Below are 137,025 nucleotides of genomic sequence, written 5' to 3' on the forward strand. Positions count from 1 at the left end.
TTTCATTCTGCAAAGAAACAAAAAGTTATTTCCAGCATGAGAGAAGACAGAGAAGAGACTTCTTTCTCGAACATCATTCCCACTATGTAATTTAACTCAGTAAGCTGTAAATTTGTTTACAAAAGGCTTTAATATTTTGAAACATTTACTTTTGGGCTACAAATAAAAACCTTTTAGTTTTACGACCTACATTAAATACTGTGTGAATAGAGATAATATTTATTATTTATTATAATATTTATTACCATTCAAATAGTATCATTTTGGGTTCAAGAACTTGAAATTATAGTACTGAAGACTAACGGGAAATTCTGATGACTCTGTACTTTTTTTATCTTTCCTGCAATTCTGAATGTTTACATGTAAGAGGCTTTATGTTATTAACAATTCAATACTGAATGTATAATTTGCTACATTAAGTAACTTCCGGTGATTGTAGTGTTTAACAAGCTACTTTGATTGCTTATTGGCCGACAAGACATTTCTATGTAGTGATCTTTCTCAGCCGCCTCTCTTGTGTTGAATTAAGGTACATCACAAGATAGTCAATAGAATTATCATTTATACAAAGACCAACTTACTAATTACTGAATCTACCAAATGTCCGTTCTCATCAAAAAACAAAATTTCCAGAATGTGTTCTTTAGTTCAGGAGATATATATGTTCTTATAGAGAATGTTTTACTTCAGTTTTCTTAACCTTTTTATGTTCTGACTGACAGTATTCAGAATGCCAATGAAATGAGAAGTGTTAGTCACCCACGAATCCCTTTAAATCTGTCATGCTTTTGCCTTGCAGCCATGGCTTTGTGTCTGCGATCTTATGCCAAGAGGAGGCAGGGAAAAATGAACAGGGTCAGAAATAGCCTCTGCTGATTTTAGAAGATACAGATTTAACATGACCTTAGGCGATGAACATAGAATGTTGCCTACTTTAGGAAACTGGTATAACACATAACCTCGATGAAAGGAGATTAATGAAAAACAGATCAGGCACCAAAAAGAAAGTAATAGACAGTCAGTTGATATTTGACTTTGCTGTTAAGAAATTCTTAAATTTACATTATTGCTAGAAGCAGAATAGAAGAAAAAGATCAGGAATATCTTGGAGAAATTTGGTGTGGTTAGAAATTGCCTTGATAACACAGATACTTTAAGTTTATTAAGAGATGTCCTTGGAATACAGAGGACCAAACTTGGGTTGCATTTATTTGGTAGCATTTTACTGTTATTTATTAACATTGTTTTCCTTATCTCAAAAAGCTGCTTGGTACGTGTTTTTTCATTTTTATTTTAAACATATTAAGTTTAAAATCTTTTGTGATATCTGTGTCTTAATACAAAATAGTCCGATGTTGGAGAAAGTTCCAGTTATCTTTAATGTTTCAGATCTTTTAAACTAAATATAAAACCTCTCACTTCAGCAATTCAACTCTACTTGTAAACTCCCGTGCAAGTAATGTGGTAGATGAGATGCAGAAATTTTTCTATTTGGGAATCATTTATTTAGGGTTAAGCTGGCATATTCAAAATATGTTGTGACTGATTACAGAGATCAAAAGCCATTAATAATACACGGTAGTCTGCTTGTTGACACTCTTTTGATTCACATAATTTCCCAGAAGTTCAAGTTTGATTAAGATATCAATAGTTAATTCAGAAGTTTTTTTGGATAAAGATAAAATCTTAAATTTTCTGGTTGGATTCATTTCTTTTTTTTTAATTTATTTTTTTATTTTTTTATTTTTTGGATTCATTTCTTGTGAAAGAATTCTGATTGTTGATTGGATAGATCAAAGTAAGTGCCATCTCATCTGGAGACCAAGTATTAAATTCTGAATTGGATTGCCTAAAAATTTATTACTTTGGAGGCACCTCAGCTTTTTGTTTAGTGTTTTATCTTCCTAACTACACAAGGTGCAGGTATTTTGGTAATAATAGACGTCTAGAGCCAGCTTACTGGTAGCACTGTAAAAGCAGCAGGTTGTCAGCTACAAAGAGACCATACAGCTGTTTCAGATGGATTTTAGAGTTCAGAGTTACCAAAACTGAGATGAATTTTACTAGGCTATAGAAGAATGATTCCTCATTTCTAGTATTGACAGACCCTAGTACAGGTTCAAGTTACTTTCTTAGAACCTATGTGACGTTAATCAAATTATTTACCCTATCTGAGCTCCAGTTTCCTCGTCTATAAAATAAAAATAACAAAACTCACCTATTAAAGGTTTCTGTGAGGGGTAAATTGAGATAATGCTTGTAAAGCTGCTTGGCACAGTATCAAGCTCAAAAATTGGTAGCTGTCATCATCATTATTTTTTGACTTGTTCTCATACATGCTTTTAAAATTAAAAATTTTCACTTGGCTTGAAGATAATTGTCACCTTTTATAGTCAGCTACTATGACTGAGTTAGGCCATATGAAATAGTGCAGTGAGTGTAGGTTGGAAGAGTAATAATTTAGAAGCATTTTCAGGTAACCAGTGAAACTGATCTTCAGAACTAGTATGGAGGCTTAAGAGGATCACTTAGGTACAAAGGCTCATTAATATAAGTACCCAGGAGGGGATGAGTAGTAATGGAAAGCTATTGCCAGACCATATGTATGAGCAAAGGCACTGAAGCATTGATTTGCCTTGTCATATATTCAAAAAGAAAATAGTAATTTTTATGAATAAGTAATACATTCATATGGTATGAAATTCAGAAGGTTCAAGAGTATGTATAGTGACATCTCCCTTCCATCCAAATCCTCAGCCTCCTACTATCCCATCTATAGAGGCAACCAGTGTTGACTGTTTCTTTTGTGTCCTTTCAGAAAAATTCTGTGGATAAGCATTAACATTTTTGTTTCAGTTTACTCAGATGGTAGAGTGCTACACACACTACTATGGTGTTTTTTGTTTTTTGCTTTGTAGTATGTCTTAGAGGTCATTCTGGTCATATAGAACATTCCCATTCTCATCCCCGCCCTACTCCCCTCTCCCTCTTCTTCCCCTCTTCTCTTTCCTCCTCTTTAATTTTCCAAAGGTACCTTCTTATTGTAAGAAGCTTTACTGATAATTTTTAGAAATTTATCTGTATTTCTCTTCTTTTCATGGCATGGAATATATACTGTGTGAGTCTGTTTCTGTACAGTTTTATCACGTGTGTAGGTTTGTGTATCCACCCCCATCTTCCTCCCCCTCCCACCCCCCCATCTCTAACCCTAGGCAAACACTAATCTGTTCTCCATCTCTGTAATTTTATCATTTAAAGAATGTTATATAAATGAAGTCATATAGTATGTAACCTTTGGGGACTGGTGTTTTGGCTTTTTTCACTTGGTGTCATTCCCTTGACATTTATCCAAGTTGGTTATGTGTATCAATAGTTTGTTCCTTTTTATTCCTCAATAGCATTCCATCCCATCCTCTTTTATAGCTGTAGAATGTTTTATTTTATGTCTTTACCATAATTTAACTTACCAGGTCTCTGTTGATGGGTATTTAGGCTGTCTTTTGCTGTTATAAATTGTGACTTTCATATATTGTCATCATTCCACCACTTCTATACTTGCCTAATTTCTAGCAATGAAGGAACACTACTAATGGCATCCTTTACATAGACATCCTCAGAGGGTGACAGGTGCTTAAGAGCCAACACAACACATCTCAGCGATGAACTGTCAAGGGAGATGACAAATGAAATGAAAAAGGCAAATCTTGTTTCCTGGAAAATCCTGCATGATAGAATTCTGACAAAGTAAAGAACCGTGGTGTGTCTTAGAGGGCTAGAGTGGCCAGACTGATGGTTCATGGTCCACACATGACTGAGAGTTAAGACCTTAGTCCACTGTCCTCTGTACCTAGGTATTTATGCTTCTGCACCTCAGTGACTGATCTGATCTCAGTTCTCAGGCTCTATTGCTTTCACATCAGACTGTAGTCAAGGAGCATCCTCGTGACTGAGGCTGAGCTTCTGCAGTTATGGACAGCCCTCGGCCTGCTAGCAGGAATCTGCATTTGTGATCCTATGAAGGACCTGTAGACTTAATGGTTTATTATGTAGGGAAAAACTTGACTTTGAATCTTCTACTTAAGAAGCTTGAATTTTTTACCGAATATTCACATTCTTGTTTTTGACAATATTGATCTAGATTATAGATCCCTTTGCTTTGATATTTGAAGAATTAAAATAATTTCTTCCACCATGACTTGAAATCCCACTCTCAGATCTATTGTTTCTGATAGTGAGTTCCTATTTCTTGACTAGGTATGTCTAATTTTTTTTTTCTTTTACAGCATCTAGCTCAGTGCATGGCTCATATATCTGTAGAGTGAATAAATAGAGGGGATGCCTCCTATGTGTATGGCAGTGGTCACTCATTCAGAGTCGGACAGGTGACACATGTGTGAGGCAGAGGGTGGAGACTGTGGCAAACTGGAAAACAAGGTAGGTCCTGTTAAAGGGGAGGCGGCACCTGCTCAACCACAGCAGACTGTGGCCATCTGGGGATTTGGATCTTGTGTTGCCAGATTTTCTGGGGTTTCAAGAGAAGTGAGAAAGCTGGATTTTTATGTGAGATCTTCAATATTTCAGCACCAGGAACTTTTTTGTTTGGTTTGTTTGGTTTTTTTGTAAATGCTTCAGCACACACAGGCTGCCTGTCATTTCACACTTGAAGGCTGCGAATTGAAATTCTTGATACTAGGCAAGAGGTTGAAGAGACCATAGAGCTCATTCCTGTTGAGTTCCTTCATTTTACAGGTGAAGTTTCTGAGGCTGAAAGAAGAGTAATGACTTGCTCACTTACTTGATGGCAGAACAAGGCTAAAACTTGGTTTTCCAGGTCTGTAACCTGGCACTTTCTTTTTCCTTAAGTACAACACCCCCTTTATGAGGGCCTTCATAAGTTCTAGGATGGCACATCCTCCGGTATTGAGTATGTTGTGTGTGCATGTGCACAGGTGTGTGTTTACTAAATTCTGTGGTCCTGGAACATTTGATTACCTCTGAAACTATCTTGACCTCTCAAGAAGCAAAAAATAGCTATACACATGGGCTCTCATTTATTACTTATTAGATTGGTTGACATTTCTTTTTAATCACAGAAGCTTAAAAATTTGACAAGAGTATTGAATCGATTATTGTACAAGTGCAGTGGGGTTTTCTCTAGAAAACCACTCATGTATCTATGCTTATAGAAGCAGCTAGCTTATCTACCTTATGTAGAAGCTTATCTGAGATATAAGCTCAGATAGCTTATAGGAGTAATTTTGTTTTCTGTAATTTATAATTTCTTATGTAATGTAACCAGCCTATTTGCTTTGGCTCCAATGACAAGTGTTACTCCTACTTCACTTGGAACTTCCCTATTACCCACTTTATTAAAGACAAACGCATCAACTTAGCAGTGAAGTCTGTCAGTAACATGATCCCAACTACTTCTCCAGCTTTCTCTTCTACCTTTCTTACCATATGTACACTATACTTCAGGTACACTGTGTGACTTACTGTTCCCACAACACTCCCTAAAATTTCTTGGTTTACTGCCTCCTTTTTATCTTATCCTTTAGAAATTGTAACTATCTTAATTTGCCTTTCTAGGAAAGTAACTTATATACCTCTCTATTCCTTCTTCCTCATCCCTTCCCACTCCCAAATGCAAGCTCCTAGAGAGTAAGAACTGTTTTATTCATCTTCATCCTTGTAATACTGAATATGCAGTACCTGTTATGTATAGTTGGTGCTCAGCAAGCGTATTTATTTATTTATTTATGCTTTCCTTTTTTTGTTGTTTTCTGGTTTTTTTCAACAAGCATATTTAGAATTGATGGCATGGTATATTTAAATGTGAAGTTAATACATATAGGTAAAAATGTATGTAATTTACAGAACTCCAATTTTTGTTTGCTTCTTCACTGCCTCTGTATCTTTTGGTTGGTGGCATATCCATAAATGTTATATAAATCAGGCATTAGAAATTCAAATGCCTAATATGGACAGGAAGATATCATAAGTGAGAGAATTGGCCAGTAGTTTCACAATGGCATGTTAAGTTATATTCTTTCAGCAGAAACATACTTTTTTGCAATTGGACATGTAGAAATATTCTTCATTCTCATAGAAAAATATCCTCTTTTCCATTTTTCTTAAAACATCTGACACTCTGTATCTTTAGCTTTTCCACTTTTGGTAGAAATGTAAGTACAAGTATTAATTTTCTTCCTAACTCTCCTGTGAGAAAAACAGCAGTGGAAACAGAATGATAGTGGCAACTGACTCTCAGCCTCAGTACTGGGGAGGCAGTAAGGCATGGTGGGGACTGGGATGTTGCAGAGTGCTTGCCCTATCTCAGTGAGACAGTTCTTCTCCAGCCAGTGGTTGCCATGAAGCAAGACCCAGTGTTACCAGATGAAGATAAAGTAGAAATCTGGATTTTTGTGTGAAATAGTCTTCTCAAAAATACCATGGGGACAATACAGTAGAGATAAATCATATCTGAAAGTCACATATTTCAGCCATCATTTTGGGACTTCTGACAGATACCATAAGGGATGGTGAATCTTGAAAGATAGTTATTGCAAAGAAGATATTCTATAGGAAAGGAAACATCAGGTTATATCACATAGATGGTATAAAAATATTTTGACGAGCACCTTTTAACTGATGTTTTGGAGTGAGCAATTCTGTTTTCATTGAGCCAGATGGTAATACATACATAATGTACTAATGCTGAATTTGCAGTGGGTTGATTTTTGTCCATTGCTTGCTTTGACATGGAAGCATGTGTATTGCCCCCCTCCTTGGCTAACATCCTTCCAGTGCTTCCATTTATCAAGATGCAGGTAAGCACCTTATGTGTGCGCAGTTAAATAGTGGGCACACACCTGTCCCACAGAAAGAAGACAGCAAGAATTCCCTTTGGTTAAGTGGAACAGCTAAGCAGCCATACCTGGATGCAAATTTGACCAGAATGTTCTCTTAACTCTCCATTGCTTTCTACTGTTTCCTCTGGGGGAAGAGGATGCGTGTCATTCAGCTTCTTTGTTGGCACCTATCAGTGTCAAGGTGGGTATACTTTTGATATGTTTGATTTCTTAAAGTATGTTTTGGGGCATTATCTTTTTCAAATTCATTTCAGCCATAAAATATGAACTCATTCTCATTATTTAAAAAAATATATGACATATAATACTAAAACCCCCCCATTGAGCAACAAACACCTTAAAGTCTTAGAGGTAGTTACTGTTATCATTTTGGAGTGTGGCTTTCCAAACCATTTTCTGCGCGTTTGTATACATATACATGTATCTATAAGGATATAGTTTTATTGTTTTTTTCCATGAGTGATATTCTTTACACGTTGTTTTGCAGACCTACTGTGTCATATACATGTACACATATACATAGGTGTATGTGTGTATTCTATTATAGGTATATAACATAGATTATTTTCCCTTATTTGTGATAATTTTTCACTGTCATAACAATGTTGCATTGAACATCCTTGTAAATGCCCCTTTTGGGGTATATTTTCAAATTTTCCAGGGAAAATACAGAACTAAATTACTGGGCCACAGGGAAACAATTTTTTATGTCCTCCTAATAATTATCTGTACATGTGTTTTAGAGAGACTCCGAACTTAATGTCCAGGGTTCCAAAAGAAATGCTTTTTTCCGGTATTTTAGAATCCTAGTTTTCTATGCTGCTGTCATTTGAATTCTGCCTTTTCAGTTAATTCAGAATTGATATGGGTAAGCAAAATAGGTTCTAAGTTCTAGCTAGCCATGTTTCAAAATTAATAAGCTTTTGGATGATGTGTTACAATGGTGGGGAAATTAAATTTTCAGTTGAGAAGATAATCTCCCTTAATCATGAAGTTCTTTTTTCCAAGTCTTTGCTCCCTTTGGAATTATAACAGCTGAATCCACAGGAGCCATGAAAATATTTTCTCACATCACACATTTTTTAAAATACTAGTTTGAATAGTCCTGGAAAGTGTAGGTTTTGATACTGTGCCCTTTTCAGGAAAAAATATATATATATTGTTTTAGTGAAGGTCACTTTTCTTAAGGGAATCTAGTTCATTTATTTAGGTATTAAAACTTTTATTAAAAGAATATTCCTTACACAAATTACTAATGTCAAAAATGAAAGAAGATGTCACTACAGATTCCATGGAAATTAAAACGATAACAAAGGAATACTATGAACAGCTCTTTGACCACAAATTGGATAACCTAGATGAAACAGACCAATTACTTGAAAGACACAATCAGCCAAAACTCACACAAGAAGAAATAGACAATTTAAATAGGCCTATATCTATTAAATAAATCAATAATTATTAACCTTTCAAAGCGGGAAACACCAGGCCCAGATGGGTTCACTGGGAATTCTATCAAACACTTAAGAAAGAAATTATACCAACTCCTTATGATATCTTCCAGAAGATAGAAACAGAGGAAATACTTCCTAACATACTATGATGCCAGCATTATCTTAATATCAAAACCAACGACATTACAAGAAAACTACAGACTACAGATTTCTCTCATGAAATGCAGAAATCATCAACAAAATATTAGCAAATCAAATCCAGTTATGTAGAAAAAGAATTATATATCACGACCAAGTGGGAAATATACCAGGTATGCAAGGCTGGTTCAACATTCAAAAATCAGTTAATATAATCCATCATATCAGCAGACCAAAGAAGAAAAACCACATCATATCAATAGATGTAGAAGAAGTGTTTAACAGAATCCAACCTATTCATGGTAAAACTCTCAGTTAACTAGGGATAGAGGGGAACTTCCTTAACTTGATAAAGAATATCTATGAAAACCCTACAGCTAACATACTTCATCATACTTAATGGTGAGAGACTTGAAGCTTTCCCCTTAAGATCAGGAACAAGGCAAGGATGTCCCCTCAGACCAGTGCTTTTCAACATTGTATCAGATGTCCTAGTTAATGCAGTAAGACAAGTAAAGGAAACAAAATGTATATAGATTGGGAAGGAAGAAATAAAGCTGTTCGCAGAAGATGTGTTTGTCTGTGTAGAAAATCTGAAAGAACCAACAGACTCCTGGAACTAAGGAGCAATTATAGCAAGGTTGCAGGATACACAAGATTAATTGATAAAAGTCAGTTGCTTTCCTATGTGCCAGCAATAAACAAGTGGAATTTGAAATTTAAAACAATACCATTCATGTTATCAGCCCCCAAAATCAAGTACTTAGGTATAAATCTAACAAGACATGTACAAGATCTATGTGAGGAAAAAGTACAAAACTCTGATGCAAGAAATTAAATACAGATATTCCATGTTTATGGATAGGAAGACTCAATATTGTCAAGATGTCAGTTCTTCCCAAATTGATCTATAGATTCAATGTAATCCCAGTCAAAATTCAGCAAAATTTTTTGTGGGTGTCAACAAACTGATTCTAAAGTTTATACGGAGAGGCGAAAGACCTGGAATAGCTAACACAATATTGAAGAACAGAATTGAAGGACTGGTACTACTTACTTGAATTTGGACTTGAAGACTTACTATACAAGTATAGTAATCAAGACAGTGTGGTATTTGTGAAAGAACAGACAAAAATAATTAAATGGAATAGAATTGAGAGCCCAAAATAGACGCACATGAATATAATCAACTGATCTTTGACAAAGGAGCAAAGGCCATATAATGGAGCAAAGATAGTATTTTCAACAGATGGTGCTGGAACAACTGGACATTGACATGCAAATAAGTGAATCTAGATGCAGACTTACACCCTTCACAAAAATTAACTCAAAGTGGATCACAGACCTAAATGTAAAACACAAAACTATAAAACTCCTAGAAGAGGACATAGGAGAAAATCTACATGATCTTGGCATAACCCAGGAAAGCAAGAATTGATAAGTTGGACTTCATTCAAATTAAAATTTCTGCTCTGCTAAAGACACATTCAAGAGAATAAAAATACAGGCCACAGGCTGGGAGAAAATATTTGCAAACCACATATCTGATAAAGGACTATTATCCAAAATCAAAAAGAAGTCTTAAAACTCAACAATAAGAAAACAAGCCAATTTTAAAATGGGCCAGGGCTTCCCTGGTGGCGCAGTGGTTGAGAATCTGCCTGCTAATGCAGGGGACACGGGTTCGAGCCCTGGTCTGGGAGGATCCCACATGCCGTGGAGCAACTGGGCCCGTGAGCCACAACTACTGAGCCTGCGCGTCTGGAGCCTGTGCTCCACAACAAGAGAGGCCGCGATAATGAGAGGCCCGTGCACCACGATGAAGAGTCGCCCCCACTTGCCGCAACTAGAGAAAGCCCTCACACAGAAATGAAGACCCAACACAGCCATAAATAAATAAACAAACAAACAAACCCAAAGTTTAAAAAAAAGGCCAAAGACCTTGACACCTCACCAAAGAAGGTATACAGATGATAAGCATATGAAAAGATGCTTCACATCATATGTCTTTAGGGAAATGCAAATTAAAACTGAGGTACAACTACACACCTGTTATAATGGCCAAAATCGAGAACATGGACAGTGTCAAATGTTGGTGAGGATGTTGAGCAACAGGAACTCTCATTCATTGCTGGTAGGAATGCAAAATGGTACAGCCACTTTGGAAGACAGTTTGGCAGTTTCTTAATAAAGTAAACATGTTCTTATCATACAATCTAGCAATCACACTCCTTGGTGTATACCCAAAGGAGCTGAAAACTATGGGCACACAATAAACTGCACATGGATGTTTACAGCAGCTCTATTCTATAATTGTCAAAATTTGGAAGCAACCAAGATATCCTTCAGTAGATGAGGGGATAAACTGTGGTACATCCAGACAATGGAATATTATTCAGCGCTAAAAAGAATTGAACTATCAAGCCATCAGAAGACATGGAGGGGCTTCCCTCGTGGCGCAGTGGTTGAGAATCTGCCTGCTAATGCAGGGGACACAGGTTCGAGCCCTGGTCTGGGAAGATCCCACATGCCGTAGAACAGCTGGGCCCGTGAGCTACAATTACTGAGCCTGCACGTCTGGAGCCTGTGCTCCGCAACAAGAGAGGCCGCGATAATGAGAGGCCCGCGCACCACGATGAAGAGTGGCTCCCGCTTGCCACAACTAGAGAAAGCCCTCGCACAGAAACGAAGACCCAACACAGCCATAAATAAATAAATAAATAAATAAAAATGTAAAGAAAAAGACATGGAGGAAACTTAAATGCATGTTACTAAATGAAAGAAGCCAGTCTAAAATGCTACATGAGTCCAACTATATGACATTCTGGAAAAGGCAAAACTATGGAGACAGTAAAGATTAGTGTGATTGCTAGGGGTTAATGGAAAAGGAGGGATTTTTAGGGCAGTGAAACTATTTTGTATGATACAGTAATGGTGGATACATGTCATTATACACTTGTTCAAACCCATAGGATGTACAACACCGAGAGAGCTCTAATGAAGACTATGGACTTTGCGTGATGCCGATATATCAATGTAGATTCATCATTTGTAATGTACCACTCTGGTGGGGATGTTGATAATGGAGAAGCCTGTGCTTAAATGGAGGCAGGGAGTATATATGGGAAATCTCTGTACCTTCTGCTCCATTTTGCTGTGAACCCAAAATGGCTCTAAAAAATAAAGTCTGTTTTTAAAAAATATGTATAGAAAGAGAGAGGGAGGGAGAGAGAGAGAGGAAAAGAGAGGAGTTCCTGTTTTTCATATGAGCCTTCTGCTTTCATTAGATATGAACCTGAGCGTGTCAGTAGGGCCTCTACAAGGCATTCCCAAAGTTTTATGGTCAGGGAAGGGTATTGACAGTGGAGGCCCTAATCCAAGAATTGATATGTTTCAAGTTGAATAATTGCTTATATTTCATGAGCACTCAAGCATATGATTACTCTTTTCTTTATGCATGTTTGGAAGAGTGATGAAATATGAAAAGTGTTCCATGTGAAGAGTTGTATGCTAAAGCAGTAGTTATCAAACTTTGCATATAAGAATTATCTAGGGATCTGTTAAAACTCCCAAAGTTCAGGCTACACCTCATAGCGATTAAATCAGAATCTAGAGGTGGGACTCAGACACTGGTAATTTGTAAAGTCCACTGGGTAGTTCCAATGTGTAGCCAAGTTTGAGAACTGGTAGGCTAAAGGAGATTTAAAATTTTATTTTATCTCCGTCTGAAGGTAGGTTCATTGATCACAATTTCCAAAGGCCCTGGTCTGTCAGTAACTTTGCAAGTGTGGAAGAAATTGGAGGTGTAGGAAGGCTATTTGTTAATAGGAAACTCCTAAAGTGAAAAATAAAATCCACCTAGCCTGAAAGAGTTAGTGTAGTTTCCAAAGGTACTTGATAGCCAAGGAACAGCTTAGGCACAGGAAGAATCTGGCTTATTGGGAGCAAATAAAGCCAAGATTTAAAATGTCTTTTAATCTAAAACACATATGTGCCCCTGGGCCTGAAAACAAGCCAAGATGTTCGCAGTTGTGGTGAAGATTCCTAACAATACAAAGAAATGAATTGCTGTACAATGTTACTTAAACTGGGAAGTTTAGAGGGGAAATGTGATTTGTGGGGAGGTTGTAGATAGATGAGGAGTGTGGTGAGCACGCAGGACAGGTTGTTTTTCCACGACTTCTTTCTGATCCCAAAGAGAGCAGAACTAGCTGATAGTTCGATTATCTGTGTACTCAGAACAGAACAAAACCAAACAGACCCTAACAAAATGAAAATTGTGTCCTTATAGAAGCACTCCAGTCTATGCTGGTGTGGGCTTTTATATGCTTCTTCCTTAGAGTACATTGCTCCTTCAATAGAACCCTTTCTTAAAGATTCTGATTCTATGTGGGTTATGTTTTTTCTTTAACTTTTTATTTTGAAATAATTATACATTCATGGGAAGTTTAAAAAAAATGTACAGGGAAGTCCTCATGCATCCTTCTCCCAGCCTCCCCTATGTTAGCATCTTACATAAGTAGAGTTTCTGTATCAGAACCAAGAAATTAGCATTGGTATACTCCACAGAGCTTGTTGAGATTTTACCAGTTTTACGAGCACTCAAGTGTGTATGTGTGTGTAATTCTATGCTGTTTTATCATGTAGCTTTGTGTAACCACTACCATAATCATGATACAGTACTTCACATGGGATTTTGAAGAACTGTTAAAAGATAAGGAATGAGTCACTTTGCTCGTAGTCCCATCCCCAACTTGAGTTCAAGACTTTGTATTGCTGGGAGGTGCCACATAGTTTTTGCAACCTCAAGTGCCTTTTGGTCTTTTTTTCATGGGATCATCAATACAAGTGTGTTTCTCAGTAACTATGCTTTGAAGAGGTAAATTGTGGTCACTTTATTTAAAGGAAGTGAACTGATAAGTATATACCCCAAAGCCGAAAAATCTGTTACTGATCTTCATTTTGGGGGCAAATTCACCAATTCTGGCACAACAGCAATGGACTGAATGCTTGAGAGTTCTTTTTCTGTCAAGTTTTAGAACATTTGAGATTTGCTCAATAAATAGTGCATCTTTCTAGTTCCTGAAACAGTGAGAAGACTGTCCATCTGCCAGAGAAATGCCCTGATACGTTTGAAGTTGAATAGGCATGATTCTATAGTAAAGAAGTGAAAGCTGTCACTTAATAGCATATTCTCAGCATTGTCAACATATTAAACTCTGCCTCACTCAAGAGCCAAAGGATACATTATCATAACTACCATTCACATGGTATGAGGATTTTAATTATCTTTGCATCTAGTATAGCAAAACTAAGGTGTTTAGGAATGTAAGTCCAGTGTTTTTAAGCTTTCTGTTCCCAGGATTTGCTGACAAATCTACAGTCTAGCAAAAACTGTTTATATGTGTGTTCTGTTCTAATACCTGCACCCCATTCTCTTCTCTAGAAACTCTTATTTCGGACACTGTTTTTGGCAAGAGTTCCATAGGAGAGGAGTTCTGGAGTTTGTTCCGGTTGGTCCAGAGTCAGTAAGCTGAGCCCTGATGAAGTAAGGGGATATGTGATGAGGAATGAAGTATCTAAACACCAAGATGGTAATCTTGAATAAAAGCAGCTTTAGGGTATTTATAAAGAATATATTCTACCAAATGTAATTGTGGTTTTTTTGTTAGGGATTCAACAGAGTGAGAATTCAGCAAAGTATCAAATTGATAATCCTATTGTCTCATAAAGCTTGATTTGAAAAAGTCAGTTTATTTAGAAACAGTAGCCAAAAAAACATTTAGAGTCTTAAATATTCTGAAAAAGGTAATCACCAACCCATATTCATGAAGGAGCAGAGGAAGAAAATAATCAACTTTAATGACTATTAAATGAAAAAGAACCAGAAAAGAGGTCAGGTTATTTTCAATAAGAAAGCAAGCTTATCTTTGTGGAAACGTAAATAGATTTTAAATGTTAAGAGAGGAAAATCAGGGTTGTGTCAGTACATGCTCCCCCTACCCACCCACCCACCCAATCAAGAAAACAATGAAACAGCCTCTTTAACAAGTGGAACAACTACAAAGATGTTTTGAATAAATGTGCAGAAGTTAATTCAGAAAATACTCAAGCCAAAAACAATCTATTCAATGGCTACTGATACAGCCTCAAAAAGCAGTTGCTGAAGACAGCAAGTTGAATAATTTTAGAAATACTACATCAGTCACAAAGCTTATAATTAAAGGGGTGTCAAAAAGGCAATGTATTGGCCTACAGAAAAGAAAAGCAGGTTGATGTCTTAGCAACCAACTAGCAAATAGCAATAATAGCGATGTCATGTGTCAAGTAAACAGCACATCAACATAGGATTGTTATAAAGAGTAAATGAGGGCTTCCCTGGTGGCGCAGTGGTTGAGAATCTGCCTGCCAATGCAGGGGACACGGGTTCAAGCCCTGGTCTGGGAAGATCCCACATGCCGCGGAGCAACTAGGCCCGTGAGCCGCAATTACTGAGCCTGCGCGTCTGGAGCCTGTGCTCCGCAACAAGAGAGGCCGCGATAGTGAGAGGCCCGCGCACCGCGATGAAGAGTGGCCCCCGCTTGCCGCAACTAGAGAAAGCCCTCGCACAGAAATGAAGACTCAACGCAACCAAAAATAAATAAATAAATAAAACTATTAAAAAAAAAAAAAAAGAGTAAATGAGGGAAGCATATAGAGTTTATGGCACATGGCTTTTTTTTTAGGCTGGGTTTTGTTTACCTCTCAGAAAGCGTTAACATACCACTTTAAAGCTAAGTTTTTTGCTATCTTGCTTTTGCTATCAGATATCAGTGCATGTTACTACATGGTTTTGGTAAAAATGAAATTCAGAATATGTTTTATATCAGTATTGTCACACATCAGTGCCGTTCTTAAGAAATAATTCTTCACTGTTAGGAGTACAAGTTCATGATTTTGCTAACAGTTTATGACTGCTGAGTAATAATGTAGCTAATATTTACTGAGCACCTACTGTACGCTAGGAGTGTGCTGAGGATTTCATGTATGATTTTACCTAAAACTTAGATCAGTACTATGAGGTAGGTACTATTTTATTATCTCTGTTTTACAAATGGAAAAGCTGTAGGCCAAGGGAATAAGTAACTTGCAGAGAGCAGAGCTGGTAGGTACTTGAGCCAGAATGACAAGACACTCCAGAACTCATGCACCTAACCACAGAACTCTACTTAGGAAAGGTATTGGTTGAGGGGGAAAGTGAAGGGGCGGGGGGCAGCAGATCAGATAGCTGAGGATAAAGTGGGGGAAAGGGAAGGGGAGAGACGACATTCTTGCCTGAGGTACTCAGTGCTTGCTTACTTTTCAGACTTAGTTAAGGAGAAGCAGTTGTCAAGGAGATAGGAGTCTGAGCCACAGAAATCAGTAAATGTGGGGAGAAAAAGGGTTTTCTAAGGGAAGACTCTAGGACCTGACGTTTGTCTGAGGGGTGATGCTGGAGAATTCGGAAATGGCAAAACAAAAGTTTGTCAGTGTGAAGCGTAAGATTGTTAGAAACAAATAACCCCGAAAGACTCTTGGTGAAAGAAGGCAGACTGCTCAGTGTGAGTAGATGGACATGTGAAACTGGTGGGGTTTGGAGCGGGTGTTCCTATACTGTTTTCGTTGTCTGTACCTGCCCTCAACGTTTCATCAGACATTCCCTTCTTTGGGGTCTAGCATCTGGTTTTCTAAAAGAATATGATTGAGCATTCAACTCCTGGACGCTTGGTTATACTCTTTAGGTTTATATAGTCTGAAAAAGCTTCTTCTGGTCTATAGGAATTGTTGACCCCTGAAAAATACCCTTTTCATGAATTACGTTTTTCCATGGGTGAGCACTTAGTACACATTTTTAAGTGTAGGTACCATGATCTACCTCAGAGATAGAGCATGCATTATTAATGCTCTCAAATATGTAACCAGAGCTCAGTCTTTACAGTGTGTGTTGTATATACTTAAATCTGACCAAGAATATGTTTATACTTTAATGAGAAGTATTGTATTTGCCATATTGTCACAAGCATCAGCCTGACAGAACTATAACTTTAGCTCTCCCCCTCGTCACTTTATCTCATTATCTTTTCTGATTTTCTCAGTCCTGAGAAAATGATCTTACATTGTGTGAAATACAAATACCCATGTATTATGTGAAATACAAATTACCTAATAGAGTTTGTGTAAAAAATCAACGGATTTTTAAAATTTCTGTTTTGTTTTGAATGCATGCATCATCAAACTATGTTTGATCTGCTTTACAGAGCAAAGGTTCAAAACTATAAAAGAAAAAAGATAGAATCAAAGATTATGAACATTTACACTTTGCTGTACACCAGAAACTAACACAACATCAACTATACTTCACTTAAAAAAAAAAAAAAAGATTATGAACATTTAGAATATATACTTCATCCAGGAAACTGGTTACCAAAATTTCAGCAAATTTTATAAAGATTTTAAAAGAAATATTTTCTTAAAGGCACATGTAAAATTATGTTATGGAAGCCTTATTTAAAATTATTTTTTCTGAGGACTCTATATTACATCATTGAAAACAAAGACAATTTTTTAAAGTGGACCTGTGTACCTCCCTGGGTCTGGGTTGCAGAACTTTATTAAAGAGTGCTGTGCTATCGCTGCCAGGTATGCCCTTTCTCTGATGGAAAGAAAAGGGCTCAGGTACCCCTTATATACCTAGGAGATGCCTTTCGCCTCTTCACCGTATGAATCCAGTCTGGAGCTGTGTATACTGTATACAACCATGTTTGAAATAAAGGGTCCTAATGAACATTTTTTCTGCATGGAATGCCAATTAACTGCCTGCTTTCAATTGATCATTGGACATTAAGTCCTCAGTAGTGCCATCATCTTAAACCACAGTCCAGCCCCTACTGTCCAACAAAGAAGGATTGGACAATTATGCAGTATTTGACCAGACACTGAGCATGTCTAATTTGGGAGAGAATAGTATCCACATACACCTTGATGGAAAGAATAAGCAGACCTTTGGCAATATTATGACTGCTAAAAGAACACAATAACCATCTCAGCTTATGCTCGAATGTGTTCCCACCATACTTGGTAGAAACAGAAAAATATAATAAACTAGAATTCTTCTGTTGGCAGAGCATATATATTTATGCATTCTTGTGTGTTTAGCTCAGTGGTTAGAGAACACTTCCTGGAAAGACTGCAGTACCCAAATGTTTTCAATTTGAGCTTGTACATTTCATCTAATTGGTCCCTGGGACAAGGTTCACTGCCCTGGAGGTGGCTTGGCTCAGTGTTTAAAACACTAATGAATTTCAGGTTTGGGACAGAAAGTGGCTGTTCATATTAGACAATCATGTGAACTTGGAATTGTTTCCCATGAATGTCTTAAATAACTATGTAATGTCACTCTGGACAGCAGGTTCTTCTGTCCCCAAACACAGATGCCTGATTGCCCTTGCTCAGGATACTCAGTGCTTGCTTGCTTTTAAAACTGAGGTTTGGCGGAGTCCTTCATTTTTGTAACGAGAACATTGTGGGAGAAAATAGGGCAAAGATCATCTGAGTGCAGTTGGATGTGATGAAGGACACTTACAAATAACCTTAAAGCAACCCAAAAAGACTGGTTTGGGCTGAGTATGTTTGTTTTGTTTTTCCTCTTAGCTGTTTGGAGTAAGAGAAAATTCAAAAGAAAGTCGTCTTTCCTACCTTTTTATGTTGATACATCTAGCAATAATTTAGGGATTTCATCTTATCTGATCCAGCTGACCTGAAAAGTCAAGGAAGTGGAGTAGTTAAATGTGGAAACTTGTTTTGCACAGAGGGAAAAGAAGTAAACTAATGAAGTCACAGACACCCCTTAATCAGAACACAGAGCTCAAGCTCTGTGTGACGCCTATCCTGGCCTGCGCACCTTTGGCATGCTTTCAAAGACTTGATTCTGACTAGCTGGGAAGCTAGATACAGTTACTCAGCTTTGCAGATGTCTTGCCTATATGCTCAGAGCAAGTCACAATTTGTGTTGGAGCAGTAGGTGAAAGAAATGTTGATTTCATGAATTCCTTTATCTGTGAAAGATTGACCATGGGCTGTAATGTCCTTAAGAAGCAGGAGAATTTCCATTTCTGTGTGATGCTGTACTTGTCCCATTTAAGCCATCCATAGTCTGTGCAAAGCCTCCCATCTGGGCTTCAGTTTCCTCCTTCCTCTTTTAAGTAGGGTAGGCCAGATGAGCCCCTAAGGCCCTTCTAGCTTTCATGGTCTGAAGTTCAGTTTCTTCTGCACATAGGAAGTTGGGGCATTAATTGCATTGGTCACCTAGAGACTGTTTGGGTTATTCAGCCGATAAACTCTTCCAGCAGATAAATGTGAATGTACAGCAACACTCAGGTCCTGCAGGAAGTTTGTGTCGGCTTTGCTGGAACAATCAGTGGACATCCGGGTGATGAAGCACTCCTAAGTGCCAGGCAGGGGTTGTCAGAAGATAGTGCCGCATCAGTGCTGGATGCTCACCGGGGATGGTGGCCTGTGTGAGAGCATGGGCGGCAGCATGAGGTGGTCCACATGCAGCCTGGCATCAGAAGGCCATGGGTTCCTCCACACTCCTGACTGCCCCTACCAACCCAAATGCCCTAGCCTCATAGCCTTTGGCGACTTATCTTACAGTTCTAAAACTTCTGTTTGGTTGTTTTAAAAATGTTTCAAGGTAAAAAGCTTAAAGGTAATGTATTTGAAAGTGTCTTGCAAATAAGTGGAGCTTGATAAATAGGTAACTCAAAACAGCAATGTATAAAAACCCCAAATAAGATAGCCTTATCTGAAAGATGAAGGAGGAAAAAAAAATAACATTTGTGTAGTGAGAAACATTTCACAGAGCACTTTAGGACATGTCTTTTTATCCTTACAACCTCATTTTACAGATGCAGAGACACCTGCAAGTTCCCAGGGTCATGATACCTGGAAACAGTGGAGTGGAGATTCTTCTGGTTCCAAACTGTTGTGTTCCTTTTACAATATTTTATAGTTAATGTTAAACCTCTGGTAATTCTGGAAAAGGAAATAAATGATCAAAAATGGTAATGGTACCTATTTGAGGGGTTTCTCCTTATGCTCTTTTTATATGACTACAGCTGTACTGACTGCCATTTAAGATAAACCCAGGAAACCCAGGCCAGTCGCTCCTCACTTTGTGGGACCTTAATTCCGAAACAGCTCCTGGGGATAGCTGGAAGATTTGAATATCTCTGGGATGTCACTGTCCAGTTTCGAAATAATTTTGTAAATGGGTTTCTTCCAGGAAGGATCTGAGTCTTTGCCTGCGGAGACAGCCCTGAAGAACTCCTGTAATGTCAAGCTGGCGATTTCCAAGAAGCAATCTGGGACCTGCACTCCCAAAGAGACCCACAAGGAAGAAAAGACGTGAGGCTGTGAAGCACTGGCACCATACAGACCTCACTGCCTGATGCTGCCTGTTCCTAGGGTTGTGGCCTGATCAGAGCATCCCTGCTCTACTGGCCCCTGACTTTTGTGGAATCTCTTCCTCCCTCATCAAATACATACCTTAAAATGATGGTACTGATGAGACAGCCCTGGGAGAAAGCGTATTAGGGACACTCCCTTTGTAGGAGTAGCTGATTCCACTAATGAGTGATGTTTTTAGTAAGTGGGAAACTCTGACTCTGATTGACATTAAATCTGTGGTTCGGAAGAGGTTTTTAGTATTCTTTTCCTTAGTGCCTCGTGTGGAAAGAACTGCCCCCAAGCTTACGACTGTCGTACCTCATTCTGCCATCTTTTGGGACTGGGTTCGAAGGACTTGGAATCATTCCTGCTCCCAGAGCCAACCAGGAGGCTTGCGGGGGTGGGGGTGGGGCCTCAAGAATATGTTCCAGGACCTCACCCAGACTGGCACCATTAATGATGGGACATCCTACAGGGCCTCCAGATCCAGCCTGGCCTGGGGCTTGCCACCACTGCATGCCAGATGACACCCGCACGTGGAAAGACGTGGCAGCGCTGCCTCCCGTCCACATGCCTTGACCCCCACGAGCCTCACAAAGGAGGCATGGTCCATTTTCCCCGCAGGTAGGCTTAGGTTTCTAAACATATTCTGATGGAGCATCTAGCCCGCGGATGGCAGCAGTTCTTCCCTTTTTTGGAGGTGTCAATACACTGCTCTTTGTGATCACAGTCAAGTGAGAAATGCGAGAAGAGGGAGGTGTAGTCAGCGACCAGACACACCCAGCACCTGCAGAACAAGATGCCAGCCTAACAGAGCTGTCAGCCACACACAAGGAAGATAATGAGTTCTCACCAGCGACACTTAGGCCACTTGCTCACCCTTTACTGATGCTTGACCTCTAAAGTGCCACCAGCGTGCCTTCACAGAGATCCCCAAGGGACTGAGAAGCTTGAGTATTGTTTATTATTTCCAGAAAGGATTTGAGGTGACTTGCCGTGGAAGACCCACAGATAAAACTGTTCAAGGGGGAATAAAGATAAGAACCAAATGATGGAAAGAACAGAGACTGTTGTAAAGAAAATCTAGGCCAAGACTAGGTGCTGCAACTAAGCCCTGCATTCAGTCCTGGGCCTCCTGGCGCTAAGGTGAGAAGGTTGACAGGCTGTGTAACTCGGTCATTGCAGAGTGTTGTCTAAAATGGCATAACAGCTGACCTCTGGCCAAGTTTATGAATAAAGACTGGCTGTACATTCAGTTTGCAGCATCCGTCAGTTGCCTAAGAGAAGATGTGCAGGCTGTAATCTTTGTGGATGGTACAGAGATTGGCCCCAGGCTGCCCTGCTCTCAGTGATGTAAGGATAGACACGGAAGGGGATCTTTTCTAAAACTCCAATCACAAAGGGAAGGCACTCATCAGATCTCCTGGGACCCAAGCACATGATCTTACCTCAAAGTCGTTTCCCTTGTTATAGTGCATATTGAGAGCTCGAAAAAGCTCCGAGTTGCGGAGAACCACCAGCATTTTGGGATTTGTGACACCATCTGAAATTGCTTGCCGGGCAAATTTCTCCATTTGGATATAATAAAACTCACGAAAGTTGCTGAACCACTTGATCATCTGGGAGGTAATGCAGCGGTTGAACTGTACAAACAACAGGGTCCATGAAGTCAGACGTTTGCCATGAGGTGCTTGGAGTCAGAACTGTCAGCTTCCAGTTCAACACGGGGGTTAACAAGAATGGCTTCAACCAACACTAAAAAGGGCTTTCTTTAAAAAAGAAGCCACAGCTATTTTCTAAGCCTGTACAGTTATACACAGAAAAATCTGAATTAGCCATAATGCCCATTAGAAAATAATTGTACATTATAGCCTAGATTTATAAAGGTTTTTCACTCTTGAAGTGTGACTTTGGGAGGGTCCAGGGTCAAGACTAGTGTGGTCCCAGCTTCTGCTGCACCCAGGTAGATTGCATGGCAGCTCCAGAGCCCTCTGCCAGGTAAAGAGCCAAGGAAAGGGGTAAAGGTGTAGATCAGAGAGCCATTTACTGGCAACTCAGAGTTGCAGAATGAAATCAAAATGAGAGCTTGGTGCAGGGATCAACCAAGCAATTGGATATGAGGGAAAGAGCTCAAAGAAAGCAAAGGATACAAAGATACAAAAGATACATAGATACAAAGTATTAACAGCCCCTAACCCAACACCCAGGGTAAAGGAGGCCTTCAGAAACTTTATAGAAACAGGCAAGGCCTGGTTCCAACCATCAGACCTTGATTTTTCTTATTGTCACATTGATTTGTATGCACCTTCAGTCGGTTTTGAAACACAGCAGTTTGAATGTAAAGTTGACAGGGACAGTGTCCAACTCTTGATACACTCTTTCTTTATCATAGTGTCCCCAACAAAGACAGAACACTAGGCCAAAGACGCCATTTCCTAGTGGTTCTTTCTAACCCTGCCTCTCTCCCCATGTGTTTCTGGGTATACCTACAGTTCAAAAGCTTAAATTCAGACACCCAACTTTCCTACCCACAAAGTTACCCCTGATTATTCAGATAGTTTCTCAGCCCAGACCAAAAATGCCACCAATTCCATCCACAACATGAAGGGGAGCTAAAGTGCACATATGATGACCTAGGACTTGCCTCACATGGGAAAAACCTGCTGCTACTTGGGAGTTTTGCAGAGGCTGAAACTCAGTTGAAGGACTTTACCTGAACATCAGGAAAATAAGCCTTCAGGAGGTTGGAACTGGGATAGCGTGTGAAGAAAAACATTAGTTTGGCCTTCTTCAAGTGACCAGGGTTGAGGCCCTCCTGGATTTATCCCAGGGTCAAGGAAAACTAATACCAGTTTATCAAATAATTTTGTCAAATTATCCAAATAGTAAATTGCCCTGTTCCTTATGGTTTCTATTTTATTGTTTTCTGGTTGAATGATGTATTTGCTCTGTTTTTCTGCCTCTAGCAAGTATGATCAGATAAGCTTTTTCTTTCCAGATGCTGAATACCATATATGTACAGTAAAGTTGCAGAATTTAAAAAACATTTTGATGTGTAAAAGTTCTATGGCATATGTGATATCAAATACAGTTTGTTGTACTGTGTGTGTGCTTTCACAATACAATGGGAAGAGACGGCAACTCTCTCCCAGATAAACCATTTCAAAACCTCAAGTAGAGATTTACTTCTCTCTGCCTCAGTTTCCTCATCTGCAAGATGAGAGGAGTCGACTAGATGGTCCCCATTCTGGCTCTCATCATTGCCTTTGCAGTGTTGCCGCCAACGAGCATCTAACCAGACTGAGTACCAGATCACAGTTAACTTTGGCTCAAGAAGCTTGAATTGCTGGGCTGCAACTGCTCTCCATTTGCCTGGCAGAATTTTCCCTCATCCTTCCCGTCTCAAATCAGATGCTCCCTCTGCTGTGAAACCTTTTCTTGCCAAATTAGGCCTTCCTTACCCTGGGCTACCAACACTCTTTGTATAAACCTTTTTTTGTAACAATGACATTACTGGAATTTTATTGCATGTTTGTCTCCCCATTTAGACTGTTAGCTCCTTGAGAGCAAAGACCTTATCCTTTCATCTTTGTATTCCACCTGCCTAGCCCGGTGCTGGGAACATAGTAGGTGCTCAATAAATGTTTGTTGGATGAAGGAATGAGTGAGTGATTAAATGGTCAACTTTAATCCATACACAAATATGGCAATTCTATTCCAACTCATTCCTCACTCTGGGAACAGATTCCTTCCCCTTTAATAAGAGTAGGGGGCTGTGGTGTGAAACCTAGCACCAGGGTGGGAGGGAAATAAAAGATTCTTACACAAGAACACTTAGCATTCCCAGGAAAAATCCTAGGGCTGAGTGACAAACATACAGAGTTACCCTGGAGCTCAGGCCTGAGAGCTGTAGCTTTAGGACAATAAAGACTTCTCAGTAGGATATGTCAGTTTACCCGAAGGAAACCAAGCAACTGATTATAATTATAGCTGGCCAGGCACCAAGGCTGCTGTCCAGGAGGCCCCTGCCCCCTGCCTCATTGGCCCTACTTCTTATCCTTCATAAATTCTGTGGACAGAATCCTGGATTGAGTCCAAAGACCCAGTTTCAGATACAGATTTTGCCACCAAGACCCTGTGTGACCTTGGGCAAGCCACTTACGTTCTCTGGACCTCATTTCTAAACTGTGGAGTGTAGTGGTTGGAGCTTGTGCTTGGCAGTCAGATGCTGGGTTTGAATCCTGTCTCTGCATGTGTCTGTCTTTGACTTTGGGCAAGTTATTTTGCTTCTCTGTCCCTGCCTCCCTGATACTGATCTAGAGTGGATGCTTGAGGAAGGTAAGATAACACAGGCCCACAATCAGTTATCTGAAACGCTGGGCCAAATGGAGGCCAGACTTCAGAATCCCTGTTATTTTATAAAGGTAATATGGTGTATGTGTTAGTTAACATGTGCGTGTGTTAGTTAACTAATGATGAGTTAGTTAACACCCGCAGCAGGGTCTGTGGCAGGAGTCTAATCCGTTTAATATTCCCACAGCAAAATCAATGACTAATTATGCTAAGTGAGATAGTCTATAAATAGCCTCCTATCAGTGCAGGTCAGGTTTTGCAACCAAGTGAGTTCCCATCAACCTTAGGGGAAAGAAATCAGAGAGATTTTCAGAGCATTTCGTGTCTCAGAGCTGTGGCTAAGTGGTGGTGAGCAGGGCAACTGCCAGTCGCAGTGCCCGCCGCAGAGAAGGTGTGCAGTAAATCATCATTGTCTCATCATCATACCTGCTCTGCCTGTGTCACAGGGGTGTCATGTGAATGTGAAGGTCCTTGAGAGCAAGAACCTTGTCCTTTCATCTTTGTATTCCACGTGCCACGTGAAGAACTTGCTCATAGGTGGCTTTCATGGCCCAGAGGAATAAATCTCTAATGCTGGAATGAGGGAATAATTGGGGCCAGGATGCTGCCTGGGGGCCCCCAATCATTCCAAAGGTAGCCAAGTACCTGACCCGGGCAGCCGGGCTCCGTGGGTGGCCCCCGAAACCTCCTGAAGCTCTTGGATCCCAATCCTCGTTTCACGAGGCAGGGCCAGGCACACCCCTGTGTGTGTATTTCTCAGGGCCAGGTGCCTGAGAGATAGCGGCACACCCCTCACAGGGGAAGGACAGCAGAGAATCTTTGGGGACTGAATTCTTGAGGTTCTTCCACCACCTGACTTTGACAGAGAGTCTTAACCAGTAGCCTCTTATCAAAGGCCCGACAGATAGCTTTCCTCACAGAGGGCTAGCACCTGATGAGAAATTCTGTCTGTGTTGATATCTCTGTGCCTACTGGTGGCTGGTGAGGTGCTCTCAGCGTTGGCTTTGTAGCTGCTCACTGCCTGCCAGGAAAGCGACCCGCGGTGCCAGAGCTTCGGGAGCGTTTCCAACACCTGTGACCAGCAGGGGGTGCTCATAGCATTTTAGGACACAAGAGCGGGCCTGGTGTGGTAGTGAGCTGGTTCCACCCCATCCTGCGCCCTCACCACAGCTTGCCAGGTAGAGGGCACGACTGTTCACACCTGCTTGTGCGACTCCACAGGCACAAGGAGATTCGATTTAAGGCTGTCCCTGAGAAGCAGCAGCGTGAGCTTGGCTCCCTAAAAAAGCAACATCCAAAATATGTTCTCAGGAACTTGAGTCTTACAGATGCCTGTTGGAAAAGGGTCCTTTGGTCATATGAGTTTGGGGCTGCATACATTCTCCTCTTAGAGCTTTTCATTGGACTTAAGCATGGCTCTGAGAAGTTTCGCAGTAATGGAACTAACCCAGTGTTTACCCAAGCTACTTTTTCTCCTGCTTCAACAACTGTTAACATCCTGAGGGAGGGTTACTCTAAAGAAAAAACTGTTTAAGAGTGGGGTCTGCCTAAGGGTTGCAAAGATGATGCAATAAGATTCAGACCGTTGGGACTTCCCTGGTGGCGCAGTGGTTGAGAATCTGCCTGCCAATGCAGGGGACACGGGTTCGATCCCTGGTCTGGGAAGATCCCACATGCCGCGGAGCAGCTAAGCCTGTGCGCTACAACTACTGAGCCTGCGCTCTAGAGCCCGCGAGCCACAACTACCGAAACCCACGCGCCTAGAGCCCGTGCTCCGCAACAAGAGAAGCCACCGCACTGAGAAGCCTGCGCACCGCAACGAAGAGTAGCTCCCGCTCGCCGCAACTAGAGAAAGCCCGCGGGCAGCAACAAAGACCCAACACAGCCAAAAATACATAAATAAATAAAAATTAAAAAAAAAAATGATTCGGACCCTCTCAGACCAGCCTGGGCCCCGCAGCCTTCCCCATGGGGGCCTCCTCTTCCTCCACATGTGCGCAGCCCTAGGCTCTCTCCTCAGCTGCAGCTTAGAAGCTAGTCCTTAAACTGAAATCTTACCCCTTTCAGCTTACCCCTCAGATCTAGTCCCTGCAGAAAACTTCCCCTTTCCCATCTGCTCCAGAAGTTTCTGGTCCCTCGTCTCTTCCCCGTGAATTATCTGCTCAGAGCAGGCCTTTTGCCTGTAGAACCAAGAGGTTCCAGGAGCCATGCCTCAGGTGAGGCCATTCCTTTGACCCGCTCTGCCAAGGTATATGGGCAGCTGACAACCAAATGATGGGGTTCTTCCTTCCACAGGGTATTTTGGGAGCCAGTTTGGGTTTAAAAACAGACAAAACCCTTTCAGACCCAAAGGACTAAGTCAGTAGTGGTAGAATCTGATGTGTCACAGAAGACGGTGATGGACCCCTCCAAGCATCCTTAAATCCCAGGATGTGGTCACCACTTTCTCAGGAACCTAACAAATACAAGCCACAGGGGAGGGAGGCCCAGAAGCAATGTTAAGAAGACCACCGGGAAAGAAGAGAGCTGTTCCCTATGCTGGGTAGTTATTTGTCCCCCCCTCCCCTCATCGTCCAGACTTCCTGTCTCTCTGGGCTGTGACAACGAGAACTTCGATTACTAGTAAAGGATATGTAAAGGGCTGAAGAGAAAGGAAGTGCGTCCGTGACAGCCTGCAGGCCACCTTGCTCCATTTTCACTGAGGGAACGAGGGGCAGTCTTTCCAAGCAGGTGGACGTGAAGAGCCAGGGGCACTGTTGCTGGCTCAAAGCCAGTGGTTGCAGTTTGGCAACTCCCCAAGGTCGCAGGGCCGCCTCTGAGGAGGGGTGACTCTGGGGAGATGAGTCCTGCGGAAGATTGCCCCTCCAGTGGCCACTGGGTCCATGGCCCAGTAGCTGGCTGAGAATCTGATCTTCCTGGATGTGGGCAGGCACAGTCAAGGGACAGTTTGCTGGGGGACCCTGATAGGGTTTGGGGATCATTCTCGGAGAGACAGGGTACCTGGGAGAATCTAGAGGCTTGGCCAGAGATAAGTTTCCCAGTGGAGCCCCTGTCTGCGGCTGGGCCCTCCTGGGCAAGGCAGCCAGAGGAAGTGGATCTTTACAGGCACCTCCCTCAGGAGGCGAGGGCTCGCTTCTACCGTCTGGCACCAGCCCCGGGAAGCTTCTGCCCAGGTGAGTCAGGTGGCCTGATGGATCCAATAGCACATTCTGTAATACTGAGTCCACAGCCTGGGATATGGCCCCCGTCAGTTCTTTCTTCAGAATCTCCAGCAAAGCCCGTGCTCCAGAAGGAAGGAACCTGGGTTCCTCAGACTGGAGTTTGACCTCAGACACTCTGTGTTTCTCCACCCTGGAGGGGTCCCCGCTGGAACCGTGGTGGGCACTGTCCACAGCCCAGGCCCTAGACCCAGAGCCATTCCTCTGCTTCACACTCAGAGGGCCCTTCCCTGTCTCTGAGCCTCCCGGGCCCTGAGCTGCGGCCTTGGGCTCGGCAGCCTGCAGGATGTGCTCCTGCAGGTGTTTTAGCTGTTGCTTCAGCAGGTGAAGCTGTTCTCTCACCCGAGGGCCCCCCTTCCTGCTTCCCCAGTCCCTGGCAGGGCCTGGCTTTGAGGGGCCTTGCTGCATGGGAACGTTCTGCTTCCTCTTCCGCTCTGGGCAGCACGGGCTGTCCCTGGCTGGGGCATTGCCTGGCACCGGAGGGTTAGGGGAGAGGCACATGCCTCGGACGATGGTCTCTACTCTGGCCCTCTTTGCCTGGATGTGCTCATCCCAAAACCAGTCAGGGTCAGCGAGGCTGGAGCTGGGGACCTGGCTCCAGGGAAATGGGGAGTCTCTGCCCTGTTCTCTGGGGGACGGGCTTCTTCCATCTTTGGTACAAGGTTCTGCCAGGTATGAGCAGGCCCGGGATGGTTGAGAAAGCAAGGTGAAGTTTGGATCCATCCCTTGGCTCCACAGAGGCTGTTAGTCAGGGTTCCGTGAGAGAACTCCTCCTCCTCAGGTCCTCAGCTGGAGGTGCACCTACAGTGAGCTGGGGGCTTCTCTTCACTAAGAGGAAGGATTCAGACTCTGCGATGCCGGGGCTTACCCACCTCCTGGTCAGACTCTGAAATTAGAGACAGGAGAAAACAGTACATGTGACTTTGAGCGGTGGTTTTCAAACTTGTACGTGCAAACAAATCACCTTGGAATCTTGTTAAAATGCAGATTCTGAGTCTGCAGGTCTGGAGTGGGGCAGAGATTCTGCATCCCTAACCAGCTCCCAGGTGATGCCATTGGTCCAGACCACACTTTGAGGAGATTCTGAAGAGCAATCCTCCAAGGAGAAGGTTCTTCTCCTGCCAGGGCATAACAATAAAATAATCTGTAATACAAATGATAATGGCAGCTAACTGCATAAATGACATTGGGCCAAGAACTTTACATCCATTACCTAATTTATTTCTCATAACAGCTCCGTGGGAATGTTGTCAGTCCTATTTTACAGATAAGAAAACAGGCTCAGAGGAGTTAAGAAGTTACCTCCCCAAGGTCATACAGCTAGTAAGTGTCAGGCTGGAGTCAGAACAATATTTGTCTTGATTCAGAGTGACTATCTGCAACAGAATCACCCTGGGCGCTTGTTAAAACAAGCAAATTCAGTAGGCCCGCCAGTCCTAATTAATCAGAATCTCTCGATGCTGGGGCAGGGCACCTGCCTTTGAAACAAGCAAACTAAATTTTGAGAACCCGCTGTTTGACCACTATGCTATCTTGCTCCTGGAAGTGTCAGATTATGCATTTCTCTTTCAACATTTCACAGCTACTTTTTAAGCATCTACTATACATCAGGCCTTCTGGGCACTTGGAGAGTCGGTGGTGAACAAGACAGCAGAGTCTTGCTCTCACAGAGCTGGGCGTGTAACAGGGGAAGAGAAAATAAATAAGTACATTTTCAGGTCGTGCTAACTGCTATGAAGAAAAAGCACAATAAGGGACTGGAAATTGGGATGAAGGTATGGGGAGAAGGAGGGAGCTATGTTAGAAAAGACTGAGTAAAGCTGTCTTATTCCCATGAATATCAAAGTACACTGCACTTGAACCAGGAGGCTTCCGGTAGCAGGTATAAGGCACTTTGAGTTTACGAAACATTCCTTTATGTAACGTCATTGCATCTCACACAAACCTTGAGAGTCAGTGTAATTCTCCCATTTTATAGATGAGGAAACTGAGGCTCAGTGAGGCTGAGTGGCTGTCAGTTACAAGATTCCAAGTCTTCTGATGCAGCCACACTTCAGCTCCCTCCCTGAAGATGAAAAGACCTCCATAAGAGACCGACTTCTCTGCCTGTTAAAAAGTTTCATCCTTTCCTAGAAAAGGTAAGTGAATTTCTTTTTTCTCTACAAATTTTCACTCTCGATTGCTGCTCTAGTCCAAATGATGGCGGGAGAGAGCTTGCTTTCTTCTTCCCACTTTCATCCTGAAGCTTACCTGGAATTCTCTGCTCCAGGAAATCTCAGCTCTTCTGCATCCAGTGGGTTCTAGTCAGTAGACTTGACCACAGCCTCCACCTGGAGCCAGCAGGTGACTGGCAGCCGCACAACACAAGCTCTCTATGAGCAACGTCATGCCAAGTGCCAGGGCAGAGGGTGGGAGCTGGTGGCATCTGCCGTGCCGTCATGGGCGAAATGCCACTGAAAGAAGGCTAGGTTCTCAGGTCAGAGTAATTAGAAGATTCTGGCTTTGAGTAAGTAATACATTTGTAAATTACTAAAAAAAAAATAAGTGACTCGCCAAATTAATATAAATTAAAGAATTTGTTATCGCCAAGTTTTACCAACAGTTTGGATGGTTAACCACCTCTTGGAGAGAGAAACATTTAACTTCCTGGGATCATTTGGCAATGAAAGATATTATTTGTGTCATATGAAAAAATTATTTTAAAATCATATCATCTAATAAGCATAACTGGATCATTGAGCATGCCTTAGCTGCTTTCTAACTAATAATGATCACTACACTGGAAGAATTGATATTTTAACCAAGAGGAACTATACAACAATAGTATAAACCATGTATATTTTCAGTTAAGTAGCTTCCAAAAAGAAGAGGGGTTTGGTTATAGTTATTCTAACTACTTAGTGAATATTTCCTAAACTCAACATTTTCAAACCCAAACTCTATAGCTGCCCCTCTGCCTTACCTCTCTGCTACCTATCTTAGTGTTCAAGCTAGAAGGTGGAGAGTCTCTTTGACCCCTGCCCACCTCCTTATCCTCAACATTGATTTGGTCACCATGGCTGGTAAATTTTGGGGCAAAAATGGCTCTGAACTATATTCTGCCATGCCTTTCCCATTATGTTTTCCTGATTCCACGTCTCATAACTTTTCACCTGGACAATTCCAATACTTCATGACTGGTCCCCATCCTCTAGCCTCTCCTTACTCTGGTCCTTCTACATTCATTCATTTATTCATTCAACAAGCATGGATTGAGTGCTGACAACAGATGAAATCCTCTGCCCATGTGAAGCTAACATCCATGCAAAGGGAGACAGATGTAATAACATACTAAGTAATGGAAGGCCGTTATATAGGGCCTTGTTGGTCATTTGTGAAAATATTGACCTTTACTCTGAGACAAACGAAGACCCATTGGAAGGTTATGAGCAATGTGACCTGACTTAGTTTTAAAAGGCTCATTCTTTACTGGGTGGGGAATAAACTAGGGGGCGGGGAGCAAGGGTTGAAACAGGGAGACTACTTAGGAGGCTCTTGCAATAATCTGGATGATAATAATCCAGATGAGATGGCTTGGACCAGGGTGGCAGTAATGGAAGTGGGAACTTGTGTCAGATCTTGGATATATGTTGAAGTTGGAGCCAATGGGATTTACTAGCAGATTAGATGTGAGGCCCAAGAGAAAAAGAAGTATTACTGATGATGACTCTGAAGTGTCTGGCCTGGAAGGATGGAGTTGCATGAACAGAGCTGGGGAGGGCTGCAGAAGGAGCGGGCTTGGGGAGGAATATCAGGAGCCCAGTTTTGGACATGATAAATTTGAGGTAATTATTAGACATCTAAATGAGGGTGTTGAGAAAGCAGTCGGATAACTAAGCCTCAGGTTCAGTGGGGAGATCTGGGCTAGAAATATAAAATTGAGAGTTGCTGGTGTGTAGATGGGTGAACTCATCAAGGAGTCAATGTAGATATAGAGGGGGCTGAGGTCTGAGTCCTAGGACTTAACAGCATGAAGAGGCTGGGGCAAGAGGGGACTGAAACAGGAAACACAAGGACCAATCCGTCCTAGGAAGAAAGCTAGTCTAGTCTAGGAGTGTGTGAGGTCCTGGGAGCCAAGTGAAGAAAGTGTTTCTAGGAGTGGGGAGAGGTCAAGTCACATAAAGATTGTGAATTGACCGTTCAAGTTAGTAATTCCAGATGTTAATCAGAGTCATTTGGGATCTTGATCAGAGCAGTTTTGGTGGAGTGGAGGGGGGGAAAGCCTGGTTGGATTGAATTTTAGGGAGAGGACAAGAAGAGGAATTGGTGACATTAACTATGACAACTTTTTCAAGGTGTTTTGTAAAGAAGAGAGAAATGGGACAGTAGCTGGAAGGAGAAGTGGGGTCAAGAGAGGGTTTCTCAAAGGAACCCTCCCACACTGTTGGTGGGAATGCAAACCAGTGCAGCCAATGTGGAGAACAGTATGGAGGTTCCTAAAAAACTAAAAATAGGGCTTCCCTGGTGGCGCAGTGGTTGAGAATCTGCCTGCCAATGCAGGAGACACGGGTTCGAGCCCTGGTCTGGGAAGATCCCACATGCCACGGAGCAAATGGGCCCGTGAGCCACAATTACTGAGCCTGCGCGTCTGGAGCCTGTGCTCCGCAACAAGAGAGGCTGTGATAGTGAGAGGCCCGCGCACCATGATGAAGAGTGGCCCCCGCTTGCCACAACTAGAGAAAGCCCTCGCACAGAAATGAAGATCCAACACAGCCATTAATAAATAAATAAAGCACACCTAGTATAGTGTAATTTAAAAAAAATTGATTAAAAAAAAAAAAAAACTAAAAATAGAGCTACCGTATGATCCAGGAATCCCACTCCTGCACATATGTCAGCAGAAAACTCTAATTCAAAAAGATACATGTTGGGAATTCCCTGGCAGTCCAGTGGTTAGGGCTCTGTGTTTCCACTGCAGGGGGCATGGGTTCGATCCCTGGTCAGGGAACTAAGATCCCGCATGCCAGGTGGAAAAAAATTAAAAAATAGATACATGCACCCCAGTGTTCATAGCAGTACTATTTACAATAGCCAAGACGTGGAAGCAACCTGAATGTCCATCAACAGATGAATGGATAAAGAAGATGTGGTATATATAGACAGTGGAATACTAATCAGCCATAAAAAAGAACGAAATGATGCCATTTTCAGCAACATGGATGGACCTAGAGATTATCATACTAAGTGAAGTAAATCAGACAAAGACGAATATCTTATGATATCACTTATATGTGGAATCTAAAAAAAGTGATACAAATGAACTTATTTACAAAACAGAAATAGATCCACAGACATAGAAAACAAATTTATGATTACCAAAGGGGAGATGGGGGAAGAGGGATAAATTAGGAGTTTGGGATTAACATATACACACTACTATATATGAAACAGATAAACAACAAGGACCTACTGTATAGCACAGGGAACTATATTCAATATCTTATAATGGAAAAGAACCTGAAAAAGAGTATATATGTATAACTGTACACCCGAAACTAATACAACATTGTAAATCAACTATACTTCAATAAAAAATAAATTTAAAAAAAAGAGAGAGAGGATTTCTCAAGACAGGAGGAATATCAGGATATTTGCAGGCTGTTAGCAATGATGTTGTAGAAAGATAGTATTTGTTAATATAGGCAAGAGGGGGAGAATTTCTGGAGCCTTGTCCTTGGGTAGGAAGGAGGGGGTGCAATGTGGTGCACACGAGGAGGGCTGACTTTAGAGAGGAGAACCCTCAGTTCATCGGTGGTGGCAGTAGAAGGGCAGGTACGTGGGCAGGTGCTGGCACGGGGGTAGATGCGGTGATGGGAGCTGGGGGAAGTCCCTTTTGATTGTTTCAGTTTTCTCAGCAACATTGTCATTGGCATGAATTTTCTGAACTGTAGGTCTGCTTATGCCCATCCATGGAATCAAAGCCTTTGCTAACTTCCTATTGACCATACGGTTCAGATGTCTCAGCTCCTCATAACATGGTCTTATTCTAACTCCTCTGGAGCCACTACCCTCAACAGTTACCTGCATTGAGTGGTTAAGAATCTGCCTGCCAATGCTGGGGACGCGGGTTTGATCTCTGGTCCAGGAAGAACCCACATGCCGCGGAGCAACTAAGCCCGTGTGCCACAACTACTGAGCCTGCGCTCTAGAGCCCGCGAGCCACAACTACGGAGCCCGCATGCCACAACTACTGAAGCCCAGGTGCCTAGAGCCCGTGCTCCTCAACAAGAGAAGCCACCTCAATGAGAAGCCCATGTGCCGCAACGAAGAGTAGCCCCCGCTCGCCACAACTAGAGAAAGCCGGTGCGCAGCAACGAAGACCCAATGCAGCCATAAATAAATAAATAAACAATAATAATTTGTAAAAAAGAAAGCAAAAAACAGTTACCTGCATTGCACTGTCCTGGACTGTGTTTCCTGAGCTCACCAAACCCCTTCATGCCTCTGGGTCTTTGCACCTACTGTTCCCTCTGCCTGGAAGGCCCTTCTCCTGCTTTTCCAACTGAGAAACCTCTACTTCTCTTTCAAAATCCAACTGAAATGTCAGCTCCTTTCTGAAGCTATCAGTGCATCTCCCCTTCAGACTCTGAGCTCCCGCCTTGTGTCCCCAAGTAGTGCCTGACCGTGAATTGTCACCAAACAGATTTGTGGTGACTCAGTTAAATAAATTATTCTCTCAGCACTTTAGACTGACTTTTGTCTCCTCATTTGAGGTACATTATTTCACATCTCTCTAGCACCTAGCACAGAGCCTTGTGCATGAAACAAAATCAACACAGACAGACCGAGAGACAGACAGACAGACAGATAGAAGAGCATAGAACCACCAACTGCCACATCTCCCTTGTGGGTTATTGAAGGTACTGTTTCTAGTGTTCCGTGTAGTCTTTGTGCCCTGGAAGGCACAACTGCTAGAGTAAAAGACAGGACTCAGTGTGTTCAATGAAGCAAAAATCAGCAAGAATGCCTTGAGGTCAGAAACTGGAAGTCCAGCCAGACTCTGCTGTGGTTGGGTGCCCAGAAACGTTTACGCCTGTCTCTGTAGGACAATCATGGAAACTCTGCATCTGGGCAGCTGAGAAACAGGAAACCTCTGTGCTGGGGCCAGCCTGCTGCCCAGAGCCCTTGATCTGGGTGTGGCCTGAAGCAACAATGCTTTCTGTCTGAAAATTAACTAATAGCACTCTCACATTCACTGATCGAAGTAGCCATTGTCACAACCCTTTAAAAATAGGTTTACTGCCTTTCTTAGATTATGAAAGTAATACAGAATCATTTTACTCCCCAAATAGAGAAATATATTAATAGGAGAAGAAAGACACTTATAATGATTCCTCCTAGGAAAAAAATCACAGCTAACATTTTGGTGTTCATCATTTTTTCCAATGTTTTTCTCTGTGTACAGATAAATTTCCATAATTACTTTCATTAAAAAGCCAACAATGGAATCATAAATGCATAGTTCTATAGCTTCCAATTTTTTTCCCTCTTTCGTGTCAATGAATATTCATCTACAGCAAAACTGTGAAAGCCAATTAGTCCACTGTATGGATGTACCATAACTTATTTAATAAATTCCCTTTCTAGGGACAGTTAGAATCATTCTTATGTTTTCACTATTATAGCCGTAGCATGGACCTTGGAGTCTGACTGCCTAGATTTTTTTTTAAATTACTTAATTAATTAATTAACTTTTGGCTGCATTGGGTCTTCATTGCTGCCTGCGAGCTTTTCTCTAGTTTGTTGAGCAGGGGCTACTCTTCGTTGTGGTGTGCGAGCTTCTCATTGCAGTGTCTTCTCTTGTCGCGGAGCACGGGCTCTAGGCACGTGGGCTCAGTAGTTGTGGCTTGCGGGCTCTAGAGCACAGGCTCAGTAGTTGTGGCGCATGGGCTTAGTTGCTCCGCGGCATGTGGGATCTTCCTGGACTAGGGCTTGAACCCAGGTCCCCTGCATTGGCAGGTGTATTCTTAACCACTGTGCCACGAGGGAAGCCCCTGACTGCCTAGATTTGAATCCCTAGAGCCACTTACTAGCTTTGTGACCTCTCTGTACTGAGCCTTCCTGTCAATAAAATGGGAATAAGCATAGTACCTACTGTTATCATAGGGGTGTTGTGAGGATCCAACGAGTTAACATATGTCACATTTTTAGAGCAGCTCCTGGCCCATAGTAAATTGCTGATGTGTTAGCTATTGTTATTATGAGTAGTATTGGGTTGAACACGCCTATCTATATCCTTGGCAACTTATCCTATTATTTTCTTATGTTACATTTCTAGAAGTGGAAATTCTGGGTCAAAAACTAGACGTATGTTAAACTTTCATACTTGTCACCCAGCTGCCCTCCAGTTTACACCCAACTGATTGGGAGTAAAGATGAGGGTCTGAAGGAGAATTTTCAATTTTGACTGTATATTTCTGTATTAATTGAATTTTCATAAGAAAGTACTCATGCATTACTTGTATATACACTTTTATATAGCCAGTTTGCTCTCTTACCAACATATCTTTAAAAGAACACATATCCTCTCATCCTCACCAACACTGAGCATGTCAGTCTTTTGTCAGAGTCAGTCTTTTAAATCTTTGCCAATATGATGGGTGAAGATGTTATCTCATCATTTGTATTTCTTGCTCATTTTTCATATATTTTGGGAGAAATAGTTATGTTGTATATACTGCCAAACTTAAACATGTTTATATCATTTGAGTCAATGACTCTACATCTACGAAGTAAAATCAAGATGCTATTAAAAAATAAAATACATTTTTAAAAATTAAAAAAAGAAAATGAAGGCTTCCCTGGTGGCGCAGTGGTTAAGAATCCGCCTGCCAATGCAGGGGACACGGGTTCGAGCCCTGGTCTGGGAAGATCCCATATGCCATGGAGCAACTAAACCCATGCACCACAACTGCTGAGCCTGTGCTCTAGAGCCCGCGAGACACAGCTACTGAAGCCCGCGCACCTGGAGCCCATGCTCTGCAACGGGAGAAGCCACCGCAATGATAAGCCTGTGCACCACAGCGAAGAGTAGACCCCGCTAGCTGCAACTAGAAAAAGCCCACGCACAGCAACAAAGACCCAATGCAGCCAAAAATAAATTTTAAAAAATTTTTTAATAAAAAGAAAATGATCTGATACCCACAGATTTATATCAAGAATGATTATCTTAATATAATTTATAAGACTAGAGAGTGGTTAAATAAATTATAAAGTATGATATCATCTATGTGATGCTATATTATGCAGCCATTTAAAAAAATCATGTTTGAGAAGAGTTTGTCAAACATTATTTTATAGTAAGTAGAGGGGAGAGAAAAATCACGTATTAAAAATACAAAGAAGAAAAGGATGAGAAAGAAATACATTAAAATGTTAGCAGTAGTTCTTCATGGGTGATAGAACCATAGGTAATTTTTTTCTCTATTTCTTCTTTTTACTTTTCTGTATTTTCCATATTTTCAGTGGGTATGTTCTCACTCTTGTAATTAAAAAAAAAAAAGGCATCCCTTGCCTTGGATAATTTAATAAAACTTGCATTTATAGGGTAGCCTATGCATGTTTGGGGTCAGAAAATATATGGGAAATCTCTGTACTTTCTGCTTAATTTTGCCATGAACCTAAAACTGCTCTAAAAAATAAAGTCTATTAAAACAAACAAACAAAACTGGTATTTTTCTCTTATTGAGTCTTTCCCAGACATACATTTCTGGGCACCAGACAGGAAGAACCTCACTAGAGAAGAAAATTCAGCTACAAACACAAGCACAGAACACAGGGCTTGTAAGTTAACTCCAAAGGTATGTAGGATTTTATAGCTAGAAAGTGTAAAATGAGGGCGAGGTTGAATTTCAAGTAAATAGTAGACATAAGAAAGAAGCTGTGTGTCATCTCTTTTCAGCTGAAGTATTTGAAACCATGGGTACGAGCTGAAAAGACAGCTCAACTGCACAGATCACCTCCTGACATGAGAGCCTTTCTCCCTGTGAGTCTGTGCCCTTCCATGGGATCTCCCTTGAGATCTCCCAAAAGCTCTGCCCAAGAGGGCAGAGGGGAAGAGCTGCCCACAGGGCCAGCTGGGGTGAGACTAGCAGCTCACAGGCTGTGTTTCCCCTTCTGTGGTGTGTCCACATTTAGGGAACAGCGAACACTTCTGACAAACTCCAGCAGGGCCACTAAGAACTAATCAATAAAACAAGGTGGGCTTATGAGGAGTCCTTAGATAAGAGGCACCATGTGAAGTCCAAGAGATGCTACGTCATTCTCATCCCTATGACTGACGCTCAGACCAGATTTATATGAGGTTTATTGTTATTTCCTTGATAATGTTCCTGCAAGGTTTTTGTTGGGAAAATTTAGTGTTTGTCTTTGCGGGATTTTGTTCATTCATTTCCTAGACTCAGTTGGATTCCGATTGGACCAGCCTAGTAGATCACCACTCCAATATAGTTGGAGAAATACGGAGGAAAATGCCTTATCCTGAAACAGCCTCTTCTGTGCAGATGTCATGGGATCTAAGGGCCCACCACGGGTGATTCATAATAGCGATCACTTAATCACACATTTATATACGAATACATTTTTGCCTGATCCATAGTATTTCTGAACAGCCTCCCATCCTCGTACTCAGCAGGCTCAGCAAACTTTAGCTGCCACCTAAGACTTGTTCAAGGTGGCGCATCTCAAGGACATACAGCATTTCCATGCTTTACTAAGGTGTTTTCATATACGACCTCACCTCTGCTTCATTTTCTGAGGGTCCCCTGCATCATCCATCCCCACATGGCTATGGGCGGGAACGGGGGCACCCATTCATCTCTGGTCCAGCCCTGAGTAGCTCTCCCCGCTGCACTGGCTGATGATGGAAATGGTGAGAGGAGGTCAGACTGACAGCCCAACATGCACAGCCCTGACCATCGACAGACATAGATACAACCAAGTTGGAAGCCCTGGTGGTCTGCGTGACTAGTGCCCATGAATTATAGAATCATCTACTGGTGTTGGATCTGGGTCAGACTCACCAGCTCTTAGGTGATCTCATACAAGTTAACTTTGCCTCTTCCCTCCCTCTGTTTCTTTGTCTGTAAAATGGGGTTGATAACAATGCCATTTACTAGGGGTTCGGTGAGGATCACAGGTGTTAACACATGTCCAGTGCTTGCACTCTCCAGCACTGATAATAGGTGCTCCTTAAATTGCAGCTTCCTTTCCCTGTAGGGCAGGTCTGGAAGGCCCCATAGCCCTGGAACTTTAGCACTGGAATGGGCTTAGGGATCACCTGGTACAGTGGGTGGTTTCCAGACTTTTAGATTTCAATCATTAATAAAATGAAAAAAAAATAGGATCAGCTTGAGAGTTGCTGACACTTTATTTGCAGTTAAGGGCACAAAAATAAGTATAAAAGACTGCAACCTACTAACATTTTTATTTCATAAAAAAAGAATCTTAACCACCCTGTTTAAAAAAAAAAAACAGGAAGGGCATAATATCCAAATAAATTTAGCTTTGTAAAAAAACTCTTTACATTGTCTTTTCTGAAAATCAGTGAAAACATCACAGACCAGTGTTAAGGAATCTCTGATTGTCAAACCATGCTTTCGCTTTATGGATGAGGCAGCTCAGAGAGGTAGAGTGACATGCCCAAGGTCACACAGTGGCTGCCATGTCTCACTGTTATCTAGGACAACACCCCTGGACATAAGAGTTCCTTTCATGTGGCTGAGACAGGTGCTCTGAGCTGAGAGTTAGTAGGTCTGCACTCTACTCCCAGCCATTTGCCCTCAAGCCACACTTTATGCCTTATCTGTTTTTCTAAAATGGGGATGATAATCACCCCCTCACTAAGACTGTCTGAGAACCTAATGAAAGATGAGCTTCAAAACTGCTCGGAGATGCATACCAGGGTATTAGAGAGTGAGGTATGAGGAGTGAAAAGTCTCACTGTCTGTGATTTACTTGAAAGTATTTCTGCCAACAAAAATAGATGAAGCAAATATGGCAACATATGAACAATGGTTAAATCTAGGTGATGGGTTTATAGATGGGTGTTGTCACTCTAGCCTCTCCACTTTTCTGCATACTTGAAATTTTTAAAAATAAACATTCCATCATCATAAAAAGTGCTCTGGCAAGGTGAATGGAAGGGATGGTGTTACTCACAGAGAAGACGCCCTCAGGGAGGTCCGGTCCCGGGCTCTTCAGCCAGGTGGGGCTCGCCACCCCAGGAGCTGGAGCAGCAAAAGAGCCACAGTCATGAAGTGATTTTGGTTTCTCTGCTTCCTCCCCAGGCAGGCCTGGTGCCTGTGGCTGGGTAAGGGAAGCCTCCCACCTCTTCTCAGTGCAAGGCACCATATGACAGACCCAGCCCCGCTGCAGCCGCTGGCACTGGGGACAGTGAGGGCTGCCTAGGGCAGCCAACCGGTGTGGGGGGGTTATGAATATGCAGATAGAGGCCAGAGCTGGTTGGCTGCCCCCCCCCCCCGCCATCTCCCACTCCCACCCCATCTCAGATGTCCAGAAAAGCCAGCTCAGAGAGGACCTTCTTGAAATGCCATCTCTTCTGTCCTTGCCTAAGGATCCACGGAGCCCCTTGATATTTTGAGGCTGAGTTACCCAGCTTCGCCCATTACACTGGCCTCCAGCAGGGAGCTCCTGACCTCTGCTTCCAGATTCTCCAGAGAGTCAGCTCCAAAGTGAACATCTTTCTCCCTACCCCTCACGCATCCTGAGGATATGGAAACCAGCCCAGCACCAAAAACATGGCATCTCGGCTCTGCAGGAAGGCTATGCGGCTTCTCCCTCCAGCAGAGGTCTGAACACTTTTGGGGAGGCTGTTTGCTGGGCCAAAAGCCCCCTTCTTTGGCAGAGCTGGGGAGAATTCACTGGCCAAATCATTTCCCCCCAACATCACTAGAATTTTAGTAACTTCTCCTCCTTCATTTTGGGAAGTGGAGTGAATGTTGTGAAATACAGCAATGAAAATCGATGCACTAAAGCTCAATTCAACATGGATAAAGCCTCAAAATGTAATGTTGAGTGAAAGATGTAAATCACAGAATGACACAGGTACTGTGATTCCATTTATATTACATTTAAAAATAGGCCAAAATGTTTAGATTTTCGCTGAGTACTCATCTGTCCATTATTTTTAATTACAACTGAATGAAGAGATAGACAGATGGAATCTAGGTATCATGAGTAATTCAAAGTGAATATAGGGTAGAGTCTCTATTTTATGGACCCCAGGCTCTAGCTCCATCTATCATTTGGTCAATAATATTAGAAAAAATATAAGTAAGGATGTGAGTGTATAGTTCAGACCACACTTATGAATACTGGGGAATTTCAGTTAAAGAAAAAGAATGCTGAGTGTATTATTTAAGCTGAGCTGCCTTCTCTGTGGTGTTTTTTTTTAAATTAACTGAGCCATTTATTCTTCCTAGAAACACATTTTTTTTTCTTATATAATTTGAAAGTAAATACATCTTTTGCTCAATTTAAAGAATAAACAAAAACATGTGTACAGTTTAGGACACATGCATATTGAAGCTGCAATGAAAGCTTGGGGATGGTTAATATATAATTCAGTATAGCACTGGTTAACTCTGGGATGACCAGCAAGGAGGGTCACATAGGGCTTTGCCATTTCTTAAGCTGCATGGCGAGTGTGGCTATTCTTTTTGTTACTTTTCTTTAAATCATACACATATATTTATACACCCTTTTGAATATATATTTTGCCATAAAAATTTTCTTTTGAACCCTGCCATAAACACAAGTTTATGAACTTGTATTCATCAACTCCTGTCCCAATAGATGATGCTGTGTCCTGAAAGGCTTTAAATACAGAAGAAGGTGTGAGCTTATTGACTTGGACCCTGAGCTCCACGGAAGCTCATATGTGACTCTCAAGGAAATCAGTTTTAACCTTTATCCTGTGAGAGAAATTTTGCACGCAACTGTATGTGTGTGTGCACTCCTATGTGTGTGGTGTCTAAGACTGTAACATCTAATTAACTTGGGCAATCACTGAAACTCCAGGAGAAATGCTTTGCCACATTATCCAGGCCTGAGCTTCTAAACTCTCAATCAGAATCTCAAAAATTAATTATTTAAAACTGAAAAAATTAAGTAGTTATCTAAGAAATATTAACAGCAACCCCTGCAAAGGATTGCCACAAGTCCTGATTACTGTTTTTGGACTCTTTAGCTGCATCCAGCAGTGCTGTCAGCATGGCAGTATTTAGTCATTCCACTTGTATTTATTGAGTACCTATGGAGTACCAGCCACTGTGTCCTGTGCAGGGGATTTAGGAAAATAGAGTCATCTCTTTCCTTCTGCTGTTGTGCCCAATAGAGGAGACAGACAGGTAAAAATGACATTACAATCAAGGTAGAGATACAGACACAATGCTTTGGAAAAACAGAAAAGATATCTGTTAACTCTGCTAGAGGGGATTAGGAAGGGATTCAAAAGACTTTTAGAGGATGATTAGGAGTCCCCAGGCAAATAGGAGTTGGGAGCAGCCCGGGCAAAGATGCGAAGGAGTGAAATAGCACTAAAGCTCAGCACCTGGGAGAATGGGGGTGGGGAAGGTAGGGAGAGGATCACAATATAGCCAGAGGCTAGGTTATCAGGTGCCTGGTCAAGTTGAAGAGTTTGGACTTTATCCTACTGATGGAGAAGCAACGGAAGGACTTTAAACAGGGGAGTGACAGGATTAGATTTGCATTTCAAAGACATCTTTGACACAGGTGTGGAGGATGAGTTAGGGAAAGTGAGTGTGGAGGCCCAGGTCCTTTCAGGAAGCTTTTTAAATTTTTTACTTTTTAATAAATTTATTTATTTTATTTATTTATTTTTGGCTGCGCGTGGGCTTTCTCTAGTTGCAGTGAGCGAGGGCTACCCTTCATTGCGGTGCGCGGGCTTCTCATTGTGGTGGCTTCTCTTGTTGTGGAGCACGGGCTCTAGGCGCCCGGGCTTCAGTGGTTGCGGCGTGTGGGCTTAGTAGTTGTGGCTCGCAGGCTCTAGAGCGCAGGCTCAGTAGATGTGGCGCATGGGCTTAGTCTCTCCGTGGCATGTGGGATCTTCCCGGACCAGGGCTCGAACCTATGTCCCCTGTATTGGCAGGAGGATTCTTAACCACTGTGCCACCAGGGAAGTCCCCTGGAAGTTTTTTAAATAATCCAGGTGAAGGATGCTGAAGACTTGATCAGGGGCAGCTGCAGGGCAAGGATGTTTTCTCTATTTAAAGTTAGGGCTTCTGCTTATCCCTCCAGAATTGCAGTGGAAGTGCTTTCAGGGTTTGGGTGAGTGAAGGCATCATAAAGCTCCTAAGGATCAGGCAAGAAGACTCAGCTAAAGAAACCAACATGAGTAGGCACCAAGTGGCTCATTCATTCATTCATTCTTAATTCAAACCGAAGCTTATAGAACACCTTTGCTATTAGGAAGGCGAACTATAAAAGTGGATACTCAGGGGCCTGGGGCTTTAAGGGGAGAATAAACTAAAGAGTAGAGGGAGTGCTACCTGCTTTCACTCTGAAGCATGGTCTGCCCAAAGCTGGGAGGCCCAAATTCAGCCCACAAATATTTATTGCACACCTAAACTGTGACAATCTCTGTTCTAAGTGCTGGGGATACATTATACTTCAAAAACAAGCAAACAAACTCATAGAGAAAGAAATCTTATTTGTGGTTACCAGAGGTGAGGGAGGTGGGGGTATTGGATGAAGGTATAAACTTCCAGTTAAAAGAAAAATAAGTACTAGGGATGTAACGCACAACATGATAGATTAACACTGCTGTATGTTATATATGAAAGTTTTTAAGAGCATAAATCATGAGTTCTCATCACAAGAAAAAATTTTATTTTAATTTCTCTAATTTTGTACCTATATGAGACAACGGATGTTCACTAAACTTTTTGTGATGATCACTTCATGATACACATAAGTCATTATGCTGTATATCTTAAACTTACACAGTGCTGCATGTCAATTATATTGCAACAAAACTGTAATTTTAAAAAATTGCTGGGGATACATCAGTGAACAGGACAGACAAGGTCCCTAATCTCATGGATTTTATATTCTAGGGGTAGAGTGACAAATGAACAGCCTCCAAAATGCACAGGATGTATGGGGAACAATTAGCTCGGCTGGAGACAGTTTGAGTTGGCACTGTGGAAGATCAGGAGATGTGGATGCAGAAGTAAGGCTACTTGGTGAAGATCTTCAGCTCGGTTAAAGGGCAATGGGAGCCCCTTAGAGGTTCCGTTTCTTTGTTCCGGGGTTAGGGAGCGAGGAAAGTGATTATTGCTTTTTTCAATATTTGAGGAACCTGAGGCTTAGGAAGACAATGTCACCTGCCCAAGGCCACACAAGTGCAAGATCAGGCAGGCATGTCTGCCAAGGTCCGAGTCCGAAGCCCATGCCGCCTTCGGCTCTTTTCCTGTAGTGCAGAGGAGGAACGGCGCGGTGTCCCTGGGTGCCAGGACAGATGGGCACCTTCGGGAGGACCGGCCCCGGCCGGCTGGCAGCACGGCAGCCTCACCAGCGCGGACAGCTGGCTTGAGGCGGTGGCAGCTCCTCGCTGCCCGTCGGTTCCCCCCGCCAGCCAGTGGTTCGCTCCGAACACCCCTCCCCGTGCGGCGGGTGCTGCGGCCTGCCCCGCTTCCGGTTGTTGCCGGGCCCTATTTCCGGTGTCCGCCTGCCCTCCGCTCCGCCGCCTCCGCCACCGCCGAAGCCGCTGCGGCCGCGATGCTGTCCCGGTCCCGCTTCGTGTCCCGGGCGTTCAGCCGCTCGCTCTCCGCCTTCCAGAAGGTATGGTACGGCCGGGCCGGGGCCCCGGCGGGTGAGAAACTCGCCGGCAGGCGGACGGGCGGCTTGGGGACAGGGGCGTGGTGCCCCGGCCAGGCCGGGGATCAAGGGCACCGGGACTCGGAGGCCGCGGTCTGGGCGGCCCAGAGCCGCTGTCGCCCTCGGGGCCGTCTTGCGGAGCCCAGCGGCCCATCGCCTTCCCGAGACAGCCGGCGCCCGGTCCCCTGCTGGACCCCACCCTCCGCGCCGGCGGAGGAGCCGCCTTAGAGCCGCGCCCGCCCCCGCATGAGACTCAGAGTTCGGGAGGAGGCGCCGCGGAAGCCCCGACGGGATCCGGGGGCCCGTTTCCTCTCTGTTAAAGTCTGTAGATATCAATCCGGTTGGGAAGTTGAGATAGTTTGGCAGGCCCCGTGTGCTGACGGACTGAGAGCCTGCCCAGGTTGTTGCCTTTACCTTTTGGAGTCATGAGAGTCGCCTGTCACCGGCACCTGGGCAGCTTTGAGTCTGTGCTTGAAAGAGAAAGCTGTTTCTTCTCTCCTTTCGTTTTGGGTGACGTCGATAATGTCTTTTTTCTCAACAGGGGAACTGCCCTCTAGGGAGACGTTCCCTGCCTGGTAAGTTCTGCCCTTGCCGTCACCTAAAATGCTCTCCTCCTGGGCAGAGCAGTATGCGAGGAAATCGGGGTGTCTGTGTTTCTCCACATCGTGTTCAGATAGATAGGAGTGAAACAGGTGCTGTTTAATAACAGCTATCACTTATTCATTTGGCACATAGCTACACAGTATCCGCTGAGTGTCAGGCACCATGCTGGGCCCTCACAAGGGATACAGCAGTGACGGGTTCTCGCCCTCCTGGAGCTTACAGTATGGTGGGAAAGACAAAATGTGAATTGCTAAACAAGTGAACTATCATGAATCTTGGTTAAATGCTGAGAAGGAAACATACGAAGCTGGACAGTAAAGCTGTGACCCAGAGGATGTGACAGGCCAGCCGGATGAAGAGCAGGAGAAAGAAAGGGAATAGCATGTATAAAGTCTCTGAGGAAGGAAGAGCTTGGCAGTATTTTGGAACTGGAAAAAGGGTGATTTGCCCAGAGCATTTTAGTTGAGGGAGAGAGTGGCATGAGATAGAAGATGGCATAGAGACTAGCGAGAATTTAGGTTTTATCTCAATTTTTTATATGCGTGGCATAAGTATTTGTTGAATGAGTTGATCTTATTGTGGGCATTCTGTGTGCCAGGCATTGTTCTGAGTGCTTTCTGTGCATTTTTTCAGTTAATCATCAAGAAACAGTAAAAGAGGTGTTTTCTCTATTTTACAAATGTGTAACTCAAGACTATGAGAGGTTAAGTGCCTTGACCAAGGTCACTCAGCCAACTATTGGTCAAGCCATGTCTGCCTACTCCTCAGCCCGAACTCCTAACCCACCATGTTATCATTTACTCATATAATCAACAGATTATTGAATTCTTACTACATGCCAGGCAGTGTGCTACGTGACAGGGATAGAGGTGGTCTCTACCCTCCAGTTTCTTAGGGGCTACCTGGAGAGAAAACAAATATATATTTATGCATACCTAAGGACATAATTATATTGTGATTACTATAAAGGAGAAGTGGAGTGTAATGAGAGGACGGGATGATGTAGCCAGGCTTGGGAGGGTGGAGAGTGTGGTGGCAACGTCAGTAAAGGCTTCCCCAAAGAAGTGACATTTAAGCCAAGTCTTGAAGAATACACAGGAGTTGGCCAGGAGAACGATATTCTAAACAAAGGGGATTGCTTGTGCAAAGGTTTTCAGGCAGGAAGAGATTTGACCGGTCATAGAAATGGAAAGGAAGCCTGTCTGGGAGGGCTGGACAGGAATATGGAAAGTTTTTGGACTTTATCCTAAGAGTCATGAGATCATAGGCACCTAGCACAGTGTTCGCTCATAGTGGACTCTCAGTAATAAACTTTTTTTTTTTTTAAATAGCTACTTTATTTATTTATTTTTGGCTGTGTTGGGTCTTCGTTTCTGTGCGAGGGCTTTCTCTAGTTGCGGCAAGCGGGGGCCACTCTTCATTGCGGTGCGCGGGCCTTTCACTATCGCGGCCCCTCCCGTTGCGGGGCACAGGCTCCAGACACACAGGCTCAGTAGTTGTGGCTCACGGGCCCAGCTGCTCCGTGGCATGTGGGATCTTCCCAGACCAGGGCTCGAACCCGTGTCCCCTGCAATGGCAGGCAGATTCTCAACCACTGCGCCACCAGGGAAGCCCAGTAATAAACTTTTTAACTTGGAATTTTGAAAATGTCAGTAAACATTTTCTCCATTTTATAGATTGGCAGGACACTGGCAAGAGCCTTGTACTTGGGGTTTGCGTTGTGGTTCAGGGCTTCTCCTTGGGCTAGTCACTTAACCTCCAGAAGCCCTGCTTATATATGAAACGGGAGGAATGGCAGATGGTCGTTCCACTTCAGGGAGTTGTGAGACACAAAAATCAAAATGAGGTCATTATGTGAAAGCTTTTTATAAACTCTTAAACGCTGTACAAATGAAACTTGCTATAGGATGAACTCTAAATTGGAGTTAGGGTTCCAAAAATCAGTAAGGGCTGCTGACCGTTCTAGCTCAAATACATGCTGTGTTTGGGATTTGTACTGCAGCGTCACTGGTTACTGGATATAGAGGTGACTTAACTTGCCTCTGAAACCCTGGGGGTGTTTGTAAGGAGGTGGGCACAAGAGAGAATTGTCTCCCATTTGGTGTTTACCGTGCCCGTGGTTCAGAAAGAGTTGTTAATAGATCTGAAAAAATAAGACACATGAAAGAATATAATCAGGCGAAGCAGATATAGTCATTAGTTGTCAGTTGAGGAAGTGCAGTTATCTGTGATAAGGACAATTGGTGGGGCAGAAAGGAGCTCCCACCTTGTTGAGTATGACCAGAGTGGAAGATCTCAGGAAGAGTGTAGGAAGACAGTAAACTGAAAGGAGGGACAATGATTTGCTCGGTCCTAGAGCAAGCTGGAGACCTTAGGCCTGAAGTAGCCTAGTCTTTGCTACTGGGGTTCAAGCAACAAGACTTCCAGCTCAGTGCATTTTAAGTAACCAGGGAAACAAACTCAGATCACACAGTCCCACTGCTTCTCTGATTAGGCTATATGTAGTCACAGGATAAGCCATCATGTGTCTTTTTCAAGCTTCAGTTGTATTTGAAGTCTTGGGGAGTAGAGCGTTTTATTATGAAAACATAAAGGGATAATGAAAGTTTATGAGTTTTAAGATAAATACGATTATAGAATTCTCCCCTTTCTTCCTCAAAGCCATTCCCACCCGAAGTCCCACATACCTGTTGATCCCTGCCATTACTATTGCTATGGTGGAAAAGTTTAAGAAGCAGGACTCTGTGTGATAAAGATTATGTTGTTGCCTGCTGTTGATCCTGTTCTAGCTCAGAGTTAGGGGGTGAACAGACTTCTTTTCCATTCCCAGCAGGTATCCTGTATAAGATGAAGAGTTGTTGGTTAAGAGTTGTTTTGTTTCTTGCAGGGATCTCCTTATGTCAGGGACCAGGTTACCCTGACAGCAGGAAGATTGTGTAAGTATCACTGGGGAGCACAGATATGTGGACATGGGGTATTTAATACACCAGCTGAACCATCTGCTTTCTTCACTGTCTTTCAAGCCTAGTAATCAAGCTGGTTACGTTGAGTCCCTCTACCTAACCTTGATGTTAATTTATGACATGTGCTTGAGCTTCAGCCCCATGTTAAGTGCTGGACCAGGAGTGTGTCTGTCCTGAGGTGTTTAGATTATAATGAAAGTGAAGCTGGAATCCTCTTTTTATGGGAATAGATATAGAAAGGTGCTCCTAAATATTCTGGTTGGATACAAGTGAAGCTGAAGGACTGGAGGCTACATTTATTGTGGAGATTAAGAGCATCCTTTTGGTTGCATAGTTACTCATTTTAGAAACAGTAAAAGCAAAAGACTAGTCAGTTGAGTCATGGGACTTTGACTAGTTCAGAGGGAATGCTATTATTGCATAATGCAAAGTTTGGAGAAAGGCCACCCATGTGTGTTTCAGATTAACTTCTGCTTATGAATGTTGCTTAATGCTACTTTGCATTCCAAGTATTTTCAGGGTGGTGGTAAGAGGATGCTCTTTAGTTACTTGTTGAGCAGCTGTCAAGCTATTTTCTCTACAGGTAGGATCTTCAAAATGAAGGGTGAGCAGATTGGCTCCTTCTTCACTGTGCATTACAAGCATAATCCCATTGTAAATGTTCTTTTTGCTGTTTCTAAGTATTCTACTGTTAACATCTAATACGTTTGTAGTTTAAAAGTTATTTAGGGAGATTCAAAATGTGTTACTCATCTGCAGTTTAAATGAAAAGTGGAGCAGCCACAAATCCTATGCAATAAATACAATAAATAACTATTCAAAAGTAAATTATTTTAAAATACCCTAAACTTTGAGGGATAAGGATCACACATTAGGGTATTAATCTAATAACTGTTTTTGTGTTGTATATTGTCTTTTTTCATGAATAAGGTACCCATTTTACTTAAAAATCTTTTATTGAAAAACTATTTTTGGCTTTATGTTTTTGTTTTTTGTTTTTTTAATTTTTTATTTATTATTTATTTATTATTTTTATTTTTGGCTGTGTTGGGTCTTCGTTTCTGTGCGAGGGCTTTCTCCAGTTGCGGCGAGTGGGGGCCACTCTTCATCGCGGTGCGCGGGCCTCTCACTATCGCGGCCTCTCTTGTTGCGGAGCAGAGGCTCCAGATGCTCAGGCTCAGCAGTTGTGGCTCATGGGCCCAGTTGCTCCGCGGCATGTGGGATCCTCCCAGACCAGGGCTCGAACCCGTGTCCCCTGCATTGGCAGGCAGATTCCCAACCACTGTGCCACCAGGGAAGCCCTAGCTTTATGTTTTTATTTAATAGCTTATACATTTACATGGTTCAGAAGTAAAAAGAGTGTCCATGAGAAGATTTGTTCCTGTTCTCTGGTGCCACCAAGTTTCTCTTCCCAGAGACAGCCAGTGCTCCAGGTTCTCGGGTGTCCTCAAAGAGCAGTCTCTGCATTTGTACATTACCTGTTAGTTCTTGCCTACAAACATGTACCTATACGTGGTTGTAAACTTGGTGCAGAACACTTTGTGTTCTGTATTTTTTTAATAACATAAATTTTCCCCTTGATTTTACATAGACCTTATAGTTATTTTGAAATTATAAAAATAAAAATATCAAAAGGCAACTTAAATCTTTTCTATTATAAAGATGCTTATGGTAGAATATTCAAACAGTCCTGAAGTGTAGAAAGTGAAAGTCCCCATCAGTCCAAATCACTCTTCCAAAATGTGTGTGTATGTAACAGATAACCATAGATACCATATATATCTACGTTTCCCACTCTCCAGTGATAACCACTATTAATGGTTTTGTGCATACAAGGTAATATCATTCTCCAGTTTACATTATTTAAAGTCAGTGTCATATCAAAGAATACCTTGCTCTTTTGAAGTTCCTCTTGAATGAGTCCAGAATGGACTGATGTGCTGCCTCCTGGCAAGAGAACAGATTAGGAGATACTATATGAGTTTTTTGATGTTTTGTTTGTTTGTTTTGCATATAACACCTTGTTTTACTTGTTAACTGTCTCATCTTGCTGTCCTATATAAATCTATAATCATGTGGACAGAAATTCTGTTGTATGTGGCACAGTGGCATGTACCCTGAGGGCACACAATTTATCTTACTTGCATTTAGTTAAGAAAAAATGTCATCAGGAAGCTGAGTCCTTTTGGTGGGTATGCAAAGGGCCAGGATGCTATCTTTTTCTTCAAAGACCCAAACATAGGTCTGTTCTGGGAGAGCTGGCATTTCACTGCAGCACATTTCACTCACCCAAGGGACTCGCTGTTTAAGGCACCCAAGTCATCCAGGCTTTGCTCTAGACCTGCTGAGTCAGAATCTCTGGGAATGGGGCCTAGACATGTATGCTTTGAAAAAGTTTCCCCAGGTAACACTGATGGGCACTCCTAGTCAAGAATCACTGATTTAAAGGGAAGGTGAAAGAATCTAAAAAAAGTGGATATATGTATATGTGAAACTGATTCACTTTGCTGACAGCAGAAACTTAACACAACATTGTAAATCAACTGTACTCCAATAAAAATTTAAAAAATGAAAATAAAAAAGGGAAGGTGATCCGTGGTGCCTTATCTAGACTAAAATGTGAGTGAATCACCTGTTAAAGGAGTTTACTTTTATGTTTGTTTTGTAGCATTAACAGCAATAGTGACTTCAGTGTTCGCTTTTTCAGAACTACAGCTGTGTGCAGTAAGTACCTTCAGCTCCCTACCTTATTGGGAATAGAGTTTTAATGGGAAGAACAACAATTGACTGAATTTAATTAAATAAAAAAATTAAAAAGGAGACATGTGGACTACGTGATTTTTTTTCCCCACTCTTTTCCTAGAGGATGATGTGATTACAGTCAAAACCCCAGCATTTGCAGAATCTGTCACAGAAGGGGATGTCAGGTGGGAGAAAGGTAAGATTTAGTGCCTTCTCACTTCTTAAGTTTAAATACTTTTGAAAAGTCCCCTTTATCCCCGCGATAATCAGTGGAACCTATGGCTCCACCCTTTTCTTTACATGCAGTGTACTTTCCCCTGGCTTTAGGAAAGGGGTCTTGTAACACACCTGCCAATGGGGATTTTGTGGCTACTGGAGGGTTCCCCACCCCCACACCCTAAGAGGTAGCCTTTGACTATCTTTTCAGCTGTTGGAGACACAGTTGCAGAAGATGAAGTGGTTTGTGAGATTGAAACTGACAAGGTAGGCTTGTCCTATTAGTGCCAACTTTTCATGGTCTCCCCTTGGTTTCTTAACCTAATGAAAGGAACAGGGACTTAACTGTTGGTTACAGATAATTTTTAACTGCCTCAGTTGTAAAATTGTTGGAATAGCTCATTTAAAAAGAAAACATTACAAGTTTAATTTTAGATTGTTCTAGGTGTATGCACTATGTACTTTAATAGCTTTAGTTTTATAGCTTGTGTGTGTGTGTGCGTGAGCTGTTTCCAGTTGTTTTTATGTATCACTTGGAAACACATTAACTGAATCTTGCTTTAGTGTTCTGAGAAAGGACAGAAAGGGTGAATCTTCACAGTAACATTGATTACTCTTACTCTGAAAGTGTGGCCTTGGTGTTTCTATATACAGGGTCTTGTGTATCTGTGTTGCAACTCTTGTGACTCATTTGAGATTCTATACAATTAATTTTCTAATGCTGAGTAAAAATTTGGACTCTTTCTCCATCTGTCTTCTTTTCAAGACGTCTGTGCAGGTTCCATCACCAGCAAATGGCATGATTGAAGCTCTTTTGGTACCTGATGGGGGAAAAGTAGAAGGAGGCACTCCTCTTTTCACACTCAGGAAAACTGGCGGTAAAGAAGTTCTCCTGGTTGTCAAGGTCTCCAGTGTTCCCCCTTGGAACTGGGGCTGAGCATAATATACTAATTCCTTGATACCTCAAAGACCATTCGGCATTCCCTCTGCCCTTTATGAGGCAGTAAGAGGGGAGCTATTTACATTGTGAACTTTAAATGTCAAGTTTTAGAAGAAAAGGGTATTAAAAAAATAAAGCTCATAATACTCTGTTCTTTATTGTGCTGGACCTTTTTCTTAAATAGGAATGAAGAAGATTCTAAAGACAGTGATTTCCCCCCACCCCAGCCCTGGCGTCAGAGTCACATGGGGGCTTTAAAAATAATACAAATGCCTAGATTCTGAGTCCCAGGGATTCTGATATATTAAATCTGGGGTTTTCAGATCCTGGTTATCTTATCATAGTTTTCATTGTTGTTGTTGTTTTTAACGCTCTCCAAGTGATTCTGATACACAGCCAGGGCTGGGAGCCACTCTTCTAAAATGAGAAGTAGTATTTCATCCTGTCTATTATAGAGAATTTGGTGTAGTTTTTTCACATCTATTCTCTCATAACATTTTTTAGGGAGGGTTAGATTTCTCTTGGGAAGAAATGAGAAATAAGGAAATGAATTCATACCTGATCTTACAGTCAGTATTAGAGATTAGAAAAGAACTTTCTGATTCTTAAATTAAATGCTGTAACTACTAAAGTATTTTTTTCATTGTTAAGATAGTTAAGCAGAAAGATGGTAGATTGCATCGTTATGATTGATCAGGGCAAGACCAGAAGCCCAGAATGGAAAGAACATACAGTAGAAGGCTAGGGGATAAGATTGATTCTTCTAGTTGGAGAATTTCATCTTCTGATCATTCCTTAAGAGAATGTTCTTCTAATTTAAATATAAACCCAGATGTGATGTCCAAATTGGTAAAATCAAAAATATTTAAAGTGAATTTATATTGCTTGACCACCTCATTAGTTTATAAGAGTTATCCTAGATAAAATGCTTTGAAGTCTTAAGTCTAAATGTGCCCTTGATTATTTAAACTTTTAACTTTTAATAGTTAAGAGTATTCTCCCACATGTGATGTTAAAATAGAAGAGGAGACGATCAGTATTACCATAACTAGAAAGGTGTTGCTCTTATGTGTGTATTTTAACATCTTTAATTACCTGGGTTTCTTTTGCTTTGAAGTTTACATTACCATGGACTTTAGTAGGTGCTTTGAAAGTACTGGCTGAATTTGATGATCAGTAGATATTTGTGAAATCAGGAAGGCAGCTGAATTAAGTCAGTTATCTAATGTAGGACATCTAGGAGCCCTGGAGAATAGAAGCATAGTGCCTTAAATCATTCTGTGTATCTCAAAGCCTTACATGTATAGCACATACTCAGGAAGCATTTGTTAATTGATTGGAGATAGAGCTTTTGCTGCTAAATTCTACTTAGTATCTGCAATTTGGTTGCTTTCCATTCCAGATAGTGCCAATGGCATCTATTTTTCTTGTTTTCCAGCTGCTCCTGCTAAGGCCAAGCCAGCCGAAGCTCCTGCTGCCGCAGCCCCAAAAGCAGAACCTGCAGCATCGGCAGTTCCTCCTCCCCCTGCAGCATCTGTACCCACTCAGATGCCACCAGTGCCCTCGCCCTCACAACCTCTCACTAGCAAACCAGGTAAGCCTCTGGCTCCCATGTGTGTTTATGTGGGAGAACAACATCTCATCTTATGTCATGTTCCCTCACAGTCTAAGACTAATTATGGCTCTGAACAGGCTCCATTGGCTGCTTTGTAGAAAGAATTCTAGACTTTGTATCAGAAGACCTGATACAAAGGGTTTGCATCTCAGCTTTATAGCTGAGTGTATAGCTCTGTGACTTTAGGCTAGTTATTTAACTTCTCTGAGCAGATTGTTTGTTCGTGAAGTAGGAATGATACTAATACACCTCAGCATATCTTGAAGGTTAAGTGACAGTACAGTATGAAAACACTGGCATGTACTCGAGTAAATGTTTCTCATTTTCTGATGCAGTGTACCCTTTCTTCATTTTCAGTGTCTGCTGTAAAACCCACTGCTGCCCCGCCAGTAGCTGAGCCAGGAGCTGGCACAGGTCTGCGTTCAGAACATCGGGTAAGTCTCTGAGGACCACTTCCAAGAAAGAAGCCGAGGGGCAGTGCTGAGATTAATGGAGTGGGTATGCTCTGCCTACCTTTGAATGGCTGGCAGCTGATTCCCTTGGCCTTGACAAGGAAATTGAGTTTAGGGCGCGACTTGTTCAGTGACATGACTGTCAAATGACAGGACTAGAACCAGAGGTCTTCTGAACACTTGTCCATTGGTTTTTCCCACTGTGTTATGCTACCAGCGAAATGCTGTGGGTGAGTAAGATATACGCAGGGGGTGGTAGCCTAGTGACGCATCCCCTCCCTCCCACGATAACACCTACTTCAGAGAGGTGGTTTAGTGAGCTCTATTCCTATACTTCGGGATACTTAGCTGAGGGCTACCCAGTGGCAGGCAGGAGCAGACATAAAACCTCAAGGAAGTATGGTCAAGAGAGTGGGTTCCTCTGCCTGAGAATACCTCCTAAAAATACTACAGCCTCAGAAGTTTGTTGCTTCTGAGTTGCCATTCCACAAGTAGCTATTCTCATGCAAGTCTTTATTACCAGAAATTTCCCTTTCTGCAGTGACTCTTGGGCTGGCTAGCCCTACCCCACACTCTTCCATAAATTGGTTTTGATTTTTAAATCAAACCATATCCTAGGCCTCTATTCTTTTTTTTTTTTTTAAACATCTTTATTGGAGTATAACTGCTTTACAATGTTGTGTTAGTTTCTGCTGTATAACAAAGTGAATCAGCTATACATATACGTATATCCCCATATCCCCTCCCTCTTGGGTCTCCCTCCCACCCTCATCCCACCCCTCTAGGTGGTCACAAAGCACCGAGCTGATCTCCCTGTGCTATGCGGCTGCTTCCCACTAGCTATCTGTTTTACATTTGGTAGTGTATATATGTCCATGCCACTCTCTCACTTCTTCTCAGCTTACCCTTCCCCCTCCTCGTGTCCTCAAGTCCATTCTCTACATCTGCGTCTTTACTCCTGTCCTGCCCCTAGGGTCATCAGAACCATTTATTTTTAGATTCCATATATATGTGTTAGCATACGGTATTTATTTTTCTCTTTCTGACTTCACTCTGTACGACAGACTCTAGGTCCATCCACCTCACTACAAATAACTCAATTTCATTTCTTTTTATGGCTGAGTAATATTCCATTGTATATACGTGCCACATCTTCTTTATCCATTCATCTGTCGGTGGACACTCAGGTTGCTTCCGTGTCCTGGCTATTGTAAATAGTGCTGCAGTGAACATGTGGTACATGACTCTTTTTGAATTATGGTTTTCTCAGGGTATATGCCCAGTAGTGAGATTGCTGGGTCATATCGTAGTTCTATTGTTAGTTTTTTAAGGAACTTCCATACTGTTCTCCATAGTGGTTGTATCAATTTACATTCCCACCAACAGTGCAAGAGGGTTCCCTTTTCTCCACACCCTCTCCAGCATTTATTGTTTGTAGATTTTTTGATGATGGCCATTCTGACTAGTGTGAGGTGATACCTCATTGTAGTTTTGATTTGCATTTCTCTAATGATTAGTGATGTTGAGCATCTTTTCATGTGTTTGTTGTAGGCCTCTATTCTTGGTCAAACTTCAGGCACATCTGAGTGGGTAGTTTGTGTCTGTGTTTCCTTATTCTTGCTCAGAGGAGCAAGGCCACCACAGGAAAGAGGAAGCCTGGATCTCTCCCTGTATTTAGATACTACAGTGTGTCTTTATCCACTCCTAGCAAGCCCAGTGCTCCCTCAGACTAAGTGCGAAGGGTTAGGTCCAGAGAGACCAGGTGGTCAATGCTTGTCCCACTTTCCCTTTCAGGAGAAAATGAATAGGATGCGGCAGCGCATCGCCCAGCGTCTGAAGGAGGCTCAGAATACCTGCGCAATGCTTACCACTTTCAATGAGATTGACATGAGGTGAGCGCTCTAGTCCTCTTCCTCCCTGTGCCCATTTTCTTGGAGAACACTTGAACTTGCCCAAGTCCCAACCTAGTGCTGATTCCAAAACTAACTTAACAGGAAAGAAGTACTTCTTTGCAGTGCTTGTTGACTTATACATCGTGACCCACTGGTTTCACTCTCTAATCGACTTTCCTAATACTGTGCCTGCCTCCTCTGTGACCTAAAAAACTTAGCCTTTTACTTTTATACCTGAATCTTGTGATTTCTGATAAACGAGGCTGGTAATAGTCTTAAACTCTAATGACTACTGTCGAGCTGACAAGTAGAGATGGGGCATCCAGGCTGACAAGGCTCCCCTAGGGATACAGAATCACTTGACAGCATGCCCAGAGTCAGGCACCATGCCCTGCTTCCTTCTCACTGTGACTGCTCCTTATGTATGTTCCTAAGCGACTCAGAATTGAGTGGGTGGAAAGGCATGGGCTTTTCGTATCTTTCACCTTTCCCAGCTTTGATAATGAAATGGGAAGCAAGTTGTGCTTTTAAAGAAATACCTCAGAATTAACCAAAGGGGCTAATTCAGTATACCCATTTCGGTAGTGAGCTAATCGTTGACTCACTTATCTTCTTCAAGACTTTGATGTTTATAGGTGTCAGGACTGTAGGGAAGAGAATGTAGTTACAGTCAACAAACAGTTTTTGAGTGCTTACTGTGCACAGGATATTGCACTATGTTTGAGGGGGATGCAAAGATGAGTGAAAAAGAGCCCTTACCCTCATAGATCTACCATCTTGCTTGGATAAATAGGAAGTAAAATCTCTAGTATCAGTATCAGGAGGATACAAAACGTATGAAGTGGAGAAGAGGATGAGATCATTTGTTTTTGAGGTGGCAGGGTGGAGGTAGGGATCAGGAAAGGCTTCCTGGAGGAAAGAGATTTTTAATAGACCTTAAAGAACGACTAGCATTTTGACATAGTGGAGGAAGGTCATTCCAGAAGATGTTAACAATATGGACCTGGCACAGACAGGAAAGTACATGGCACATTTGAGAAACAATCGCTGTGAGAAATATGTGTAGGAAAGAATGGTAAAGAAAGTTGGATCCATACTTCAGATTGTTTTAAGTGCCAGGGTAAGAGTTCATAGTTAATACAGGAGGTAAAATCATCAAGTCTTCAGGTCATCTCTTTGTTTTTTATTGTTGTCCGAAGTGTTTAGTCTGTGAATCTACGTTTCGTTAAGGAAATTGGTCTCCTTTGGAAGGGGTCTGAGAAGTGTAGAGAGGGGAGTGTGCTGTGGCACTCACAGAGTAGGGCCCTGTGGCCCATTTCACTAGACGTCATACATTCTATTATGAAGCTTCCCAAAAGACTGGATGTCATTCAAGCCAAAGATTTCTCTCCTCTCCATAGGATGTAGGGAAGGACCTTGACTAATGAATCACAAGGGCTGCAGCTTATGTTTCAGTGCATTAGGGCCAAATTGTACACAAATCGAATTGGGCTTTGAAATTCTACCCAATTCCTTAAGACACAACATGTAAATATTTGTGGCCTTGAAAGATGCAGTTGACCCAACAGCTTTGATTGAAGGTAAGTACAATAGCTGGATCTCCTTTCAGCAGCTAATCGAAGTGTCACTTAATGATGGCCTGGGGTCTTACTGCAGTCAGTAATCTGGTTTAGATTGAGTGCCCTTTGGGTCTTGGCGCTGATCAGCTAACCCATAAGGGGCCTTTCTGAGACCTTCTCCTCTCCCCTGTTGTCCCAGCCTCTGCCTACAAGGGCAGAGCTCTGAAATAGAAACTACTTAATGACCAGACAATAGCATTTGGGCAGTTTTGAGAGCAGAGATGTTTATCACTTCTCTTTCCGTCTTCTGCAGCTCTTGTGTCTTGGGAACCAGTAATGTCTTTAGGGTGGTAATCCTAGCACTAAATGAGGTTAGACTCAGGAAAACAAACATTTTAAAACCAATCAGTCCCCCTAGGAAAACTTCCCTTTTAAAAAACAAAAGGTCTAAAGGGGGGAGTTAAAGTTATATCATCTTATCTTTCGTGCTAATGTCAAATTAGGCCATTATAGAGAGAAAGGGAGAACTGAGCATTTGGGCCTAAGAAATTCGATTTCCATCACGGAACTGTATTCGCATAAATACAGAGGTTTCTGCAGCAAAATGATGGGAAAGCCATTTCCCACTAACTCTGTTGCACATGTGTTGTATGTATGTGAAAAACCAGCCCTGAAGGAACAAAGACTGGTCACCTTGCAAAGGCTTCTCAGGGGCCTTGCTGCTTGTACTTTAAAAAGCTTAGGTCCGCACATGGTCACTTTTCTAAATACCGGGGAAACCACGTCCATCAAACTAATCTTAAGAGCAGGAATTGTGTCTTTATTATCTTTATATCTTGGTGCCCTGCATTGACCCCCACGTGTGGTGGGTGTTAGTACCTGTTTGAAGGAACAAGCGGATGGAACTGCTAACTCTGGGGAGGTGAATGAATCTACTGACTTTCTCATGAGCCTAGAACAACACTGGATTATACCCGTCCACAGATAGTCATGACTGCTGTTGCGCACATGAAGCCCATGCACCTGTGGGGCTTTGGGGGTTTTTTTTGTCTTCAGTAGTTAGGAGACAGGAGGAATGTTACAAGGAAGTCATAATCAGGTTTGGTGGTATTTTGAAAATAAATCAAACAGAGATAAAAAGAATGGTGCTTATTTTGCGGACTTTGTTTATGCTTAAAAAAAAACTTTTTTCGGGGTAGATGGCTCATGATTTTAGTGTAGCTGGAAGTCACTTTCTTGTCCAGGGTGAGGGTGTTGGTGTGCTGTACGAGCTCTCGTTCATATTGTCTGTAACTGAAATCTTTGACTTCTGGAACATGAAGGAGCCCTGTAAAGGGCTCAATCTACCTTAAAGACAGATTGGATCCGATTCCTTTGGGTCCAGGTTTTGTAAAGGAATAAAGTTATTGTGTTGACCTCTAGTGGACTATTTCAAAACTTGAACTTAGGTAGATGGTCCACAGTAAGGGAAAAAAGCTTACCCAACTGTGTACACGGAGTTAGAAACCAGTATGAACGTCAGAATTGAGGCTTCTTTTGTGGTCAGTTTGTTTTGTAATGTGTTTTTGCAGTAACATCCAGGAGATGAGGGCTCGGCACAAAGATGCTTTTCTGAAGAAACATAACCTCAAACTAGGCTTCATGTCGGCATTCGTGAAGGCCTCAGCCTTTGCCTTGCAGGAGCAGCCTGTTGTAAATGCAGGTGAGTTTGTGGTGGCTGGAATCACAGAGGTCCTGGGAGGTGTGCATGTAAACACAGACCTGCTCCCACACACAGACACAAAGACGGCGGTCGACAGACTAAGGCTTCTTATTTCATACGTGTGAAAAATTGAGTACCTTCCCTGGGGATTTCTTGACTCACCTTCCCAAATGGGCATCATGATTACTTCCTCCGCACTAACTGGACAGAACAGGTTCTCTTCACAGTGCATAGCTTGGCAGCTGCTGTGGCAACAGGCAGTTCTGAGCCAGCCCAGCAATCCAGGCTTCGCATGTCAGTGTGGAGACTTGTGTTCTGGCTGATGCCCACCCTCCCACAAGCCCTGTTATCTTGGGACCTGACTCTTACACCTGGCATAGCTCCAGGGTGACCTTTGATTTCTGGTCAGTGGACCTCATTGGGAGGCCTTGGGCTTGGCCCCTCTTTCCTGGACTTGGTGCCCATTTTCCTTACTTTTTGCTCACCTACGTCATTGGAATGTTGACCTAACAAGCAGTTCTCTTTCTCATTGAGACAATTCTCTGTTCCCTGGAAGATTAGAGAGGACAGTGGCACTTCTGCAACCCTCAGCAGTGCAAGGTCCCTAAAGATCTAGAAATAGAAGTCCTAGTCCCTTCCGCCAAGTGGTGTGCCCTAAGGTAGGTGGAAGGGCTTTGTTTCACCCCAATGTGTATCTCTTTATTTCTTCCATTCTTCTTATGCTTCCTGATGACTCTCTCCATCTCTTCTGCCTACACATACATGTAGGCATTTCTCAGAGTTCCCCTGACCTCTTTCTCACTTTACATGCTTTTCCGGGGTGTCTTATCTGTAATACAATGCAGACTTTCTATGGAAAAGATTCCCAAGCCTGTATTTTCTCATGAGCACCAGACCTAAATTGTTAGCTGCTGGTTTGCTCTCTCAGGCTAGCATATTGAAGCCAGACCACCCTGCTTCCTACCGAGTCTTCTAGAAAGAGGCTTGCCTCCTTGTTGAGAGTGGGCAGCAGAACGGGCAGCATCCCCATCCCCCCACTTCCACTTCCTTTACTAATTTGCCCTTTTGGGGAGCACTTTTTAAACCTGCCGTTAGCTAAGGGAGGGCTGGAGTAGAGCTGGCTAACAAGAACTTTGGCACATACTTATCCTGTGTTAGCCTGTGTATTGAGCCCTCTGAGGGCTGCCAAGGAAACGAATGCTCCTGTGCTCATGCTTAGGGCACTTGGGAGAAGTTACAGTTGGCTGGCATGGGAGTAAGAGGAGTGTCAGCTGCCACTTGTAATGCGGTAGTTTTTGTGCTAGTTGGTCAGCCCACACTGTACCAAGCACCGTGGATTTTTCCTCTGTTAATGCAAATTTTTCCTCACTAGCCTAGGCCTGGGGAGTTGTATGTAATGTGTGTTTTCTCTCTCATAGTGATTGACGATACAACCAAAGAGGTGGTGTATAGGGATTATATTGACATCAGCGTTGCAGTGGCCACGCCTCGGGTATGTTGGGGCAAGAAGTGGAGCTCTGATCTTTGACTCTCTCCTTACCTGTGTGAAGAAGCAGACCCCTGGGAGAGATCTTTCCTGTAATTCTGTCTTTTTAGAAGGGAGTTACTAGAAGAGTAACCTGTTTTTGACCATACCACGTTCTTCTATCTCTGGCAAGCCTAAATATTTTAGACTCTGTTAATCACGTTGAGTAACTAAGATATTCTGCGGGAGGGGAGACCATAGGCTTGAATCAAGAGAGTTATAGCTATAAAGGGTGCTATTAATTTGCAACTGAAAAGAACTTCTCACTCTCATCAGGGTCTGGTGGTTCCCGTCATCAGGAATGTGGAAACTATGAATTATGCTGATATTGAGCGAACCATCGGTGAACTGGGAGAGAAGGTAAAATAGAAAGGATAGCGTGAGCTGCTGGGCAGGTCAGGGAAGAGAGCCTGGGGAAGGCTGGGCCAGTGAGCGGTGCTCAGGGAGCTGGAGCCTCACTTTGTTCTGAAAGGAGTGCGTGGCCCCTGCGAATGGCAGTCACAAGCGAGAGCTGAAGTACAGCTACCTGGTGGAGCTTATCCTGCTCTTATGACTGAAGAGCTCATCAGATGAAACCTGCTCGGAAAAGAAAAGATTCTGAAGTCCTTTCCCCTGGTGGAGCATTAGTCATAGGCATCTCAGCTGAATGCTTTCGTGTTAAAGCTAGACCTTGGATCGTTGATCTCAGATATGGGCCTTCTGGACTTCCTTTAGGTGAAGAAAGCTGGGTTGACCTTACTTTTCAATTATAAAATCTGTTTTTAGGCCCGGAAGAATGAACTTGCCATTGAAGATATGGATGGTGGTACTTTCACCATCAGCAACGGAGGCGTTTTTGGCTCGCTCCTTGGAACGCCCATCATCAACCCCCCTCAGTCTGCCATCCTGGGCATGCATGCCATCTTTGATAGGCCAGTGGTCGTGGGAGGCAAGGTAGGAACCATCACCATTAATGTCCTAGCAGCTAGGCGATAAGGAGAGGGAAGTCTATCTAACCAGATGCTCATTATAAAGGATTTGCTATAATTTCAGGCATAAGTTGCATCTCCTAGTTTCTAATTACTAGCTGAGGCACTGGTTCTTAAATTGTGTGTGGAGTAGCAGCACCTGGGAACTTGTTGGAAATGCAAATTCTTGGACCCCTTCCAAGACCTAGTGAAGCAGAAAGTACAGATGATTCTGATGCACGTTAAAGTTTGAGAACCTTTGAGCTGAGAAAGCTTGCTCCTTCATCTGGGACTAGTCAACAGGCTTCATTCTCTAGGTGCTGTAGAGAGTGTGGTGGGGATACAGTTGAAGACATGGTCCTTGCTCCTGGGGAACAGAGGACAGCAGGGCAGAGCCATCTACAAGCTGCCGAGTTGTAATGATGAGGCTTAGAGGTTTTCTGGGAGTTCACGGAATGAGGGCAAAGGGTCTTGAGCTGGCCCTGAAAGATATGTTGGTAGGAAAATGTTTTCTGGGACTCCTGTGTTTAGAACCTTTTTGGGTCACTAACTCCTTTTTCAATCTAAAAATCATAGATCTTCCCTGAAAATGCTCATACACCCAACTTTGCATAGAGTTTCAGAGAATTTGTGGACCCCAGGTTAAAAAAAAATTTTTTTTGTTATTATAACCCCAAAGAAGAAACTGCAGGCAGCCAGAACTGAAGAGGAACTTCCCTGTAGACAGCAGACAAGTGAGAGGGCAGAGCATGGTGTTTTGTTTTGTTTTGTTTTTTTAAAGGCAGTTGTAAGGAGACTCTTATTTTCTTGGGTTAAGCTTTGTTTTTGAGTGTGGGAGCTTTGCACTCAGGGCAGGGCTTGGTCTTTGAATATACTGTAAGTATCCAGAAGCAACAAAGCAAAGTAGGAAAGGCTCTGCAACTGGGAACTTAACTATGGGCTGTGCTTTGTCATCTCCCCTTTCATCTGGGCTGTCTCTGCCCCGCTGCAGACAAACCTGTCGACCTCTCTTTGTAGGTGGAGGTGCGGCCTATGATGTACGTGGCCCTGACGTATGATCACCGGCTGATCGATGGCAGAGAGGCCGTGACTTTCCTCCGCAAAATCAAGGCAGCGGTAGAGGATCCCAGAGTCCTCCTATTGGACCTGTAGGAGGAAGCCATGCGCCCTCCACATCAACCATGCAGGAACTGAAAACCAGTCTTCTCCCTGTCCCCTCACGGGCCCCAGCTTAGCCTGGTGACAGACAGGCATATGCTGTTGTTCTCAAGCAAGGAAACCAGGGCACTATGTAACCAGCAGTCACAGGTCTCTTCTTGGTGTTCCTGCCAGGCTCTCTCCCTCTCTGCACCGTTCTCTTACACTCGAATATCTGATTTCCTTAGGCTTGAGGGAGAGAGAGCCTTAATGGATGCTCATTAATATTCCTGCATTTCTCCATTAGCCCCCCGCAGAGATGATTTTACTTCTCCCCCATCCAGTATACCATAGGGAAACTGCCGGGGACCGTGTGATTAAGTTTCTGTCTCTTGAAAGTCTGTTCTCCAGAGACGCCTAGGAGGGTGCTGTGCCTCCCAAGCTCGGAGCAGCCTCTGTCCTGGCTGTGCACGTCCGTACTCAGTTCCACCCGTGTGGAGGTATTGACCACAGGCCAGGAGGAGCTGCTTTGCTTCTTAAATGGCATCTTCATTCTCAGCTGTCACTGACTTCAAGCTGCCTCTTCTACCTCTTCCAGGAAGCACAGGCTGGGGGATCTGGAGGGGCAGGGGATGGGTAGGCAGTGTTGAGGGGGGAGGACAGATTCTGAGGTCAGAGGTTATAAATGAGACTGGAGCAGAGCCCAGGCCTGCCCTCACACTCTCCATCATAGCTTTGTACCAGCAAGACCCATTTTGGCACAAGCACTCCCAGCTGTGGTCGTGCCGACCTTTCCAAACCACTGGGACCATTCTACCACATTATTCTCATCTAGAGCGGATTCTAGCACATCTTGGCAGTGAGACACAGCGTGTCACAACCAAGGGCTGGATGGCGCCTGGTAGAGATTGGAGTGAAGGAGGCATCCTGTGGACTGGCTCACATTGTCTTGAGCTTTTAAATTCCATTGGTTTAAGCCTGTGGGCTGAAGAGGCAGTTCTGTTCCTTCCTGTATCATGGCCCTTAGGGAGCAGAGAGCCTTAGCTCTTCCTCCACAGAACACAGGTCTGGGAGAGGACGGATTGTGGTGGAAACCAGCCCAAGATGCTAGTACACAGTGGGGAAATGGCCGATGTCACCTTTGAGGTACTGCCTTGGGTCTGGGCACAATCATTGGAATTCTTCGGAGCATGGTTAAATGCACACGTCTTGTCATGAAAGCTACTGGGCTTCAACGCTTCGTATCCAACTGCATCCAGGCCTGAGGCTGCTGACACTTGACACAGGGAGCTGTTTATTTAGTGCAGGGTGCCCATTTGTATTTTGAGCGAAGAAGCAAGGCCTGGGGGTTGGGGGAGGGGGAGGGGGTGGGAGCCAGTACTGAGTGCCTGCAGCATCTCCTACGTCTTCACTATTCAGAACTTGTAACTAAAATATTTAAAGAAACTGATTTTAACTGCAAATTAAAGGGCAAATGTTCGCAAACAGAGTTCCTGCTTCTGTGCTTCTTTTGGTTACTGAGGTTGTACAAGTCTCCAGCACTGTAACATAGCACTGAAAGCCACGTGACGTCCCTGCCATCCAGAAAAGTGCCCTGGCTTCCTTCCTCGAGCCTGGTGAGCCTGGCAAGCCACACTGTTGAAGAGAAACTGGTTCTCACCTGCGTGAAGCCCCTTCAAACACCAACAGACATTTACATTTTGGAGGCGCCTTGCATTATTTCTGGGATGGATGGAGTGGTGGAGCAACATGGTTTCGCGTTTTGCACTTGATTGCCACGTGGGTAGCCAGATGCTCAAGGTTGATTTGAACAAATGAGGGTAGATCACCTCCTAGGAGCAAGTGGTCTGTGAGGGCGAGGGGATGGGGTTGAGAGCTAATCTGCGCTACGTGTGATGGGCTTGATGGTGTCCAGGCTTGAACTCAGCCTGGCTTTTCCACACGCAGCCCCTGCCTGCTGATGTTGCTTGCGGTGATACCATCTTTATGTGAAGATCTGTCACGGGAACAGAGTGGCTCCTAGAGGGTAGAACTAGAGCTAGTAGAAAAAACGGGGGTTCAGTGAAAGGAAGAATTTTAGGTCAGGTTTGGGGCATGGAGCTAGAAGCTTTAATTTCTTTAGTAAACCTACAAAGGAGGTATATTTAGCCCCATTTTTACCAAGTGGAAATAGACTGTACGCCCCTTAAGGGCTGGGACCACAGTATTCTAAACTCAGGGCCTAGCAAAGTGCCAGAGGTGCAGTGTTCATTGCATGAGTGAGACCCAGAAGTTCCAGAAGCAACTTGCACCTTGTACAGTAGTTGGAGGTGCTCTGACCTGACTGAGGGAGTGTAGCGGAAGGAACACAGACTTGGGAGCGGGCTCCACCAGGCTCTGGCCAGGTCCTGTCATTTCCCTTTTTGAATTCCAGTTTTCTCAGGAGCCACCATCTGTTGAAGAGGTCATGGTGAGGGATAGGTCCACTCTACTGCACCACCCCCAGGCACCATGACCCTCTTCGAAGACGTCTTTTCCTGTTTTACTTCCCACGGAGCCCAGTGCCGCCACTTTCCGGGGGGCTCACAGCTGCTCTGCTGGGTACAGGCTGGCGTGCTGTTCACTACCAGCCCTGCTTCCTCCTTCCTAGCAGGATCCAAGCACACTCTTGGTTATCATGGAGCTTGCTCTGGAGGAACCCTCCCATCTCCCCATCCCCTCTCATTGCGTTAATGAGGCAAGGACACCAGAGGCAACAGCAGGCTTTATTGGAGTCGGAGTGGAGGGACGTGGGCAAGCCCCGGGGAGAGCCAGGACCTTCCAAAGGCTGCACCTCCCACGTCCCCCAGACGCGTCCAGAGGGCCTGAGGAGCGTCGTGCCATCCCCACAACAGGTCCCCAGCCCCAGAGTTAGAGCTGGGCCTTCACAGCCAGACTGGAGGGTGGTGTCAGAGGCGCCACCTGGTGGTGTCAGAGACGCAGGCGGGAAGGAGTTGGCGGAGATCTGTGGAAGTTTGTCTTAGATGCCACACCCCAGTGACAGGGTGAGTCCTGAGAGGAAGAAGGCCCCCAAATCTGGGCAGGGAATTGTCTTTGGGGATAACTACTTACCCCAGTTCTGCCGAGACCAGAAACATTTTGCTTCCGGCTAAAAGCTTGGGCAATCATTCCATGTGTTTTGTGGTTTCATTTCAAAAGGAGATGAAGTCACAGTGGGCAGTGGATTGAGTGGACCCTCAAGACTAAAATGCAAAATGGTAAACACGACGAACATCCGAGAAGGGAGTCCTCGTGGGTACAACTTTTCTTCAAGTGGCTTCAGCCTGGAGACTGAATGGCGGTCTCCCCTCAGACCCATGGGGCAGGTTTTCCTTTCTCTCCACATGGGTGGGCTAGCCAGGGAAGGGAGCTCTGTTTCCAAAATTTCTCTAAGTGGCAGAGCTGTGCCTTCCTCTCTCCCCTCATTCCTCTTTATCCTTATTTTCCTCCCCTCCTTTCCTTTTGCTCTCCAAAGTCTGTAATCACAAGATAAGGGGCATGGTCAGGAGGGGGGAATGGGTTGTCCTGTCCCATTCCCTCACCCCACCCCATGCCCACTACAGACTTCTTCCCTGCTTCCCCAGCCTCCCGACCCCCTGCAAAAGTAGCCTCTGGTGGAAGAGGCCCACTAGTTGCATGGTTAAGATGACCAGCCAGGGCAGTCCTGGTTTGGGACTAGTATCCTGAGATGAGTCTCCAGAGACATTCCGAGTGGGGCACATGGCAGATAATGAGTCACAAAATTTCACGGCTCAGCAGGTGGTCAGTAGCTCAGAGCTAATGCAAAGGAAGGCACCTTTTAACATGGTAGGTCCAAGTTCAAGTACAGGGTGTGCACTCAGCCGGTGACTGTTGACTGATGGGTGGAGGGGTTCAAGCTGCCTAACAGGCTGAGATCTCTCTTTCCCTCCCGCTCAGCACCGTCTAGGAAGGGTTTCTCCAGGACGTGGCTGGGGGACTCCGTAGGCCCTTCCTGGTCAGTGAAGAGACTTCTGAGGCCCAAGGGAGGGGCCTGACCAGGAAAGGCAAGCTGCCTTTCATTCTTTGCCCGAGAGCCGCTGATTAGAAGGGCCAGCTCTAGGTGGCAGGCAAAGAGAAGAGAGGAGATCCAGACCAGTCCAGCTGTTTCCATCGCCTACTCCACCCCCTCCGGTTACCCCACCAGTTTGCTCCACTGGATGGTACTGAAAAAGGGGTGGGACTTGAGTTTGTTGACACCGCCTCCTCCAGCGCCCAGTCGCCTGGCAGGATCAAACTGCAGCAGCTGTGGAGAAAGGCCCAGTCAGCACTGGGCAGGCCTTCCCAGCCCCTCTGCTCCCTGCCAGCTCGGCCCACAGAACCCCCAGGGTTACCCTGGGGGGGACATTGGTGTTTGGCCACCAACATATAGAAATTTGTTGTCCCCATTAACCTCCTGCACCCACATCAGACACCTAATACACTGGGCGGCTTGTTCACACACAGGGCTCTGTCCTCCCTTCTGTCCACCCTCAGGCCAAAGAAGCCGCCTCCTCCGGGCCGGCCGCACCTCACCTCAGTCAGCAGGGAGGCTGCGGGGCGACTGAGCCACTCGGGCAGCTGGAGCTGGGTGTGGGGTTGGATTCCTGAGGGGTGGCTCTGGGACAGCGCCTGGGAAGACACACGGGGGCGACCCCAGGAGAGTCTGTACGCTCCAGTGGCGGCCAGGATTTTATTTTTTTCCCCCTGTGTCACATCTCACGGGGATGATGATGATGCAGATCGTTGCCTTTTGCTTTGCATCTACCGCGTGTCAGGCTGTGGAAGATACCTGAGACCCATTATCCGTAATTTCCACAACAACCTTCAGAGTAAGTATTAGTACCCCCTTTTTAAAGACAAGAAGCAGGCTCAGAGAGGTCAAGGGATTTGTGCTGAGTTCAGGGTTTGAACCCAGGTCCCTCTGGCTCCAAGCTTGCTAGAAACATCGGTCTTGGGTTGCAATCAGGGCAGGCACTCTATCAGGAATAGCACCGAAACTTGTCTCCTTACAGAAAAAAAATTTCCATGGGCGACTCATTTGACATGGCGTGCTACTGTCAGGGCCAAGGCAGGGCTGTGGCAAGGGAAGAAGGCAGGACCTGTCTGTGCTCCAGAAGGGTGCAGCTGGGGGGAGCAGAGAGGTCTGTCTGGAGGTCAGGAAGAGAGGCAAGAAGCGACCAGGAGGAAGGCCAGGAGCCCTGATCTGGAGAGGTGGTGGGAGGCCAAGAGGAGAGAACCACTCTGTGGGGCTGTGTGCAGCCAGGGCTCTCAAAGGCCCTGGCTACAGGACCAAACCAGGAGGGAGCCAGGAGGGACCGGTCAGATCTGGACTTCCGGTCACACTGCATCCACTCGGGCATTTCCTGCTCAAATGCAGTTTGGCCTCTCCCTGCTGCCTGACCTAACCAGCCCCAGGTGTGGCGTTGAGCTCACGAGGGAGGATGGGGGGCGGAGGCCACCATCCTGAGCAAGGGTGCTTGCCAGGGGAACTTTAAGCTCTGGGTTGACCCAGGCTGGACAGGGCAGCTGCCAGCCTGGGATGAAGGAGGTCCTCTCTCTGGTCTTCCAGCCGAAGTCTGGGGGTTATAGCTCTGAAGGGTGTGGATGTGGGGAGCTAGCAGCGGGGAGAGGAGGCTTGGGGGATGATCCAGTGGCCTTCTAAGTGAAAGGGCTGTGTCAAACTCCACCCTCCCTCCAGATCCAGGCCCGGGCGCTCTCTTCCAGAAACCTTCCCTGATCATCCTGACTCAACTCCCACTGAGTTGACAGTCTCCCTAGCTATAGCCACTCATCTGGCAGCGGTGCAAAGTGTGGCCATGGCCTGGGTGGGAGTGGCTTCCTTGGTCTCTCATGGCCTCGGCGGTGGAGGCGGGAGCTGTGCTGGCAGAACACTGGGCCCGACGGCCAGGTCTCGGGGACTCCGGCAGGCTCTGCCCCAACACCGACTGGCTGGACTAACCGCAGCCCCTCCTACATTCAGTGACAGCCACCGGGCCCCACAGGCTGCCCACACACCGCTCACCGTTCCCGTCAGCAGTTCATACAGCAGAGACCCAAAGCTCCACCAGTCGCAGGCTTCGGTCAGCTCAGAAATCCCACCCACCTCTGAGGGAACAAGAACATACGTGTCTCAGCCTCGCCCGCCCAAGGAGGCGGGTCTCCCCTCCACTCACCCTACCCAGATGCCCCAGTTCCCTCCGTCATCCTCAGTCCCCTGGCTCAACCCACACCCAAGGGCTACCCCCTACCCCTCCCCTTCTTGCCTGGGGCGCTGTAGAGTTTGTCCGAAGCCTCCCTGCAGCACTGGGGCTCCACCTCTGACCACTGGCCGAAATACGTGAGCCGGATGTGGCCTTGTCACGCAGTGCGTGCAGGGAGGGATAAAGGGGACAGAATTGCTATGAGTCGTCTTGGAGCGGCAGGCGTGAGGCGGGGGACTCCAGCGCTTCTCCCAACAGCCACAAGGCAGGGGCCAGTGGCTGCGCTGGGCAGAAGCTCCCTAGGGGCCCGGCCCCCCCGGGGCCCCGAAACAACCTGGTCTTCACGGGAGCCTTGCCCTGAGCTCATCGAGGGAAAGGGTTTGTTTCCCAAGCTCAACCCTGGCCAACCAGGCTCAGCAGAGTCCTTCCTGAAAAGGCCGGGGAGGGGAGGCAAGGGAAGAAGCAGATAACCTCTGCATCCTCCTGACTTTGGGGAAATTTCCTTCTCTGTCTTGAGGCTTCGGGGGCCTCCCGCCGGAGGGGTGGGGTAGGGTGAGGGCCCACTCTTCTCCCCCTGGGCCCAGGGCTCCTACCTGCCTGGTCCAGGAGCAGGTTCCGGGGATTGAGGTCCCGGCACAGCACCCCCTGCTCGTGCAGCGCCTCCAGGGCCACCAGCATCTCGGCCGCCCACTGCCTCACCTGCTCCTCCCTCACACTCCAGGCGGCCCCACCGGTTGAGGGGCGGCTCTGACCTCTGCCTCGGCCACAGCCCCCCAGCACCCGGCCGGCCCCTGCGCGAACCCAAGGGAGCCCCCGAGGGGGCCCCGGATCAGAGCTCTGGCCGGGCCCCCGCCTGGCTTGGTGGTGCAGGTGGCCACCTGGGGCCTTTGGAAGGTCCCAGGAGCAGGAAGGGCTGGTCCCGGCTGACGGTTCACCTTCAGCCTCTCTCTGGGGTCTGATGGCTGCGGCCCCCCTGGCCGGGGTAAGGCTCTGAGAAGTCCGGGGAGGCTCCAGGGGGATTCCGTCCTGCAGGCAGGTGTGGCCAGGCGGGAGGCGAGCTGGGATCCCGAGGCTGAGGTGGGAGTTGAGCTGGGCCTTCATCCTCTCCAGGCTGGAGCCAGACCTAGTCCCAGACTGTTGGAGGCACGGCTGGGAGAGCAGGTGGGACCACAGAGTGCCTCCTGGGCGTGCAGAGGGTGCAGCAAGCATGGGGATGGGGAGTGAAAGAGCGTGGAGCCCAGGTCCCTGTCCCACTCCTGCCACCCCCCGCCCCCCATCTTGGGCACGGACCCTTTGCCTTCCAGGTCCTCACCTCTGCTCCCTCCCCTCCCTCAGCCTAGGATGCCCTCTCCCCTCCTCTCCACCCACCTAAAGCGGCCCCAGCCTCACAACCTGGCACAAAATAGGTGCTTAACCCCTAAGGAGATGTAAATTATTCTTAATGTCCTTGGTCTAGGTGGTGGGTTCGCCAGTGTTCAATGTATTATAATTTTTTTTTAAGGGAGAAAAGTGTAATGAAGTTTAAGTAAGTAAAATAAAAACAAGGCCAGGCATGGACCTGCGATGACTGTATGTCATGACCCAGAGATGTGTATCTCATTTTAAAAAAATCATAGCTGATCAATAAATATCTGCTACGTGACCCAGTTCCTGTCCTTACAGCTTCAGCACCATCACCCCATGGGGCTACTCTGAGGGGTGGGCACAGACTAGAAAAGTGAAAAGAGCCAAGACTGGAGGAGAGGGTGACAAAGGGGACATCTGCATAAATGCCCTCTCACCCGCCCAAGATGTGAACATCCTCCCAGGACGTCCCCTGCCCCCCTGGCACCACACAGAAGCCCCCAGCAGCCATCATCCTCCAGGAAGGCTGGGTCCCCTGGTCTGTGCTGGGCATCTGGGTTCGGCAGTTTAAGAGGATGAGACAGGACGACATCCCAAAGGCCTGAGGAGCTGACAGGGCCCCCTCACCTTGCACATGCTCCAGGTGCAGGAAGATGGAGTCCTCGCTCACAAAATACCGCAGCAGCTTGGTCATGTAGGGGACGCCGTGTGGGATGATGGTCAGCCGCTCCCGGCTCACCGCGTGGCACCTGGACAGGCTCTGGGGAGGGAGCAGAGCAGGCAGATCAGCTGGGGACCAGCCAGAGGCTGCTCTGCTCTTCAGGGGCAACCAGATGAAGGGTGGGAGCCACCCTGGAGAGCAGCTGCCTCCCCCCAGTTCCTAACCTGACCCTCAACCCTCTTTCCACCTTGGAAGGCAGGCCCTCCCGTCTCTGGTCCAAGGATGAGGTGGTGTGTGTGTGCGTGCGCACGTGCACATTTCTGGGAGGCAGGGTGCATGCTGGGGGCAGAACAAACAGCTGTTGGATTTGGAGGGAGTGTGGGTTTCCGATACAGCTTCTGGGTAGAGGTTCCCCAGGGGGTAGGGGTTTCCAAGAGCTCTGAGAAAGTCCAAAGGGGAATACAGAATGGCAGGGGGTTGGGCGGCACCTGCCTTCACCACGAAGGTCCCTCCAGTCACTGGGTCCTGGACCAGCTGCACCTGCCGAGGTCCAGGAGGCACTAGTCAAGGCACATGCTACTTTCCGGGACTCCACGGCCCCAGCCCCAGCCTCCCAGGGTCCTCCAACAAGGCTGGGCTGGGAGGCCAGGCTTTGGTGGTGCAGAGTGTACCCCCCACCGCCAAACTGACATCGAACCTGTCCTGCTCATCCACCCTTGTTAGATCTGCAGGTCTTAGCTCCGGTACCACCTCCTCCAGGAAGCCTTCCCAACCCTTGTGTTAGGCTGGTGCTCCTAATCTGTCTCCAGTGCTCTCTGGGCTCACCCTATCACACTGTGTCTAATTTCCTGTCTCCCCGCTGGGCTGTGAGCTCCGAGAGGGCAGGGGCCACATGTCCAGCTCTGTACTCCCAGAGGCCTGCATAGGACAGGGAGGTAGTCAGTGCTTCCCACATGCATGGTGAGTGGTCCATCCTGTAGGGTCTGAGGGTGTCATGGCTGGAAGGGACCTCAGAGCCAGTCACCTTCTCTGATCTCTTATTTTACAGGTGAAGAAGCCAAGGCTCTGAGAATGTGGCCCCAGTGGTGCCTGAGACCATGTGGTCTTGGCATGCTCCTTCAGGTCTCATCCCCTGCCCCCCAGCCCCTTCTTTTAAATGGTCTCTCTTTCTGGAGGCTATCTTTGGAGGGCAGCCCACTCCTTCTCCTGTTGGTGTTGCTTGGAGGCAGTGGTCTGCCAATTGCTGGGCAGAGCCTTGTTTGGAGTTGGGCCCTAGACTCATCTCCATGGTGGGCAGGGGTGGACCCCAGCCATAGGAGAGGACACGTCAGGGGAGGAAGGCGGAAGATTTGGCCCAGATGAGGGGCACGTGGGGGGCAAGACCAGCACCCTGGTGTTGTGACTTCTTAGCCGTCAGCCTGCCCTGCACACGATCCCCGTAGTGGCACATGGGAACCAGGCCCTGAGGCCAGGCCACTGGGCAGTGACGAAGGCTGCAGCCTAGGATTGGGGTTCAGATCTTGGGTGAGCGAATTGATCTTCTCATCTACCAAACAGGAATTACAAATGCCCATCCTCCCTTATCACTGGTTTGTTGAGGCCACCAATGGGAAGGCCCTTGGAGAATGTAAAGGCGGTGGGAATGTCAGTTACCACATTTGCCAAGTCACATGGCCTCTGTGAACCTTGGTCTTCTTCACTGCAAAATGGGTCATAGCAGTACCTCCTTCAGAAGGCCATTAGGGGGATTCTATTAAAGCAAGCAACTCAAGTATAGCAGCAGCCTGTGCCTGCCACATAACATGCTCTCAATTGTCTATAGTGACGATTATTAATATCATCACAGGGAAACCCCACACTGGCTATACAGCATTTACTCTGTACTAAGGGCTTTATCTAGGTCATTTAGTTTTATTCTCCAGCCCTACCAGGTGAGCATTACTAGTGACTCATTTTACTGATGAAGAAATTGAGGTTCAGAGAGGTTATGTTGCCTACGGTCCCCCTGCTAAAAAGTGGTAGAGCCAAGATGTGAATCCAGACAGGCTGATCCCGGAGCCCTGGAGACATAACTGCAAATAGGGGCACAGCCAGGTGACCTGGCGCATGCCTTCCCCTCTGGGCCTCAGTTTCCCCATCGTCAGTGAGATGAAGGTGTTGGCCTCTGAGCACAGGGGCAGCAGGAGTGAGGCATCCCTTCTGACCACTAGAGGTCTCTCCTCCAACAGCCAGAGACGGAGTCCAGCCTAGTCCCGGCTCCTTGGCCAAATTTACGCAAAGCTTGAAAAAGAAAGAAAGAGAACTCTGGGGTCATTTAGGATAATACAGTTTCCCACAAGTGCTGACACCCCGGATAATTCCCCACTGCCACTTGCCAAGTGGGATTCCCCTCCACCTTGTCTTGTCTTGGGCAAGTCTTCTCGTTTACAGGGTACAAAAAAACAGCAGTGAAGGTCGGGGAGGCCAGAAATAAAACTTGGTCAGTACATTGAAACAAGTGTGTTAAAAAAGAGAAGAAAAAAATATATATATACACACACATCTATCAAGAAAGAATTAGACCAAACCATGAACAGTAATTATCTTGGAATTAGATAGGATGGTGGGGATTTTTTTTTTTCTTTTCTGTTCTAAACTCCTTTCTCTTTCATGATATTTCAAAAGGGTAGAAAAGGGAGCATTTTCCCATTAAACCAAGCAAATAAAAAAATCCCCTTCCTCTTTTGCTCTGTGCTATAGAGCATTAGTTTGTCCCTTGACCTCTATGAACCTCAGTTACATTCTCTGTAAGACAATGATTAAAATGCAGCACTGTCCAGGGACTTCCCTGGTGGTCCAGTGGGTAAGAAAGACTCGGTGCTCCCAAGGCAGGGGGCCTGGGTTCGATCCCTGGTCGGGGAACTAGATCCCACAACTAAGAAGTCCACATGCCGCAACTAAGACCTGGCACAGCCAAAATAAATAAATACATAAATACCTTTAAAAAAATGCAGCACTGTCCAGTAGGACTTTCTGCCATGATGGAAATATTATATATCTGCACTGTCCATTAGAAGCCATTAGCCACATGTGGCTATCAAGCCCTTGAAAGGTGGCTGGTGCCACTGAGAAATAGAATACTTAATTTTAATTAATTTTTATTAAAATAGTCTTATGTGGCTGGTGACTACTGTATCGGACTGCACAGTATAACCCTTTTTCTCCCCAGGGTGACCGAGTGGGTTTAATGCAACAGCTTGGCAAACTAGAATGGGCCTTAACGAATGTCAGGTGAGTATTGCTATCAGGAAGGTGGAAGGCAGTTCTGGTGAAGGGTGCCTGCCCTCATCTTTTTAAAAAGGGAAATCTCGGGCTTCCCTGGTGGCGCAGTGGTTAAGAATCCACCTGCCAATGCAAGGGACATGGGTTTGAGCCCTGGTCCGGGAAGATCCCACATGCCGCAGAGCAACTAAGCTTGTGTGCCACAACTACTGAGCCTGAGCTCTAGAGCCTTCGAGCCACATCTACTGAAGCCTGCGTGCCTAGAGCCCGTGCTCCGCAACACGAGAAGCCACCGCAATGAGAAGCCTGCGCACAGCAACGAAGACCCAATGCAGCCATAAGTAAATAAATAAATAAATAAATAAATAAATTTTAAAAAATAAAAAGGGAAATCTCTTTTTTAAAAATAAAACCCACTGAGTTCTTGGGATTCGGGGACAATGAAAGCTTTGGTGAAACACATTAACCCTTTCTTTTAAAATGTCCACAGTATCAATTATCAGAGAAACGCAAATCAAAACTACAATGAGGTATCACCTCACACCACTTAGAACGGGCATCATCAGAAAATCTACAGACAACAAATGCTGGAGAGGATGTGGAGAAAAGGGAACCCTCTTGCACTGTTGGTGGGAATGTAAATTGATACAGCCACTATGGAGAACAATATGGAGGTTCCTTAAAAAACTAAAAATAGAATTACCGTATGACCCAGCAATCCCACTACTGGGCATATACCCAGAGAAAACCGCAATTCAAAAATACACATGTACCCCAATGTTCATTGCAGCACTATTTACAATAGCCAGGTCATGGAAGCAACCTAAATGCCCATTGACAGACGAATGGATAAAGAAGGTGTGGTACATATATACAATGGAATATTACTCAGCCATAAAAAGAAACGAAATTGAGTCATTTGTTGAGACGTGGATGGATCTAGAGACTGTCATACAGAGTGAAGTAAGTCAGAAAGAGAAAAACAAATATCGTATATTAACGCATGTATGTGGAACCTAGAAAAATGGTACAGATGAACCAGTTTGCAGGGCAGAAGTTGAGACACAGATGTAGAGAACAAATGTATGGACACCAAGGGGGGAAAGCCGCGTGGGGGTGGGGATGGTGGTGTGCTGAATTGGGCGATTGGGATTGACATGTATACAGTGATGTGTATAAAACTGATGACTGATAAAAATAAATAAATAAAAAAAATAAAATAAAATGTCCACAGTATCAAGGCCAGGAGGACTCCTCCTGGAGCAAACAAATCCAGAAGTTTCAAGCAGGTTCTCAAGCACTAAGGTCCACAGGGGCTGGGCATGTGAGCCAATGGGCAGGATGAGAAAGGGGTAGACGGAGGGCAGGTGCCCCATTAAATCGGGCAGCCCGTCCTCTGCTCTGGCTGACATGAATGTGAGCCAGCATTTCCAGATCTTCTGATTTCTCAGGATAAGTAGGAAATCTGGACTTCTCTATGAAACCTGCCAATTTTTAAATGCTGATAACTAACAATAATTCAAAAAACACCCCTGTGTTTGAGCCAAAAACACAGAAGTGACTTGGCTGGTCTTCTCTTTCTTCCCCATCCCTGACTCAGGGCCTGGCTCCTGGACAAAGCTCAGCAAACAGGCAGCATTGTCTCCCAAGCCCCCCAGGCTTCCCAAAAGCAGACCCTGGCTCTCCTGGCCAGCTGCCTGCCTAGTCCTTGATCCACCCTCCTTGCTGTTCCCTGCCACCCCCTACCCCTGCCAGTATCTCTTCGGCCCCGAGGGACCCCCCGCTCCCCAGCCCCTTTAACCCTCACAATGGGGTGTTTCTGGGGGGTACTCAAGGCTTCCTGAGCTGGGCCCTCTGCTCCCCCCGAGTCTGCGAGCTGCTGCAGGCTGGAACTGCCCTCCCACCTGCCTGCCCAGATCTGCCTGGGCAGAGCTGTGGTATGGAATGTGGTGATACTCATCCAGGCCTGGCTGCAGGGACCTGGGCCCAGTGGCCCCAACAACTCTCCTAATTTGGGGAGATTGGTGTTCCTGGCTTGGGAATGACTCAGAAAAAGGAAGCAGGATTTTAGGAGGGAGGTGGAGTAGGTAAATTGAGTGCCCAAGAAAGTATATAAAAAGAAAGAAAAGAGGGCACTCTCAAGACAGAATGGCTGGGCTTGGCCTGAATTTCTAATTCTCATATGCACAGGCCTCAGAATATGGGATTCCAAAAATGCTTTGCACATGTGTGTCCGGGGTTAAATTCAAATTCGGGGAATTCTGTCACAGACCTCCCTCTTGGAGATTCACTGTGTACATCTGCATCCTAAAAGCTTGAAACTTCCTATACTTAAAAAACTGAAGTAATGTAACTTTAACTCACTGTTTCCAAAACTTATTTGACCCAGAAGCCCTCTCTCCAAAACACCACTGGTTCAGTGGGATCCCACACGGGGAAACAGTGGTGGCTGTCACCTCCTCGGCCTGCCCGTGGGAGCGGCCGAGCCACGTGGACCCGCGCAGTGGGAGGGAAGGGCTGGGCAGATGGAAGCTGGCTGGGCCTTGGCTGACAGACTGGGGCCTGTTCCAGGGACCTGGGAGCAGCAGCTGGAGCAAGGCCGGGATGGGAAGCCTGCTCGCCGACACGCTCTCGTCATTCGCCTTCACGGCCATCAAACTTTAGCGTGTGCCAGGCCTTTCCCCCGAATCCTTTCACTTTAGTTCCCACATCACGCTGGGTGGGGTGGGGTGGGTGGGAGGATCCTTACCCCACTTCCAGATGAGGAAACCAGCGCCCAGACAGGGAAAGGAGCTCGCCTGTGGCCACGCGGTGCCAGCCCAGCCGGCACTTCACCCTCGGCACGTCGGGGAGCACACACCACTCCCCTTTTCTCTGCGGGCTCCCAGACCCGTCCAAATCCCCCGTGAGTGTTTTAAATTACAGGTGCCTGGGCTCAACCCTAGAAATTCTGACTCAGTGGGTTTGGGATGGGGCCCGGGCATCTGTATTTTTAGGAAGCTCCCCCAGGGGATTCTGATAAACAGCCAGTTTGAGGGAAAAAAACGCTTTAGCAAATATTCAGGTATCCCTGGGCTGGGGCAGAGAGCGATCAAATATTGGGTCAAATCTCATTTGACCCAACTTGTCTGTCCTTCTGATGAGTGTCCCAGGTTCAGGTTTGGCTGTCAGCTCCTATCTTCCTGGCTGCCCTGAATTAAGGGAAAAGATCCTAGATGGGGTCAGGATGGGGGGTGGCCGGAGGAGCCAGGAGAGAAACGGCAGAGCTGCCAAGGCCCTGGACAAGGCACCAGCCCGCTTCGACCGTCCGCAGAAGGGGTTTCTGGAGATAAGCGCACTCCCGCCGCTGGAACCTCTGGGCTGTGCTAGGTGGGGAGACTCCTGGCTGCAGCCCTGGGGAAGTGGAAGTGGGGCAGGCAGGGCAGCGCGGGCTGGCTGGGCGCCCCTGTGGCTTCTGTCTTGAATCGCTGAGGGAGTGGCTTTCTGCGTCTGAGCTGGCGGGCTGTGGAGAGGAGCTGCGCGCCTCTGCTTTTTCCTCACGTTTTCCTTTCCAGGGCTGACTGGTGCGGGCTGGGGTGGAGGAAGGGTGGGGGACCGCCGCAGCCGCTCTCCTCCCCTTGGACCCTCTGACCCCTTTCCAACACCTGCCCCTCCCAGTGATACACAACACCTCCCCCCACACCTCGGGCGGTGCTCACTCACCTTCTCGATGACCGCGACCACCTTGCAGCCCCTCAGCTGCTCTAGGGCAGAGCTCAGTGTGCGGATGGGCCGCAGCCTCAGGCTGCTAAAACCCTGCAGAGGCAGAAGAGAGCCACGTAGCGGCCTCAGGGTGAGTCCTCCTCAGCCACGGCCTTCTCACCAGGCAGTGGGCAGGGCCCCGGCTGCCAGGAGAGCAGTGGCCACAGAGGGCAGGACCGGGGTACAGGCAGGGCCCACCTCACAGGGACAGACTGAGCAGAGAAGCTGGCCTTGGTCCAGGGTGGCCAGGCCACCCTCTCAGCTCGGTCCCCACCTAGCCCTCCTCCCAGGCCCAGGGAGTTCTCAGGGCTTCAGAAACCCCCTCTCAAAAGCCCTGTCCACAGGAGGCAGATGCTCCCGGGGAGGGGGGAAATAACCTGGGAACATGTGCATCTTGGGGAACACACCTCAAAGACCAAGGCATGTGGCCCAGGCACCTGCTTTGGGGGAAGCAGCTTACAAGGTGCAGCAGGCCTAGAAGGGGTGTGTATGTGCACACCTGTGGGCTTGAGAAGTGTGCGTGCATTTTCAACCCTTTCTGAGTGCCCACTGGGTCAAGAAAAGCCGTATGGGGAGAGGACTTTTGCACACTTATATATGCACATATTCATGTGTGTGTATATGCACGTGGGTATTTGTGTCTGCTCCGAATACTCACTGCAGCCCAGCCAAACACAGAGAGATCTGGGAGCCTGAGTGTGCACATAGGTGAGCACGTGTACGGGCCATGCGTCAGGGTGGGGAGGTGTGTGTGTGTGTGTGTGTGTGTGTGTACTCTGTGAGGGCGTAAGACTGGACTGGAGATGATTCACTAAGCGTCTGAAAATGAATGAATTATGGAGAGTGTGGGATAGAGAGGAAGCCAGGAGGAGGAGGGCAGGAAGGCAGCCCTGGCACACACCAGCCGACCTGTGCTCTCCACCGTCTGCCTGCCGCCTGGGATGGCAGGCGACAGCTCCCTGGCCTGTGGGGTGAGGGCCTCAGCTCTCTCCCCTCAGAGCCCTCAGGCCTTTGGGGTCTCCTTACCGTGCCAGGGCTGGCTCCACTGCCCAGTGTCCTCTGCAGGTGGCAATTAAAGATCTCCTCCGCCCGCCGCAGGTACTTGGTAATTTTCAGCTTTACAGCCTCACATCTCTCCTTGTTGGGGTCGACTGTGGGGAGAAGGGGTCCTCTCCTTGGGAGGACGCTGGGGTTTGGGCTCCCATTGCCCGCCCTCTGCCCTCCATAGGAGGTAGTGCCTATTTCTGATGCTGGTCAGTGGATTCTGACCCCACATCTGTTCTTGGGTCCTCCTCTGGATGGGAGACCAGCAGGGGAGGAGGAGGAGGGATGGTGGCAGGAGAGGTTGGGAACCACAGTCGCCACTCAGCCTACAGCACTTTACGTTTGGCACCTACTACCTCGCTGGCCACCATCACACCCTGGGAAGGGACGGAGTGTGGATTTCCATGTCCGTTTTTCCGAGTAGGAGACAGAAGCCCCCAGAGAACACACGTTCCTCTATCTCTGATGCCCAGTGTGAAAGAGGCCAGAATGGGGATCAGGACTGGAGGGTAAAGGAAGTCACTGGACAGGCATGAAGCCCAGGTGTTGAGAGGTCTCATCGGCGGGAGGGTGGGAAGCGTGAATTGGGGCCTGACTCCTACCCACGGCCTGGCCACCAAGGCCCTCAGGGGTCTCCAAGTGGCCTCAGGGCCAGCCTCTCTCCCTACCTGGAAATGCCTCCCTTTTCCCTGAACAGGCCTCCCCTCTCACCTCCAGGCCTGTGCGGTTCTCTCTCTGGAGCCCCACCCAGCCCTTCAACTGGACAACATGCCCACCATTCTTCAGTACTCAGATTAGGGTTTTGACTTCTAGAAAATGCCCTATGCCAGCCTAGTCTGGCCTCAGTTTCCCTCTTCCCTCCCTTCACTTCCTCCTCATTGTTCTTGCCACCTGGGACTATAATAGTCCATCATCAGCTCATCAATCTCTGCCCGTTAGAATGCAAGCCCACAGAGGTCAGGACCCCAGCCCAGCTCCAGGGGCAGGCAAGCTTAGTGAGCCAAGCGCACAGCCTCTGGAGCCCACACTGTTCAAACCCCAGCTTTGCCACTTGAGAGCTGTGGAGTCTTAAGCAAGCTATTTAACTGCCCTGTGTCTCAGTTTCCTCATCTAGAAAACAGGAATAAAAATCATTCTTATATATTTGGAAGTACAGGCAAGAACATATACAGTGGTTTGTATTACTGTGAATGGGAAATGAGTTGATACAGGTGAAGCCCTTAGACCAGCGCCTGGTGTATAGGAACCGTTCGATAAATGAGAGCTGTTATTATTGTCCTTTGCAGAGGCCCTGCAGGGCCCACACAGAGAGCCCTGCTCACCCAGCTCAGATGGACAGATGGCGGGATGAGCCCTTCACCACGGGCCTCCGTCCCTGCCCAGCCCCAGCCTCACCATTTACGCCTCGGAGCAGAACGTCCACGCCATTCTGGTAGTGGTTGAAGGCTGCCTCGTAGTCCTCACTGACGTCACGCTCCAGGGCCAGCCGGATCTGTGTGGCTGCATCCACCAGGTAGTCGCGCTTGGTCATGTCAGGTGCCCCCGGAGTGACCCGGTTGCGAATCTGCTCCAGGTACACTAGGGTCTGGGACCGCACTCATGAGCAGGGCTCGGGGTCCAGGCCAGGGCCAGGGGGACACTCACAGGCCACCAGGCTCATGGCTGCCCTGGAGCAGGGACCTGGAATGAGCAGAGGCATTAGGGAGAATCCAGCTGGGAGTAACACCCCATCTGCACCCTGGTTTTCTCCACTGAGTATTGGGAAGACTAATACTCACGTCCAAGGGCTGGAGGGATCAGAGCTAATGTGGGTAATATCCCTCACTGAGCCAGATCTTTCCTAAGTGGTGGTAATAACAGAATAATAACATGCTTTGGGCTCTGGGTTTTTGGTTTTCAATTCAATTTCAGTTCAACAAGTATTTCTCGAGCACTTACTATGTGTTGAGCACTGGAGAGAGCTGAGGATATGCCTGCAAAGGGCCTCTATACACATTAAACATGGAGGTTACACACTCCGAGGCTGAAGCCAGGGCCCGGGTCCCAAAGGCCATTCCTTATACTGTGCCCTCCATCCTGCCTGTTCTCCCCTCCCTGCTCCTCCCATGGGAATCTCATTTATCCTTCATGGTTCGGCTCCATGGCACCTCCTTGAACAGGATGGATTGCCCCTGCTTTATTTCATTTCCCTAGGTCCTGAGGTCAGTGTGGCCAGGGAGTGAGGACCCCCAAGGAGCCAGGCAGAGAGCCGGGCACAGGGCTTGGCCTTAAAGCCTGCGGGCAAATGAAATGACTGAGTGGCAGATTCAGTGCCACTCTGGGTGGAGTTAGAGGAATGAGGTCAGAGCCCAACCAGCCCTAGGAGGGGATGCCTCTGGCCTCCTGGCTCTGTCTCGGAGAAGGCCAGGAGGCCACGTGGCCGCCAAGGACCGTACAGCAGCCCCTCCCTGAGCAGTGCGTGATACAAGTGGCCACAGGGGTAAGAGCAGTGTCTTCAGGAAAGGAAAGGGCTCAGAGAGAGGCCAGCAGAGCTGCCTTTGCCCCTCACTGCAGCCTCTGCACCTTCGCTCTCTCAGGCCCCATTGGGAAGGGGCAGGGCCCAAATTGCCAACTCCAGGTCATTTCTGCCTCTGTGGAGAGAGGGAGGAGAGAACAGGATGGGGAGTGGGGCGGGGAGGAAAACCCACATCGTGAAGCCAGCGGGGAGCTGAACCCTGGCCAGGATGCGGCCAGGAGGTGGAGGGAGGGGGGAAGGGAAGCCGCACCCTCCCTACTCGGCCCAGTCACCAGGGACGTGCCGCTCTGAGTCCTGTGCTCAGAGGCACCAGGGCAGACAGGGCGGGCTGCTCTGTGTCAGGGCCCGGCTTCCGGGGCCACACGCCAGGCCGGGTCCTTCTGGGCAGAACCGCATAGGCGCGCCTGGACCCAGAAAGCGGCGCGTCCAACCCGCGAGTCCCCGGCACGCAAGGTGCACCGCCCCTCGGGGGTCGCCGAGGAAGGCGGGCTGGAGGAGTGAGAAGAGGGGGCATCCTCTCCTGGGGGAGGGGGGATGGAGGAGGAGCCGGGCAAACACCGTACCTGCCCGAGCCAGGAGCTCGGTCCTCGCGGCCAGACCCAGCCCTGCGGCCACTGCCCCTTCGCCCCCGCGGGGGACCTTGCACCGTGGGCGGCTGCTTTCAGCCCTCCACCCAGGTGCAGGGGTCTGGCCGGATGCAGCTCGGTCATTGGTTGCAGATGAGCTCATCCTCTATCCGTTAGAATAAACCACCAATCAGCGCCTGGCTCGACTTCTGCGGGGCCCTTAAAGCAGAAGCGCCCGCAAAGCGGAGAGCTGGGGGAGGGGGGAGGGGGCGGGGGAGGGAGTTGGGGTGGGGGTAAAAGCTGCGGAGAGAGGAGGTCCAGAATCTCTCAGGGATGCGGAAGGAGTTGCTTCAGAAATCTAGGCCGACTAAAGGCACACATGCAGCTTCCAGGACTTTTCTCATCCATTACTTCATTCATTTATTCAACTATTTAAATATTATGTATTGAGAGACTACTGTGTGGGAGGAGCTAGATGCCAAGACACCGCGACGGAGGGGACAGTCTCTGCTCACGTCTTCATGGGGTTTACAGTCTAGGGAGGGATACACGGATTAAAGAACTAAAGAATACAGTTGATACTTCATTCCAGTTGTGATCAGAGTTGTGAGAGAGAAGCACCACAGGGGCCATGAGACATCAAGGGGAGTGACCTAGTCTGGGGGTGAGAAGACTTTCGGGAGGGGGTGATATCTGAACTGGGCACACAGACCTCACCTGCACCCGAATGCTGCCTGGACTCACGCTATTCTTCCCTAGTGCACTTGCTCTCTTCTAGATACCTTATCATTCCATTCCCTTCTAATTCCCAACACCTCCTCCCCCTCACTCAGCCAAAGACCATGCTTCTTCCATCCCCTGAAAATTTAGGAACATAGACTCCTACCCTGCCTGCTATCTGCCTGCTGGCCAGGTCTGCACCCACATACCGTCTCCCCATCTCTTTCAATAGATGACCTGTCTGAGCCCCATCAAAGGCCAACCTTCCCCTTGGGATCAATCTTGTCCCGTCACCTACTCAAGGAACCCCTTCCGGCAATTCTCCCCTTTCTCTCCTACATCATTAATTTTTGGCTCCTACTGCATCGTTCATTCCTATCTGAAACAAACATCATGCTGATTCTCCCATCTTGAAAACAAAACAAAAAACACTCTTGGCCTCACTTCTCCCCTATCTACCACCCCAGGTTTGCAGCAAAACTCCTCAAAAGAGATGTCTCTACTGTCTCCAGTTTCTCTTCTCCCACTCTTTCTTGAACCCACTCTGATGAGGCTTTCTTCCCTGACATCGCTCTGAAATAGCTCTTGGTCAACCAGGAGCTCCATGACCTCCTGGTTGCTAAACCCAATGGTCATTTCTTAGTCCTCATCTTACTTGACCTCTTAGGAGCATCTGACCCAGGTGATCACAGCCTTCTGTCCATGTACTTTCTCCCCAGGCTTCCAGGACCCATACTCTTTGTTGCCTCCCTCTCACCAGCAGCCCCTTCTCTGTCCCCTGTGATGGCTTCTTCTCTTCCAGATATTCGAGTGTCCCAGTTTTGGGCATCTTCCTTCTCTCTGTCCTTACTCACCTGATGAAGGATTGCACCTAGTCTCATGATTTTAAGTAGTATTCTTCCATATATTGATGATTCTGTATATCTATTTACAGATATCTTATATTTTCTGTATCCCTTAGCTCTCACCTCTCTACCAGACTTAAATATTTAATAGTCTAATAAAACACCTCAAATTCAAAGAGTCCAGAACCTTGGAAAAATTATGTTGAATGAAAGAAGTCAGACACAAAAGGCTACATACTGTATGATTCCATCTATATATAATTTCCAAAATAGGCAAATTCATAGAGACAGAAAGTAGATGTCTGGGGGGCGGGTGGAGAGTGGATAATGGGTATGTGTTTCTTTTGAGGGGTTAACAAATGTTCTGGAATTAGATAGTGTGATGGTTGCACAACTCATGAATATTCTAAGAACCATCGAAGTCACATTTTAAAGAGGTGAATTTTATGATATGTGAATTTTATCTCAATCAAAAAATTATCATAATGAAAAAGAAAAAAAAAAAAACTGAGCTCTTGATCCTCCCCCACCTGAAACCTTCTCCACCTAAAGCCTCTTCCACTCTTCCAGCTCCATCCTTCCCATTGCTCAGGCCAAAATTTTGGAGCCATCCTGGCTTCTCTTATTTTCTCACACTCCACATCTAATCCATTAGAATATCATCATGGTTTTTCCTTCAGAATGTATCCAGAATCTCAGCACTTCTCACCACCTCCACTGCTGTGACTCTTGTAGGAGCATCTTCATCTCATACCTGATTTATTGTAGGTGATTCCTCCTGTCTTCCTGTTTCTACCCTTGCCACCCTAAAGGTGGTTCTCACCACTGCATCAGCGGGATCCTTTCAAAGCGCAGTCAGATTCTGTCCTTCTTCTGTTCAAAAGTCTGCAAGGGCTCCCATCTTAGTCCAAGAAAAACTCAAAGGCCCTGCTATGACCTCTAAGGCCCTCACAGTCACCCTCCTCCACTATTTCTCCAGCTTCATCCCTTACCAGGTTCACTCACTCAGCTTCAGTCCTGGAACATTCTCACTGCTTCTAGAACCCACATGGCAATTCCCACCCCAGGGCCTTTGCCCCACTGCTGCCCTCTGTCTGGAACAGTCTGCTTTTGGATACCTACCTAGTAAACTCTGCCCCTGCTTTGAGTCGTTGCCCTGATGTCATGAAAGACCTACTCTGACTACACCCTCCCAACATCTCCATTTCTCCCTTGCCCTGCTCTGCTTCTTTTCTGTTGTACTCAAGACTATTGGCATGCTATCTAGTTTACTTATTTATTTTATATGTTTCTTTTCTTTCCTCCCCCCGGTGTAAGATCCACATGGGCAAGGCCTTTATCTGCTTTGTATCCCAGATGTATCCCAAGTGCCTAGAACAACATCTGGCACATAGCATTGCTCAATCAGTATTGGCTGGATGAGTGAATGAGCTCTAAAGAATGAGAATTAACCAGGAAAACTGTTTGAAGAGGACAGTGGAGGAGAATGTTCTGGGTAAAGAAACAGCATATATAAATGCCTTAACAAATTAAGGGAGAAAAACAACATTTACACATCAAACAGATGACATAAAAACAGTTGATAAAATTTAACACTCATTCATGATAAGGACAAACTCTTTACTTAACAAGTTCTAAACAAACTCACGCACTTACTTCTAAACTTGATAAAGGGTTATCTACCAGAAACTTAGAGCAAACACCATGTGTAACGGTGGAGCATGAGAAGCATTCCCACAGTCCAGCTGTTCTTCTGGCATATGGAAGGATCACACTTCCCTTCCCCTTTGGAAGTTAGGCTTGGCCATGGGACTTGCTTTGAAATGTCAGTGGACAGAACAGCAGTTACTTCAGGGTGGAAGCTTCAAAAGCCAGTACATAATTCCTCCTGCCGTAGTGATTGTGGAAGCACACGTCCATGTGCTTAGCCTCCCTCAGCCTGAGTCTCTGAGAAATAACAATAAGGAACCCCTCCCAGACCCATGACTTGTGTTGAATATGAGGTATAAGTGAGAAATAAATTTTGATTGTGTTGAGCCACTAGATTTTGGGACTGTTTGTTACTGCAGCAAACCTTGACCTATCTTGAATGATACCCCAGTGCAGTCAGAAATAAGCCAAGACCTCTACTCGTCAACAATATACTGGAAGTTACAACTAACACGATAAGAAATTAAAAACAAAGAAGAGAATAAAGACGCAGATGAATAGAACTGACTTGGGGACACGGAGTGGGGGGAAGGGGAAGCTGGGAGGTAGTGAGAGAGTAGCAATGACATATATTCACTACCAAATGTAAAATAGATAGCTAGTGGGAAGCTGCTGCATAGCACAGAGAGATCAGCTCGGTGCTTTGCGACCACCTAGAGGGGTGGGATAGGGAGGCTCAAGAGGGAGGGGATATGGGGATATATGTATGCATATAGCTGATTCACTTTGTTGTACAGCAGAAACTAACACAACATTGTAAAGCAATTATATGCCAATAAAGATGTAAACAAACAAACAAACAAGACAAAACAAAAAAAAGAAGAGGTTTAAAGATTGGAAAGGAAGAGACCAAATTGCCATTATTTGTGATAATGTGATTACCCACCTAAAAAACCCAGAGCAACAATTAGTGAGTTAGAACAGTTCAATATTTACAAATCAAGAGAGCTTTTCTATATATCAACAATAACAATTTGAAAATGTAATAATAATTTTAAAATCCCATTCATCACAGCAACAAAAACTATGAAATACTTATGAATAAACTAATCAGAAGTATATAAGACCTTCATGGAGGAAATAATAAAATTGAAAGTCACAAAAAATGGAGAGACATGCTGTGTTCGATAATGGAATGACTATCGTTGTAAAGATGTCGATTCTTTCCAAAATAATTTAAAACTTCAATGCAATTTCAATCAAAATACTAAAAGGACTCTGTAGTACTTGACAGGATGCTTCTAAAATCCATATGTTTATTCACTCCCTTAACAAAAACTTATGGAGGGTCTACTATGGGCCTAACCCTGTTCTAGATAGTAAGGAGATGGTGGTAAATAAAACAAAACAAAAACGCCTTCCTGGAGCTCTTTTTCTAATGGAGAAAAACAGTAGTAAACACACAGACATACAGATACATAATATCTCATGATGATTTTACACAGTATATGAAAATGTGCAACAATAGCCCCTTGGAAAAAAACAAATGGTGGGGGTTGGGATCTCGCCTTACCAGATCTAAAGAGGCTCTATTTTAAAAGAGGTGACGTTGGTACACATAAATAGGTAAGAATAGACTAGAGTCCCCAAAAAAAAAAAAAAAATTCACGCATCTAGGGGATTTGACTTAAGATAAAGAAGGCATTTCGAACCAGTGGGGTAAGGATGAATTCTTCATGAGAGGTGTTGGGACAATTGACTTAATGAAAAAAAATTGATCTCTTCCTCATACCTTATACAAAAATAAATTCAAGTTTAAAATTCTAAATTTAAAAAAAGAGAACAACCTCAAAATTTTAGAAGAAAGTGTCAAAGAATATCAGCATGTTCTTCAGGTAGAAATCACCTTTTAAATATTCCTGGTGGGGAGGGATATGTGAATTAGTATATTTTGGAGGGTGATTTATCAGAACTATTTAAAGTGGAAATACACATAATCTATGACCTATCAATTCCACTTCTAGACATTTAATCTAAAAAAAAAGAACACTTGCAAGATATGTAAGGATATATATGGATATTCACTGCAATATTGCCTGCAATATTAAAAAATTGGAAACAATTCCAAATTTAATATCTTGTGAAATATCAATGTAGAAATGAATTAATAAAATGTGGTATATTCATATATTGAATTAATATTATTATTCAGCATTTTAAAGGAATGAAACAGAACTAAATCTATGTGTACGAACATGCAAGACCTGAAAAACATATTGTTGAGTAAAGACAGTCAGTTCCTAAGAGCTACCTGCCATATGATGCCATTTATATTTATATATTTTTTTATTTATGTATTTATTTTTTATAAATTTATTTATTTATTTTTGGCTGCATTGGGTCTTCGTTGCTGCGTGTGGGCTTTCTCTAGTTGCGGCGAGCGGGGACTACTCTTCGTTGTAGTGCGCGGGTTTCTCACTGCGGTGGCTTCTCTTGTTGTGGAGCACGGGCTCTAGGTGGGCGGGCTTCAGTAGCTGTGGTGAATGAGCTCAGTAGTTGTGGTTCACGGGCTCTAGAGCGCAGGCTCGGTAGTTGTGGCGCACGGGCTTAGTTGCTCCGCGGCATGTGGGATCCTCCCGGAAGAGGGATTGAACCCATGTCCCCTGCATTGGCGGGTGGGTTCTTAACCACTGCGCCACCAGGAAAGTCCTATATTTTCAATATTTATTTTTTATTTATTTTATTTTTTTGGTTACGTGGGGTCTTAGTTGCGGCATGCAGGCTCTTCTTTGTGGCGCACGGGCTTCTCTCTAGTTGTGGCACGCAGGCTCCAGAGCTTGAGGGCTCTTCGTTGCAGCACGTGGGCTCCAGAGTGTGTGGGTTCAGTAGCTGTGGCACGCGGGCTTAGTTGCCCCACAGCATGTGGGATCTTAGTTCCCCGACCAGGGATCAAACCTGGGTCCCCTGCATTGGAAGGTGGACTCTTAACCACTGGACCACCAGGGAAGTCCCTATATTTATATTTTTAAACTACACACACAAAAATACTATATACGATCTATATATTATAGAGTATTAGGATTCTCCAGAAAAACAGAACCAATAGTTTGGATAAACAATAGATAGATAGATAGATAGATAGATAGATAGATAGATAAATAGGTGATAGATTTCTTACCGTAAGAAACTGACTCGTGCAATTATGGAGGCTGAGACGTCCCATGATCTGCTGATCTGATGTCTGCAAGCTGTAGACCTAGACAAGGCTGGCATAGTTCCAGTCTGAGTCTGAAGGCCTGAGAACCAGGAACACTGGGCATAAGTCTCAGATCAGAGTCCCAGCTCAGTCAGGCAGAGAGAGTGAATTTTCCCCTCTTTCACTTTTTTGTTCTATTCAGGCCCTCAGTGGATTGAATGATGCTCATCCACATTGGGGAGGGCAATCTGCTTTACTGAATCTATCAATACAAATGCGAATCTCATCTGGAAACACTCTCACAGACACATCCAGAAATAATGTTTAACCAAATATCTGGGCACCCCATGACCCAGTCAAGCTGACACATAAAATTAACTATCACATACAGTAATAGCTAACATCTATTCAGCACTTACTATGAGCCTGGCACTATCCCAATCACTTAACATGGAACATCTCATATAAATCTTAATCCTACACTATTAATTACTCTTATTAATCCATAGCTTACAGATGATAGAACTGAAGCAGAGAAAGGTTAAGTAACTTGCTTAAGGTTACATAGGAAGTAGGAGCAAGCACTGGGACTCAAATCTTAGCAGTTTGGCTCCAGAACCCGACCTCTGAGCCACTATGCTGATCACAGTAAGCTCATAACAGTGGTGTTATCCAGGAAGTGGGGGAAGGCAGGGAGCGAGATTTGGGGGAGGAGCTGGGTAGTGGTCAAATAAAGCTCTACAATACCTGTAATGGTCTATGTTTTTAAAGGGCAAAGTAAACTCGTATATTATTTGTGATAATAAATTAATTTTTAAAAATTACATATGAAATATATATATATACACGAAATTATATAATTATTTTTCAGGATATAGTGATTAATGCTACAAGGAAGTAGACAGTGCTCCATAGCCTTTAATGGTGGGCTAGACCTAGTTGGATGGGGAGGGATGTTTGGGAAACTTTCCTGAGGAAGTGTCTTTGAGCTGAGTTGTGGATGATGCATGTGTATTAGTCAGCAAGGGTAAGGAGTTGGGCGTGGGAGGGTGGAAAGATTTCCTGGCAGAAAAAACAGCATGAGCAAAGGCCCTGAGGGGGGCACCACAAATTCCCAGAACTAAGAAAAGGTAAGTGTGTTAGGCTTTAGAGAAAGAGGGGACATGGCTTGAGATGAGGTTGGGGAGGTGGACAGGGGTCTGACCTCATGGAGGCTTGTAGGCTGAGGAAAGGACTGAGAGTTTAACTCTCAGAATATTGTGTGCTGTTGGGTAAGATGAAAACTGGACACGCTGGTTGGCACCACGGAAATCGCTGGAGTCACTTTCGCAGGGCTGTGTTATGATAGTGAGTAGAAATGCCAAGAAAGAGACTGAAAATATAGACAAATCTCAAAACACATGGTTCTGAAGCACAACTCTGGGATAGGGAGGCCCCTGGAGGGTGAATGTGCCATTGAAGTCTGGGTTTAATTCCGGCTGCTGTTGTTATTTTTATGATGGGAAAGATTTTACACACAAAGACATATCCACAAGGACGTTCATCATAGCATTGTTTATTACAACAACAACAAAGAGAAACTAAATATCCAGCAACAGATCAAGTAATCAAATTACGGGATATCCAAGTGACGCAAAGCAATTCAGTGCTTAAAAAAGTATATCGTAGAAGAATATCTATTGTTGTGGGGAATGTCTACAACATATTAAGTTTAAGAAGCAAGTGATAACATAATGAGTATATTACGATCTCATTTTGGTATCAGAATGTCTCCTCCACCTCCTCCTTTCTCCCTGTCTTCATGCCTGGTGGTGGGAGGAGGAGGGGGTCTTTTGACATAATGCAACATGCCAAAAATTATGCCAAGGGAAGTGATCCACTTTATCAAAAGAGAGGTTCATTTGTCTTGTGGATGCTCCATGTGGGTCCAGGATGGAGCTGGAATGTTGGGGGAGGGCAGAGGGATAAGAAGGAAGGCACTTCTGGTCCCAGCTTCGGCCAAATTTATACCAAAGCTGAAAAAAATGTATTGCTCGTTCTCTGGATTTTGGAGGAATTTGTGATAGGTTATAGGAAATACCTGGGCGGGGGGCAAAGTTTTAAAGGAAGATGTGACCGCTCACTAACAGAAACAAGAGTCTTGAGTGTACTGCTTGCTTAAGAGAGCTGTACCTGCAAAGCCATCTCTGAGTAAGTCGGAGAGGTAATCTCATATAGGCTTTGGGGAAGCGTGGAGTTCAGCAATGGGTCAACTCTCAGAGTGTTTAGGAATGGTCGACCTTTGGCTCTAGAAGCACCGCCAATGGAGTGAGGCCACTGCTGACTGGTTATTCTCTGAAGGGCGGGCTATGACTGATGGAGCGCGTGGTTCCAGGAGCATGGTTACTGAAACAAGTGGTCATAGAAGCCGGGTGGATAACTGGTGCTAAGAGTTACTTGTTACTCTAGCCACATAACAATCCATCTTTTCCTAAGAGGATGGGAAGAGAAAGAAAGAGAAGGGAAGAGATGGCAGGGCATTCTACACATACATGAAGATGAAGGGTCTCAGTGAAACAGCCCAGGTGGAGCCTTTGTGCTGGAGCTAATCCTGATTGGCCAGGACTGGTTTCTAAAGAAGGATCCCAAAGGCACCCAGAGTTTCCTGGATTTGGACTCAGGACTTGGTTGTGAGAGAAGAGTCCTATCCTCTCCTTACCTCCGCAGGTCTGGTGAGAAGTTGTATTCCCAGTTGAGCCGGGGCAGGGGAGGCATAGCTCCCGTGCGCCCCCCTACCCTCAGGTTCCCCCCTACCCTCTGGTTCCGACTGGGCCCTCCCTCTTGAGTGATGACCTCCATGACCCCAAAGGGCTGGCCCGGGGTCCACGAGCCGATCAGAGCCTGCGAGGCCTCAGCTTCTGCCTCGCTGTGTGGCAGCCGCGGCCAGCTGTCAGCCCCCTGGACCCTCCAGAGACTCTGGGGCTGGAATTCCTCGGGCAGATTTCTCACCCTCTCAGTACTTCCTTCCAGCTTGTCTGGCAAATGAAAAGACTTCACAGGCTTCCAGAGAGGACTGTGGCAGGGACAGCTTTGGGAGGGATAAAGAGCTCAAGGAGGGGCGGATATTACCATCGTTACAGTCTAAACCTCAGACCCCCGCTGGGGGCGTCAGGCGGTTACATGTCTGTAAACAACCGGGGCTGCTGGCCTGGCTGTGTGAGCACAGAGGCTCCCGTTGCTGAGTGGCCCACACGATGACTCATGGGGGGCCCGGGCTGACTGCTGGGGGGCGGGGGGAGCCGGGGCCTTAGATGGGAGAGAAGAAGGGGAAGACCTAGAGATGGGGGCTTGGCGGTGGGGGACTCTCCTCTTCCGAGTCCAGTGAGGACAGGGGCTGATTCTCCAAAGTGCCTCGACGGAAGGTCAGTATGGCCGCAGGGCCCTCTGCCCGTCACCCAGGTAACGCCCTCTCCGTGGGAGGAATGCGGGTGGGAGGGTGCCCAGCTCCGTGGGGAAGCTGTCACCCTCCTCCCCGCCGGACTGTCCTGCCTGGTGGTTGCCATGGTAAAAAGCTACCTCAGGGGCTAGAAACACACTATCTTTTTGGCCTGGAGCCCCACGGCCTGTGAGGTGGGATCCACAGATGGCTGGCAGGGACCAGGCCCTCATCTGCCTCAGTCACAGCCAGCGTCGGGGGAGGGAGAGCACTCCAGGCTTCCCTCAGGAAAGGGTCAGCCTTCTCTAGGAAAACAGCTGCTGGGCTCCGGTGCTGACAGAGCCGTCTTTCCACACCAAGGCTCTGTCCTGTCACCGCCCTGTCTGGAGCCTTCGTTTCCCACCAGAGTGTGCGGAGGGGCCGTTCTGTGGACCCACCACGCAGATGTCTGGCCTGTTTCTTAGGTTTGGAGCAGACACAGTTCTCCTCCCCTCCTCTCCTCTGCGCTCCAGCCTGAGAAGAGATAATGCAGTGAGGGGTAGAGAGCACGGGTTTTGGATTCAGATCTGGATTCAATTCCATTCCTGTCACTAACTGGTCACTTGTGAAATTCTGACTCACTTAACTTCCATGGCTTTGGAAGCACCTGGCCCTCAGCTTCTTCATTTGCAAAATGAGGATGTGGAAATGGATTATTTGTAAATTTTCTTTCAGCCTGGAATTCCAAGATCATGTCACCCTCCTGCCTAAAACATCTCCGTGCCTCCCACTGCTTCGCAAAGTCCTGACTCCCGAGGATGGCGTCCGGGGCCCAGCCCACCTTCTGGCCTTATCCATCACTCCCCTGCTGCACCTGCCTTAAGCATCAGCCACACTGAACCACTGGAAACCCCCCGGCTTTTACACCTCTGGGTCTTTGTTAGTGGGTTGCCTCCACCTAGAACACCTTCCCCAGCCATCTCCCCACACTCAGGCTTGCCTATTCCTCAATGTCACTGACTTTGCAAAGCTGGCCCTGATTTTCTCCATGGGCAAATCAGCTCAGCTCAGATTTCTTTAGTAGCACTCCATCTGCCTTTGCTGAAGCTACGTGGCCTTCTTTCCTTCTGTTGTGATCACCTGTGCGTATCTGATTCCTTTGACGAGTTTTTCTAGGAGCAGAGACAATGTCTTAGTTATCTCTGTGTAATCCTAGCTAATCCAGGTGTTTCACTGGGTTTGGTTTCTGCCTAAGAACATTAGGGCCTTCAACATTAGGGAAGTGTAGCAACATTCCCCAAACCCTTCCTTCGCTCTCCATGCTGTCTTAAATCATCAGAAGCTCCAAACAGAGCACCAAGCTCTTTCTCTAGCTCTGGCCCTGACATCTTTTATTTCTCTCTCAGAATCGTGCCTTCTGTCTCTTAGTTCTCAGGTAGACAACTTAGCCTTTCCAGCTAAGACCTCTCTCTTTATCCTTATTTCTTCCAGAATGGGATTTTCTTTAGTAAGTGGGGACACTGGAAAGACCTTCATGTGCTAACATATTTTGCCCCTTCACACATGTATCTGTTACAAAAATGCCTGGCCCTAGTAGACTCAAAAAATGTTCATGAATGAATGAATGATCGGGGTAACGAGCCCACATGCATAATTAAGACCAAACTCTACTTCTCTCCATCCCATGTGTTTCTTCCTAGACAAAGCCACCATAATTGGTTGTCTGGATTTGCTATAGCCTTCTAGGTGGTATTTGTACCTCCGGTCTTGTGCCCTTAGAGTCCATTCTCCGCATGGAAGGCAGAGTGATCTTTCAAAAATGTATGTAATATCACTTCATTCCCCTGCTTGAAACCCTCCAATGGTTTCCCTCCACATTACAACAAAATTCAAACTCCTTACCCTGCAAAGCCCTTCAGGATCTGCCTACCTCTAACATCACATCTCCTGGCCCTTCCTTCCTTACTCATCACTCTCTAGCCACACTGGGATTCCTTCTAGGCTTTTGCATCAGCTGTGTTTTCGGTTCAAAGGGCTCTTGTCCTGTTTTGGATTGATCTTCACATGACCATAACTTCACCATAAATGTCACCTCCACAGAGAGGCTTTCCGTGACCTCCTGGTCTAGAGAACCTTCCCCAGACGCTATCTCATCACATTTCCTTATTTTTCATTCAGCCCCTATTGCTGCAGAGCAAACTGCCCCCAGACACTTTGTTTTTATTACATCTCATAATTCTACGGATTAGGAAATCAAACAGGGCACAGTGGGTACAGCTTATCTCTCTCTTCTCTATGGGGTCTGGGGCTTCAGCTGAGATGACTGTAATGCCTGAGAGCTGGAGCAACTGGAGGCTGGCTGATACCCCTGCCTACATATTTATACATATCTATACATATCTATACATATCTATACATATCTATATTGCTAGCTTGGGCTTCCTTCCAACATGGTGACCTCACAATAGTTGGACTGCTTACATGGCAGCCCAGGGTTCCAAGAGACCAAGGCAGAAGCTGCCAGTGTTCTTTAAAGGACTTGGAACGATTATAAAGTCCCTTCTGCTATACTCTATTGATCAAAGCAGACCCAAGTCAACTCAGATTCAAAGGAAGGGCCATCTCTATGCCAGAACCGTATTCTGGCAATAAGACATTTTCTCATTAATTTCTCTGTTTACATGTATAAATTGCTTATTGAGAAAACCGTGGGAGTACAAACAAACCAGTTTCTTTCTCTCAACATTGCTTCTAGATTAACTATGTTGATTCTCCTTTTCCTGTTTCTTAATAGCATCTTGGGCAGATCTTCTAATGTTCCTGTCACTTTAATTTATTAAAGGTCCAGCCCCATCTAGGCTGGTCCATCCAATTTAAGACTAACCTCTTTCTCTCCCCTGGGCAGGGCCTGGACTTGGCTCAAGAGAGCAGGAAGAGGCATAGTCTTCCCCTGTACTCCTCTCTATTTTCCTCGCCAAAGTCCCTTTCTCTTTTTTCACAGGGTCGGGAAGGTGAAATCAGGGGAAAGTTTCTCTTAGCTGTGGCCATTTCTTGTCCAGCTATGAATGTGCCTCGTATGACAGGCATCTAGATGCCAGCTCTCATGTGGGTGCGCTGAAGGGTTACCCCACGCACTGCTCCATAGTGTGTTCCCTTTCCAGATCTATACCCGACACCCCCACTCAGCTATTGTCCCAACCCTACGTCCACAGCCTTGAGCCTCTGGGGTTTCCTCATCTGCACGTATCCCTCTGGGGAGAACACGGGAAAGGCGGCTCATGGCCATTCACCTACCCCCATGTCCCCCTGGAAACTCCTGCTGGAGGTCCTGAGGTGTCCCCTCTCCCCATCCTCTGTCACTCACTATTCAGTTCTCCATTCCTCCAACTCCCAGCCAGCTAGCACATGGGCTAATCTGAATGACAAATCCAGCTCCAGGGAGAGGAGGAGAAGGGGCCAGCAACCCAGGTCTCTGGTGACCTCCCCTCCCTCTCTCTCCTTTCCCCCTCCCTGGTCCTCCGCTTATGGAGACTGAGGAAGGGGATGCTGGGTGATGTTTGAGCCTAGCAGGATTACTTCAGCCATCTCTTAATAAATCCTGTAGGCGGATGTGTCCAGCCCCAAATCGCTTCTTCTTTGTTTTAGAGTGTGGGATACTCAAGACCCCTTTTTCCTAAGTTATGGTCCAGTCTCCAATTTGAAAAAGAATAAAGTTCACCCAACATCCTTAACCCACGATTATGGTCTGTCTCTCCACTAAATGCAAGATCCATGAGAGCAGGTCCTGGGAGTTTTATTTCCCACTGAGTCCTTGGTGCCTAGGACAGTGTCAGGTACACAGGTGGGGCTCCACAAATATATAAAGAGCAAAAGAAAAGGGCCTTCTAGGTCCTAAATGATCTGAAAGGACGGCCAGTGTAGTCAGCTGGACCAGTCAGCTCCTTTCCTACTGACTCCTGCTGTGAGGCTCTGCCCATGGATGCAGATTTTTGCGTCTGGCCTCTGGATGCTCCCCGGGTCTCCGTCTAGTTCTCTACAGAGGTGGCTGGTCTGGGTGGGGAGGCAGACCTCCATGCGGGTGACTTGTGAATCTGAGAGCCTTGGAGATGCTGCAAGGGCTGCGGTCGGGTCCCTGGGGCCACATCAGAACCTAAGGGGGAAGGGTGCTCTTCTCAGTTCTCAGTCCCTCAGAGGCAACGGCTCAGAATGCGTACAGCCCAAGAGTGGAGAAGCTGGAGAGAAAGTGTGTTTCTTCTGCAAAGTGTGTCCCCCGGGGCTGGCCCACCCCTACTCTGTGATCACCAGCCAGAAGCACATTCTGACCAGACTGTCCTAAAGGGGGGCCCAGGCCTCGGTGAACAGACCACCAAGGGCCTCAGCAGGGCCTCCCCACCCCACCTACCTCACTGGACCGTCCATGGCTTCCTTCCAAAGCCTGGGGCGGGCCCCTGCCCCCGGGCCTTGTGGCTTTGTCTGAGCAGCCTGCAATTAGAGAGAACAGGGAGCTCCCCTTCCCAAAACACAGCGGGAAAACGAACACATCTTGTGGGTCAAAGGCAGAAGGGAATCAGAGAGTAAGTGTATGGGATTGAAAAAAGAAAAAAAAGCATTTTTTTCTCATTTCATGCCAAGGTGTTCAGGAGGAAGACAGAGGAAGACAGGAGGTCAAAGGAGGAAGAGATCAGGCGGCATCTGCCAATCCCTGCATTCAGCAGCCAGAGTGGTTTGGAGGTGGTGCAGTTCAGTCTCCCGGGGCCACAATCTGTGGCACCTGGGAGCCCCCATTCACTCAAGGTCCTGAGGGCCGGGCACTGGGCTGGGTATAGGGTGGCCCTGGGGGGAGAGGAAGGGGACTGGGCTCTAGAATTTGAGGGTGATCGGGGGGGCTGGGGTCAGGGCCTCCCAAGTTTGGGGCCAAGCCTCCATCCTGGGAACCCCTCATTATGGGAGGAGCGGGCCTCAGGGTTGTGCCTAAAGCACCTGGGAGAAGATGCCCAGGTTGCTGCAGGAGCAGGCTGGAGCTACCCCCGGGCAGCCTTGGAGCCCACGGTCCCTTTTACTTCTGTCCTGCTTCCATTTCCTGCTATTGCCCGCTGCTCTGGCAGACACACTCCCCTGGAAAGCTGTTTCCAGACTAGAATACTTTATTCAAGAGAATCTGGCTTGGCGGTCAAACAGCCACGCGGGGGCAGCTTGCTCCATGTCCAGCCTGGGGCCACTCTTGGCCTGTGTCCCTGGGAGGGGCAGGATGGTGACGCCTTAGCCGTAAAGAACAATGTCCCAGCACAAGCAGTGGCAAGATGTGAGGCCAGACCTAGGGGACAAGGAGTGGCCAAGGCCCCCAGGCAACCACTGTTCTCCAGAGCTGAACGTTCTGATCTCCAGGGGCAGAGCTGCTGCCTGCTCACCCTCCCAGCAGGGCCACTGGGAGCAAGCTCCCCCACTCCCACCCCGGCCGGGAGCGCCCCCAGCAAGGGCTGCTGGTCCGTGCAGAGCCCAAGGCCGGGGGGCAGGCGGTGGGTCTCCAGTCCTTCCCTCTCCAGCCCCCTGGAGACCCCCAGAGCCTCTGGGGCCTGGCCTGCCCCTCACAAAGCCACACATCTTGCTTCTTCCCAAGCTGAAGCCACATGGGTCTGTCTTCTGTCTTTCTCTCACGTTCTGTTTAAGGCACTGAATTCCTGAGGGTCCTGTCCCTCCCTGCCCCTCCTCTTGGAGGGAGTGAGTCATTCAGCAGGGATACAATTGGCTAATAAATAGAGGGCAGGTGCCAGCAGGGAGGTAACTGAGAGTGTGACGGTAATAAATACACGAGCCGGGTGTGGGGTCTCTCTCCTCCGAGGGGCTGGTTACCTCCGGGGAACAGTATCGCCGCACCTGCCAGAGACCAAACACAGAAAGGGGGTATCAGCCCAGTGTGGAGGGTGGGGTCCCTCCTATGGGAGGGGGGACAAACCCAGAGGGGAAGCTTGGACAGGGAGCACAGGAAGCTTGGACAGGGAGCACGAGAAGCCTGGATCTCTGCTTGCACAAGGCCAAGAAGCAGCTAGGAGCTACCCTTCACCAAGCACGCACCCAGGTGCCCAGCCCCGCGCTAAGCACTCTCTCATTTACCCTTAACAATAGCCCATGAGTAAGGCACTATCATCCTTTTGCAGATGAGGAAACTGAGGCTCAGAGAGGTTAAGAAACTTGCCCAAGGTCACACAGCTAGTCAGAGACGAAGTCTACTTTGAACACAATTTGGCTCCATGCACCAATGCCTTTGCATACTCTGGGACAGCAGTCTTCAAACGAGGATATGGGAACCCCTAGGTGTACATGAAGATTGTCCAAGGTGTATGTACTGATGGTTTTAAAGGAATTCGTTTTCAGCCTTCCCAAGTACTCTGCCTGAAAACTGTCTGCATGAGAGGTCTGCTTCCCCCATCTTCCCCACCTGAGGTCTGCTTCCCACCATCTTGTTCCCAGTTGCCCTTCTCCCTTAGGAAGGAAGGAAGCATCTTGTCCATTCTAAATCCTGTTACAGTAGTTTTCCCCAAGGTAAAAAGGATTCGAGGGGACACTGAATAAAATAACCATCTGAGACATTGTTGTAGGCGTTGAGAAAGGAAATATGGTGACTGGCTGGGTAACCAAGCGTGTTGCAAGTGGGGTGGTTTCCAAGTCTGCTTTCAACAAAATTGAAGAACAGCTTAACCAAATTGTCAGTTAATCTGTCATGAGAAGTAATTTTCGCAGCAGATCACCTTGAGGTTTTTGGCAAACAACTTGGAAGGAGTTCAAGTGATTGAGTGACATCCAGTCCCATTTACGTGTTTATGTGAACATGGTTTTTCAGTCTTTTCATCTATAAAAAACGATGCACAGGAATGGAATTACTATTGAATCCTGCCTCAGTCTGGCAGGAGGTAACATTCGTTACTGAGTTCATTAACTAATTGGAAAGAAATAGCTGCATCCATCTCATTGAGATGCATTCCCAGTAAGATTGATTGTACTTTTGCGTTTAGCATCTAGTAAAATATGATGTATTTGTGCTGTTTTGATCAATTGTTACTACTAATAATTATTGTGATAATTCATTCCAAGAGAAAATTTAATTTCGAGTTTTCTGCTCACAGGAAATTTAAAATAATTCAAACTTATATACCATTGTTGTGGCAGATAAATATGACAAGGTGATACATAAAAGACGTTTGAATATTTAAAAAATACTACATTAGGCTGAAATTCTGTGGGGAAAGTAAAATGGAAAGACAAGTTCAAGGAAAAAAGAAGCAATGGAAATATTCAACTATTAAAGGAGAGTGTTTTTTGTTGCTGTTGTTGTTGCCGTTGTTCATGTTTTTAAGAGTGGATGATGGTGAGTATTAAATTAGGATGGCTTATTCCACGGGATACATTTGGAGAGTGATATAATGGCTTTATATTAAAATATTAATATTCATGATAGGCCAGAAGTTACATCCTTTGCAACTATTTACAATTTTGATGAAAAAGTTCAATGTCAACTTAAAAGTGAACAAGGGAGCGCATGAGTTTTTGAATTTCTTTCAAGAGATTCCCGAATGAGACGTTTGAAGACTGCTGCCCTAGCAGATAGAGGACAGGACCCTTTCCATCTGGGGCTGCCCAGCTGGGGAGCCCCTCACTGACTTCACTGTCAGCTCCTCCCCCAGTCGCTGCTTGGGCCCAGAGGAGAAATTAGGGCCACGTGCCTGCAGGGGACCCACCCAGAATCCTCCCCAGCATTCCTATCTTCACAGAGTGGGGTGGAGGTCTCCGCTCGTGCAGGGGTGGGCTCATGGGGTAGGGCTTGGTCAGCCCCAGTCCCATGGCATGAAATGATTTCCTGAGTCCTGTTGCTGGAAGGAGACAGGCCCTGAAGGAGAACCGTGGTGTGACTGAGTTACTGTGCATGTGGAATACTTTATTTTCACTCTTTACTCTCACAGATTTGGGTTTTCCCTTCTCTAATCCTGCTCTCCCAGCACTCAGGCTTGGACTCCAGCCTAGTCCTCCAGATGTGAAGCCAAATGGGCAGGTAACACGGAGAGGGAAAGGGAAGCGAGTGGACCCCAAGGCTCCCTGGGAGGGTGGAAGAAATATTGGTCTGGGAGCCGGTGAGGGGCTACACCTTCCCCCGGGCCACCAGGAGGTAGCCCTGGCTGAGTTTTTGGACGTTTTAGCACTAGAATGTAAGCCCTGTAAGAGCAGGAATCTTGTTGGTTTGCCCACTGACGTACCTGGCACACAGTAAGTGCTTAGTAAATGTAGACTGACTGAATGCTTGGTGGACCCCCCTGACCCCTCATTCTACACACAGAGAAAAACTTGGCTCAGAGAGGTGACGTGACCTGCTCAAGGCCACACAGAGACTTAGAGCTGAGCCAGGACGAGAAGCAAGGCTTCCTGGTTCTTGCCCTGGTTCACCTGAGGCTTCCTAGGCCCTAGAATCTCTAGGTTGTGGCCCCCGACCACTGGCTTTGTCCCTCCCCGACCACTGACCCTGCTGGCAGGGCTGGGCTCCCCTCTGGCCCAGCCTCCTTGCCATCCCTGGGCCCCCCGCGCACTCACAGGTGGCAGTCTGTGTGTCTCTGCTTCTCTCTCTTCCTCTTCCCCCTGCCCTTGAGTCTCCTCCTGTAATAAGCCAAAAGCGTCAGGACAGAGTGGCTGGGGGCCCCCATGCTAGGACAGGGGCTGGCAGGCCTGAGAACAGCCCGGTGCCCCAGCCAGGCTGCTTACCTTTCTGGCTTCATCTTCTCCCGCAGAGGCCTGGGAAAACAGAGAGGAGCAGGGGAGAATCAGGAAAGCAGTAAGCGGGGGCTCCCTGCCCGCCTAAGCCCCCCTCGGACATCACTGGCGTTGGTCCTGTAGTTGGCGCTGAAGCCACTAGGGGGTAGCATGGAGCTAGTTAGGGAGAGATGCCCAGAGGCCTGGGGGCTTCCGCTCCCACGCTAGCCTCTGGTGACCCCACCAAGAGAGGTGTGAATGCCCTCTTGGGGGTCCTCTCCACACCCTCTGCTCTCCTCTGCCTCTTGGCATCAAATCTGGGGAATGAGTCTGCTCTCTGCTGCCTTTCTCTGTTCACTTCCTTCCCTCACACCTGCCCTTCCTCCCAGGGTGCACTCTGGGAGTTTCCTCGCTGACAGTGAATGAGGGGCAAGGCCACCTGTCAGATGGACATCGTGCCACCCCCCACCCTGGGGATGTGTGATGGTGTAGGCAACAGCAGGGGGCCAGGGTGAAGGGTGGGGTGAGGGGAGCTGATTGAAAGCCCCCCAGTCACCAGGCTTGTCCTGGCTCTGCCTCCGGGGGCTGTGGCTGTTGACCCAGAAGAGAGAAGAAAGGTGGCCCTGTTGCCCAGCCCTCTGGAAGGGGACAGGGCCTCAGTCTCCCCTGGGAGCCAGAGTGGGGGCATGGGGCAGCGCGGTGACAGCAAGCTTTGAGGTCCGGGAAGGCTCCTTAGGCTGGCCATCTCCCTTGGGAGCCAGGGCAGCATACCAGCACCTCCTGGGACTGCCTGCTCGTGTCTCTGCCATCTGGGACCAGTCAGAGACACTCTTGGACCCTCAGTCTTCTCATCTGCCTGCCCCAACAGAGAGGCTGTGAGGGCAAAGGTGATGTGGAAGGTGAAAGGTCACTCTCAAGCACTGTGCCCGTGAGGGTTTGTTACTGAACTGTTGTTATATGGCCAAGTCCTGGCAAGGGGGGACAGGAGGAAACAGATTGGGGCAGGGCCTCTAACAGTGGTACAGGTCCAAGAGGGGTGGCCAGAGCCCAGGACACTAGGAAGGACCAAGCCCAGGGCAGTACTGGGGCTCCTGGAGAGTGTGGTAACGGCCACGAGAGGTAGCAAGAAAAAGGGCAAGCTTAGGGGTTAGACAGGCTGGGGTCCACTCACTAGCTGTGGCAAATCACGTAACCATAGCAAGCCTCAGTTTCCTCATCCGTAAAATGGGATGACAATGGTACCTATCTCCTAGGGTTGTTAGGCGAGCTGGGACTTGGTCTATCTTGCTCACCACTGTATCCCAAGTATCTGGGACAGTGCCTAGCATACAGTTGGTGCTCAATGGATGTTTATTGAATAAATGAGAAAACACAGTCAGGTGCCTAGTGCGCGGCGAGGCACAGAGGAGATGCACCATAAATGGTGGTCCTCCCCCACTTCCTGCCCCAGGATAGGGCTCAGGACCTCTTGCCTGGTGCCTTCGTCTATGGCCCAGGGGTACCAGGAGAGCACCTAAGCCCATTTCTCTCTTCCCTGAGCCTGGTTGGCAGTGCCAGGCCTGCTGCTCCTGGTAACTAATGCTCAGAGTGCCCTGGGCACCAGCAGCAAGATGTGCTGGTGACAGGCTCTGCCAGGTGGGGGAGCGACTTTAAAGAAAGCTCCTTCCCTCTGCCCCTTCCCTCCCACCAGGGCTTGTCCGTCTCTGCGCACCTCAGCCAGTTGACCCCTCCCGTGGGCACCAGCCTGGCCTATAACTAAGTCCAGTCACTTCTTCCACGGCCGTGGCAGCTGCCTCCCAGTTTGAGGAGGGAGATGGCGTGCCCTGAGCCTGGCAAGTTTGGGAGAGACCCTGGCTCCCTCCATCCCTGTGGTTTCTCAGCAGCTGTGCTCCAGCTGCTGGGGCCAGCTCCCTGGGCAAAACCGGCTGATGGGGAGACACAAGCAGCCGCCACTGGTCGCCGATTTCCCTGGTCTCCCTCAACTAGGAAGCAGGGAAGGGCAGCCCCTGGCTGAAGCTGCCAGGCTCGTGGGGGCTGTCCCTGCCACACCCGAGGACCCACCTGCACTCGCAGCGCACATGCTGAGAGAACGTCAGCTCCACGTAGGAGGGCCGGTCCCCGGAGCGGATCTTCAGGAGCTGCGGGGAGAGGAAGGTTGGGTGACTGGATTGGGGGTGGCCTGTGGGTTTCCAATACTCCCTCCAGCCTTCCCTTGGATGAGGACCAGGCTCCCTACTTCCCACCAGCCTTTGGACTACACACCCTAATTCCGCTTTGAGTGTGGGGCAAATAGCCCTCCCGCCTCCATGTGGAGCTGAGGGAGGCCCCTGTCCCTCCCATCCCAGGGCCACCAGCATAGCAATAGTGTAGGAAGGGGGCCCCTGCTCTGGAGGCAGCGAGATCTATGTTCAAAGCTTGGCTCTTCCACCTGCTGAGCAAGTGAAATAACATCTCTGAACCTCAAGTTCCTCATCTGTGAAATGGGAATATCACTTGGCTCCAAGGATTGAATGTTGAGGTAACATTTCTGAAGCACCTAGCATAGTGCTTGGCATTATTCAACTAGTGCTCAAAAAACCATTGTGGGTGCGAGTGTGTAAGAAAGCTCAGGGCACCAAATTCTCCTGGTATAAACAGGGACATCTTGAATCCGAACAGATTTCTTTTCCAACCTCAACCAGATATCCTGGGTCCTGGGGCAGGGCTAAGCCAGAGGCTGAGAAAGCTGGTAAGAGAGGAGGTGAGGGGGCTCAAAGCTGGGGCAGGGGTTCAGGAAGGAGGGGCACTGTGGCAAGAGGATGGGCCTGGGCATAAGTTCCGGTCCTGTGACCCTGGCCTGCCCTCCTTCCCTCTCCAGGTCCCCGCTCGGGGGCAGGGTCTGTGGCCCTCTGAGCAGCGCGTGGACAGAGGGGCAGGCCCGGACACGTGGAGGAGAGCCTCCTTACCTGCATGGTGACGTTGACCGTCTCCACTGGCACACAGTGCAGGTTCTCATCGCCACAGCAGCCCGTGCAGCGCAGCAGGGAGACGCAGGACGGGCTGAACATGTGCTCCACCTCGCTGGGGTACTCGGACACGATGTCCACCAGCCTCTCCAGGGCCCGGCAGTAGCTTCTGCCCCACACTTCCTGGAAGGGCACCACTGCGAGGAGGCACAGACAGGTGCGTCAGGCCAGGAGGGGCCTGCTCCTTGAAGCCCAGGCCCTGCAGGTCCTCCCAGGTTCAGCCCACACCGCCTCCTCCAGGAAGCCCCCAGCCTATGTGAGCTCCCCCTGCTCTGAACTCCTGATGTGATCCCTCTGGGATGACAGCTGGACCTCCAACTCGTCTGCCGGATGGAAATCCCAGTGGAACGGAATTTCTCAGTGTCTTGAGCTCTCAGCTCTATTCTCAACTCAGGGACCCGCATCTGCCTGGGTGCCTTGAAGCTTCAAGGAGTGTGCTCTGGCAGCTCCCCAGGCCCTCTGGATCTTTCTTAGCCCTGACCTGGTGCTTCCTCAGTCTTGGGGAATCGGCAGAAAACAGTCAGTTCTGCAAGTTCTGCGAGATTGGCTTGCAGAGTCCCACAGGGAGGGTTAGCCTTCCCCTTAGTCCTTGTTTCCTGCCCCACTCTGGGCCAGCTCCTCTGCCTGGTGGCCAAGACTGCAGCCAGCAACGTGCCCCATCCCCGTGCTCCATTTCGGTCAGGCCACCCTCGTGAGAGCTCGGGGCCGCATCACCCGAATTCCCACTTAAGGTCCATGCTCCTTGCCCCCTTCTCGCTTCTAACCAAATAAAGCCCACTACCCACTTCCCCAGGCCCGCCTCCCTTCCTCCTCTCCGAAGCCTTCTCCTACTTGTCCAGCATGAACAGATGTTCCTTTTTTGAGCATAACTCAGCCCCAAGGGCTTGCCTTATCTCCGTCACTGGTGGCTCTTATCTTTTTTACAAGCAAGTTGAGGCTCCTTGAAGACACGGACCCAAGCACCCAGTAAACACAGGCTAAGTAATTACTGATTGATTAGATGATAGTTCGCTGAAGATTATCAGGGACATCCCTGACCCCCACGATGTCCTGGTGGTCTTGACCAGCATCTTCTGGGGGCTGATCTGGAGTCTCTCAAAAGACGTTGCTCCTTCAGGGGAGGGCCTGGGGCCTGGCCCCAAACAGAGGCTCACAGGAAGTGAGTAGCCAGAGCCAGGAGACCTGGCTCCTAGTCCTGGCCCTACACTGGCTGTGTGACCTTGGGGAGGTCACTTCACCTTTCTGGGTATATCAGTTTCCTCAGCTGGGGAAAAAGAAGAAGGTTGGGAATAGATGGTTGCTAAGGACTCTCCCAGCTCTGACAGGCAGTCTGTGATTCTGTGCACACAACCCAGCCCAGCTGTGAGACCGTGAGCAGAGACACATCTCCAGTCCTGGGTCATCCTGCCCTGTACCTGATGGTCGTCCTCAGCTGGTGGGGGAGGACAGGGAAGCTGGGCCACCTGGGGACCCTGCAGCCTCTGCCCTAGAGCAATGGCCTCTCCTAGCAGCCTCTCACTACCTTCCATGTCCCTTCCTAGGAGGCAGAAGGGGCTGAAGTCCATTCTACTGAGCCTACGAGGACGTGAGTCTCAGGGTAATCTCAGAGGAAAAATAAACTTCAGCCCTAGCAGAGGCCCTCGGGAAAGGCTGCAAGCTGGTGGAAAATACCCAAGAGGCAGTGTGTCCACGTGGAGCTGGCTGAGGCGGCAACAGAGCAATAAACTGTGCTTATCTGGGCGTCTGCTGCTCCATTCTGCCCTGTCTGCTTAGGGGGCACTAGGGCTGGGCCCAGGGATGGGAGGGAGACCAGAGACCTCCCTGATCCTACCTCTCCAGGCCACTGGGTCACTCTCCCTGGACCCAAGTGGGAAACAAGGCCCTCTCCTCCAGGCAGCCCAAAGCCCCAGGGAAGCCAGCCTTTGCAGGGAGAGGTCAGAGGAGCACCTCCCTATTGTAACTCTGTGAGTGCGTGTTTAGTCTAAAATCTTCATAAGCACTGCACAACTCTGAACATTTAATCTCTGCCTTGGAAAACATAAATAACAGCAGAGGGATAGCCAGCTGCCAAAGTGCCACAGAAGGTTCAGGGTCCTGCCCCGGGACCAGCCATCAGGGAGGGGGAGAGCAGCAGAGAAGGGGCACCCCGTCCCCCTACCATCCCGCAAGCAAACTCCACCCAGCTGGGCCATGGGGCCACCGCCAGGTTAAGCAGAGCCGCAGGGCCTAGGAGGCAGAAGGGATTTCCTTTCCCCTCACCCAACATGCAGACTGCGGCAACAGGACCCAGGCTCCAGGGCCCTGAAGCCCACTGCTTTCTGGGCCTCATGGTGGATGGTGTGGGAGAGGGCTGAGAAGGAGGTGGGCTGGGCCTGGCTTACCTGGCAGCCACCAGGAAAGGGGGCAGCTCATTCCTGGGGTTGCTGTCGGGGCGTGTGGGAGAAACAAAGGGGGCTGGGCGAGGGGCTGGCTGAGGGAGTGCTGTGACCGCTCCCAGCTGTGGGCTGAGCCCCTCAGCAAAGAGCTCTGCTCAGCGGCTCCTGAGAGCACTTCCTTTGGCCCCAGACCTGCTCAGAGGCCGGGGTGGGGGGAGAGGAACGGGAGGCTGTGGCCGAGGCAGGCGCCTGGCTGCTCCCGGGGCCAAAAGTGGGCTCTCGGCTCTCTTGCCAGCCCTTGGGCGAGCCTCCCGTCTGGCTCCAGCTGCCTACCACCCAGGACAGAGGAGACCCCAGATGGGAAGTGTTTCATCCTGAGAGCAAGCTCCTGGGGGGGCCACTGGGAGGGTGGGGGGACCGGGCTGGGCAGAGCCACTGGCCACCAGCCCGAGCCCAGCAGGTATCCTCTTGGTGGTCACCGGCGGGGCACACACCCAGCCTGCGGCAGGGGACACCCTGCTCAACGCCTGCTCAGCTGTGAGCCGTGGGGAGGCTCAGTGCCACGCGCCCCAGCTCTGCCACATGTACTGAAGCGTGTCCAAGGCTTTAGGTGATCCCAAGGGCCTCTCTGAGCCTCAGAGCCTTCATCTATAAAACGTGGAGAATACGAGTGCCCTCCTAGTTCACAGCTTGTGGTCAGCACAGAGTTATAGTAAATGCCTGATAATATTACCATGAATAGTAATAGTAAAAAATCAACGTCTGTGGCTGCAAAGCACAGACCATTCTGTCTCTTGTCTGGTGTTAGGAGGGGATGGCATTTGCAGGATTTTGATAACTGGGGTCCAAAGCTCTTTCCCTGGTCATGATACAGGCTCCCTAGTTGATCAGGATGACAGGTGAGCTGCCCTAATGGATCGACACTTCCCGGGTCCCTCCTCACCCGGGTCCCTGGGCGATATATACTCCTGTGTCTCCTCCATGGAGTCAGAGAATCCTACAATCTGAGAAAAAGAACCTTAGATATCATGTAGTTTAATGCTCCCATTTTATAGATGATGAAACTGAGGCTCAGACTTCTTTGATAGCTGTTATCTGAAATATACTAAAAGCATCAAAAAGGCCATGGGGTGGAGATAGGTGATGGGTCTCTCTCCAAATCCCAGAGAGCATAATATTGTGCCAATCCCAGAGGGCAAGCAGGGGGAGGGAGAGGATATCAATGAAATCGATGTCTGCTACCACCCCCACCTTCTCAGTGCCCAAGGGGCCTGGGACTCAGCCGTCAGAGCATGGCCAGGCCCAGGAGAGGCTGGCTACGAGGCAGTAGAGGGAGGGTGTTCCCGGCTCACAGAGGTCACCACGCGTGTGCGTGTGCACGTCCCTACATGCTCCCTTTCTTCCGTGGGAAGTGGTGTGTGGCCTGGCTGCACGTCTCGGAGAGGCAGGGAGGGAGGAGCAAGGCAGGGGGCCTGGCATGGGCCTCCTGCCTTCTGCACGTATGTCTCTTTGGCAAATTGTCTCTCCCTTTGAAGATTCCCTCTTGATGCAACCCTGGGTGGGGAGTGGAGGGGCCAGGGAAGGCACAACTCATTCTGTCTGTTTATAATCAATGGAAAGGCCTCGTCAGATCCCTGAAGCTCCTCCAGGGCTGGCTGCTGGGAAGGTCCTCGTGCCCCTCCCTGGTCCTCCTGACTGCTGGCCTACTGCATCCAGCTCATAGACCCCCAGTCTGGCCCTTGGCACTCATTGCCTGCACTGCCCTCCAAGACCCCATCTGCCCCCTTACATCATGCTGGGAAGGGGCTCTGATGAACACCAACCTGACGAATCCTGGGTAGACGGGCCCAAGCCCTGCTCTCTGTGTGCCGGGTGACCCTGGCCCAGGAAGACACCTCTCTAGGCCTCTGGGTCACAATGAGGGGATCTCTCAGGCCCTGTCAACTCTGTCGGCCAGGGCATCAGCCAGCTTGCAGACTCTCCCCAACTTAGTATCAGCCTGCACCCACCTTTCATGCCAACCCTTCCCATCCTCTGCAGAGGCCCAGGAGGTGAGGACTGGGCGAGCCACGCACCCGCCCCTCCAGCCCCGCCCCCGCCCCCTGGGCCCAGGCAGCTTACCTTCCACCTCTGAGGAGCCGTTCGCAGCAGACAAGGCCCACTGCTGTGGACAGAAAGGTGCAGAGATGAGGGGACCACCTTGGGCCTCTGTGCTCTGGGGCCCAGTGTGTCGGTAAGATCACAGAGGCCCCTCTGACTCTGAGCTCCTTCCCACCCGCCGCACACACTCTGCCCTGTCTCAGAGCTGGCTCCTTCCAGGTGCAACGAAAAACTCAGGGGACCCTGGGTGGGCCCCACGTGGGCCCCACCCCCTCTCTGGCCTCAGTTTCCTCATTTGGAAAGGGTGGGAGGCTGGAAGCTTTTGGAGACCCTTTGTCTGCTCTGTCCCAAAGATCTGGCGATCCTTTGGGGTCTCCCTTCTACCCAGCCCCCGGGCAGCCCTGCTGGGCCCTGTGCAGCTCGCCTTGGCTGGGTGCCAGAGCCCAGGGGCAGGCGATCAGCTGGTGAGAGCCGAGGCGCTGGAGCGGGTAGCGCCAGGAGCCGGTGCTGCCGGTAAAGTGACACTTCTGACCAGCCCTGCAGCAGGCAAGCGGGCGGCGGGTGGTATGGCCCTTCCGCCCCGTGGAACTGCCCAGCCCACCCACTTCTGGGCTGGGGCTCGGGACTCCCAGGGCAGTGGGACAGCACAGTGGGAAGGGAGCTCATTGGCTTTGTCAGGATTTCACTGCCCAAGCTGGCTCACAGCCAGACTCACCCAGCTCCTGGGAAAAGGGCCCTGCTCACTTCCCCAGGCCCTGCACTCAGGACCTCCGGCTGCCCATCCGGGAAAGAGGGCACAGTGGGACCCTTGTCTTGCCCCCAGCCCACCCAGGAGCCCTGGGCTCAGCCTGGAGCCTCGGGAGGGCCCAGCCTCCCCACCAATAGTCTTTTCAGCCGGCTTTCCCTCCACCAGGCCAGGTCAGAGGTCCTGGGGACGCCTGCCTGGTCACAGGGCCTCGACCCTGACCACAAGGCCAGGGACCCGCCTGGGATTAGTGGAGAGATGCTTTTAGCAAAGCCACCAGGGCTCCAGGGGCCAGACAGGAAACCTCCCTCCCTTCCCTGTGGCTTCCCTGCCCCCGCCAAGACAGACCCCGGAGCTGAGGTCTGGGACAGCCCAGCCTGCGGACTCCTCCCAGACGACGTGGTCCAGCCTGGCTCCTGGGAAGTGTGTGGACATCCTTGGAGGTGCTGCTCCCGGGAGTGGGTCTGTGATTTCAGAGCCCCCTGTTCCCAGTGCTGGGGGTGGGAAGATCAGGGAAGCCAGGCTGGGGGGTGGGGGGTCTTACCTGGGGGGGCACAGCAGGCAGCGCCAGCCCAGCCAGGAGCTGCAGGAAGCAAGTGAACAGCCTCATGGCAGGCATCTTCTCAGACGTACCAAGCCAGGGGGCTCCAAGGGAAAACCACCATGCTCGTACCCGGGGGGAGCCCCTGGCACAGGAGGACAGGAGCTGAATGGGGGGCTGCGTGCCCCCCTCACTGCTGCCCCGAGGTCCCTGTCGGTGGCCCGAGCATCCTCTGGAAGCCCTGGGGATTCTGGAGCCCGCAGGTAAGGCTGCGGCTGGGGAACCTGGTGCGGAGGGCCCGGCAGGGCCGGGCGGCGTGGGGCAGGCGGGTCCCTGAGGAGGGTCCGTCGGGCGCCCAGCGCGACCCCAGGTCCTCTCGTGGCTGGCGAGTGAAGATGCAGTTTCTTCCTCAGACAGCAGCTCCCTTCTGGGACTGAAGCTTGTCGGCCGCTGGGTTTCAGGGGCCGCGAGTGGGGGCGGGGCTGCAGGCCCGCCCCGCCCACCGCCGACGAGGCTCCAGACCCGAGTCCTAGGGAGCGGCCGGGCGCCGAGCGGGGCCAGAGGCCGGCCGGGCGGCGCGGACCTGAGCGAGCTCGGCCGGCAGTGCGTGGAAGGGGCCCTCCCGACGCGGGCTTCACCGCCCGGCGGAGCCCAGCCAGCAGCTTCTCCCGGGACGCTCGGAGCCTGCTGCCCGGGGCGCCGGCTGAGCCAGGCAGCACCCAGTGCTGGCCCAGGATAGGGGCCCCCAGCTTGGCTCCCGCTCTTCCAGGCCGGCCACCTTGGGCGGGGACAGCCAGGTGTGGAGCCCAACGCCTGCGAACAAGGCTCCTGACGTTAGGCCTCTGCAGAGATGCAGCTCCAGACCCCCAGGAAGGCAGCGATTTGGTCTGGTACTTCACAGTGCCACCTTATGCCATCCCCATAATCCTCAAGGGTGAAAGAATTATCAGCCCTATTCTATAGATGAAGAAACTGAGGTTCCAAGAGTGCCCCTCCCTGTATATGTTGTACATACATATGTACTCCTGAAAAGTGTGTGTGTGTGTGTGTGTGTGTGTGTGTGTGTGTGTTTAACTTACAGAGACAAAACCCATGCCATGTGGCTGTGTCTTCAGCCCATGCACCATCCTCCTGGCCAGGCACTCGGACGGCAGGCACCTGGCTGGGGCTTCAGCACTATTTCCTCTTGTGGCAAGCAGTTTTCCAGGCCCTGCCTGCAAGCCGGCCACATGTGGCTTGGAGAGTGGCCTACTAGTGCAGCATTTCCTCCTGGTCCCGGGAGGAGGAGGAAGTGCTCCAACATGGCAGGGGTCTGCCGGAAGGGGTCTGTGTGTGCGTGTCTCTGTGCCTGTGTGTGGGCATTTGTGTGTGGTTGTGAAGATCCACGTGTGCTATCAGTCTCTGTGTGGTCTGAATGTCTGTGTGCATCTGCTGTATGTGCAAATGTCGCTTTGTGAGCGTCTGGTCTCTCGGTATCTCTGTACGCCTGTGTGATTATGTGTGTGTGTGTGTATGTGTCTGATTTTTCTTCTGTGTTTGGAAGTGTGTCTGAATGTGCATTTCAGTGGGATTGTGAACTTGTATGCCTGCCTGTGTCTTTGTGTGTGTGTCTTCGTGGGGGAATATCTGGGCCAGCTTCTGTGTGTGACTGTGCATCTCTGTGTTATTTGTGTATGCCTCCCACGATCCTCAAGTGTTCATCACCACCACCACCCTCCGCGCACACTTCCTGGCTACAAGAACCTGGCAGGATTTGGGGTCATGGGTTTGCCTGGGCCTGGGGCTGGTGGGCGGCTGTGGGAGAGGAGGGGGGCCTGAGAGGCGGCCCCTACATCTCACATTCCAGCCAGGAAAAGAGAGGCCAGGGCAGCCCCAGCTCTCACCCCAGTGACCTCTGCGTCCGTTGCCTGCCCGCCCACCCACGAGGGGCTGCCGGAGATGCTGCCTCCTGCCTGGCCGGCCCCAAACCCGGAGGTCCAGGAGCCAGGGGCCAGTCACCAGCCAGCTAAGGGGTGGGCTGCAAAGAACTTTCTGACGAGCTCCAGCATGCTAAGGCTCATGGAGCAGACAGATGCCTTCCTGGGCCCAGGGTCTTGGTGGAGGATGTCTGGGCATCGCTGGGGTGAGTAGATGTGTGTTTGTGCATATCTGGATCATATATGCTTGCCCATGATATCTGTGTATACATATGCATGTGTTTATGTGTGTCTTTGTTTTGGATTTGGATTTGTGAATGTGGACATGGGTGTGTTTTGTGTATGAGTGTGTGTGTTTAAGTATCTGTTTTGTATATGCTTGTCTATAACTGAGTGTTTTGAGCACTTATGCATTGGGCACCTTTGCCTATAACAACTGTGTATGTATAAGGGTGCATAGACTGTGCATGTTGTGTGTGTTTGTTTTCATTTATCTGTCCTTTCATGCAACATGTATTGCTTCAGCCCTACTATGTTCTAGGCACTGGGCATGTGGTGTGGTGGTTCCCTTGAAGTTTACATTCACAGCCAGGGCCAAGGAGGGAGGTGGTGGGTAGGTACAGATGGGTGGGAATGCTGCAGCTCCCTTTCTACTCTCGGGAGTGAGCTTGATGCCTGGGCAGTGTCTGCGATTCCTACAAGTGCACCTCAGTCTTTTTGTCACTAAACTGGAGACCATATCCTTCTAAACTTGGCTTCTTGGGTTGTGAGATGAATTAGCTAGGGTAGGCTAGGGGAAACCAATTAGACTTTCAAAATGTCCGTGAGTCAGATAGAGGTTTACTGTTGCTCACATCCAGTCCAGGGCAGGTGTGCTGGGGCTCTGCTGTCCTGGATTGTGACTCCAGTCCTTACCAGCTGTATAACTTCAAGTAACTTCCTTTACTTCTCAGAGCCCAGACTTCCTCCATCTAAAGTGGGAATAATAACAGTGCTTACCTCATAGGTGAGGACCGCTAAAGCACCTGGGGTACAGGAAATGGTAGCTGTTAGGCATGATTTCTAATTCAACTTTAGATTCTTATTAGAGATATAAAGACATTGCAGAGTAGAGTCCTCACCATCCTGGACATGAGACAGAAAACGAAGAATCTTATGCTTCTGCCAAATGCAGAGGAGAAAAAGGATGCAGGGATTTGCGTGCGTGCGGATGTGCATGTGTGCATGCATGTACACACGCGCGCACACACAGACACACAGACACACACATGCAACTTCTCACCATCACCATCCAGGCAATCAGGCCCCAGCTGTCCCTGACACCTTCTGAGTAGATCCAGGTGCTGAGCAGATCCACTGGTAGCGTCAGTGTTCACAACTCAACATTTAGCTGTAGCATGGTGATCATTTGTTGCTGTTTCAGGGAGAGAACAAGTATTTTTTGAGCACTTATTATGTGTCAAGCAGTGTGCCTGGCGCTTTTAGCACTTCAACTCATTGAATTCTCCTAACAACCCTATGAGGTAGGTTTTAATTATTCCCATTTTGAAGATGGGAAAATGGAGGTGCAGGGAGTTTGAGTAATTGGCCCATAGACATTTTTTAAAAATTAATTTATTTATTTTTGGCTGTGTTGGGTCTTCGTTTCTGTGCAAGAGCTTTCTCCAGTTGCGGCCAGCGGGGGCCACTCTTCATCGCGGTGCGCGGGCCTCTCACTGTCGTGGCGTCTCCCGTTGCGGAGCACAGGCTCCAGACGCGCAGGCTCAGTAGTTGTGGCTCACGGGCCTAGCCGCTCCGCGGCATGTGGGATCTTCCCGGACCGGGGCACGAACCCATGTCCCCTGCATTGGCAGGCGGATTCCTAACCACTGCACCACCAGGGAAGCCCCTGGCCCATAGACATTTAGCTACCAGGGAAGGAACAGAGATGGGGATCAAGCTTAGGTCTTTCTCCAGAGCTCTTTCCAGTGAGCACAAGCTCTCTCTGCAAGCAGATAGCAAATACCTTGAAGGCAGAGCTGGTGTCCCAAAGCTTTTCTGGATCTTCCCTTTGCTGGAGCAGAGTGGCTGCTTGACAAGCTCTGAAGGTTGGTGTGTGGGAGAGAGAAACTGTCATCCCGGGCCTGGAATTGACCCTGTCACAGGTAAATACAGGTAAACACAAGGGTCTAGGCCATAGAGACACTGATTGGACCATGACAGTAGTCATCCTGAGCAGCCATGGGTTCTAGTTCTGCATGCTGGGCTGCCTTCCGAGGCTGCCCTAAAACACAGGGCTTCCCACACCTTGCATTAGTCATGGTCTTAGCCTGAAATACTTGCCTCAACCCATCCCTATTTCTTGGCTTTTAGCTTCCTGACTCACTTTCTTATTTTGGCCTGGCCTCTTCATAGTCTTGACCCTCTGATCTATTTCCCAACTATGATCTCTTCCTTCTGCCTTGATGACATTGAGCATCAGCCTCTGGAGTGGTATCTCAGGTGGCGCTAGAGAAGCACACTCCCTCTGACCTTGTCCCTGAGCCCCAGATCTGGATGTGGCCAGAGGTGGGTGAGAAGCAGAGCATGCAAGGACTAGAATCTCCTGTTTCCTGGCTGGCAGCGGGCAGCGCGGGCTGAAGGCCTTTCCGCTATAGGCTGGACATGCTGCAGCCACCAGCTAGCCAAAGTCACCAGCAAGGAGATGGCTGGTTGGCCTCTCTGCCTTCTCCTCCTGCCTTCTGGGCTGGGATTTCCTCAGCCTCAACCCTGAGCCTCTCTCCTTCTCTCCATGCACTTCATCCAGGCTCCAATGGCCTCCCTGGCTGCCACCACTGGGTGAGACACTCCTCACCTAGGCTCCCCCAGCACTTGGAATTTCCCTCCCATCACGGTGCCTGGCCCTCAGCATCATCACTGCCCAGACGCTGGTCTGTCTTTCCTCAGTCTGTAAGATCCGAGAGGGCAGACACTGGTTCACCCTTGGATCCCCAGCACCTTGTGCAGTGCCCGGCACACAGTAGGGGCTTACTTGTTGCTTGTTGAGGTGGGCCCATCCTCAGAGTGCTCTCTCCTCTCTCCACGGGGAAAACGTCCCAAGCCTGCTCATTCTTTACGCAGATGCCCTTCAGTCCCCAGAGGTGGCCCTTCTGGACCCCATGCTCAAGACAACTTGTGTGGGCCTCTCTGGTGGGGTAAGTGTGGGAAAACAACTTCCCGTTGCCATGTAATCACGCCCTGGGCTGGTCACCACAGCCCCGCCAGCCCCCAGGGGACAAGGCTCACGCCTCGGCCCAGACACCAGAACCCGGTGGGAGGCCTAGGGCGGGTCCGAGTTGGAAGGGAGACAAAAGCAGAGCCCACGGGAGACCCAGTGGTTCCCAGGGCTGGAGACTAAGATGGCACCCACCACGAGGCTGCGAACAAGGGCGGCCAGGCAAGGTGCCTGCGGCCTTGTCCCAGGCCTTTGGGGCAACGTGTCGTCACCAAAGGATCAGAAACCCGTACTTTGGGAACTTGGCAGCCGGGCCTGGGTTTTTTGTGTTTTCTGTAATTATTTCCCTCTTGTTCCCCCTTAGTATTTAGTAAAGCCCTTTGTGAAAATGCCAGCTGGTCTCAGCTGTGCTAAGTGGAATGACAAAGGGATACTCTGTGCACGCTTGGCCCTCTGCTTTCACGGAGGGATGTAGCTTAGTGGCGGCAGCAAAGTCAAGGGACACCAGGGGCACAGGGAGGCTCTGGGGCCACAGCCAGCACCTCGTGTCCAGCAGCCACACTGACACTGAACTTCCTTCCAGGCTCTTCCAGACTGGAAGAGCTTTATTGAAACCAGACGGGCTGGAGGGCCGGCCAGCTGCTTTGAGGGAGGGCATTTGTTCAGATCCCAGGGTGTCCACAGCTCTCGAGAAATCCAGAGGCGGGGCACCTGCTGTGCTCCGGCTACCCAATCAGGGGCTGTCCTCCCAAGCTGGGGGTCCTTGGCAAGCTGCTTTCCAGGAACTGAGCCTCTGAGCTGGTGCCATAGCTGCTTCCCCTTTCTGCCCTCACAACTCAGGACCCTTGCTAAGCCTTGGTGCCCTGCCTGCCTGCTGCCTACCAGGGTGGACACAGTGGGTCCCTTCCCAACTGCTGGGACCCTCCACATCCTATTTCCTGTGACTATTCCCCCTTTCTCCTCCTAGCCCCTCCTCTCTTTCCCATTGTGTCTCCCAGCTGCCCTGGTGAGAGGGGCCAGGGAGACTGTCCTCCTCAGGAACAATCTCCCCTTTCTCTCTGTTGTGTAAGTGATACACGAGGAGAGGAAGCAATTTGTAACTAATCGGCTGTGATGTGGAACAGAGCTTTCTGAGAACTGGAGAGTCTGTGACAGCCCCGGGCTGTCCTGCCTCTGCAACAGCTGGGTGGCTTGGGTGGCAGGTCAACCTTCTCCTCCCCCACTCCACCAAGGAGGCCTGAGGGATGATGGTGGGTAGTAGCTCCCGCCTGTGTAGTACCTCTTGTGTGCCAGGCAAGCAGCAGAAGGGGGAGGGATGGGCAAGGACTAGCTGAGACTGTACAAGGAAGCAGTGTCAGGCAGGGATTAAGAGCCTGTCTCTTTCTAGCTATGTGACCTTGGGCAAGTCTTTTCAGCTTTCTAACCCCATCTCAGAGACTGGTTGTGTGGCTTAAGTGAGAAAGTGGAAGTCAATCACATAGCAGAGTGTCTGGTACACTGTGAGTGTTTAATAACTTCAGCTGCTATAATCATTTCCTGGGGAGAGGGGAACGAGGTGGGCCAGATTACCCTCACTGAGCTTCAAGCAGACCTTGCCATGGTCACCGTGGTTACCATGGATGGCAGGAAAGCCATCCCAGAGGAGGCAAGGCTTCTGGGTTATTCTTCTGCCCTTCAAGGGGTGGAGCCAACCTCAGAGACCTCCTTCTCCATAGAGTGGGAGAGGATGGGAGAGGAGAGAGCACCCACATCCATCGGGCCCCTTCTCTGTGCCATTCGTCTAAGAGAACAGAGATGCTCCCAGGTCATAGACAACCACAGTTAATTATGAATTGGCCTCTATAGAACCAGAGTCAAGGTGCAAAGTGCTACGGGAGCAGAAAGAGCGGGGAGAAGGTTGCTGGTGTGTGTGCGTGTGTGTGTAGGGAATGGGGGATCGAAATCAATATTGGATCTCCCTGGCCTGAGAATCCTGACCGTCCCTTCCCCCAGAGGAGGCACCCACCCAGAAGCTGGAAGGGGAAGGGAGATGGGCCCTAGAACCAGGGCCTAATGCTTCCTGGGGAAGGAGGTCTTAATGCCCCAGCCACTTCGTCAAGGTGGCAGTGTGACAAAAGTCTTCTGCAGGGACTCCCCCAAAGGAAAAACGTCATGCCTGCTTTCTGGGTAGTAACTGAAGGACTTCCTAGCACCTGATGGGGGAGGGGGCACTTGGGGAGAGGTAGAAGAAAATAGCAACCAAAGGCCCCATCCCCACGCCTCACCCTCAGAGCACCATGTCCAGAGGCTGCGGAGTCTGGGCCGCCAGTCTGTCCTCCGTTCGGCCTCCCAGAGCTGGCAGGGGACGAAGGACCCAGAGTCTTGGCTCGGTGTTTCCCCAGTGTCGGGAGCCCAGGGGGTGGCAAGGGGTTTCTGTTCTCATCAGGAATGACGTGGTCTCTGTTATGGGGCGAAAGGTCAGTGGAGACAGTATAGACTAAACATCTCATAATTGGAACGGCGTGGATCTGGGTGAGGATTGCTGTGAGGGCCCGTATCTGTTCCATTTTAATGTCATCCCTTAGAGTGTTAGTCCTTGGTCAAGCTGTCATTCTGCACTTCGGAGGGAGGGGGCCAGGCCGGTGAATCGGCAGGGCTCTGAGCTACAATGGGAGAGAGAAGGAGCTGCGTCTTCTGTGGGTCCTTCACTCATTCAGCCCTACTCAGTGCCAGCCCCTGGGCTCACTGCTGGGGACACCAAGACAGCGATGGTGCTGGAGGAGCTTCTGGTCCAGTGGGAAGGGCTTAATAATGCTGTCTTAAACAATCCTAAGCCTGTGCAAAGCAAAGCCTCCAAGGCCACTGCTGCAGACCCATGGTAGCACGCGGGTGGGCAGCTCTGAACCTTAGATGGCCGTCCTCTCGAGGGCATTCAGACATGTGAGAGAGTGTTCCAGAGACTTTCCATGAGGTCCACAGAGGACAGAAGTAAGGCTTCACGTGGAGAAGGTAATGCTTGTGTAGCATCTCACAAGATGAATGGAAGTTTATCAGGAATCGAAGGGTGGAAAGAGCATTGTAGTCAAGGGGAGTACCTTGGTGGGGTGCGGATCATTTGAGGGACGTAGAGGAATCTGGTGGGGCCGGACTGTGTGCAGGGTGCGGAGGGTGTGCCTCTGTACCTGGAGATGAGGCTGGAAGGGAAGTCTGCAGTCAGACTGTGAAGAGCTTTGCAGGCTATACTGGGAGCTTGTAGTTTATTCCAAGGGCTTCAAGGAGCCACTGCAGGTTCTTGAGCAAGGGAGTGATATGGCCAGATGTGGAGGGTTGGCCTGGAGGCAGGAAGACCAGATCTGTGCTTATCATAGAGTTGAGAGAGGCCTGAATCAGGACAGTGGCTGTGTGAGGAGACGGGATGGGACCCAATGCCACCCAGATAAAAGAGGTCACTTCCCAGCCATCTCTGGAGCTGGCAATGACCTTATGACTAAGTTCTGGCAATCCTTGCCCCTTAGGGCTTCTTAGACTTTTGGGTGTACGTGGAAGTTTGGGGTTTGACCTTTGGAAAGTCTCCTTAAAGGAAGAAGCATGTCTTACTTCTCTATCTGCCAAGCTTTTGCCTGGAACTTGAATACGATGGTAGGAGCCCTTGCAGTCATCTTGCACCTTGAAGATGAGTTGGAAGGAAACTGGGTCCCTGAAAGCTTTGCAGGGTCTTCATACCAGCCCTGGCCTATTTAACTCCAAAATTATTTCATGTGAGGAGAAAATAAATTTCCATCTTGTTTAAGTCACCATTATTTTGGAGTTTTCTGTTAACACATGTGCTATTCCACATTTTGCCTTATAAAGGTGAGAACATGAGTTCCACAGTTCTATATGAGTTCTGTGGAAAAAAGGCTGCTATCTTCCATGGCTTATCCTGGGGAGTGAGTCAGATCACCGCTTCCTGGGGAGAACTGGTGCTCTCCAATCCCCTCTCAGTTCGAAGCAGGAATGGGGAGGCCACGGTTAAGGATACAGATGTTGTGGGCCAGCTGAGCTGGACCTGCCTCCCCAGCCGCATCCCTCTTTTCCCAGCTCTCATCTTCTCCCAGAGAGCACAGGAAGGAAACTGTGCTGGGGGCAAGGGATGCAGAGGGGAGCCAGATTAGTTACTCTTATGGTTGGATTCCCAGGGGTAGAGGAGACAGAAAGTCTAGCAGAGCTTTCAGCAGACAAACAGTGGACCTCCAGCTGGCCCCTTGCGCCCCCGGCTCTCTTATGAGTCAAAGAACACTTGGCTGCTTCTCCAAAGATCCTCCTCTTCCTCCAGCTCCCCTCATCTTGGAGAATACCAGGGGCCTCGAATCTATAGCTCAAGAGACCCTAAGGGGCAGAATTGGCTCCTGCCTTGGGTATTATGCAGTGAAGGTGGGAGATGGGAGTGGAGATGGAGCTGACAGCTGCACTTTTACTCTCTAACTTTCCAGCTCTAGCTTTAGACCAGAACAGCTTTGGGGAGTCCGATTCTCCCCAATTATGAATCAAATGATCCAGATAATGTCATATACTGTGAATCACTTCCTTATCTTTCTTCCAGGAACCTGCAGGAGTTCTCTGGAACCCACGTTTACTGAGCTTGCTATGTGTCGGGTCTCTTGTACACATGTGCGATCTCACTCCATCCTCACAATAGTCCTGAGAGTTGGCATTGCCCCATTTTAGCGATGAGAATGATGAGGCACCAACAGGTTAAGTAACTTGCCTTAGGTCACCTAGCCAGTAAGTGACGGAGCTGGAACCTGTCATGTGATACTAGACACGTGACTCCAAAGACCAGGTTTTTTGTGCTGGACAGTGCTGGGGAGCCCCAGTGGCAGGGAGGCCTATGCTCAAAGTCACAGAGGGCAGTTTCCAGGTATTCCCAGACCTAGATCAGGGTGTGAAGAAGGGTCCTTGGCATCCTCCCTTTCCAGCCCTCCTGCCTCTCACCCCATCTTACCACCCTCTTTTCCTCCAGGCTCATCTTCACATCTCGTTTTCTGTATGCAAAAGGTTTTGAATGACACTGGATTTGTGATTCGGCCAATAATACTACTAATGAACCTTATGGAGATTTCCTGATTTCAAACCCCTTTCACATACTTAGTGTGCTGAAAACACTCCGTGAAGCAGCCAGATGAGGAGATGGAAGGGACTTGTCCAGGGCCACACAGCTATGAGCGTAGGGGTAAGGACCAGAACTCAGTTTCCCAGCTCCCAGTTGGTACTTGGATATGGCAAATACCATATGCCATATGCTCTGACCTCAGACCTCTTAGCCCTTTCTGAATGACATCTATCCTATTCCAGGCCCTGTACTAGGTAGTACTGGGGGAGATTCCGAGAACTAAGACACTTTCAGCCCCTGTGATGTTCAAAACCAGCACTAGGAGGAAAAGCTGAGGAGTCGCCCCTAAGACCAGAGCCAGTATAAGCAGCGATGGGTGAGGGGGTCTCAGAAGAGTCAATTGGAAGGATCACTCTCCGCAAGTGTGCCGTATCCCTCCAGGGACCAAAAATCTTCATAACCATGTGCCGCACTCATGAAGCTTGCTGTATCCTAATACCACCTACACTAGTATTTGTTTGTTTAGATTGATTTTTTTTAACTTAAAAAATTTTAAAAGGAAACTTTATATCACTACCTTAAATAGCAAAGTAATTGTAAAAATAAATTAAATTATAGCTGAATAATGCCAGTGAAGACTCTGAGCCTAAGGTCTGCTCTTTTTTGTTAAAAAGGACATTTAGCACGTGTTAATGAGGTGTTAGAGACACATTAGCCCCTAACTGAGGCTTTCTTTTTAACTCATTAGATGGATGGAAAGAGAATTGGAAAGGGGACAATTTTCTTACTCCATGACTCCGTACTATTAAAGGCTAGCTAAAATCATCTCAAACACACCCCAGATCATCTCATATGCTGTCTATACTTTGAGAACCAGTGGCATAGAAAAATGAACATTCCAATATCATAGTCAGGGTAGGTGTAATGTCTGGGGAGCAGATTCTCACTGGCAAGGAAGGCTCAAGTCATGTTCTCTCTGAAAAATAACAAAAAGGATAGGCAGGCTTCTCAGTTTGGGTACATGTTTTTCCAACTTGCAAAGAGTTGTGTGTTGTTTTTTTGTCTTTCCCCAAGCATATGAAGCTCACAGCCTTATGCAGCCCAAAAGATCTTTGGGTAATTTTCCTCTCTATTATGGCTGAGAAAACTCATGTAGAGAAGGTCACTGGGCCCATGCAAGGTCATCCAGCAGGTTACCCCACAAAATACTTTACAAATGCTTGATGGTCCTCTCTAGTCACCCCATCCTCAGGTAGGTGAACACAGCATCACTTTGTGTGGGAAGCCTGTCCTGCATTGTAGCAAACCCAGACCTTCAGAGGCTGGTCCTGGAAGAAGAGCTTCTGGAAGAGCCATCCTGTGAGTCTGATCTCTGCCCTGAAACAGGATTCACCTTCTCATGGGGGTCTCTCTGTTCCTGATGCCCTCTGCTCCCACCCTGTTGGTCCCAGTGGGTACTCAGGGGAAGGAAGGACAAAGGAGGTACAAACACTGAAAGAAGGGGAATGGGTCACTGTCCAGAGCCTGAGATGTCTGCCCTCCAGTGTCAATGGCCTGGGATGGGGGCCTCAGTTCCTGGCCTGCACCTGCCTCCATGAGGACAGCTCATCTGCAAGCCTACCACCTAGGGTTCCTCCTACACTTGCAGTCTCTCCCTGGTCCAGGTCCAAAGAACCCCATTCCCAGGCCTCTGCCTGGCCAGGCCTTTCAGCTCAGGGTTGGCTCTTGCACCAAGGGATGCAATTTTCATAACTGGTCTCAGCAATGCTTTCCCTTCCATTGAGACTCACCTCTTACATTCAGGGTGTGACCTAGGGGTATAAACAGTCACTTTGTTTTAATTAAACAGTATACAGTCAGCCCTCCGCATCTGAGGGTTCTGAATCCAAGGATTCAAATAACCACGGATTGAAAATATTCAGTAAAAAAAAATTCCAGAAAGTTCCAAAAAGCAAACTTGGGTTTGCTGCATACTGACAACTATTTACATAGCGTTTACATTGTATTAGGTATTGTAAGTAATCTAGTATTAGATAAAGTATATGGGAGGATGTGCGTAGGTTATATGCAAATACTATGCCATTTTATTTTATTTTATTTTAAAAAATATTCATTTATTTATTTTATTTATTTGGCTGCATGAGCCGGGTCTTAGTTGCGGCACGTGGGATATTCGTTGCCCCATGCGGGATCTTTTAGTTGCATCTTTTAGTTGCGGCATGGGGGCTCTCAGCTGAGGCATGCGGGATAGTTCCCTGACCAGGGATCGAACCTGGGCCTTGCACTGGAAGGGTGGAGTCTTAACCACTGGACCACCAGGGAAGCCATTTTATATAAGGGACTTGAGCATCTTCGGGGGGGTCCTGGAACCAATGCCTGGCAGATACCAAGAGATGACCATATATCCATTGTAGAAAATACGAATTAACATAAAGAATAAAATAAAAATCACCCAACCGCGTCACCCAGAGAAAACCTCTATTAACATTTTGTTTTATATTCTTCTAGATTTTTTTTCTATGCACGCATGTCTTTTATAAAAATGGCATCATATTGTTTGTAGCATGCTATTCTTCATTTTATCATACTTTGGTAATGTCTTTTCATATTAAAAATTCTTTTCATAAATAAAAATTCTACAGCCTTGCTGCTTGAAGTGTGGTCCAGGGACCAGCAGCATCAGCGTCCCCTGGGAGCTTGTTGGAAATGCAGAATTTCAGGTATCACCCCAGACCTGTTGAATCAAAATATTCATTTTAACAAGATCCCAGGGATATTCTTGTGCACGTGAAAGTTTGAGAGCGCTGCTACTTGGCGTCATTTTTAATGGTTGTGGTCCCAGGGAAGACTTATCGCTGCGTGATTAAATTTTTCTTTTCAAATCTACCTATAGTTGGGCATTTAGGTAATATCAATGTTTTCTCCATTATTAACAGTGCTACAAGGAGCATGTCTACACATATTTGTTGCTCGCATCCCTTAAATTCCTAGAATTTCTGGGTCAAAGCCTTCTCTTTTTTTTTTAATTTTATTATTTTATTATTTATTTATTTATGGCTACATTGGGTCTTCGTTACTGCGCGCAGGCTTTCTCTAGTTGCGGCGAGCAGGGGCTACTCTTTGTTGCGGTGCACGGGCTTCTCATTGTGGTGGCTTCTCTTGTTGTGGAGCATGGGCTCTAGGCACGCGGGCTTCAGTAGTTGTGGCACGAGGGCTCAGTAGTTGTGGCTCGCGGGCTCTAGAGCACAGGCACAGTAGTTGTGGCGCACGGGCTTAGTTGCTCCACGGCATGTGGGATCTTCCCGGACCAGGGCTCGAACCCGTGTCCCCTGCACTGGCAGGCGGATTCCTAACCACTGCGCCACTAGGGAAGCCCTGGGTCAAAGCCTTCTGATGCTTATTGTCGAGTTCCAGTAAAGCTGTTCCATTCCTCCCTGCAATGTCCAGGATGATGAGACCCCTACACCTTGGCAGTCCTCAGTATCACCATTCTTTTACACCTTTACCATCAGATCTGGGAAAGTCATGTCTCAGGTTTGTTCTGGATACATTTCCTTGGTTACTGGGCAGTCGAGTGAGTTCTCCAAGTGAGTATTGGCTGTTTGCATTTGTTCTGGCTGAGTGTCTGCTGGGGTTTTTTATACCTCAAGCCCACCGAGATAGTGAGAGATGTTGCCAGTAAGGGCTGCAGGGACAGTGGCCCAAGTCCAGTCCTGGTGTAAAGTCCTGTGCGGACACTCCTGTTGCTGTTGCTAGAGAGCACAGTGGGCTAGGGCCAAACTCAGACCCCGCCTGGCTCTCCTGTGGGCCCCAGCCTCATGCTGTGTCCAGACCCCAGAGCAAATGCCCAGCCAAGCCCCTGCCTCCTGGCCTGGTGCGGGCTGGGGACTGGCTGCCACCCAGGATGATGTTCTCAGGCCTGGCTGGGCGCCCCACAGTTCCCCAGGCAGGCAGGCCTGCCAGGTGTGTGCTGGGGGGAGCCGGCGGCCAAGACAATTCAGGGAAGTGACCCTGCCGCGTTGCTGAGCGCCTGCCCCAGCAAGCATTGTGAGCCGCCCTCTGGCCACCGTTGCTGAAGCTGCTGACGGGGGCAGCAGGAAATGGCGCTTACTCAGCCCCGGCTGCACGTTTGCTGCCTCCCTCCGCCCAGCCTTCCTCCCAGGCACAGCCTGCCCAGCCAACAGCTGGGGGAAGCAGGGCGTGGGGAGGAAGCTGGAGGGACCACCCCCCCGCCCCCCAGGCGGAGCACCTGCACTCTGCCGGCCCTGCCACCTGTTGCCTGGCTGGGCAGGAGGCCTGCCTGGGGGCCTCTGTGGCCAGTCAGGCTCGGGGCTGGGACATAGGGTGGGTCCTGGCCCCGGGGCAGGCAAGCTTAGAGTGGGACCCCGCCTTGACATCTACTCACTCACTCCCCACAGCCACTGGGATGCATGTATTATTATTTCGCTCTGACAAACAAGGAAATCAGGCTCAGAAAATGAGAGTAACAATAGCCTAACCTAGAGATCGCTTGTTCGGTGCCAGAAACTCTGCTGAACACTTTGCAAATGTTAACTCATTCCATTCTCTCAAGAATCACGGGTACAACAGCAGACCCATTTTCACTGAGGAAAACGAGGCGTGGAGAGGTGAAGGCGCTTGCTCTAGGTCACATAGCCTGTGAGTGCCAGATCTAAGTGTCTCACTCCAAAGCGCACACCCTTCACCACCCTAACCACCTGCCCACCAGGTGACCCCGCCAGAGCTCCAGACCTGGCGGTCAGTAGCAGTGGGGAAGCTGGGAGGGGCCAGCCCTTAATTAGATTGTTTCAGCACTGGCCCCGCCCCCCCACGGGAGCACCCACGAAGACCCTCATGTGGGCTGCTTAGTGGGAGTCGCCTGACCCTGGGCCTCTGTCTCGCCATCCTCTTCTGTGTCTTCTTCTGTCACCAGATGTCCTCAGGGACCGTCTCAGTGGCTGTGTCCTCTGGCTGTCTCTATCCTGCTTCTTGACCCTGACTCTGCGTTCATCTGGCTCCTCTCTCTGCAAAAGGAGCAGAGAGGGAATATGCATGGAATGTTGCAGACCAATTGTGGCACCAGATGCCATGGGCATCAGAAAAGCATCTCCTGGCTGGGAGCTGAATGGATGGAGGATAAAGCAGAGGGAAGGGAGCGCAGAGCCTGCTCAGGGGCTGGGGACCCACGGGGCAGGTGTCTGGAGGATGAGAGGTGCCGGCTCCCCAGAACTAAGGAGGGTGCCGCAGCCCTGCACCGCACACGCCCAACCTCCTTTCACCTTCAGCAGGGGTGGTGGTGGCCCCAGGCTGCCCCGAGGGCTGCAGCAGCTGTTGCTGCTGATGCTGTCTGTTGGCTGAGGGTGGGGGTGGGAGATATGGAGGGCCAGGAGGAAGGAGGGAGTTGTTCTCAGAGTGAGGGTCTCTGCATAAGCCTGTTGACAAGCTTTCAAATCTGCAAGATGGGACTCTGGGTTCTCAACCAGATTCACTTCTGTCCCAAGTGGGGCTTAAAGACAGACCTCCAGGCCTTTGGCAATCAGGGTGGGGTCCAACCACCCGCTGTTATGGTAACCTGTATCACTTAGGACTGCGCAGAAAGGCCTAAAGCCTGCAGTCAGGGGGCCAGCAGCTCAGAAGTACGTGGCAATGGGCAAGCCCATGGGCGTGCCAGGGAGAACCCTACGGGGTAGGGCCCAGAAAGGGTTTGGCCCTGCAGCTTCCTTCCAGCCCTTGCCTCTTCCCAGCAGTGTCGCCTGGATCTGGCCTAAGTTGGATTTCAGCCAAGCTGGCTGGCCTCCAGGTGGATTTGGGTCAGACAGCTGGGATGTGGTGTTTCCCGCTCTGAAGAGATGGAGGCTGGAAATGGGGCCATGGTGGGGTTGGAGCCTGGAGTGCTGAGCCTCTCAGCCACAGATCTCAGCAGGATGGCGGGGTAACTGGTGGGTGGAGGTTGGCTAGAATGTCTGTAGCGAGGTTTCCAAGGGAGGGGACGTGTCAAAGGATCAGAGCCAGGTGGTCCCTATAACTCTACCCATTCTTTATCCGGATGACCCTGAGACATGAGTGGTCCCTTGGGAAGGCCAGCCAGCTGGCCCTGAAGGCTCCTCCTGTGTCCTCAACCCATGGCTCTCCCTCATTCAGGAGAATACTTCCTCTCCTCTCTGAGGTCAGGTCAGCCTGCCCCAGGGTAGCATCAGGCACTGTTCACTGGCCTCACTTTGCATGTCCCAGTAGACTTGGTCATAGCTGCCTGGACTCCTGATTCCAGCATAGATGGAATAGCTCAGTTCCTCAAGACAATCTGTGCTTGGCTCTACGGGGTGCATGTGAATAAGAGCACAGCCCTTCCCCCACCCCCAGCTGCCAGGTTCAGCTTCAGGCCTTCTTCCTGTCCTTCCTTGTCTGGATGACTGCTGTCCATCCTTGGAGGCCCATGCCAGATGTGAAGCTGTTCCTGCGCCTCCCCATCGGTACCAGGCAGAATCGCTCATCTCCCCACTCTGGGCTCCCACAGCACAAAGCACTGACTGAATGAAGCTACCTAAGGAGCCGCTCTGATCTTGACACTCTCCAGCTCAAACATTTGCCATGGCTCCCTGTTACAAAAGGCCTTTTGCACTTTTTGGCTGCATCATCCCCTAAGATGAACCCTCCAGAGAACCCTTCACTCCAATCAAGCCATCCCCAAGCCTTGCCCCAAACTTGGCCTGAAACTCCCCCTTCTCTACTCCCCTGCTCAGGCCAGACCCTCTTCCTGGTACACAGCTCCATGCCTACCTACTGAAATTCTACCCACTCTGCAAGGCCTGGGGTCTCCTGGTGCCCTGGGAGGCTGATGGCTCCCAAACGGGCATGAGAGAAACTTCCCTTGGGGGCCCAGGGTTCCTCTTCTACCCCCTCCCATGCTCTCCCGAGCCAATGGCTTTTGAACAACTTCCATCATATATTCCATAATGTAAATCAAGCAGCAGCTGAAAACCTTCCATTAATGTCCCATGTGAGTACACATGAAATATGTCATTGTATGCAGATGAATATACGTACATTCATGGGAAGATATAAGGCAGCATGTGCATGGGGAGCTGTGTGTGGGTTTGGAAATGTGTGGGAATGAATGTGCCTCTGCTTGTGTGAAAGTGGGTGTGTACAGGTGCGTGAACGTGTGTGCACATGAGCCTGTGCAGGAGACCTTGTGCTCATGTGCCAAAGCATGTGCTTTGTGGGTGTGTGTGTGTACAAGGCATGTGCTCACATCTGCAGGAGAATCTGTCTGTGCATGCAGGTGTCCGTGTCCTGGTGTGCTTCCTTCTGCCCTGCCCACGGGTACCGGGGAAGGCCAAGGCCAGGCAGTGTGCCTTCCACGCACCACCCACCCCCAACTTCCAGGGGCACGAGGAGGGGGCTGCACACCGCATCCTGACTTTTGACAGAGATAAATGAAGCATTCCTGTGCGGTTGCCCAGCCATAGCAATGAGCAGCTGTGAGTGGCAGGGGTCTGGCCCCATGGTGATCTGGCCCCTGGCCTCCAGCCCTCAGGAACCCCTGTCCCCCACATAGCCAGTAACCAGGACTAGGAGGGCTCAGGAAGGGTCCAGCAAGAGGTAATGGCTCTGTCCTTGTCCCAGGCAATGGGAACCCTCCCTGGGCCTGTGAGGAGCGGCATATATTGGATACTGGAGGTGGGGACAGTGACAGGGCCAGAGTACCCGGAGAATGCCAGGGCTATGGTCCTCTTTCCTCTGGGGAGTGAACTTTAGAGGAACGACGCAACAGGTTAATAATGCTGAGGGAGGGTCCATCTGTGTGAACCCACTTTAGGTGGAACGAGGAGCTACAGGTTTAAAATGCAGCAAGGAAGCTTAGGCTAGACCGAAAGAAAGAGCATCCTTCATTGACCAAGGCCACAAAATCTACGTCTGCAAAGATCCCCCAAACAGGATCCATATCCATCCACGGGGTGGTGGAGGGGATGGGAGGCAGGAGACTGGCCGGGTGTCCTCTGCAGCTCTGAGGGGGCCCAGAGGGGAGTGTGGGGAGAGGATAAGCCAGGCGCGCTTCTGGACACTGCCCCTGAGATCTCTCCCCTCCCCTTCTCCCGCCAAAACCTTCTTATCCTCCACTTCCTGTTGCCCTCCTCTCACCTCCAAGTGGCTGCCCCAGCCTTGCCCCCAGAGTGGCTTCCTCACCCCCTCCCTGCTGCTCCAGAATTCGGGAAACAAGCCACAGATTCTCCCAGCAGACCACCCCCAAAGGCCCAGCCCAGTCCCGCCTGCCTGGTCCCTGGAGTGTAGCCCTGGGCCTCCACCCACAGGAATAGTGTTTAGAGGCCCAAACTGGGAGGGGTGCCGCGGGAAGTCAGGGCGCCTTGGGAGGGCAGGGAGAGGGCAGGCGTCGGTGGGCACAGGCTCCCACCAGGGTGGTCCTGAGGGAGCCAAAGCCAACTGAACGTGAGGGTGTGCCCTGGGCCACCACTTCTGTGCTGGGTCCCCCTCCTCTGAGGGGCTTTGGGGCCCCTGCCTTGCCTTTCCTGGTGGCTTCCTCTTGCTCCTGAGGGAGTGGCTGTGGGACAGGACACGCAGAGGTGCTGGGGAGGGTGTGGAAGGAGGGTGAGTGCCCGCTACACCCTGGGCTCCCCCCTCCTCCTTCTGGAGCCCCCATGCTTTCCCTGGGAGGTCTGACCCAGGCGAGCTCAGGGATGTGGGGAGGAGGTCATTCATCATCGTTATTTATTATTTCTTATGTAACGGGTGTTATGAAACATGGGACCTTGTACCAGGCACGACTGGGAATGTGCGAAAGATGGTCCCTACCAATAAGAGCTCCCCGTGGGAATGAACAGGTGGGCCAGGAGCCATCAAGCTGGTTCCTACAGACCAGCCTGGAACAAGCGGCAGAGGCTGGGCTGGACTCAGGCAGGAGGTGGTCAGCCTGCCGTGATTGCCTGCTACCTCTGGGAGCCTCGAGGTAGGAAGGGAGCTGGGTTTGGGGCCCCCTGCACCACAGCAGGCTCGGATCAGCTCTGGCTCCAGGGTGGCCTGGGTCACAGCTGGAGTTGTCACAATATTGACCCAGGAGGAGATAACATCCAAAGGGCTTGGAGTCCCAGTCGGATAAGGAGGGGGATGTCGCCGGAAAAGATCCCTGGCCCCCAGGGGATCAAACTAAATGGGGCTTTAATAGGTCTCTTCCAGCTCAGATTTCATGGGTAATTGGAAGCAGGTCTTGAGTTGAGCAGAGTGGGCTGGCCTAGTGGCCTGCAGGGCGGGTGCCGCCTCCATGTCACCCCACACATCCCACTGAGGCCTCACTAGGGGCTTCTGGACTCCGTTTACTCTGCTTTGGAAGTGCTGCTGTTTTAACCCCTTCAGGAAAAGAAGGTGGATAAGTGGGGAGTCTGAGTTGGCTTGGCGGATGTGGGGGTGGGAGAAGCAGGTCCTGAGCCAGACACGCACCAGGCCTTCACCCATCATTCATTCATTCAACAAACGTACATTAACATTTAAAGCTGGCAATAGCCCTTTAAGTTAGAACCCTTACATTTTTTAATTACAAAAGAGGTACATACGTGGGGACTTCCCTGGCAGTCCAGTGGTTAAGACTCCGCGCTTCCACTGCAGGGGCCACAGGTTCGATCCCTGGTTGGAGAACTAAGATCCCACATGCCATGTGGCATGGCCAGAAAAAAAAAAAAAAAAAAGAGGTACATACTTGTTGAAATAAAATTCAAGTAATATCAAGGTATATTAAGTAAAAATCGCACACTCACTGCTCTGTCCCTCCCTTAACTCCCACACTCCTGGATAACCTCTGTCTACAATTTATTGGATGTTCTTCCAGACCGTTTTCAATGCATTCTGTGCTACATCCTGCTGTTTTCATTCAACAATGCATCGTCAATATCCCTCTAAGGCAGTAAATACAGTGTGGATATTCCTCACTCCCATTTTAAAGATGAGAAAACTGAGGTCCAGAACAGTTTAATGGCTGTCCCAGGCTGCACAGCCAGGCCTCATTCTCATCCTGCCACAGCTTCCAGCCCCTTCACTGCAGAGAATGGATATGATGGAGCAGAGAGACTGGAAAACCCCTGAGGAAGGGCTGGGGTGGGAGAAAGGGGCTGGAGAATGAGAAGGAAGCAGCAGGCTAGGGAGGGGTACGGGGTCAGCTTGGAGTGCTGTGGTGCCTCTCCTCCAGTGTCCTCCAGGAGCCCATGCTGTACCCATGCTCAGGGTCTTGGGGTGCTGGAGGCCTGGGCTGGGCAGGGCTGGTCACCTGGCAGGGAAGGGGTTTTCAAACCAAACCTAGCAAGAGGGAAGGAAGGATTGTATTTCAGCCCCCAGTGTGCCTGGGGCACATACATTCCTAGGCTTGAAGGGACACTTCTCACCTGACACCATCGGTGGGTGCTGGCCACTGCCCCTGCCCACCGGTGCTGACCTGATGGGCCTCCCTCTAGGGCTCCAGCTACCTGGCCTCCAGCATATCGTCCCATGGAGAGGGGGCTGCCCCTTATCCCAGCCAAGGCCCTGAGCAGCCAGGACCAGCTCCTACTCACAGATGGCTTGGGGCACCCCTCAGGGAGGGGACTGAGGGGACAGGCAGGTGGGAGGCCAGCCTGGCCTGTGCCTCAGGCTGAAGTGTAAATAAGACAGGCTCTGAAAAGGTCATGACCCAGAGGCCTCCACACCAGACACCTAGCTTTCCTCCTCCTTGCCTGGGACCTCCAAGGGAGGGAACACAGAGGATGTACAGGAAAGAAAATATCCAGTGTTCCTCCAGGGCAGCACACATACTCTCCCCCAGCCATATGCATGGACGTGCACACTTGTGCACACACACACTAATGCAAAAAGGAAGAACTTGGCCGAAGTGTAGCACAACGGCCCATCAGAGATGGCTTAAGGGATGCTGCCTGTAGAAGCAGGGGCAGGGCCGCTGACCCAAGAGCTCTCTATTCCTCAGACTGTCTGGAAAAATGCTCCCACAAGGACCACCCAGACCTTGAAGGGGATCACAGAGATTCTCCCACAAGGCGCTCAGACCAACTGGGGAAGAGGACACCGATCCACTCACTTTGCCAATATCCTTGGCAAACTTACTCTGTGCCAGGCACCATGCTGGGCCTGGGAGTGCAGAATGCACCTGCAAGGCTCGACTGGTACCAGGCACCAGTGGGCATATGGGGATGAGGGGCCCTACCAGCAAGAGATGAGCAGATCTCTCCACACGGGGTTGGCTGAGCAGTCACTGAGGGGCTGCAGAATACTCTTTGGCCAAGCTGAGGCCATACCTAGGATGCGGACCCTCGCCCTGCACCCTGCCCCAGCTGGTGCCTGAGTAAAAAGAGCTCCGGAAGACCCATGTCTCCTCCCTGTCCGCAACCCACCCACCCCCACAGTTCTGGCCCTGGCTGGGGCCCCAGAAAGAAAATCACCGAGGAGGATTGAATGTCAATTCACAAACTAATCCGATCAGTGCAAACAGCTATAGCACATGCTGTTCCCTGCGCCGTGGCCCCATCCCCTGCTCTGCAGACCCTGGCGGCTGCTGGCTGACAGGCCCGGCCCCTGCCTGGCTGCGAGGCCAATTACAGCAGCCTTAATCACCATGGTGGCGGTGCGTTAACAACTGTCTGCCCATCAGTCTCCTTCCCAGGGCGTCGAGGAGGGGGTGACCCCTCACAGCTCTCCTCGAAGGAGCAGGAGTGTGAAACTGGATCCCAGCAAGCCGGTGGCCGCCGTCCAGGGTAACGCCTGACTCCTCTCACTGTTTGCTGGTCTCCTGTGTGTTTGCCTGGCTCCTCCTGGCCCCGGGGTGGAGGGCCCACCAGGACAGGCCTGGAGACTGTGCATCCCCTGAGCACTAACGCCATCGCTCCCTCCCAGTCCCAGTGGTGCTGGGGAGGCGGGCGGTCCCAGCCAACCAGCGCAAATTAGGTGCCTGGACATTGAGGTCTGCTTGGCATTTCCTGTGTTGGCTTTGGCTGGTGAGGCCAGGCCAGTGGGCCGCCCTCTTGACCTGAGCCGAGTCAAACAGGCACGTCCGGAACTCTAGAGCCTACTGACTTCTGCTCTGCGCCCCACAGGGAATCCTGTTCCGGAAAAAAAAGATCACCCCTCCCCGCCTGAGTTCCCACTGAGCTGCCTTCCCTTGCCTTGTAGGGTGCTGTGACCGCCCGAGGCCTGGCCGGCCCCCAACCGGCCTCATCTCAGTGCATGTTCCTCAGGCTGAGGGATGGAGCCCCGGGAATCTGTGGATCTCTGAGCCTTTTCCAGTGCCTCCTGGATGTGGTGAGGCCCCTCTGCCTGCAGGCCAAGGTTGGGGTTCAGTGGGGGGCTCCAAGCACCTCAGATCTCCTGCTCCCATCTGTCCGTGGAATAATTAATTTGCTTAGCTCAAGGCTTGTCCTTTGACTGGACCGCAAGGAGCCTGCTCTGGGTGTCAGCACCCAGGTTCCATCTTGAGAACCCGCAGGAGCTCCCTTGTCCAACCCCGGAAGGGCCAGCTTCACCTGCAGGCTTCAGCATTGCTGGCTCCGGTTCTTCAGTCCATGTTTTCTTTGGCTTTGGGTCTCTGGGACACCAGATTGTACAAAACAAGATGACTTCGTGATACTCATTTTCCCAAACAACAGAGGCTGCAACACAATCAGGTTCTTTGTGTGCAGTGTGGTCCCCAGCTGCTCCCTCTCCACTTGCCCCCATCCCTGCCCCACCCAGGTTCCCTTGGGGCATAGAGCACTCCCCATTCCCAGTGGCCAGGGGTCTCTGGTCTAGGATTTGACCAGGCTGGGCAGAGAGGGCAGACCCAAATCCCACCCACATAGACCATCACTGGTCCACAGCCCTTCCCTCTCTCTTCCTTTGGGTGCCAGCAGAGCCCTTGTGAGAAGAAGCAGGAAATGGGAATAGTCCAGAGCAGCGGTCCCCAACCTTTTTGGCACCAGGGACCAGTTTCGTGGAAGGCAATTTTTCTATGGACTGGTGGCGGGTTGGGGGGGGTTGGTTCAGGCGGTAATGTGAGCGATGGGCAGCAGCAGATGAAGTTTCCCTCGCTCACTGCTCACCTCCTGCCGTGCGGCCTGGTTCCTAACAGGCCGTGGACCGGTACCGGTCCATGGCCCGGGGGTTGGGGACCCCTGGTCTAGAGCACAGGGTCTAGAGTTAGACACCTGAGTACAAATCCCAGCTGTACTACACACCAGCTGTGTGCCCTGAACAAGGTACCAAATGACTGTGGAACTCACTTGCCTTGTCAGTAAAATGGAGACAATAGAGGTACCTATTGCCTAGGGTTTGTGAGAGGAGTCATTGGGCCTAGCCTATAGTAATCCCTCAGTAAATGGCTATCCTTTTGCGTGGGATTGGCTGAGCAGTCACTAAGGGGTCTGCCAAGTGGTCCTGGGCCAAACTTAGGCCACACCTAGGATGGAGACCCTGAACCCCTACCCCGTAGATGCTTCCTTGTTCCCAGGCCGGCTCTGCACTGCAGTCTCTCTGACTAGGCTCCAGACCTAGGCTGGCTCTCTCCTGAGTCACTCTACTGCATGGCCATTAACGACTTGTCACCTCAACTGGACAGACCAGCCCAGAGGGCACTCAAAGATGGTTGGGTACATGAATCCCTGCTAGTGGAGGCCTCCACCTTCCTCTAGGGCAAGAGGAGTCATGGACAAGCAGCCTTGGCTCCTCAGGGCCAGGCACATGAGTGCTCAGAAATGTGCTAAATGTGTGGTGAAGGAAGGAAAAGGCTCTGGATTTCCTACACTGCTCATGGGACAGAAAATAGAATGGTTGCCAGGGGCTGGGGGGAGTGGACAGTTACTGTCTAATGGTGCAGAGTTTCGATGTGAGAAGATAAAAAGTTCTGGAGATGGTAATGGTTGCACAAGAATATGAATATAGGGATTTCCTTGGTGGTGCAGTGGTTAAGAATCTGCTGCCAATGCAGGGGACACGGATTTGAGCCCTGGTCCAGGAAGATCCCACATGCCGCAGAGCAACAAAGCCCATACGCCACAACTACTGAGCCTGTGCTCTAGAGCCCGTGAGCCACAACTACTGAGCCTGTGCTCTAGAGCTCACGTGCCACAACTACTGAGCCTGTGAGCCACAACTAGTGAAGCCCGCGCATCTAGAGCCCGTGCTCCGCAACAAGAGAAGCCACTGCAGTGAGGCGCCTGCGCACCTCAACGAAGAGTAGGCCCCACTCGCCGCAACTGGAGAAAGCCTGCGCGCAACAGCAAAGACCCAATGAAAGCCAAAAATAAATAAATAAATAATTTTATAAATAAATAAATAAATTTATTTTTAAAAAGAATATGAATATACATTTAAAAACAAACTGTACTTTAAAAAATGGTTAAAATGGTGAATTTTATGTTATGTATATTTTACCACAATTAAAAAAAAAAAGAGGTCATAGGAAAATACATCAAAATGTTCTTAATGAATATTTTTTTTTTTTTTTTTTAATGAATATTTTTGAGTGAAGGGATTACGGGTTGATCTTTATTCTTTTTAGTTTCCGACATTTTGCCCCTAGTAAATGAGATTTTTTGTTTGTTTGCTGTTTGTTTTAAGGAAGCTTGCTCCAGCATCTGCCAGATGTGTGCGGGGGTGGGGTGGGGGAGAGGCTTGGTCCAGCTGCAGTTGGAAAAAATGAGGGGAGAAGCACAGCCTGCTGGGCGAGGGCTGGCTCAGAGAAGGCCCGGGGTCTCCCCTAAGCTCTTGCTCCCCCCGGGCTGGCCTCTTTCTCTGCCTTCCCTTCACACTCTGAGCCTTGCCCAGGGGCCTCTCTGTAGGAACAGTACGGTTGCTAGCCTGAAGGGGCTGTCCCAGCCCTAGTGGGAATGCGGGCTTGGGGCTTTCTCAGATGGTCGGTACCCGCGAAGCCTTCCCCGCTGCTGCTCCGCCCCAGCCCAGCTGCAAAAACAACAGCCCATACCCAAAGTTCTGTTATTGCAGCCCAGAGTGTTGCTTCAGTGTGCAGCAGCAGGAGTAGGGATGGGGCCAGTCAGCCCTAAAGAGACCTAGGGAGATGGGAGGTTCCCCTCCTGCTCCGCTGCGGGAAACCTGGCTCCAAGGTGTAGGGGGAAAGGGCTTTGGGAGGCCTGGGGACTGAGAGCCAACTCTGCCAGTGGCTTCCCTGGCCCCCTGGGGGCTGTGAGGGGTGGTGGTGGAGGGGGGCAGGAAGTCAAGCCACTTGGGAACCCGCTGAGCCAAGCCGTGGGCAGAAGGCGGCACCACCGTGGCTCCCAGGCAGGCCAGGGCCAAGGCTTTCCCACGGGGTGCGACTGGCCACTGGGCTCCAAGGCTGCATCCACCCCAGGCTAGGCTTGTGAGCCCTGGGAGGTTTCCATTCAGGTTTCCCTTCAGCGGGTAGGGGCTGGCAGGGAGATTCCCTTCCCCACCCCCAGCGCTCTCAGGTGTGCGCAGGGCGTCCTAGCAAGGCTGGGGCACAGCTCTCAGAGCACTGCCACTCAGCCTTCTCAGCATCAGCTCCGGTCTCATCCTTTGGCTCCTTATTCATGCGACAGGGTAGGGACACAGAGCTTTATATCCCCAACATCCTGAAGACCTCAGGGACTGGTGGGAGTCTGGCCCATTTGACCCGTAAAGACCATTCCTCCCACTAACATGAAGGGTATAGACGTTGTGGAATTAGGAGGCACTGTGGAAGTCACTGGAGAAGACAAACCTGGGTTAGAACCTAAGCTCTGTCTCATTGGCTATATGCCTGGGCATGGCATTTAACCTCTCTGAGCCTTGGTGCCCTCCAGTGTAAAATGAAGAAGTTAACATTTACCTTGTAGAGACTTGGACGGTTTCGTTGTAATTAATACATAGCCTCTGGCACAATGTAGATGCTTAGTAAGTGGAGGACACTGTGATTCTTATTACTCAAGCCCTAAGAAGTGAAATTAGCTGAGATTAGAAAGAACTTTCTGGGACTTCCCTGGCAGTCCAGTGGTTAAGAATCCGCCTTCCAATGCAGGGGATGCGGGTTCGATCCCTGGTCAAGGAGCTAAGATCCCACATGCTGCGGGGCAACTAAGCCTGCGTGCCACAACTACTGAGCCCACGCGCCTCAACTAGAGAGCCCACGTGCCACAAACAACAGAGCCTGTGCGCCACAACTAGAGAGAAGCCAGAGTGTCACAAGAAGATCCCGCGTGCCGCAACTACGACCCAATGCAGCCAAAAATAAATAAATATTTTAAAAATAATAATTAAAAAAAAAAGAAAGAACCTTCTGATCTCAGTACTCAGTTCAGTTCCCCCATCTGCCACGTTCTGCACAATGTAGACAGCATGCTTGAGAAACCTCCTTGCCTCTCCTTTTTCCACTCTGGTCAGGAACCAGTTAATCAAACTACCCTCTGCAGTTAGACAATCACTGTCTGTTGTTAAGGATGTTCCTGGCCACAGGCCTCAAACCAGGGATAGAAACTATTCCAGGGAAAGAAGGAGGGGAGCCAGATGGGAGACGGTGGGCCTTGGGCCCCTGCAAGCCACCAGCAGCCTCTGCCCGTAGGTTAGTTGCTAAGTGTCATTTATGCCCCAAAAGTGGTAGGAAGTGCTGGCACCCAGGACCCAGGCTTCCTGACTGGGCTGCCCCATCATGCAAGGTCTGTAGCTGTTCTGAAATACTCTCAGGTAGTTACACTAACTGATTCATTCTTGAAGACAGGAGTTATAGAAATAAAAGCTAGCGTTATTTTTGTCTGGACTATCTGGTCTTCAAAATTCTAAGTACATCAGAATCACGTTTTACTGGAGATTTTAAAAAATTCTCTTGATTATGGGTATGGGTATCCAGACCTACTGCTTTAAAGATCAATAGTAGTACAATGTCTCTAAATCTTTAAGATCACTACCCTTTATCAAACGTCACTGTTATTATCATCTCCACTGACAGATAACATCACTCAGTTTGGGAGGGGCAGACCTAAGATTTCAACTGAGATTTACATGACTTCCAAGCCCAAGCATTTAAACATTTAACATTCCATTACGCTGCTACCATAGCTAAGAGGATAACTGTGGGCCTTGGTCTCCACATTTTTTCCCCAGGATCACAGACTATTTGTTTTTGTCTATCTATGTGCTTGGTACAATTCTCACTTAGGATGGACCTGTCAATTGCGGAATAACTGATCTCTTGGCCAGAGCCAGCCCACTTCATAGGGCTCTTTAGAGACCAAAAGAGATAAGGAATACGAGTATCTTTAACTAAAAGGCAAGATCCTCTAAGTGTAAGGGATGCTGCTGCTTATTGAGTCTCCCCTGCTACAGGGGCTATTTTCCAATATGCAATTTGGTGCTTATATTTATTTATATGCTCAATAAAATTTGTTGCCTATTGAATATGTTGTTCTATGAAGAGCAAATGTTAATACAGTCTTAATAACAATAGTGGTAGTAGTTTTTTCTAATCACATGCTCTGGGACTACCACTGTGTCTGTCAGTAGAATTTCCCTCCAAATTCCTAGCA

At 48.3% G+C, this 137,025-nt stretch overlaps 4 protein-coding genes and 1 long non-coding RNA gene across 10 annotated transcripts; 1 reads left to right on the top strand and 4 right to left on the bottom strand.

The window, feature by feature from the left end:
- Positions 1-19,666: 19,666 nt before the first annotated feature.
- PROX2 (prospero homeobox 2) lies at positions 19,667-28,224 on the bottom strand. The gene is made up of 4 exons (XM_059914674.1): positions 26,922-28,224; positions 22,644-22,753; positions 21,379-21,573; positions 19,667-19,852 (listed from the first exon to the last, which is right to left on the bottom strand). The coding sequence occupies exons 1-4, from the start codon at positions 28,222-28,224 to the stop codon at positions 19,667-19,669; spliced, it is 1,794 nt and encodes a 597-aa protein (XP_059770657.1).
- Positions 28,225-44,233: 16,009 nt separating this feature from the next.
- DLST (dihydrolipoamide S-succinyltransferase) lies at positions 44,234-64,182 on the top strand. The gene is made up of 15 exons (XM_059914675.1): positions 44,234-44,364; positions 44,942-44,975; positions 47,891-47,939; positions 50,635-50,690; positions 50,830-50,904; positions 51,136-51,191; positions 51,691-51,802; positions 53,303-53,458; positions 53,837-53,913; positions 55,726-55,823; positions 58,954-59,084; positions 60,503-60,576; positions 60,886-60,969; positions 61,375-61,542; positions 62,574-64,182. Exons 1-15 carry the CDS (start codon positions 44,302-44,304, stop codon positions 62,706-62,708), a joined length of 1,368 nt encoding a protein of 455 aa, XP_059770658.1. The 5' UTR covers positions 44,234-44,301; the 3' UTR covers positions 62,709-64,182.
- A 1,236-nt stretch (positions 64,183-65,418) lies between these two features.
- RPS6KL1 (ribosomal protein S6 kinase like 1) lies at positions 65,419-82,140 on the bottom strand. Of its 2 annotated transcripts, XM_059914677.1 has the most exons (11): positions 82,041-82,140; positions 80,358-80,642; positions 78,945-79,069; positions 77,880-77,972; positions 71,409-71,456; positions 70,883-71,015; positions 69,505-70,092; positions 68,975-69,064; positions 68,734-68,816; positions 67,245-67,340; positions 65,419-66,975 (listed from the first exon to the last, which is right to left on the bottom strand). In XM_059914677.1, exons 2-11 carry the CDS (start codon positions 80,491-80,493, stop codon positions 66,865-66,867), a joined length of 1,503 nt encoding a protein of 500 aa, XP_059770660.1. In that variant the 5' UTR covers positions 80,494-80,642; positions 82,041-82,140; the 3' UTR covers positions 65,419-66,864. The 2 variants fall into 2 exon arrangements, with proteins under 2 accessions (XP_059770660.1, XP_059770659.1); XM_059914676.1 differs by lacking the exons at positions 77,880-77,972; positions 78,945-79,069; positions 80,358-80,642; positions 82,041-82,140 and adding an exon at positions 75,985-76,417.
- Positions 82,141-95,625: 13,485 nt separating this feature from the next.
- LOC132360703 (uncharacterized) lies at positions 95,626-96,815 on the bottom strand. The gene is made up of 2 exons (XR_009501162.1): positions 96,251-96,815; positions 95,626-95,998 (listed from the first exon to the last, which is right to left on the bottom strand). It is a non-coding gene; the product is annotated as an uncharacterized LOC132360703 (long non-coding RNA).
- Positions 96,816-96,974: 159 nt separating this feature from the next.
- On the bottom strand, positions 96,975-109,781 carry PGF (placental growth factor). 5 transcript variants are annotated; one of them, XM_059915788.1, is made up of 8 exons: positions 109,351-109,781; positions 108,083-108,122; positions 103,527-103,723; positions 102,643-102,719; positions 100,594-100,623; positions 100,426-100,488; positions 99,582-99,730; positions 96,975-97,722 (listed from the first exon to the last, which is right to left on the bottom strand). In XM_059915788.1, the coding sequence occupies exons 1-8, from the start codon at positions 109,423-109,425 to the stop codon at positions 97,595-97,597; spliced, it is 759 nt and encodes a 252-aa protein (XP_059771771.1). In that variant the 5' UTR covers positions 109,426-109,781; the 3' UTR covers positions 96,975-97,594. The 5 variants fall into 5 exon arrangements, with proteins under 5 accessions (XP_059771771.1, XP_059771770.1, XP_059771773.1 ...); XM_059915787.1 differs by having other exon boundaries at positions 108,083-108,125; XM_059915790.1 differs by lacking the exon at positions 99,582-99,730 and having other exon boundaries at positions 97,605-97,722.
- Between the last annotated feature and the right edge of the window lie 27,244 nt (positions 109,782-137,025).

Source organism: Balaenoptera ricei, chromosome 2 (assembly GCF_028023285.1).
Source record: "Balaenoptera ricei isolate mBalRic1 chromosome 2, mBalRic1.hap2, whole genome shotgun sequence".
In the NCBI taxonomy this organism is placed as follows: domain Eukaryota; kingdom Metazoa; phylum Chordata; class Mammalia; order Artiodactyla; family Balaenopteridae; genus Balaenoptera; species Balaenoptera ricei.

Bases quoted from the DNA above. Each gene is read 5' to 3' on its own strand.
- DLST (XM_059914675.1), top strand. From the start codon at position 44,302: ATGCTGTCCCGGTCCCGCTTCGTGTCCCGGGCGTTCAGCCGCTCGCTC. The intron at 51,192-51,690 runs GTAGGCTTGTCC...CTTCTTTTCAAG, and splicing joins GTGAGATTGAAACTGACAAG to ACGTCTGTGCAGGTTCCATC. The intron at 55,824-58,953 runs GTGAGCGCTCTA...GTGTTTTTGCAG, and splicing joins TTCAATGAGATTGACATGAG to TAACATCCAGGAGATGAGGG.
- PROX2 (XM_059914674.1), bottom strand. From the start codon at position 28,224: ATGGATCCAAACTTCACCTTGCTTTCTCAACCATCCCGGGCCTGCTCA. The intron at 22,754-26,921 runs TTTACATATCCT...TGACCCTGGGAT, and splicing joins ACTTCCTTTCTCTTCAGCCC to AAATCCAGGAGGGCCTCAAC. The intron at 21,574-22,643 runs GTAAAGTCCTTC...TTGTTTGTACAG, and splicing joins CTTATTTTCCTGATGTTCAG to TTCAACCGCTGCATTACCTC.
- RPS6KL1 (XM_059914676.1), bottom strand. From the start codon at position 76,404: ATGTGCAAAGCATTTTTGGAATCCCATATTCTGAGGCCTGTGCATATG. The intron at 71,457-75,984 runs GTGAGGGTTAAA...GGACCTCGGCAG, and splicing joins CCCCCCAGAAACACCCCATT to GTGCAGCTGGTCCAGGACCC. The intron at 68,817-68,974 runs GCAAGAAGGGGA...TTGTTCCCTCAG, and splicing joins CAAACTCTACAGCGCCCCAG to AGGTGGGTGGGATTTCTGAG.
- PGF (XM_059915787.1), bottom strand. From the start codon at position 109,425: ATGCCTGCCATGAGGCTGTTCACTTGCTTCCTGCAGCTCCTGGCTGGG. The intron at 108,126-109,350 runs GTAAGACCCCCC...TTCTGTCCACAG, and splicing joins TGCCTGCTGTGCCCCCCCAG to CAGTGGGCCTTGTCTGCTGC. The intron at 102,720-103,526 runs GTAAGGAGGCTC...CTCTCCCCGCAG, and splicing joins CGGTCAACGTCACCATGCAG to CTCCTGAAGATCCGCTCCGG.